This window comes from Mustela erminea, chromosome 13, assembly GCF_009829155.1.
Source record: "Mustela erminea isolate mMusErm1 chromosome 13, mMusErm1.Pri, whole genome shotgun sequence".
NCBI lineage: Eukaryota > Metazoa > Chordata > Mammalia > Carnivora > Mustelidae > Mustela > Mustela erminea.
The window spans coordinates 233,558-336,911 of NC_045626.1; the positions used below are offsets into that span (position 1 = coordinate 233,558).

The following is a 103,354-nucleotide window of genomic DNA, read 5'->3' on the forward strand; positions in this document are numbered from 1 at the left end:
TTTCCTTCCTTCCGTCTCGACACGGGGCCCAGCCGGATAATCCTGGACCATTGCCCCAGAGCAAGACCCTGAACTTAATCACACCTGCATTTTCAAAAATATTTTATTTTCATTTATCTTGGAAGATTTTATTTTTAAGTAACCGCTACACTCCACATGGGGCTCGAATGCACAGCCTCAGCGCGGGGGTCGCTCCTTCCACCGACCGAATCAGCCAGGGGCCCTGAGTTTTTTGTTTTTTTTTTTTTTTTTTTTTAAATAAGGTAACATTCCCAGGTCCTGGGGATGAGGAGGATACATTTGGGGGCTATTTTCCGTTCCAGCCCAGCCTGGCTGGCTCCTTCTGTTTGGGACTACAGGAAGCCACGGGACGGGGCAGCATCTTGGATGAGCTTTCCTCTCTTCTGCTTGACTGACGGATGGTTCTAGGCCAGCGAGTGCACCTCGGGTCCCAGACGGTTGGTGTTTAAAAGGACTTAACAGCGAACTCTCCAGTCATCAGCCGGCCTTACCAGAGACCTTTGTGGGGTGCAGTCCTGGACCAAGGACAACAGACTGTACCCACGTCGCTGGACTCTGTGGATACTGTCTGGTGTGGACGTTTCCCCTGACAGCCCTGATGGCTCTGAAACGGCCACGATGGCGACGACTGGCCCGAGTATGCCCAGATGAACAGGATCAGCAGCTGTGACTCCGGACGCTCCAGTGAGAGTCAGGAGGAAGCTTCATTCCAACCCCCAGGACAGAGTGAAGCCTCCAGGGCCCCTGGAGCTCCGGCAGAGGGGGCTGGGTGAGAACACCCACTTTTCCCTCCTTGACCAGCCACAGCAGCCTTGTCCGTGGTTGTGGTTGTGTGTTTTTCTCTCCCCTCTACACACTTCCGATGCTTGTTTCCTGGGGATACTCTTGAGTAGCCACGACTCAGAGATCCCTAACATCAGCCTCGGAGATGGGAGGGAACTGAGAACCAGCCTCTGTTTTTCCTGCTCAGCGCACCAGACTTGTCTAGGCCTTAGTCTCAGGGAGGCTGGAGCTATTCCATGATTTCTCTGAGACCTGCCTGGCAGGAAGGAGGGCGGGCCGCACCTTGGAGCGGGAAGCTGGCCAGCCAGGTGTGCGGCCCCACGGCCACGTTCCCTTTTGGGGTGTTTCAGGTCTGTGGAGATAGGACCGTGGGGGGAGCCGCGCTGTGGACAGAGTCCTGGGGCCCTGCGGCTGGTCTTCTCCACCCTGAGTCCCACCTGCAAGGGTGCTGGGCACGCGGGGCTGCCGACTTCTCACAAGTGTCCTCAGTGCCCCTCCATCCCACCGGCCGTGGGCTTCACTAACGCCCAGCCCACCAGCATCTTTGTCCGAGGCCCCTTCCCGAGGCCCCCGGCGCTCCCCTTGGTCAGGGAACTCTGGAATTCCTGTTTCTTTATGTCGGCGGGCACCCCGTGGGTTCCCCTCCGGAACTGTGTGCCTCAGATGAAGCCCGGAGCACTTAGCAAGTTACAGCAAGAGACGCTGCCGCAGGCAGCCCCGGCTCCCGCCCTAAGCGACATCCTGGGCCTGGTTCCCCAGAAGGGCCGCCCCCTCAGCCTCACCGGAGACCAGGTTAGCCTCTGACACCTGCTGCTCCGGGCTCGGCCTGCCCGTCGGGAAGGGGAGCCCCTCAACGCGTCAGAATACGCGGCCGTGGAAGGACCGCGGGGGTCTCCTGGGGGCGCTGAGGCACGACCTGCGGCCGCAGACGCCGCCCCCGTCCCCACGAGAGGGGGTCCCCAGGGGAGGAGGGCTCCGGGCCTCGCGCAGACCTCGGCCAGAGGCAGGCGCGGGTCCTCCGCTCTCGGGGGCGCGCCGCGTCCACAGGGCCCCTTGCCCCGTCGCAGGTGCGGACGCGCCCACGTGGGTCCCGGGCTCCGGAGGCGCGGCCTCGCCGGGAGGTGCTTCCTGACCCCAGCCCGGGCGTGCGCGCGGAGCAACGGCGCCCCCGCGCCCCCGACGTCCGACCCCTCCCCGGCTGTGCGGTGCGCTCTAGGACCCAGCGCCGCTTGGCCCCGCGCCCGGGCGGGCGGGGCTCCTGCATTGTGACGTCACGAGGAGGCGGGGCTGCGGCGCCGGGACGGACAGACGGACGGAGGACGCGGGACAGACCGGGCGGGGCCGGCGCGGGCGCGGCCGCCGCGGGTGAGGATCGGGCTCCGGGTCCGCAGGCCGCGCGTGGACGCGGACGCGGAGGCAGCGCGAGGGCCGCCCGCCCCGGGGTCGCAGCTCGGGGATCGGCGGGGGCGGCGGGTCGCGGGACGGAGCCCCCCGGACCGAGCGCGCGGCCCCCGCCCCCGCCCCCGCCCCCGTCCCCGTCCCCGTCCCCGTCCCCGTCCCCGTCCCCGTCCCCGTCCCGCTCCGGAGCCGCTGGCCTCCCTTCCTCCGAGCGCGCTCGCCCCGGCCTCGGCGTGCTCGCCCCGGCCTGAGCGCGCTCCGCCCCGCCCCGCCCCGCCCCGTCCCGCCCCGCCCCGGCCGAGCCGCCCCCCCCACCCCCGGCCCCGCGGGCCCCGCCGTGCGCCGGGCGCCTCTGTCCCCCCGCGGGGTCGGCTCGCGCGCGGAGGGCTCCGGGGCTCCGGTGTCGGCGGGGGGTGCCCCGGCCGTGAGCCCCCGCGGCGCCCTGGCTCGGAGTTCTCGGCTCTTCTCTCCCGCCAGGCTCCGATGGCGGAGGGTCGCCGGGCAGCAGCGGCGATGTGGGGGTGACCGCAGCGCGCGACCCGGGAGCCCGCGAGAGCAGCGGGCCCGGGCCAGGCGGACGTCCGTCGGCGGGCCGCAGGTGCTCGGGATGGAAGCGGAAGGCTTGGACTGGCTGTTGGTCCCCTTGCACCGGCTGGTTTCCTGGGGGGCGGCCGGGGCCATGGTCTTCGGAGGGGTCGTGCCGTATATCCCCCAGTACAGGGACATCCGGAGGACTCAGAACGCTGAGGGCTTCTCGACCTACGTGTGTCTGGTGCTCCTGGTGGCTAATATTTTACGGATCCTCTTCTGGTAAGTTGGGGGCTTTCTATGGGGGTGCTTCCAGGGAGATGGCTTTCTCTTTTCGGGGTTCCGGAGTGGGGTGGGGTGGGGGTGGCGGCAGGAACTGGCCGGTTGCATGCGATCGTTTCCCAGGAAACATGGGGGATCGGAGTGGAGACTCTCGGGCTTCGTCTTCGTTTCATGGCACTCATACCTGGGGAGAGACTTTCCCGCAGACGACTGGGTCCCTTCCCCAGGAAGAAGTTAAGACTAACCAGAAGTGACGAGCTGTGGGAAGGGCATACGGCTGACCACCGAGCCCCTCAGGAGGGGCCATCAGAGCCGGGCAGGAAAGAGCTCAGGGGCTGGGTGCGGGGAGGGCCGCCCCCCCAGCCTTGTCTGGTGTGCACAGCTTTGTTCCCTTCTGATAGGAAAGGCAACTTTCTGGCTGCTACTTGAGACTGTTTTCTTTGCCAGTCACAGGCCGCTTGCTCTTACTGTGGATTGCATTCTGGTGAGGAAGTCTGTAGTTCATTTTAATAGTTGCTAAAGCCAGGCATGTCTGGGAGGGGGCATTTTTAGAGGAAATGAAATGGTGTCTTATGACCGCCTTTTTTTTCTTAAGAGAGGAAGAGGGGGCAGTTGGAGAAGAGGCAGAGGGACAGGAGAATATCGAGCAGACTGCGTGACCGGCGCAGAGCCGGATACAGGGCTTGATCTCATGACCTGAGTGCAGTCAGGTGCTTAACAGACAGAGCCACCCAGGTGCCCCGTTCTAAGATGGAAGAGGTCTGGAACTTTCTTCTTGACTGTGCACATATAGTGAGACAGGTTGCTAAGCCTGCTCAGGAGGAGGTCGGCTGAGGGCAGAGGTGGGACAAGGGTTCCAGGCAACTGGTGTCCGGACCTCTGCTTCTGGTTCCTCCTGTTGGCTTCTTGGTAAGGGACTAACCACATTGTTTGTTAATTCTTTTTTTTTTTTTTTTAAGATTTTATTTATTTGACAGAACACAAGTAGGCAGAGAGGACAGCAGAGGAAGAAGGGGAAGCAGGCTCTCAGCTGAGCGGGGAGCCTGACGTGGGGCTCGATACCAGGACCCTGGGATCATGGCCTGAGCTGAAGGCAGCCGCTTAACTGACTGAGCCACCCAGGTGCCCCTTGCTAATTAATTTTTAAGTCAGCTTTACGGAGGTCAATAAAACTGCCCATCATAAGTTCACAGTTGGATGAGTTTTGACAACATCCCCTTCCCATCATCATCACAACCCGGAGAGGAGTTTTCTGAGCCCAGAGGTTTGCTCTCTCCTCTGTGTTCCGCCCAGGATGGGGCCATCCAGTGGTGCCAGGCCCCAGGCTACCTTTGATTTATTTTCACTGTGTGTTAGTTTTGCCCTTTTCTGGGGCTTTTAAAAGGTGAGCCAGTAAGTCAGCCCCTCCAGGGAGAATTTGTCACATCCCCCGGTGTGTCTCTGGGTTAGGAGCTACTTTGGAAGGAGAAGAGCTCATGGGTGCTTACTTGTTTCTCAAGTTGAAAACGCATGTTTTCAAGATTTCTCCTTTTCCTTCGGCTGGGGGCAGAGATCACTCGCTTCACAGTGACATGTGGCTTTTTCTAAGATGGCTTTAGGGGGCGCCTGGGTGGTTCAGTGGGTTAAAACCTCTGCCTTCAGCTCAGGTCATGATCTCAGGGTCCTGGGATCGAGTCCCACATCGGGCTCTCTGCTCAGCAGGGAGCCTGCTTCCTCTTCTCTCTCTGCTGCCTACTTGTGATCTCTGTCTGTCAAATAAATAAATAAAATCTTTAAAAAAGGGGGGGGGCTTTAATCAAGTCTGAGGTTGAACAGAAGCAGTTCCTGAAATATAATTGTATCTGACACCATTGTTAATCCCGAGTGCACTGGAGGGTCATTCAGGGGTCTCCCAGGCTGAGGTTGTGGAACAAGTTTTCTCTTGCACTGGGGGGAGGTGCCTGACATTGGCTTGCCTTATGGAGGAAAAAGATCAGTCAAGAGATCTCTTCCTAGTATGCTTCTCCTTCACAGTGGCAAAAAGAGGATAGAGTAGCTAATGTACATCCAAATAGCTGGTTTGGAGAAGTCAGTAATTACACTAATTTCTTGAATGCCAAGTCTCAGGGATTCTGGGTTTAACTGGCATTTGGGCTGGGAGTCCTGTCCCTACTCTAGGGCCTGAGACTTTGGGAAGCAGAATCTGGAGCTCTCCTAATGGGGCACTGGGCTTCTCAAGTGTGGGCTTCTAAACTGTGGGCTTCTCAAGTGTGGGCTTCTAAACTGTGGGCTTCTCAAGTGTGGGCTTCTAAACTGTGGGCTTCTAAACTGTGGGCTTCTAAACTGTGGGCTTCTGAACTGTGGGCTTCTAAACTTCATCCACTGGCAAGTCTATTTCTATCCGTCCTACTGGTCCTTTCCCAGAGTCAGCACCCTGTGCTGTCCCGGGTCACTGGAGCCGTTCTGTGGCGACATGTGAACACACAGGGCTGCCCTCAGCCCTCATTACAGGAGACTGCAGCAGTGTGCAGGGTGGCAGGAGGGCTGGCCAAGGGCACTGGTCCCTCCTCCAGAGTGTCTCTGGCTCAGGGGTGTGTTTTTCCTGCATTTCATGCAGAACAGTCCTTGCGTTCACAGTGAAGCTCGGCAGACGGGCTGAGCTCTGTCCAGGACTTGGAGTCATGTGGGCTTCTCTGCCCACCAAGTTCTGGGCCCCACTCCTCGGAGAGGGGTGCACACCCTCCCTTTTATGTCTTCTCTGGAGCCTCTGAAGCCCTCACTCCTGGGTCTACCATCCTTCATGGGTTAGCAGCAGCCCATGGGTTAGCAGGTGTTGGTTTTCTGCGTTCCAGACCCTGGTCCAGATGCCATGGGGTTTGCATGTTAGCAGAAGTGCTGTGTGGGGTGTACCTTGTACACAACATGGGTTGTGGCAGGCTCCAGGTGAGACGGAAGCTGTGTCTATGCTAGACCAGGGCTGGACTTAGAACTGAAGAGTGTGTTTCCCAAAGCCGGCTGAGACCACAGTCCTCGGAACTCTGGTCTGGGAAGACCCCTGCGGATTTGTGGTGTGAGGGTTGGGAGTGGCTCGCAGTTGTGCGGCAGAGGGGGACGGAGCTGGGTAAACCCTGGGTTTTCTTTTTCTTTTTTAAACTTCTTTTTTAAAAGATTTTATTTATTTATTTGACAGTGAGAGAGAGAGATCACAAGTAGGCAGAGAGGCAGGCGAGAGAGGAGGAAGCAGGCTCCCCGCCGAGCAGAGAGCTGGATGCGGGGCTCGATCCCAGGACCCTGAGATCATGACCTGAGCCGAAGGCAGAGGCTTTAACCCGCTGAACCACTCATGTGCCCCAGTGCTGGGTTTTCTAAAACTTGTGGCACAACTTCTTCTTAGGGCAGATGATGGGGGTCAGCCCCCCCCGCCCCCGCCATGAGTGAAGGCGTGCTGCTCAGATAAGCCAGTCTGAAGGGTTTGTCTTCCTTTCTTCTTCTTTTTATTTTTAAATTTTAAATTATTATTATTATTATTTTTAAGAATTTGAGAGAGAGCATGAGTGCAGAGGGGGAGAGAGAAGCAGACTCCCTCCAAGCTGAGTTCCCCCTCTGATGTAGGACTCAGTCCCAGGACCCCGAGATCATGACCTGAGCCAAAGGCAGATGCTTAATGGACTGAGCCACCCAGGTGCCCCCTCTAGCACTTTTATTTCTTACAATTCTTATCATCCTTTTGCAGAACTAGTATTCAGCAGATTATATTCTATGAAATGCTTATGGATAGTATTTTGACTCAGAAGAGTGGCGTCAGGAGACACCAGGCGAAGAGCTAAATGATGCCTCATGACTGATGTTTGCAGACTTGTGATTTTGTAGAGAAAGGCAGAACAAGGCGCAGGAGGCCAGGGTACAGGGCTGGTATCACAGGACCTTCCAGCCCGAGCCTTCTGCATTCACAGAGCTGGTTCTCAAGCTCCATTCCTATTGGGTGAAAACACTGTAACAGAGGCAGTGATGTGTTAGATGTTTAATAACATTGTTTCAGAGATGCAGTGACATTGTATCAGAAATAAGGAAACACTAGAGAGGGGGCAACACCCTGTCAGAGATGGAGTAAGACTCTATTGCATAGGGTAACATTTTATCAGAGACACAGGGAGTGTTGTGACCACATTAGATACAGTAACATTGTATCAGAGACGCAGCAGGTGTCATACCAGAGTCCTGCGTGCCTTGTATCAGAGATACGGCCCTGCTGGGCACACAGTAACATTCAGCTAAGGGTGTAGCAGTCAGTGTGACACAGGGTAGGAGACAGACAACTTCTTTCTACTGATTTCCTGTTACTTGGAAGACATGAGAAGGTGTAGAAACTTTTGCTCAGACTTGGTGAAACATCGCCTTGCCTGCAGTGAAGACTGGCTTATCTGAGTAGCACGCCCTTCACTCATCCGGGGGGCTGACCCATCATTTGCCCTAAGAAGAAGTTGTGCCAGCACACATTCTCAGGCAGGAGAGGACAAAGTGTTGACATCTCTGTCGGTTTAGTTAGTTCTTAGCTTTAAAGGAAGAAAAAGCTTAACCAATATGATAAGTAACAAATGGTATCTATTTGAATTGGCCTCTAAAAGTTACTAATGACATTGATCCTCATTTCAGATTTACTTTGTCTTTTGTATATAGCTTGTCGAAAGTTGTGCTTTTTGAAATCTGTATCTTGCTTAGCCTGTCTTTCCAAAATCAGTTAAATATTCATCTCTGCTCCCTCTCACTTCGCTTTAGATGATCTTGTTTTTATTGTAAATACTGAATTCATCTGGATTCAGGTTTCGGTGTAGGGTTTAAGGGGAAGTGCAAACCTTGATTTCTTTGCCCACAGTTTTTCTAGTCATTGTTTCTATTGAGAATTTAAAAAATAAAAGTGTTCTTTCTCACATAATGGCCAGAATTGCACATCTTCAGCCTCACAACTGGCAGTTTGCTTGGTGCGAGGGGCCCCAGAATACCCTGCTGTACTGGGGTTCTTCCCGCCTGCTCAGGAAGGAAGCATTTCCTGTCTCCTTAGGCAGACATTGAACTTTTGCTGTCCCCTTGTCTGACCTTCACCTAGAGAGGAGTTGACCTCTGGGATCAGCTGGGTAACCAGGGGGATCCAGTTCCTAGAAAGGACTAGAAATGTCCTTAATGGCCTTCGGGGTAATAGCTGCCCTTCACGGAAGAGACAAGGCCCTGAGGTGGTGGGTCCAGGTGCAAAGGCTGTGGAACCAGCCTGGGGTGGAGTCTGTGGGCTCCCCCGGTCTGTGTTGCTGGCTTCGAAAGCTCCAGGGCCCATCGGCCCTTTCTTGCTCTGACCATTTAGCATTTCAGCTCCTCTCCTGAAGGAGGGGTCCAGACGAAGCAGCAGGATCCCCAGTGAGCGCAGGTGACATTTCCTGGGGAGGCAGGCGAAATCTCATGGTGATGGAGTTGTCCTATCTGTGTCCTGGTTCCTCTGGGGCCCAAGGGGTTTGGGCCTGAGGCTTTGTGACCCCAGACTGCTCTGTCCTTTGCTCCGAGGACACGAGCCAGGCCTTAACCTTAGAAACCGTGCAGAATGCCGATGCTGGCACTGGTGTCATGGTTCCCGTTCCCAGGGACTATCTGGCTGTTCCTGGTGGCTGGACCTCCTGCGGGCTGGTGGCCTGGGTGCAGCCCGCTCCCGGTGGCCTGCTCTCCGCTGCTGGGCCAACTCACACTGGCAGGGCAGACCCTGGGCAGAGGCGTCCCCTCCGGAGAGGTGCGTGGGTTGGCTAGGACGCTGGCAGGGCGGTGCGTGCCCACGACTCGGTCTTGGAGAAGCTGACTTGCGCTGGAGCAGGGGCCAAAGTCAGTGTCTCTGTGCGAAGAAGCATCATGTTTTCTCGACCGTGTAGGGAGATTTTCTTGCTGTGTGGGCACACCTCTCAGACGTGTGCACCTCGGCCAGGAGAGCTAATCTTGGTCTTCACGACAAACCCAGAGCTGAGTTTTTGCCTTGATTTCTCATTGGTTTGGTGTTGGCAGGTGTGGGGGAGCCCAGGCCCATGCCCTGCCGGGAGCTCTGACCCAGCTCTGTGTCGTGGGGGCGCCCCTGCCAGGCGTCAGTGGTCAGCTCTCGGTGACCGTCCCTCTCTGCAGGAAGCACGGTGTTGGCTCAGGCCAGAGTGAGGGAGAGGGCGGTGGGGAGGGGCGGGCGGTTCTCTCTGCATCTTCTTTTCACGACCAGCTGGGAAGTCAGTCTGCCGTGCAGGGTCTCTTGACTCAAAGCGTTGGCAGCAGTTCAAGTTTGGGAGCTGCCCTCAGGTCATGATGCAGCCAGACCTAGTGGGATTCCTGCTCCCCGATAGCTGGGCTAGAATTGGGGTTGGGGCTTCAAGGGGTGCCCTGTCCAGGCCTGGCCTTAGAGATGGGCCTGGGTCAACACTGATCCTCGTGGCCACGGCAGAGACCCCTGAGCTGGCGCACGGAGGGCGGCGCTGCTGTTCTCTGCCCCTGGGGTTTGGGATCTGCTGAGGCGCCCGACGCGTGCTGGTCACTAGATCGAGGGTCTCACCTCCAGGACCTTATGGCTCACTTGGTGACACTTTACCACCAGGAGGACCTCGGCAGGAAGGGCACGAGAGCCGGGCAGGCTGGGGGGTTAGAGGAGAGTGGGCGGCGAGGCCTGGGCGGGGGGGTCAGGGCCTCAGGTCAGGAGTGGGAGGTTGTGCCCTCAGCTGCCTCCTCCTCTTCTCTGGTGGGAGGGACGGGGGGTTCCCTGGTCCGCCACTGCTCTGGCCTACTGACCCTGCTCAGCCCAGGCAGGAGGCAGGACTTCCTGTCATTCCTGGACTCTGGGTGCGGGTCCCAGGGAGGGGAGCGTGGCAGCCCTGCCTGTCGTTCTGAGAGGTGCCCCTGCAGAGGGGGCGTCGTGGTCCCTGGTCCTGCCGTCCCCGAGTGCTCCTAGCCCCTGCCCACCCTGCTGTGTCTCCCCGCGGAGCCTGGAGGCCCAGGCATTCGGGCCCGTGGCTGTGACGCATGTGCGAGTCCGTCTGGGGCTGCTCACGAGGTGGCCACGGGGGCCGTGGCAGGGGCCCGGGCAGGGAGAGGCGGTGAGGCCCCTGGTGCCCCGGGGGCCCTCCTGACGCCATGGTCTCTTTCCCTCCCCAGGTTTGGAAGGCACTTTGAGTCGCCGCTTCTCTGGCAGAGCGTAGTCATGATCTTGACCATGTTACTGATGTTGAAGCTCTGCACCGAAGTCCGCGTCACAAATGAGCTGAACGTAAAACGCCGTTTCTTTGCAGGTTGGTGATCTGATCTGCGGCTTTGGGAACAAAGCGCTCGGTCAACAAGCAGAACTCACCCCATGTGCGCGGGAGAGGCAGGGGCCGCTCTGTGTTGCCGGAGCCGTGCTCGGTTCACCCAGGGCACGGTGGCAAGTGCCTGGCGTCCGTGTGTCCCGTGTGCCGCATGTTCCCTTAACACGGGGTCGTTTCTTCCCTGGAAGGTGGGCAAGTTCCGAAGTAATCTTGACGTGTTCCTCTGCACCGTGGCTGTTTACCTGAGGGTTCTGATTGGGGTAGGACGTACGTTTCGGTATCTTCTCTGGCACTGTCGGTTCAGAGGGGGTTTTGCCCGACGATGGTTTTCTCACCGTGTGGGGCCGGCGCCTCCCACGTGCCTGTTCAGTGACCGTGTAGCTGCGGTTCGGTGCTTACACCGGGAGCTTCCTCTCGTGCCTGGTAACCATTCACCCGACATCCTGCTTCTGCGGGGCCGGTAGGGGGTCACCTGGAGTGGGCCCTCGGGGTCTGCGCATCGGGCAGGACGAATGACACGCTCAGCCCACACTGCTTCGTGACTTTGTGGCTCAGAAAATAGAAAATACTTCTTCTTTTTGCCTTTTCCTTTGAAAAAGCTCCTTCTGGGCTGATGTTCTGTGTATGAACATAGGGGAGTGTTGTCGATGCTTTACTTCGGGTTTTCTTCCAGTGGCGAGACAGAAGACAGCTCTCATTTGACTGTGTCTGAAGCGTGTGTTTCATCTCCGCTGTTGCTTCGCGGAGCTTTTTTGCGGGACTGTGTTTGGCTCCTGGGGACTTGAGGTCTTGCTCCTGTGTTTGTCCTGATGGTTATTTTCTCTCCATCGGAGCAAATTCTTTCCCCTGGTAGCTTCTGTTTTTAGAGATGAAGGTTTGCCAGTTTCAGTCTTTAAATAGGTCACCCTCCAGCGCTGACGGGCGGCCGGACCGGTTCGTGTCACTCAAGTGGCCCCCACGGTCTGCTGCTGCTGTGGCTTTGTTCTCTCTCCCTCATGGACTTCTCTGCAGTCTGTTCTCAGCTCTCACTGTTCACAGCTGAGGCTGTGCTCGTTGTACTGTGGGTCCTGCCTAAGAGCAGGGCTTCTCCAGCCCCCCGGCCCTTAGCGGGTGAGGGGCTGGCCCGAGTTCGCCCCCCCCCCCCCCGGCTCCTGATCTGCAAACCTCAGCATGGCCCAGAGTCTGCGCCCACCCTGTGGGAGAGGGTGGGAGTCGGTCAGTAGTGTTTCTGCTCCCTCAGGGAAGCACGAAAGGCAGAAGGCGCTTGGGGCCCACAGTTGCTCAGTGTTCCTATGCCTCACTCTGAAACGTGAGACCAGATTTCATGATCTTGTTGGAAATAGAGTGAGGCTGTGCTGAGTAAGGGGCCAGATGCAGCAGGGGCGTGGGCCTCCAGGCCATGGAGCAGTCCTGGAGTCACCCGTCTGTGCCCTGCTTGAAAGACAGGCTGTTGGCTGCCCGCACCTGCTGTCTTGCTTCCTGCGGTCACTGGCAGGTGGCCGGAGGCACAGGTGCGGCTGAGGGCAGGGGCAGACCTCGGGAGCGGGGAGTGGGGCCTCTTCCCAGAGCCCTTTGGTGCCACAGTTCTCTCTCGTTCTGTCTTGACTGCTGGTGTTTGTGTAAATTCTTCCACAAGGACTGTCTTTAATTCTGGTTGGTTAGAACGGACCGAGTTAAAGCAGTGAATCCCAATTTCCAGGGATAGAGCTGCAGTGTGAACTTTCACAAGAGGCCTCTCTGGGATGAGTCGGTGAGCGGCGCCCATGCACGTCCACTCCTGGGAGCCTGGGAGGGGCCGTGTCAGCTGGTGTGGGGGCTGCAGGGGTGATGAGCGCTGAGGCCTCCCCGGGGGTTGCCCTGGACTGCCTGGGCGGGCCTGATGTCGGCAGAGGCCCTTAGAGTAGAAGAGGAGAGAGGACATGGCCAGGAGGGCCTTGAGGAAGAAGTGGTTCTGGCCCTGGCCACGGGGGAGGGGCAGGAGCAGGAAGTACCTGGGAAGCTGGCAGGGCAGGGACATGGGGAGCTCAGCCTCAGGGACCCAGAGAACAGAAAAGGAGAACAGTAGACACAAACCCAAGCACGTCAGAATGACCACTTGGAATGAATTAAACAACCCAAATCAAAGGGTATAATTGCTAAATGAATTTTTTATAAGTTCTGCTATATGCTGTTTGCAGGAAACACGCTTTAGATTCAAAGATGCAAGTAAGTCAGAGAGAAAGGACGGAGGGACCCCTGGGGTCGTCTGCCTTCGGCTGAGGTCATGATCCCCCGGGGCCTGGGATCCAGCCCGCAGCAGGCTCCCTGCTCTGTGGGGGTCTGCTTCCCCCTCTGCCCCTCCCCCAACCTCACGCTGTGGTGGGCTTTGACCTTGCCCCTCGGAACAGCCCCCCCTCCCCGGGCCTGTCCCTGCCTGGCTGGCCTCATCACTGCGGTTCTGCTCCGGCAGAGGACGGACGCATCTCAGGAGCCCTGCGCTCCTCGAGGGCAGGTGGGGGCGCAGACAGCCTCAGATGCAGAGCCCGTCCCCAGACTCCACATGCGAGAACACGGCAGGATGTGTTTGAGGGTTAGTGAGGTCCGTCGCTAATTCTGGAATCCAATGAGATTGACGGATTTTTGTGTTTCCTATGCACTCCTGTCCTCTGCCGGAAGTGGGAAGGTTGGGGGACAGGAACACCGGCTAGTTCGGGCTGGAAGCGCCGAGTCCCTTGACGAAAGTGCCAGGGGCCTCCCCGTGGAAGGCAGGCAGCCCCCACTTCCTGCCGGTTTTCTGCTGGGGCGTTGGGGTTGCCTGAGGGGGCTGGCCTTGCACACCTCAAGTATTTAGGGAAGGAAATCTTTAATAGCCCTGTTTCAGCGTTCTCAAAGGATAGAAAGCCTAAACAAATAACAACTTAAATGTTTTATACCTTTTATAGAGGTTTTTAATTTTGAAGGTACTGGTTCATGTTGGAAGTTAAGATTAAAGAAAGAAATGGAATCAAAAGAAAAAAGCAGGTTACTTACACAATTAAATATATAATTTCCTGTCTGATTAGAAGGAGCTTACATGCTCGTAGTCGACATTTTGGGGGAGGAGAGAGGAGTATGAAGTGAAAGCCAGTAGCTTTCCATCCAGCCACCCGGAGGTGACATCTGTGAACTCTGGGGACACTTCTGCAGTTCGTCTCCTATCACAAAATTGGAAGTATTTCACAGAGGCTCAAATTTTTAAAAATGTCTCCTTCCACTGGGGGTTCCTTCTGTGCCCTTGTTCAGACTCTGGTTGGGCTGGGGTGTGGGTCCTGGAGGTGGCTTCGGCCTCCGAGGGTGGCCAGACACATGTGTTTCAGGAAGAAATCTTCTGGAGACGCTGCTGTTTACCCACCGCGGGAGTGACGTTCGATGTGTCTTCTGTGCTGTGTTTTTCCTTCTCACCCGTCATGTTTTATTTGGAGAACGTGAGACGTCTACAGACTCGGGGAGAGGTGTGGTCGTGCCCACCTCTGGCTGCTCCCGGAGGCCTGTTCTCGTCGCCCGCCTGCGGTTTCTGAAGGCCATTCCTGACGTACCCTGTTTGTGAATAGTTCACAATGTATCTCTGAAAGAGAAGGACTTCAAAAAAATACTGTCATGCCATTATCAGCCATAAAACATGAGTTCCTTAATTATCTAGGACGCAGTTGCCGTGCAAGTTTCTAGCTGCCTCGTCACTTCCTCATTTTGGGCCGATTTAGCTCCTCGAGCCGGGGTCAGGTTACAGGCTGCACACTGCGATCAGCTGATGGTCTCTCTTTCTTTCTTTTTTTTTGAGATTATTTTGGTTTGTTAGAATGTTTAAGCAGCAGAGGGGGAAATAGGCTCCCCGCGGAGCAGGGAGCCCAACGTGGGGTTTGATCCCACAACCCCAGGATCATGACCTGAGCCGAAGTCAGACGCTTACCCGGCGGAGCTGCCCAGGCGCCTGCTGCTTGTCTGTCTCATCTGCAGGCTCTCGCTCCCTTCTGTCCTTCCGTGTGGCCTGTGTGCCGTTACAGCAGGTGGCCGGGTCTGCGGGTTGCTGGGTGGTGCGACCCCAGGCTCCGCCGGGGGCTGACAGCCCAGGAGTGTGCAGGGAATGCAGAGTCGAGAGCGAAGCCACATCTGCGCGAGGACGAGGTTCCTGCTGCCGCAGGGGACCTGGAGGTGCACGGACCTGGTCCCAGCCTGGCTTCTGCTGGCCACACCCGTGGTGGTTGATCACATCTTCTTGTCTCTGGCGTGCCGTGTGGAAGGACACTGGAAAGAGATCTTTGGGTCTAGGGGTCGGTCAGATGTAGGTTTGGTTCTGTCTGTTTTTTGGCGACTGTTGTGTTCTTCTACAAGGACGCATGTATTGTTGGCTTATCTCTTGTTGGAGGTCAGTGGTGGCGGGGTCAGTGGTGGAGAGGAGTGGTCAGTGGTGGTGGGTGCCCGGTGCCTGACCCGTGGGCCGCGAGGCTGCAGAACGCTGATGTTCTGTCCGTCTCTGCTCACCTGTTAGCTGGAGGGCTTCTCTGAAGAAAAGCTGCCCCTGTAAATGCTGTTCAGTTATCCAGTGGTATAATTTATAAATGAAAGGCAGGTCATTACTTCTCTTCTTTCTCTTTATTTGCCGGTTTTCAGAATTGGTTCCCTGACATCTGGAAACAGTGATTACGTTGTTTTTCTGCTCTGAGTGTATGGGCTTCAAATCCCCTATTTGATGTGTTTCTCTGGATTGCCTTTTATTACATCTGGTGAAGGCCCCATTGACTCCCGTCTGCCATTGGGAGCCTCTGCAGCTGGCTCCTGACCTTCTGGCACGGATGAGTGTCCCTTGGACCCGGGGGTGTTTGGAGGCTGCACTCTGGTCCCGGGACAGCTATGGGACTGGGGGTGGTGTGGCTTTCTCAGTGGGTGGGAGGTTCTGTGGCAGATGGTGTGGTGAGACCTGTAGCCGACTCTGCCGACCTTCCGTCTTGTCTCGTGTCTTCCGCCGACTTCTTGAGGACCCAGGAGCGAGAGACTGGCCGGACTTGCTTCCCTGTGCTGGAGGTGCTCTCCGTAAGGAGCCTCCTGGAACATTGTTTTCTTGGGGGTCCCAGGATGATACGTTCTTACCGTCGATGACCTTTTTCCGAGTCGCTGGGAAGAGTGTCTCCTTAGGGATGGGCACACACTGCTGGCTTCTTGGTTCCCTTTTACTGAAGAAAGAACCTCATCTCTGGCTCAAGGTCAGGTGGTCGCCTTCATCTGACTTGGCCCCAGATCTCGGCACTCCAAGCTCCAGGATGGAATTGCCTGGGGAAGTGGGTGGGGGAGGGTCACATACCATCCTGAGAATGAAAGCTGAGGAGCCCCCCCCCCCAAGCCCCTGGAAGGTGTTTGTCTATGAGCTGTTCTGCATTTCTGAGGGTTAATCGTGTTCTCCTTGGACACGGGTCACACGTCCTGTGTCTCTCCTGCCTACAGCCCTAACTGATGTCTGTCGCATCTCCATTTTGCCTGGACCCCCCTGGTGCCCTGGTCTCTGGGTCGTCCTGTCCATGGAGCCCTCGCCCGCCTCGGCCCCCACGCTCTGCTCCTCCCAACTGGTCTCTCCACGCGCCTACCGCAGTGGCTCCCACACCACGACGGGGACCTGAAGCCGCTGGAAACCGCATGCGCCCTGGCTCCTGGCCGCTCCCAACCTTCCCGCCAGCCATCCCCTGGCTGTCCTCTGGCGCTCAGGACGGCCAGTTCTCCTGTCTGCGCTCCGGCTGGAGTCTCTGTGCTCGGGTCCTTCGCGCTCTGTGTCCGTCCGTCCGTCCGTCCTGTCCTCTCAGCTTCTACTGGGGACTCTGCTGGGACGTGGTCACGTGGCCTCCTCACGTGGCCTGCGCTTGCGACATGGCAGCCAGGCTTCAGGGGGTGGGTCTGGGAGAGAACCGGGTGGGAGCTGTGTCTCTCTTGTCATCTGGTCTTGGGGCCCATGCAGCATCGTCTCTGTGTCCCGGAGTGGTCTCGGTCCCCAGGAGCCCAGGGGTGCATCCAGCGGGGAGCGGTGAGGCCCTGACGTCACTGTGGGCGCGTCGCTGGGAGGCCTGGACCACGTGAGCAGCATGGACCGTGGGTCCCTACCTGGGCTCTCAGCTTCAGGACTGGCTCACCTCCAGTCTGTCCTCTGCAGGGATGTTTCTCTGCTTTGTAGCCAGGAAACCTTAGGTGGCTTGACTCTGTCCTTGGGGTGAGTCTCCCCGCCCTGACCCACGACTCCCTACCAGCTGCTGCTTTTCCTTCCCCCGTGGTGCTGCCCAGAGACCCGATGGGCCATGTTCTCTCACTCCTGGGCCTGCCCCTGGCCCCACCCTGCTCCCTGGTGTGCTTCCGAGCTCTGCTTGTCCGCTGGGCATGATGTGGCCCGAGTCGAGAGGGCAGATGGTGTGTGGGGGTCCGGCCTGCGCCCGCAGCCTACTCGAGCAATGTGTCCTGTGTCCCCTTCGCCCCCTTGCACTTTGGAACCTGATCCTTGAGGAGGTGTCAGTGAGTGGTGAAATCGGTCTCAGGAGAGAAATAGAATCACGAAGCTGTGTTCAAGGGCAGGAGCTGGGAGGGAGTGGGTGCGGAGGTGAGGCGTGTGGCGGTGCTGCTGGCAGGAGCCCTCATGTGCGCTGTGCGGCCGCTCCTTGTAAGCAGGGCCTGTGGGCATCTGCTGTCCCCACGCATTGCTTGGGGCAGGGGACAGGGAACTGGGCCCACTGACTCTTCCCTCCGTCTCTCAGACTCCGTCCTGGGCTCCGCTGTGCAGGGACTCTGGCTGTGTGTTCAAGGGCTGTGGGCTGTCGTCCAGCAGCACCGTGTTGGGGGGTCTGCGGTGGGGCTGGGCTGCCGGAGGAGCAGGTTCCCCCAGCACGGAGTCATCTCGTGCTACGTCAGGTGCAGCTGCCCCGACGCCTCCAGTCCCTCCCCGGCGGGCCGGACGCCGCATTGTCTCTGGGCCACACGTTTGTCAGGTTCGCAGGTTGAACTGGCTCCCCATTCCCAGGGGGCATTTCGTTAGCGTGCTCCGAAAACAGCTTTCTGCAGGGTGTGACCCTTTCTGAAGGCTGTGACCCTGGGACAAGAGCCGTCAAAGCTCGCATGGAGATGAGATTTAGGGGAAAATAGAAGTAGCATCTGCTTTCTCTTTCTCTCAGCCCAGCAGCCATGCAATGGCCTTTATGGCACCTCCGACCTTACAAATTAAGTGAAAATATGGTGACTTTGATTTTTTCGGCCAAGATTTCTTTCTCCTGCTCCAGGCACTTCTACAGGAAGAGGGTAGGTTGGGGGTAGAATAGTTCAGGAAGTAAATTTCCTAAAACACAGAAGCCAAGATCTGTCCTTCTGTTCCAGTGTCTTTTGTTTTTGTTTTTGTTTGTAAAGAAATGCCAAGAGGGCTGGGAGCCGGGGCTGCGACCAGTGTTCAAACCAGTCTGTTTCTGTCCTTCCTCCTCTCTGTTCTCTTTCTTTCAATGTCGCTGCAGATAATAAGGATGAAGAAATCAAGGTCCCCCCCAGGCGGTCATATCTGGGTACGTACCACACCGCACAAGGCGGCCCCCTGCACCCTCTGCTTCATTCATTCTGTGCAGCTCTGTCCCAGCTCAGCCCTCACTGTCCTGCTGCTCTGTGTGTGCTTCCTTTTACTAAGGCGGCCGTGTCTCCAGCGAACTAACCAACCCATAGCCTGCTATTTTTAAGCATGAACTAGTTCCTAGAAACCTGTCCATTGTGTGTGTGTGTGTGTGTGTGTGTGTGTGTGTGTTGGGGGGGCAGATGATCAGAGTACAAGTTTTGGAATGCTTTTGTTAAATTTGTTAAATTTGTTACAAAGTGTTTTGGAATGCTTTTGTTAAATTTGTTACAAAGTGTTCTATTCTTTTTGATGCTATGGTACATGGAATTGTTTTCTTAATTTCATTTTGGATTGTTCATTGCTATGTTGTAGAAATAAAATTGGTTTTCACATATTAATCTTGTATCCTGCAGCTTTGCTGGTCTCATTCTTTAGTTCTAATAGCTTTCTAGTACATTTTTTAGGGTTTTTCCCTTGTAAGATTATGTCATCAGCAAGTAGAGGTAGTTTTACTTTTTCCTTTCCAATCTGAATGCTTTCACTTTTTCTTGCCTAATTATTCTAGAATTAGGAATGGCTAGGAATGGTGGGCCTGGGTATGCTTGTCTTGTGCCTGGTCTCAGTGAGAAGGCATTCTGTCGCCATCGAGCCCGATGAAGTTGCACAGTTTACACAGATGCCTCATGTAGATGAAGCAAGAACCTTTCTGTTCTGAGTTTGTTGAGTGGTTGTTGGTTTTTTTTTTTTTTTTTTTAAATCATGAAACGATGTTGAAGTTTGTCTAATGCTTTTCTGTGTCTTTTGAGATGATCATGTGGTTTTGTCCTTTATTCTACATTGATTTTTGTATGTTGAACCAACGTAGCATTCTTGGGATAAACCCCATCTGATCGTGATGTGTAATCCTTTTTATAAATTGCTGGATTCTGTTTTCTAGTTTTTTTTTTTTTTTTAAGATTATTTATTTATTTATTTGACAGAGATCACAGGTAGGCAGAGAGGCAGGCAGTGGCAGGGGAAGCAGGCTCCCTGCCGAGCAGAGAGCCCGATGTGGGACTCAATCCCAGGACCCTGAGACCATGACCTGAGCTGAAGGCAGAGGCTCAACCCACTGAGCCACCCAGGCACCTCTTTCCTTTTCTATTTCAAGTTCGTGAAGGATTGGTATCAATTCCTTATTAATTAAAAAATGATTTATTGAGGTATAATTGACATATAACATCTGGTTTGAGTATGTAGTAAGTCTACTTAACATCAGTCATTGTTTCCTTAGATTCCACATATAAGTGATCATACAGTACTTGTGTTTTTCTGTCTGACTTATTTCACTTAGCATAATGCCCTCAGGGTCCATCCGTGTTGTTGCCAATGACAGGACTTTTTTCTTTTTTATGCTGAATAATAATTCCACTGTGTATATACACCACATGTTCTCTGTCCATTCATCAGTGGGCAGACTCTTGGGCTGCTTCCAGATCTTAGCTATGGTAAGTAATGCCCCTGTAAACATAGGGGTGCATATATCTTTTTGAATTAGTGGTTTTGTTTTCTTTGGATAAATACCCAGTAGTGGAATTGCTGGGTCATGTGGTAATTCTACTTTTAATTTTTAAAGGACCCTGCGTGCTGTTTTGCACCGCGGCTGCACCAGTTTGCATTCCCACCAGCGGCGCACGAGCGGTCCTTTTCCTCCACATCCTTGCCGACGCTTGCTCTCTGTTGTCCTTTTTTTTTTCTTTTTAAAGATTTATTCATTTATTTGACAGAGAGAGAGAGAACACAAGCAAGCAGAACAGCAGGCTTCCTTGCTGAGCAAGGAGCTCCATGCGGCGCTCGATCCCAGGGCCCTGGAATTATGACCTGAGCCGAAAGCAGACGCTTAACCAACTGAGCCACCCAGGCGCCCCAGCTCTGTTGTCTCTTTGATTAAAATAGTCACTTGTGAGCTTTGGTGGTTTTCTTTGCTGTTCAGAAGCTTTTTAGTTTGATGTGGTCCCACTTATTTATTTTTGCTTTTTTTCCTTTGCTTTTGGAGTTAGGTCCAAAAACTCATCACCAAGGCCAATGTCATGGAGTTTATTGGCTATGTTCCTTTATGGGAGGTTTTTTGTTTTTTAACTGAAATATATTTGACATACAGCATTGTGGAAATTTAAGGTGCACATCATTTCCCTTTGACGCATTTATATATTGTAATATGATTGCCACCATAGTGGTGATTATCATATTACATAGTTAAAGTCTTCATAGTGGTTAGAATAATTCCGCGTTATCTCAGCAGGTGTCATGGCCACAGTACTCGTCTGTGTTCACCTCCGGTGCTCTCCGTCTCTGGGGCTTGTGTACTTCTCATCACAAGCTCATTGATTCTTTCAGTGTTGGGTAGAATTATCCTGTGAGGTTTTCTGGCCCTGGGCCTTTGTGGTAAGTTTTAAAATGACCAGGTCAGTCTCTTCTTACAAGTCTCTTCAGACTTTCTGCTTCTTCCTGAGCTACTTTTCTTAGTGACTTTTACTTACTTAGTTACTTTTCTTAGTAACTTTTACTTAGTTACTTAATTACTTTTCTTAGTTGCTTGGAATGTGTCCACTGAGTCTAATCTGCTGATGTGTACTTTTGTCTTATTTTTGTTTCTGGGCAGGTGGTTTCTCTTTCGTCCTTGACTTGAATAGTGTGAGTTCCCTTCTCTCTCTCTCTCTCTTTTGGTTGTTCTAGCTAAAGGTTTGTCAATTTTATTGATTTCCCCCCCCAAAGAACCAAATTTTGGTTTTGTTGATTTTCTCTGTTGTGTTTCTATTCTCTCCTGTGCTTATTTTGATTCTAGTATTTCCTTCTCTCCTGCTTATGGCTTTGGGTTTAGTTTGCTTTTTCTAGTTTCCTAAGAGTGGAAGGTTAGATTATTGATTTGAGATCCTTTTTTCTTTTTTAGTATAGCATGTATAATCATAAACAACTTCTAATAAATGCTTTCAGTGAACCCTGAAAGTTTTGGCATGTGGTGTTTCCATTTTCATTGGTCTTAAGTACTTTTTAACTTCCTTTGAGATTACTTCTTTGACCCGTTTTTTTATTTATATATGTTGTGTCATTTGCACGTATTTTCCACAGATTTTCATCTGTAACTGATTTCTAACTGAATCCATGTAGTTAGAGAATATACCTTATATCATTCCAGTCATTTTAAGCTGAGGTTGGTTTCATGGGGTCACAGAAGGTCTGTCCTGGAATGTCCCCCGTGCACGACACCCTTTGCTGGGTGGAAGTGGAGAGAGACTGTCCGTTCCGTAGAGCTCACGTCTTTCCTTCGCCCTTTCTGGTTGTTACACCCATGACCGAGAGTGTATATTGAAATCTTCCACTATTTTTGAATTATTTGGTTTTCTTCTTCACTTCTGTCGGGTTTGCCTCTTCTGTTTTGGAGGACTGTTGTTAGGTGTGTCTGTGTTTGTTTATATGTTTATACTTTTACCTGACTGATGGATTGGCCCTTGATTATAAATTGTCCCCCTATTTCTAGTCATTTTTTTTTTGTTTTAACGTCTCTTTTTTTTCTGATCTTAGTATAGCTACTGCAGACCTCCTGTGGTTGCTGTTGTTTGATGAAATTTTTTCCCTTATTTCACTTAAAAAAAAAGATTTTATTTGTTTATTAGAGAGAGAGGGAGGGTACATCATACATGAGTGGGGCGAGGGCCAGAGGCAGTGGCAGAGGGAGAAGCAGGCTCCCCGCTGAGCAGGGAGCCTCACTCGGGGCTCCATCCCAGGACCCTGAGGTCATGACCTGAGCTAAAGACAGATGCTTAACCTGCTGAGCCACCCATTGGCACCCCTTGATTCTTCTACTTTAAACTTACTTGTTTCTTTGAATCTAAAGTGTGTTTCCTGTAGACAGCATATAGTGGAACTTAGAAAAAATTCATTCTGGCAATTATGCCCTTTGATTTGTGCTATTTAATCCATTCGTGCTGAGTGTTATTTTGATGTGTTTGGACTTGTATCTGACGTTCTCCGTTTCCCCGTGTGTCTTCTCCTTACTGCTTGCTTCTGGGTTAAGCAGATGTTTCCTGGTATATTAATTGTTTTGGTGATCTTTTATTTTTTAAAAAAGATTTTATGTATTTATTTGAGAGAGGGAGCAAGTGAGAGAGCACAAGCAGGGGCAGGCCCAGAGGGAGAAGCAGACTCCCCACCGAGCACGGGGGTCCTGGGACCGAGCCCCACATCCGGCTCCCTGCTCAGCGGGAAGCCTGCTTCTCCTGCTGCCACTTCCCCTGCATGTGCTCTCTCTCTCTCTGTCTGTCAAATAAATAAAATCTTTAAAGAAATATACAGTGTTAAGCTTCTGTAGTGAAATTTTTATTTCAGTTATGTACTTTCAATTTCTGAATTTCCATTTGGTTCTTTTTTATAATTTCTATTTTGTACTGCTTTTCTTTTCTTTCTTTCTTTCTTTTTTTTTTTTTTAAAGATTTTATTTATTTATTTGACAGAGAGAGAGAGGGTGATCGAGGGAACACAAGCGGGGTGGGGGCGGCAGGCTTCCCGCCGAGCGGGGGGTCCAATTCAAGGCGCTGGATCCCAGGACCCTGGGATCATGACCCGAGCTGAAGGCAGACGCTTAACCTACTGAGCCGCCCACGTGCCCTGCACTGATTTTCTGTATGATGAGACACTGTCATGCTCTCCTTTACTTTATGATTTTCTTAGGTTCTTTGAAATACTTAGAGTGACTGTTTTAAAGTCGTTTCTGCTCAGTCCAGTGGCTGTGCCCCTTCAAAAAGAGTTTTGTTTCCTCTTAAGTTTCTTCTGCATATGGGCCACTTTCCCATTTCTTTGCATTTCTCAAACATTTTGTTGAAAGCTGTGTATTGTAAAATACTGTAGCGACTCACTCCTGGATCCCCCCGCCCCCATGTTGGTGGGGAGGCTTGTTTGCTGATGTGTCGTGCCAGTGGGCTCGTCTGGTGCCATCTCTGAACCTGTCTTCCCCCAGGCAGGGCTGTGGGTCTAGCTGTCTTTGACCCTCCTGGGTTCCCCTGTTGAGCTTCTGGGTGGCCGGCCCCTGTCGGAATCACACGCCCCTGTGCGCCTCTGCCCGTGGCTAGCAGATCGGCAGCCTGGGCGGGTCAATGGCTCTATTGGGTGGGTAAGGCCCGGGGGGCACGAGTGGCTCATCAGGCGGGGGGATCTCAAGGGCAGTCTCCAAGGCTGCTGTGCCCCAGGAGGGCTGTTTTTGTCTGATGCACGCAGAGCAGGTCTGCTGGTTCAGGAGCTGCCGTGCTGAGCTGTCAGCTCCCGGTTGCTCCTCTACCAAGGTCCCCACTGCTTTCGTCAGGACTTAGGCTTGCTCCTGCTCCTGTTCCTCCCTTTAGGGAGAGCGACAGACCGGTCTGTTCCTGTGCGCCCCATCTGTGAGACAGACCTCGGAACCCCCGCTCTGCAGCTGGGGGCTGGGGCAGCACCAGCTTCTCTGGGGTGACGCCCCTGCTCTTCTGAGTGTGGGACCGAGGGGACAGTTCGGCCCTCCCAGCGTGGGACCTCAGTCCCGGAAGCAGGTTGGGAGGGGACGGTATTCCCTGCAGCCTCTGTCGCTGAGTGTGTGGGGAGCAGCGCCCCGGGGGCTCTGCGTGCTAGCCTGCAGCAGTCAGCTGAGGGCTGGGAAGTGCTGGCGGCTGGTGCCCCTGGAGAACCCGCGGCACTGCGGGGCTGGGGCATGGAGCGGCCGCCCCCCTGGAGCGGTGGGGGCCGCGGGCCGAGTCTCAGACGCTCTTCTATTAAACAGATGTTAGGACCCTTCACGGGGTGCACACACTGCGCTGTCTTGCCGGGGAGAGCGACCGCCGTCGCGTCGCAGAGGAGGTTTCAGGCTGGGAGAACAGGAGCTTTTCTGGTTTTGCTTAGAGCTGCCTGAAGGGGCACCTGCTCGTTCTCGGTTGGTTTTCTGTTCCGTGGGGGATAGGGCAGGATGTTCACCTGAACAGAAGGTCATGTCCTCCGGTAAGGTTTTAGATGCAGCCTTAAAACTCAAACCGAAGTGCTGTTTTGATTTGGGGAGAAGCTGCGTTTCCCAGTCTGTCTGCTGCTCTTCCTGCTGCGTCCAGCACGGGGACCTCGAGCACCGCCTGCGGCTCCGCGGGCCTGAGCCAGCAGCCTGCCGTGGAGGCCGGTGCGGGCCTCTCAGCCGGGGCCCTCCCGTCGCCCAGTGCAGGGAGCCCCACTGAGCACGAGTTGTCCGCACAGAGTCCTCGCAAGCCAACAGAGTAAGAGGGAAGGGTCTGCAATTCAGGGGTGCCGAAGGCCAGCCCATCTGCTGGGGGGTCAGCCTCGGGGGCATGGTGGGACCCCCCAGGACAGCGTTTTTGAACAAGGGCCGGTGTTCCTGCTCACTGGTTAGTCATACTCTGCTCCGGGGGAGGGGGGAGGCGCTCTGGGACCTTTGGGTCCCCGGATCACCCCCTCACAGTGGTGGCCTGCCGGTCGGCAGACCTGCCCAGCAAGGGTGGTGCATGAGTGGGCAGGGAAGGTGGGTCAGTGTGGTGAACCCCGTGGCCCACAGTTCTGTAGTCCTGCAGCTGGATTGCGCAGCCCTTTGCTAACCCGCTGCGTCCCTGTCGGGCAGAGTTAAAGCCGGGGTGGGCTTGGAGGGTTGGGCAGAGTGGCTGTACCCCACCTTGGAGAGCCAGCTGCCTCCTGACCAGCCCCTCCCCCCCATCAGGAGCCTTGCAGGCCGCCCACCCCAGGCTTCCTCTGGTGACCCCTCTGGTGACAGCACATGCTCCCCCATGGGGCCTGGCACCCCATCTTCCTTGTCAGAGTGTGAGCCCAGGGACATGGGGTCAGAGATTGGGACGGTGTCCCCAGACTGAGCGGACACTCAGCAGTCACACCGATAAGCAGTCGTGCCTGGGTGGGGGCGTGTGACCAGAGCCGCGTGTTAGTCTGATCCAGGGTGTCGAAGGAAGGAGTGAGGGTGGCTTTGTTTTCATGAAGACTTGATTTCTAAACATTTGCATTTTTTTGAAAGGCCACAAAGTTAGGGTAGGAGTGCACCGCTTTTTCTTACCTGTTTGCGAGGAAGTGTCTGACTTGCTGCCTGGTGACCCCGGACACTCCAGGGCTGGCTCTGGGAAGCAGGATTCCAGCGTCTGTGGGCCACCCTGAGGTTCCGCTCAGACCAGCCCACCAACCTCAGCGTGCGCTCGACGGTGCAGGGACGGGTCCCCAGAGCCCGTGTGCCCAGCCGTCCCATGCTCCTGGCCTGTGCTCGCAGGGGTCAGTTCCAGACCTTTGTCCTGGGGATCCTGGGGTTCCTGGAGGGTCATGGGGGGCTCTGGGTGGTGCTGGGGGTTCCTGGAGGCTCCTCGGGGGTACTGAGGCCCTGGGGCAGCTCGTCTCGTGCTCTCCCTCCTCCAGGGGCCGCGTGGCGCCGTTCCTGGCTGTTGCTCCGGCTCCCACGCCTCTCTCTGTGGTTTGTACCTATTTCTGGGGGACACCTGAATGCTCGTGAAGATCCCACTCCTCCTCAGACTTCCATGCGTCCCCATGTGTGATGGTAAGGGCAGGGATTCATGGCTTCCTGCCACACTCAGCGACTGACCCGTGTCTGCTTGGGTTGCCGGTGAGTCCCTGCGACCTGCCACGATTCTTGGGGCGCTTCCTTGCAGCCTGTCACCTCAGAAAGACCTGGGTGTGTCTGGGGCAGCCTCTGCCCCCGCAGCGTGGACCCTGCCCCTGGGGAAGGGAGTGCTTTTGCAGATGAGACCCCCTGGCTGGGCATGGGCTGGGACCTGAGTGGAGGGGGAGCCGGGCTGGTCCCCGAGTTCTGCTGAGTCTGGTTCCCAGATGGTGCGGGTCCGCTGCTGGGCTCGGGAAGGGGGGACTCGTTAGAAAGCAGCACAGGGGGACTCACCCTGGAGCTGCGTGGGTGAGTCTGCCCCCGCGTGGGAGGGGAAGACATGATGTGGTCCTCTGGCCACGAGGATTTCATGCAGGAGACTTTATCGTCGACGTAGCGGACACTGAGCGCTCTGTATGTGCCAGACGCTGTTTTAAGTCTTTTACGAGAAGTTGGTTAATTTTCACGTGGCCCGTGTGGAGTGTACGGAGATTTCTCCATTTTACAGATGCGGGGACAGGCCCAGGGAGGCCACGTCGTTGTGCAGGAAGCCACACAACAGCAAGAGGCAGGCTGGGCCCCTGACGGGTAGGCTGTCATCGCAGGCCCAGGCCGTGCCCCCCCCACCCCGTCTTTTCTCGTGGGGACCCTCGCCTCTGGGAGCATCTGAGCCTCCGGGGACTGGGGCTGACCATTCGATGCTAGGCTTGCTGCCCTGCCCGGCCCCCACTCCTGGGCAGAAGCTGTGCAGCGGGAGCCCCAGGCTATATGCGGCACAAGGCCCTGTGGGCCCCGGCGGTGGGGGCGCCCATTGGGACAAGCAGTTTCTGGCTGCCGGGTGACGGAGGCCGGGGGAGCTTGGCTTCTGGTGTGTAGGGGTGACAGGGCCTGGGGGGTGCTTGGCTTCTGGAGCAGGGGTGACAGGGGCCAGGGGAGTTCTTGGCTTCTGCTGCAGGGGTGACAGAAGCTAGGAGAGAGCTCGGCTTTTGGTATGCAGGGGTGACAGTGGCCAGGGGCGCTCAGCTTTGGTGACGTTGCTCTGGCTGCTGTGGCAGGCCCTCTCAGTACCTGCATTTCTCCTTGTCCTTGGGGAGTGGCCGGGCCTTACCAGGAGCCGCCTGCTGCATGCAGCTGGGGGTCCTGTCCCGTAGGACAGAGCCAGCAGACCCAGTCCTGTGGCAGCCCCCGCTTGTCCCACAGCTCGGCCCTGGCTGCGCCCACGTCACTGGGCACTGTGTGTGTCGTGGACCATGGGACGGCAGCCCTCAAGTTCACACCTTCCCCCCTCCCCAGCTTCTGGGGACCTGGGGGCAGAGCTGGCAGAGGCCTGTGTCCCGGGCCAGCAGCTTCTGACAGGCGGGAACAGCCATGGACCCCTGCACTCTCCGTGCTTCTCGGGGCACCTGGGGAGCCCGTGGCTATGTGGTGAGCCCGGACTCACCCCGCTTTCTCCAGCAACTTCCGGTTGTCGTTTTGGCCCTGGGGAGGGACACAGCCTGCCCTCTGCCCTGCTTGCTCAGCCTCTTTCCGGCAGGCGGGACTCTGCCCGAACTGGCGGGAGTGGGCCACACGGGGGTGCTCGCGGGCTTCGAGGTCCGGGAGTTGGGTGGAAATTGCAGGAGCAGAAACCTCTGGGGGTTACGGAACTGTTCCATCACTGAGGGGGTCCTCGGTGTAGCCCTGATAAGGTCAAGCCAGCCAGGAAGTGACCTATGAGGGCTAGGGTGTCCTCGTCCTCGGGGAGGGCCAGGGTCTCTGTGGCTCCTGCTCCTCAGGGGAGGCTGGGGATGGGGTCTTTTAGGGGCCGACTGCTGCTACTGTCCTAGGGGTCAGGCTGCAGAGCTGGGGGCCGGCCACCCCCCCACCCCCGCAGCGGCTGGGGCAGTGTTTGGACTGGACTCGGCCTCACCCCCTGCCTGGCCAGGTCCTCTGCAGTCTCACGAGGCCCGAAGGCTGTGCGGAGAGGTGCCCAGGCCCCCTTGCAGGCACGCTGGCCTTCACAGCTCTGCACAGAGCAATGAGGAGTGAAACCAAGTCAGTGGAACCCTGAGACCTCAGCAGCCTCCGGGCCCTCGACTCCCTCAGCCCTGTGGCCGCTGGCAGCTGCCCCCTGCCCGGTGGGGGCTGGGGGAGGGGGTCCTGCTGTCCCCCCCTGCCTTGTATCCAGCCGGTGGTGCTGCCTCAGTATCCCCTAGTGTATGGCTTGGGGCGTTGGGAGCCGACACGAAGAGCCCTCTGGAGAGGGGCCGGGCACCTGCGGCTGTGCCTCCTGGACTCAGAGACATGAAGGGCTCCAGCTGAGTGAGGTGGGGGCTGGGGGGGCTGCAGGTCCGGGAAGGCTGCACTTAGGGGCGGAGGGTGGGCTGAGGTCTGAGGCACAGCCGAGGCGCCATTGGCAGAGACGTGTCACTGGTCAGGACTGTCCTGTGGGGTCCCTGGGCCATGGGCCCCTGTGGCTCCTGGGACTTGTGTGTGTGGGACGGTCACTTCCTACCCCAGCAAAGGACACTGGCAGTCACGAGTGGCACCGCATCCCCCCCCCCCCGAATTTCTGGTTGGGGAGGAATTGGAAAGAAGGGTGCCAGGTGGGCACAGAGTTTGGTGACTGGTGTGGTGTCCTTGGGGTCAGGGGCCAGACCTGGCTTCTGCTCTGTGGACACACTTTCCACAGTGCCATGCCCATGAGCACAGAGCTGGGAAACCGGGCAGCTTGCCGCGTCCCCAGCTTTGCCGGCCGAGGCCCGTGTCGCTTAGGGTACCTCTTGCGCTTGGCCACGGGGCTACCCTCCCCACCCCAGAACCCCAGAGACTCAGGAACATCTCCCCCCAGAAAAGGTGGGGTCCGCAGTATGAGGGAAGAAAAGGAATGAACCGAGGGTGAAGAAAAGGTGTGAACCGAGGGCTGTGTCCCACAGGAATGGACGTCTGTCCTGTGGTCTGGGGAGTGTGTGCTCCTGAGAGCCGGGTGTGGCCAGAGAGCAGCAAACGGGAAAGCCTGGATCACGGAGGCGGGGGCTGCTGGGCTCCCCCAGTGGGTGGCCGTGTGGCCTGGGGTGAGCATCGAGGCGGGGCTGGGAGGGCGAGGAAGCTCGCGGGACATGTGGGGTATGTGAGGGGTGACAGGGTATGTGAGGGGTGACGGTCCGCCCAGACAGAGTGTCCGCGGGCTGTGCCGCGGGGGGAGGCCCGCCCCTCCAGCCGCCCGGGGTGGGGATCAGGCCTGGGACCCTGGGCAGCAGCAGGGGTCTCAGCCGGGAATGGGCTCTTTTCCGCTTTTGTGGAAATCCCTAGTACAGCTGCCGTCCTGTGTTGTCGCCCCTGGATGTAGCTCGGGAGCCTGTGGTCTGGCGGTGTGGACGGGGCCCAGGGTGGCTCCTGAGCACTGGGGGTCCTTCTCCCCACCGTGTGGCTTCATGGCTCCCCAGTCCCTGTGGGCCACCCCATGTTGCTGAGACACAGTCAGCACACAGCGAGCCTGTATTAAGGTGTGCGGTTTGGGTGAGTGCGGATGCGTGTCTGTGACACCCTCCCCAGTGCGGTCTGAGAGCCTGAGCGCGCCTGCCCCCCCGAGTTCCCTCGGTCACCCCAGCTGCCTCCGCGCCAGCAGGCACCACTGACCGCTTCCCCTGCACGTCCACTTGCATTGACTGGACTTCAGCGCAGACGGGGTCGTCCTGTTTGTCTCCTGTTCCGCTGGCTCCGTCCACACGGCAGGGCTGCCTGTAGTGTGTCCGAGCTGCGGCGGGAGCGGTCCGCCCGTGCTGGTGTCGGTGGTACCGGGTCTTGGAGCTGTGCTGTGGGGCTGGTCCAAATAAGGCTGCACAGAACGTCCGTGGACGGGTCCTTGTAAGACCATGTGCCTTCTCTCCCCGGGGTACACGTGGGCGTGCACTGGCCGGACCCGACAGTGAGTGGGTTCGGCTTCCTTGGTGCTGCCCAGCGCCCCCCGCGGCGAGTGGGCTCCTGGCTGGCACCTCGTCCCGCCTTGGAGGGACGCGCGGGCGTCTCGGTTCTCCTCTCAAGGGTGACGCTGGGCACCTTGGCCGGGCCAGCTGCTGTCTCTGCGTCCTCGCTGGTGAGGTGCCCGATCGGCCGGCCGGGACGCTGGTCTCACCGAGCTCTGAGGGTATTTTTTTCTTTAACATTTTTAATTTTATGAAATCCACTTTACCAGTTTGTTCCTTTACGGGTGACGCTTTTGATGTATCAGAAACCTTCGCATAACTGTTGTTCTGTCTTTACACTTACTTATTTATGTTAAAGATTTTATTTATTTATCTGAGCGTGAGAGAGAGTGCACCCAAGCGTGGGGGGAGGGGCCGGGGGCGACGCAGACCGCCCACCGAGCAGGGAGCCGGACGCGGGACTCGATCCCAGGACCCCGGGATCATACCGGAGCCGAAGGCAGAGGCCTCACCCATGGAGCCCCCCCAGGCGCCCCTGGGTTCTGTGTTCCGATCCGTGACCCGCTCTGAGTTCGTGTTTGTTGGTGTGAGGGTTCGCCACAGCCCGTATCCGCATGTGGTTGTCCAGACACGGTCTTCTCTCCGCTCGGCTGCCTTCGTGTGTTTATCGAAGATCAGCGTCTGATTCCTGCATCCCTGGTCAGGACCACACTGTCTTGGTAAGAAGTCTTGCAATCAGGTGTTGTTAGTCTTCCAACTTTGTTCTGGATTCTGTGCGTTTCGGTAGAAGTTTAGAATCAGTCTGTCAATTTCTACAAAAAACATGCTAGGATTTGGGGATTATTTTGAATCTCAGATTAATCTGGGGGAAACTGACATCTGGCGGTAATGCAGAAGGTGTTCACACAGCGGCCTTAGAAGGGCCCGTGTGCGCAGCTGGCCCAGGGCTGGCGTCCGGATTTCCAGGAGACTTTGCCTCCGTCCCAGCCCTGGGGGAGGGGCTCTTTGTGCCTGGACTTGGGTATGACGGGGGATGTGCTGGACACTTGCTTTCTTTCTGGAAGTGGGATTGTGAGACGTGCCAGGCAGGGTGTCTGCAGTAAAAACTCTGGGCCTTGAGTCTCCGGGAGCTTCCTCGGTGGAGCCTGACTCCCGTTGTCAGTAGTTTGTTGCTGGAGGAGTTACGCTCCTCCTGTGTCAGTCCTTCTAGAAAGATCACAGGACCCGGGGCTGGTCTGGGAACCCGCACAGAGCACCGAGGCTTCCGGCCCACGAGCGCCGAGTGTCTGAATTTCACTGTGTGCTGGTCTCACACATCTCTCTGATCCCTGAGTGACTCACACTCGGTGGTGTCCTAGACGGTTTTGCTCTTTAAATTCTACTTTCTCATTGTTCACTGCTCGTACGTAGAGACCCTGTTGGTTTTTGTGTGCCGAGCGTACCGTCTGCGACCTTGCTGAGCTCATGGGTTCTAGTGGGTTCCTTCCGTGTCTGTGAAATGCGGTCATGATCGCGTCACCAGCGAGGAGAGGTGAGGCTCCCTCTTCCTTCCCGGGCAGACGTGTCTCATGTCTCCTGCTTCGTCGCCATGACGAACTCTGGGGGGTGTCGAGCAGCGCTGGGGAGCCCTCCTGTCCCGTTCCTGGTCTCAGGCTTCCCGGTCTCAGGGTGTCCGCACAAGTGTGGGGTTAGCCGCAGGGTTTTTGTGTGTTTTGTCCTCAGGTCGCGGAAGGTCCCTTTACTCCTCCATCGTTCAGCAGGACTGTGTGTGGAGTCGGCCAGATGCTTTTCGTTCACCTGTTGAGATGAGCCTATGTTTTCCTGTTTTAGTTTAATAAGACGTAGTGCATCGCGTGATTGGTTCCTGGGCAGTCCCGCAGCCCTGCGTTCCGGGATGAACCTGCTCTGTCGCGAGGGGCTAACCCTTCTGTGTGCGGGTTTATTTGCCGCAGCCTCTTCCGAGTTCTTACGTCTGCGTTCACGAAAGCTGTTGGTCTGTGGTTCGCTTACGATGCCTTTATCCGGGGTTGGTGTCGGAGCGATGCCGGCGCCGTGGAGTGAGCTGGGAGTTGCTCTGTACTTCTCGGTTTACTCGAGCTTGTGAGGTCCCTCGGGGAAGCGTCTGTGCCCAGAGTTCTCTTTGTGGGAAGTTTTTTTTTTTTTAAGGTTTTATTTATTTATTTGACAGGCAGAGATCACAAGCAGGCAGAGAGGCAGACAGAGAGAGAGAGGGAAGCAGGCTCCCTGAGCAGAGAGCCCGATGTGGGGCTCGGTTCCAGGACCCTGAGATCATGACCTGAGCCGAAGGCAGAGGCTTAACCCACTGAGCCGCCCAGGCGCCCCGTTTGTGGGAAGTTTTTAATTCACATTCAGCTTCCTGGTGGGGATTGGTTACTTGTTTTATTCATTTCCTCTTGACTCCTTTACAGTTTCTCGTTTATCCTGCCTAGAGATGGTGGGTCTCGTTTTGGTTTCACTGGTTTTCTCTTTTTTCCTGTTTTCTGGGTATTGGTTTCTGTTATTCTTACTTCCTTTTATCTGTTCACTTTGGGTTTAAAGATTGAGTGACTTGTTTCTGGAGGGAGCGTGAGCGGGAGAGGCAGAGGGAGAGGGAGAGACTTCCAAGCAGGCTCCCCGCTGAGCACAGAGCCCGACGTGGGGCTCGATCCCACGACCCCAAGCTCACAGCCTGAGCGGAAACCAAGAACTGGACGCCCCGCCGGTGGAGCCGCCCGGCGCCCGTTGCCGGTGGGTGTGACCTGTTCCTCGCCAGCCCTCCTGCACCCTGGCTCTGGCACAGGCACCGCGGCCGAGCGGGCGGCCAGGGGCTCTACGCAGCGGCGCGGTGGACTTGTTGCCTCTAAGTTCGCTACACTCAAGGCCAAATACTTTCTAATTTTCTTTGCTGACTTGAATTTCTCTTTTGCCGTATCCATGCATGGGCAGTGGCTTGAGGCTTACCGTGGTCATCTTTCCCTCCGTCTGCCCTGGGGGGACGCCCGGGCGCTGCGCGTGCTGCCGAGAGCCCGGCCCGTGGCGGGGTCCGCTAGCCCCGTCTCCGCCGTCCGTCGCTGGGCGGCTGTCCTTTGTGTGTGCTGAACCCCTGCTCTTTTGTTCTTATTTTTGTTCGAGTCACTTACTAAAGAGAATGAGATTATGAGAAAAATATCGTATACATCTACCCACTTAGTTGCCGCGTCCTTGCCGGAGATGTCAGATCCGGATTTCCATCCGGTACCACTGCCCTTCTCCATAAGGTTTCTGGCGCCACGGCTCTCTGGTGATGGAGTTTTTAAGCTTTTAATGTAAAAAAAGTCTTTATCGCCCACCTTCATGTTGGAAGACATTTCCGTGAGGTCTGGCCGTCTAAGCAGATGCGTTTTTCTCTGTCAGTGCCCGTGAGCTCTCGCCGCCTGGGCTGCGCCGGACCAGCGACCCGAGGGCGCGTTCCCCGTTCCTCCGCGTGCGCGCGGTCCTGGCTGCCGCCGTGGTTCCCGTGTTATTGCTCGTGTTGAGATGTCGTTACGATGGCACAGTTTTCCTCAGGTTTCTTGTGCTGCTTCGGTTTATGACTCACAGTGTCCATAAAATTTTGGAAAATTTTGGCCCTACTTTTCTTCAACAATCTTGGCTCCTTTTTTCTGCCCTCTCCCACCCCAAAATTCAGGGACTCCACACCACACAGCTATGCTCCCTGAGGTTACCCACAGCTGACTAATGCTCTGCTAAAAAAATGCTCTTTTCTGTCATATTTTGCAGCTTCTCTTCCTTTGTCTTCCGGTTTCCCAATCTTTGCTTCTTTGTGTGATCTGATGTGAATCCCGTCCATATATTTTTCATTTCAGATCCCAGATGGCTTTTGGGAGGGGTTGGTCTTAAAAACTGTGGGTATTTGGTGTGTACGCATGTTATACAAATACAGAATTTTCTGTCTCTGACCTTGTGAGCATGCGGAACAGAGTTATAACGGCGGTTTTGATCGCCTTGTCAGCTAAATGCCAACGTGCACATCGGCTGTGCATGTCTTTGCAGTCGGCCGATCTGTCGCTGCATCGTGGGCCACGTTTCCTTTCCGCTGGCTGCTCCGCTGTGGCTGTCTGACCGCCCCTGTCGCTGGGGCGTCTTCAGTTTCCACAGGTGCGTGAGCTTTGTTCTGGGGGTGCACTGAAGGAGCTTGGAAACAGTTTGATCTTTTTAGGTCTTGCTTTTCTGATGAGTCGGCTGGGACCAGAGCCTTGCCCAGTCTGGACTGGTGACTCCCAAAGCCCGGAGAATCGGGAGGCTCCCCTTCTGGCGGGCAGGGGCACTCCTGGCCCTTTGTGGATGGACGCTGGGCACGGGGAGCGCTTACCCGCCCGGTGGTTCTTTCCCTGGGCTTGCGGTCGGCGCTCCGCCAAGGGCCTGGGCAGGACGCTCTGCAGACCTCCCGCGTTCTCCGTGCTGTCCTGCTTCCTGGAGTTTTGTCCTGCCGACTCCAGCTGCCTCGTTTCCTGGACGCCGCTCCGGGTTTCTGTGGGCTCGGCCTGGGTCCCCGGAAACTCGCTCTAGCCCGACCTGCGGCGGTCAGTTCTGGGTTCCCTTTGCCTGTTTCCCATCTGCCAGAGGTCACGGTCCTTTCCTGCCTCGTGACCTGCAGACGTACGTCACAATCCTTTCCTGCCTTGTGACCTGCAGACGTACCTGCTGCCCATTGCTCAGTCGTGTAGGGGAGGAAGGCTGGTCTCTGCGGCGGCGGGAAAGGGGGTGGAAGTTCAGTTTTCCCGTTCGGGGCCTCCGTACGCCCCTCGCCTCCCGTGGCTGCTGCGCGTGAAGGCGCCTCCCACCGGGTCTTCCTCCCCCACAGCCCAGACCTCACCAGCCTGGACGGACACCTCAGCCCTCTCCCGGCCGCAGCAGCGACGGCGACGGACCGCGCCTTCTGCTTCCTTCACTCTGGATTCGAATCGCTGCGCCTGGAGGCACGGGGACTCCGCGTCCCCTTCCTTTCTGTCCTGGGCTTGTTGCCCTGCACACAACGCCCGCCAGGTCCATCGTGTTTTCGCACGGTGCAGAATCTTCCGTTTCACGGCGGACTAATGCTCCGTCGACGTGTGGGCCACGGTTTGCGTCTCGTCCACCTGCTGACAGACAGCAAGTGGCTTCGGGGTCCCGCTCCCGGGAGCCCCGCCGCTGGGGCCCCGGGCGCAGCTGTCCCCGAGCCCCTGGCCCCGCTCTCCGGGCGCACACCCGGAAGGAGAGTCGCGGCTCCTGCGGTGATGCCTTGTTCGCCGTTGCCAAGACGCCCTCTGCGCTTTCCGGGAGGGCCTCCGTGCCGCATCAGCAGCCCGCGAGGGCCCCGTGTCGCCGCGCCCTCGCCGCCGCCGACTTCTGTTGTTGGAAGGGCCGTGAAGCGCGGCGCACTTGGTTTTGACTTGTGCTTCTCCAACGATGAGCGGCCCTGGGGACCTCTTCATGCGTCGCCGCAGGCCCTCGCGGAGACACGCCCTCCGCCCTCTTTGAAAATGGGTCGGCTGGTTCCCGAGCTGCGCGCTTCTGTATATCCCACACCCACGAGTTCCTCCCTGGACCTGGGATCCGCAGAGACCTCCTCCTGTTCCCTGGGTTGCCTTGCACTGTTGATTGTGTCTTTTGAAACACAGATTTTTTTAAAAGATTAGTTTTCTCAGCTCTATTGAGATATTATTGACATATAACGCTTTAAATTTAAGACATGCAGTGTGATGTTTTAATACACAGATGTTGTGAACTAAGTGCATGGTAAGGTTAAGTAATACTTCCACACCTTCACACAATTACTTTATTTTTATTATATTATTTTTAAGATGTTTTCTCTCAACACATTTGAAAAATTTTTTAATTTTAATTTTAATTTTTAAAAAATATTTTGTGTATTTATTTGACGCCGAGAGCCTACAAGCAGACGGAGGCAGAGGGAGAAGCCGGCCCCGTGCTGAGCAGGGAGCCCGACGCGGGGCTCGATCCCCGGACCCGGGGTCATGACCTGAGCTGAAGGCAGTTAGTTGCTTAACCTACTGAGCCTCCCCAGGCGCCTTTTTTTTTTTTTTTAAAAGTCTTTTTAAAAACTCTGTACCCAGCGCGGGGCTCGAACACGTGACCCCAAGATCAGGAGTCGCGCGCTCCACGAGCCGAGCCAGCCGCGCTCGGGCGTTACTTACTGTTACGTTCTGTACATCAGGCCCCAAACTGGAGCTTTGTACCCCGGGACTGACCTCTCCCCAGCCCAGTCCTGGCAGCCACCGTTCTGCTCTCCGTTTCTCTGAGTTGGGCATTTTGGATTCGCGTCTGAGGGAGGACATACAGGGCGTGTCCTTCTCTGATGGGTTTTACTCACAGGACGTCCTCAGTTTCCGTCTGTGTTGTCACTAGAGGCAAGACCCCTCCCCCCCGCCTTTTTAATGGCCGAACCGTTACCTCGTCCTCTCTCGACGGTCACTCGGGTTGTTGGCTGCTGTGCGTGAAGCCGCAGTGGACGTGGGGCCCGGATACCTCTTCCGGATGCTGCCCGCATTCCCTCAGGCTCTGTTCCAGAGGGGGCCGCCGGGGGGCTGCCAGAGCACGGGGTAGCCCCGCTTTTGACTTCCTGAGGAGCCTCTGTACTGTCCCCGCGGCGGCCACGCCAGCCCGTCTTCCCGCCGCGGCGCGGCCCCTCCTCCGCCTGCTCGCCCTCGTCTTCCCGCCGCGGCGCGGTCTCGTCGGGCCTCTGATTTGCACTTCCCTGGCGCCGAGGGCCTTGAGCATCTGTCCGAGCGTCCGTCGGCCATCGGAGTGTCTACTTGGGAAAAGACCTAGTCTGCTAATCTAGTCAGTCCCGTGACCGTTTTTTAACTGGATTGGCTTTTTAAACTTTCTCCCCTTTGTGCTGAATGGGTTTCATATATGATCCGGTATAACCCCAGTAAGACTGACAGTTCGCACATATTTTCTCCCACTCAGTAGGTCTCCTTTTCGTGTTGCTGGTTGGTTCGTTGGTTGTTTGTTTTGATGTGGTTCCACTCATTCTTGCTTTTATTCCTTGCACTTTTTTTTTTTAAGATTTTATTTATTCATTTGATAGAGACGCAGTGAGAGAGGGATCACAAGCAGAGGGAGTGGGAGGGGGGAGCAGGCTCCCCGCTGAGCAGAGAGCCCGATGCGGGGCTCGACCCCAGGACCCTGGGACCATGACCGGAGCCGAAGGCAGAGGCTTAACCCACTGAGCCACCCAGGCACCCCATTCCTTGCACTCTTGATGTCATATCCAAAAAATTGTTGCCAAGACCAATAATGTCAAAGAGCTTTTTTCCTAGAAACACCGAAGTCTCAAATTTTGATATCACCCTATTTATTTTTGCTTTTGCTGTCACATCGGAGAGACCATTGAAGACCCGACACCCTGAAGCTTTCTGTGTTTTCTTCTCAGAGTTGGGTTTCTCATGTTTAGGGCTTTGATCCATCTTGAGTTAATTTTTGTATATGCGAAGGTAAGGGTCTAGTTTCAGTCTTTTCCCAGAAGCTTTTGGTAGGATTTTCTGTTAGTTCTTTGTTAACTGACGTGCTCCTGGGGAACCTGACAGAGAAGGCTTCGGACAGACTGAGCTCAGGCCTCGTTGGCTCCGCTCCGGCCCCGAACCGTCTCCCGCCGGCCTTAGCTCATCCGGTCCTGGCCCCGTCCTCGGCTCTGAACGTGCTCCCCGCACTGCCCGGCACAAGGGCAGGAGCCCCCCAGGTCTGAGGTGTCCTTGCTGCACCGTCTTGGGATTCCGTGTTTTCTGTAGGGGATGCCTCAGTGTCGGCTCCCAGCCCCGGGTCCCAGGCCACCCCTACCGGGCAGCCGGGCTTTGCTCAGGAGGCAGAGCCGCTCCCACTGCGCCCTGCTCTGGGACGTGTCGTCACACCTGCACACTGTGTCCCCCTCCTCTGGCCTCCTGCCCACACACCGCCTGCTTTCTAGCTCAGACCTGGGGTGGTGTTCTCGTACAGAGTGAGGGGGTGGAGCTGGGAGGGAGGGCCCGGGGCGGGGAGGACAGGCTCCTGTACACGGGCTGGACGTTCCCTTCAGGGTACTTCCTGGCCCCTGGGTGGCCAGCCCCCTAGCCCGCACCCTTGCCCACGCCCAGACCCTGCCAGTGACGGCCAGGCCAGTCCTGGGGCGCATCGTGCCCCCCCATGTTCTCTCTGTATGTGTCTCCATTTTCCTGACCTTCCCTGAAGCCACCTCTGTCCCCAGGGCCTCCCGTGTTTATCTGCCAAAGCCCAGGAACTTCTTGTGGTTTGCTGATGGTGAGCGCCTGTGAGTTCAGTTTCTGCAGGACGCATCCGTGGAGCAGACGACGTTCCCTCAGTGATGTGTGCAGTGATGGCACGCACGTAGCTTGGCTGGGCGCTTACGGGCTGGGCACTCTGTCGGGTTCCGAAGATTAACCGCTGAAACAGCCCTAGGAGGGAGATGAAGTTATTCCTCTTTTACGTCTGAAGAAATGAGGCGCGTGGTTAGCAGTGCAGCCGTGGAGGGAAGGGGCGAGGGTTTCACCCAGGAAGGGCGCCCGGAGGCTCCAGTAGGGTCCCTGCCTGCGTCCTCAGCGGACGGAAGGGGTCTAGCGTCTTTACGTTGGATTCGTGTGTGTATCACGGCTCCCTCACCAGTGCTTCCTCACCACGGCCTTGGTCGAGAGCTTATGGAGCCCCACAGCCCGTATCTGTCTTCTGTACACGGACCTCGACCTCACTCAGTCCACATCCTGTCCTCATGCTGACCATGACCCGTATGCCTAGTTTACATTTCTTTCTCCCTCTTGCCCTAGACTTTGACCCTCACCACTTCTGGCACTGGAGCAGCTTTGGGGACTACGTGCAGTGTGTCCTGGCCTTCACGGGAGTGGCGGGCTACGTCACATACCTGTCCATGGACTCGGCCCTGTTTGTGGAGACCCTGGGCTTCCTGGCTGTGCTGACTGAGGCCATGCTGGGGGTCCCACAGCTCTACCGCAACTACCGCCACCAGTCCACCGAGGGAATGAGGTAAGTGGACCGGAGTCGCTCTCACCACATCTGTTGGTACCAGTGTGCCCGCGTGTTTGGTAAAAACCAAATGTGTACAGACTTGGCTGCTGTGTTTTAAGTGAGACGCCAGGTAGAGAGCAGACATCTGGACGCGTGAGCAGATGTGTTTGTGCGGAACACGCAAGGGGACGCCGCGACCCCCTTGTGAAACAGATGTGTGGTACGGGGTCTCCCGGGTTGAACCTGGAGCGTTGTTGCGGGGGGGCTGAGAAGGGAGGAGGCTCTGCCCGTGGAGCACAGGTGAGCGGAGGTGGCTCTGGTGCCCGGCGGTGGGGGCTGTGTCCCGAGATACACTCTAGGTGGCAGCCGTGTGTCTCCGCAGGGCCCTCCGTGTGTTTAGATGCCCTCCCGGTCACGGGAGGCCCGTGTGGAACGGGTCTCGAAGGCGCTGGGTGGAGCCCTCCCCCGGCCTGTGGAAGTCGCCTGTGGCGCTGGAACAAGATGTCGACGGGAATTCCCGGGGCCCCCGTGGATGGGCTTGCTCTGAAGCTTCGCCGTTCCTGCCGGTGCTTTTCTCGTACTTACTTGCTTCCTGTGATGGGGAGCCTCCTCCCCAGGCGTGAGGACCCCTGCCCAAGGCTCTGTTCGAGGCCCCGCAGTAGCACCTGAAGCTCCCATGCTTTTTCCCTGAGGTCCATGCAGCCCAGCCCCTCAACCCCTCCCAGGGTGGTCCTGTGTGTGTGAAGGCAGCATCCGTGACCCCACTCCCCTGGGGCCTCCTGTCTGTGCTCTCCCTCGGTCTGCCGGCCGTCCGTCCCGTGATGGCTTACAGCCCCTTCCTTACCCAGTTCTCCCTGGTGGGTCTGTTCGCGCGACGCATGACAGAAGTCTAGTGAGCAGCTTCAAGTCGGAATGTGCAGTGGGAGGCCTGTGCCGGGACTGGGACAGGGTATCCCCTCCCTGGGGACCCTTGCTACCTGCAGACTCACTGAGGCCAACCGCCTGGTTTGTGGCCACGGCACACGCTCATAGTGAGGTCACACTGTTCCCGTACCTGCCGCTCCGTAGCCCGCCTGTGTGTGCGGCGGCTCCCGGGCTGCCACCGTTCACTGGCTAGGTCCTGTGGCCGCTCTTAGTATGCTCAGCACACACGGGACACCCTGGCAGTTGAATCTGACATTGTCTCAATTTTCCAAGTCCGAGCTGCTGTGATGGGGAAGGACTGTCCGTGGGTCAGAGGTGGGTCGGAGTAGAGGCTGCTGATGCCTCTGGCTAGAGACGATGGCCCATGGATGGGAAGCTGAGTCCACAGACATCTCTGGAAGGCAGAGATTCAAGGCTTTTCTTTTAAGATTTATTTTAGAGAGTGGGGGTGCAGAGGGACAGGAGAATCCCAAGCAGACCCCCACTGAGCACAGAGCCCGGCGTGGGGCTCCATCCCCAACCCTTTGAGCGTGACCTGAACCAAAATCAACAGTTGGACCTCAACGGACCGAGCCACACGGGTGCCCCAGGATTCAAGCCTTGTAATGTAGGAAATGACGCAACAGCTCAGTCCCCTGAGACCAAGCAGACTGCAGGGCAGTCAGGAAATGACAAAAACGATCCCGTTCGTGGTACTATGGAGACTAACCGAGGAAGTAGCAGACTCGTGCAGTGGAAACTAGAGCACTGTTGAAGGAACTTGAAGACATGAGTGGAAGGGAAGACATTCCGCATCCACGCCTGGAAGATTCAGGATTGTTAAAATATCAACACGACCCAAGGCAGCCGCAGGTTTAGTGGAACCCTTTCAAAATCCCAGTGATTTTTTTTTTTTTTTCAGAAATAGAAAAACCTGTCCTGAAATTCACATGGAATATTGAGGGACCTGAAATAGTCAAAACAGTCTCAAAAAGAACAAAACTAGAGGACATACCTTCAGATTTCAAAAATGACTGTGCAGGTGCCATCGAGGCTGCCCTGCCGGCGTATAGACAGACCTGTGGGATAGAGCTGGAGCCCAGAAACGACCCCTCCCTGTGTGTTCAGGGGCTTGCAGCAGGGGTGCCAAGACCGTTCAGTGGAGAAGGAGCATTGTTCCCAGCCCGTGGTGCTGCGGAAACGGGACGTCCACGTGCAAGAGAACGAGGTTAGACCCTTACCTGCCACCATGCATAGAAATACTCAAAATGGAACAAAGACCTAAAGCAACACCTGAAACAATGACATTCTTAGAAGGAAACACGGGAGAAAAGCATCAATCAACACCTGAAACAATGACATTCTTAGAAGGAAACACGGGAGAAAAGCATCAATCAACACCTGAAACAATGACATTCTTAGAAGGAAACACGGGAGAAAAGCATCAATCAACACCTGAAACAATGACATTCTTAGAAGGAAACACGGGAGAAAAGCATCATTGGATGCTTTCGTTGGATTTGGTAGTGATTTCTTGGATGGGACACCAAAGGCACAGGAAGAACCAAAAAGGCAAATTGGACTTATAAACCACGAGTCTCATGCGTCAGGAGGTTGTCCAGGAACAAAATCGCAACCGGCAGAATGGGAGGAAATATGCGCAGGGCCTCTGTCCAGTGAGGGTTGACATTAAGTCTACAGAAAGAGCTTCTAAAACTCAATGACAAAAAATCCAAACAACCCAATTAAGAAACAAAGACCAGAAGAATGTTTCCGAGGCCGATGTACAAGTGGGCAAGAAGCGCGAGAAAAGGTGCTCAGCGTCGCTGACCCTCAGGGACCTGCAGATCGAACCACACTGAGGCCCCCTCACACCAGGAGCGTGGCTGCTCCCAGAAGAAGAAAAGCAGCAGGCGGTGGTGGCGGCGGGGACAGGAGCCTTGTGCCTTGGTGCCGGGCAGGCGCCCTGGTGCCGCCACTGTGCAGAGCAGCATGGGGTCCTTAAGAAATAAAAAGAAAATCACCAGATGATCTGGTAGTTCTGCTTCTGGGAATCGACCCAGGAGAGCGGACAGCAGGGTCCTGCGCTGCTTGCAGACTCATTCACAGCCGCACCGTTCACGGCAGCCGTAACGCGGAAGCAGCCCCGGTGTCCACGGGTGGACGAAAGGATCAGCAAAAGTGGATAAATAAATCGCAATATGATGATCTATAAGAAACGTCTGTTTGGTCATTCAGACGAGCTCTTCAGAGAGCTTCAGGCCGGTGGAGACGCACAGATTTGGGGAGAGCAGTGCGCCTGGAGAGGGCACGGGACCTCCGGGCCCTTACCCAGCTTTGTCGCGACCCCATCACCCGTTTCAGGTGTGCAGGTGGGAAGAGTTCGGCGTGCCCACGGAACTGTGTGGCCGCCTTCTCCGTGTCGCGGTAGAGCACTTTCCTCCCCCAACGGAGAAACTTCCTACCTGCTGGCCATCACCCTCCATATGCTCCCAACCTGCCCCACCTCTGGCCCTCGGCTGCCCTGGACCGGCTGTCTCTAGGGTGCTGGACGTAAACGGAGCCATGGGGAAGCGGACCGTGCTCCCAGGCTCCGCCGTGCACGACGTATCCGCGCTCGGCTCCGGAGGCCGGGCCACAGTCTGGTCGTGTGGACGTACCTGCGCCTGTTCTTCCGCTGGCGGACATCTGGGTGTCCGGCATCTTCTGGCTGTTACAGGTAATGCTGCCGTGAAGGTCACGTACAAGTTTCCGCTGCACACTTGCTTTCCTTTCTCTGGGAGCAGACCAGGTGGCACTGTTGGGTCGGACGGCGGCTCTGGGTTGAACGATTTGAGGTGCGGCCATGCTGGGTCCACAGTGGCACCTGAGGGTTCCGACCCGGCATCTCACCGACGCCTGTTACCGTGTGGCCTGTCGATTCTAGCCGTCCTCGTGGGTGTCACGTGGGCCCTCCGGTTTGCATTTCCCTATGATAATGAGGTTGAGCATCTTTTCACGTGCTTTTTGGCCATCTGTGTGCCTTTGGGGAAACTTCTGTTCCAGTCCTCTGCCCGCTTTAAACTCGGCGGTCTGTCTTCATTACTGAGTTGCAGGGTTCCGTATGGCACTGCGCACTACAGCCTTGTCAGGCCTATGATCCGAGATTTTTTTCTCCCATCCGGTGGGTTGTCTTTTCACTTTCCTGGTATTTTCCTTTTCAGCACAAAAGACTTTAAATTTGCTGAAGTTAATGAACTTGTGGGGGGTGGGGGTGGGGGTTGTTGCTCCTGCCTTCGTCATCAGACCCAAGAAACCCCCGTCTGACCCAAGGTCTCAAAAGCCTGTTCCTCTGGGACGTGTTTTGGGTGGATTTTGACTTACAGGAGAGCCTTTGATTCATGGAAGGGAGAAGGTCCAGGTCTAGGCTGAGGGTGCAGAGGGGGGGGGCCGCAGGAGTCGGCGTGCCTCGTTGGGCTCTGGGGGAGGCTGGGCGGGCACAGGAGCGGGGCCATCGCTTCTTGGGCACCAGCTGGGAAGACGCGTTCTGGACTGCAGGACAGAGCAAGGAGGTGGTGAGAGGAATCTTAGGAAGAGTTTGGGAGGAAAAATGCAGACGTCAGGAATAAGGTAATAGGAGCCTGGATTAAAATGGTGGAAGAGGGTCAGGCGGGGGGTACAGCCCCATCTCCAGCCCGGGCAGGAAGCCACAGCTGGGGCCTGGGAGGGGCGGTCGGGGCTTCCTGTGGTGTTGGAGCTCTGGACTGGTTAAGGTTCCTCCATCCCAGGGGCACCTGGGTGGCTCAGTGGGTTAAGCCTCTGCCTTCGGCTCAGGTCATGATCTCAGGGTCCTGGGATCAAGCCCCGCATCGGGCTCTCTGCTCAGCGAGGAACCTGCTTCCTCCTCTCTCTCTGCCTGCCTCTGCCTACTTGTGATCTCTCTCTGTCAAATAAATTAAAAAATCTTAAAAAAAAAAAAAAAAAAAAGATTTCTCCATCCTGGTCCCCCTTGGGGTGGGGACTCCAGGACATCCCTGGCACGTTGTGGACTGATAGCCCAGCTTCTGGGGCTCGTTCCTCCCTCCCATAGTTGTTGTGGGTGATGGGAATTCACAGCTCGTGGGGACAGGGCGCCTCAGGGTCTTGGGGTAACAGCATGAGCTCGTACATCCCGAGCCCTGCACAGGAACGCTCCTTCCTGACAGCTGACCACCCAGGGTGCTGATCGCTTCCTGCGCTCGGCTAGTATTTGATCTGGGGGCCATGCCCCCAACCCTGAGCCCCCCACCGAGGTGGCTGGTGTGGGGCCGCCCGCGGGGCTGTCACATCTGTGACCCTGAGCAGAGGCCACCTGTGCATTCAGGGCCTGGGGGAGGGGCTGTGACCGGGCACTGGGTGGAGGTCCTGGGACTGTCTCCAGGCCTTCATGTGGAGTGCCGCCTTGCCTGGAGGGGCCAGCTTCCTGCGAGGCGGCCATTCCAGGGGGGCCGGGAGCACCCTAACCCCAGGAGCGGCCTGGCCCCGAGGAGCTGGAGACACAGGCAGGACCTTTCCAGGCTGGCTCACTCCAGGCCTGGCTGCTCCCGCCCAGGTCCGCTGCGAAGACTCCAGCCCGGCCCCCTGACGGACCCCGCTGCCAGGCCTAGAACCAGCGCTGGGGCTTGTTAGATTTTATTTGTGTTTTGAGGGAGGTGCCTCCATCTCCTGATAAAATGTGGGTGCCTCCGGCAGACCGAGTCTTGCACTGTTAACTCTGTAGGACGGAACTAGACTCCTCTGCTGGGCCCTGTTGCTTCTCTCCTTGTCCTCACGGCCTTTTGCAGAAACCTTGGCTGCTCTCGGAGCTTCTTGAAATGCTTGCTGTGTGGGTGTGGACTTTCCTTGGAAGAGCGCAGGGGTGAGCATGGGAGCTGCGAGCAGCCCCTCCCGGGCAGGCGGGCCCCTCCACAGGGCATTCAGGCGGGCCATCTCAGCCCAGTGGGCCAGGTGCCTGCAGCCCGTAGGGGGGCCCTGGCCAGGTGCCCTGGTTGAGCTGCTTCCCTCCTCCGCTGGTCGCTCTGCTGTGTCCTTCTCTGCGGCCCCCACCAGCGCCGAGCGTGTCGGTAGCCCCGTTCCTGCCCGTGCTCCCCGCTGTCCAGCCCCCGGGGGGCCCTTTGCCTCGCGCCGAGTTCCCCCGCTGCTGCCCCAGACCAGGCGGTCCGGGCCGAGCTGGAGGCACAGCCTTGGCAAGTGCAGGGTTTTTGGTCACCGCAGGCAGCGGATCCTGGGGGGGACATCACAGCAACAATCGCTGTCCCTCTGCCCCGTCCGGGGCAGACCAGGCCAGCTATCCCCAGGGGCCAGTCTGGGGTGGCCAGTGGTGGAACGCATATGTTGTTCAGGGCCGCAGGGGGCAAGCCCAACTCTCCCTCGAGGGGCGCAGAGAGCCTGGACAGGAGGTGCCCAGCAGCTGGGGGGACTCGGCCGGGCAGCAAGAGGAAACCCTGGGAACAACGGATATGGGTGGTGCTGGTCTCCCTTTGGACCCGCCAGCCTGGAGCTCAGCACCATGCCCGGGGCCAAGCAGGACGGGCTCCCAGTGCAGCCCCCGCTGCTCCGTGTGTGGGGACACGTGAGCTCCGGCCGCGGCTGTCAGTGTTCTGGCCTTGCCCTTCCTCTGCAGACCCTAGGCAGGCCCCAGGCCCGGAGTCGCCGCCTTCAGAGCTGGTGGCAGCCACAGGAGCTGAACGCATGGCAGCCCACATGCCGCTGGACGGTGACCGTGCCTGTTGCAGCAGAACCCGACGTTCCCACGGGGTTTGAAGGGACGCGGAGTCTCGTCATGTGGCACTGACCGTGCCCAGGACACACAGCGGAGGGACATCAGCACCGGCTCCGCAGCTCAGAGGAGGAGCCGGCCAGCCGACGACGCACCACCAGCGAGGGCACCCGGGCCTGGGAATGGTCCCAGTTTCCAGGGACCACGCTCGAAGTGAATGGAAATCGGCACAACTCAGCGAAGACGTGGAAGCTATAAAATTAAAAGAACCAAACAGAACATTTTAAATTAAAAAACACAGTAAGCCAGATAAAAATATACTTCGTGAGTTCAGTAGTGGAATGCAGATGGCCGGGGAATGAGCCCGTGAACTTGAAGACGGATCAATAAAAATAACGTTCTCCACAGCAGAGAAAAACCAGGGGAACAATAGCTTCAGGGAAAGTACGAGAAAATCTAACATTGATGTCGTCGGAGTCTGGAGGAGAGCAGGGGTGCGGAGCAGACGAAATACTGACAGAATGTCTGAAAACTTCCCAGCTTTGATGTCAGATAAACTTACAGATTCGAGAAGTTCCTCAGTTCCCAAACACGGACCCCGTCACGGTCTGCTAAAAGCCGAAGTCGGATGTTGAAAGCAACTAGGAAAAGAGGGTCTGTCGTACACGGTGTGGATTTTTAAAACGCAGAGTTACCAGCTCCCTCACAACAGAGTCTTAGAATGCCGGGTGAGCCAGAATCACAGGCCAAAGGGGACACATCTGGGGGCCTTTCCGGTCGTGGAGCGCCCGTCCACGGAGAGGCTGCGCGGGGCCCGCCAGGCTGCGGGCCGTCTTCCCCGTGACCATCCCGCGAAGCCTCAGGCAGCCTGTGTGCGGCAGGTCGGGAGGCCACTCCGTCCCCGTCTGCGCTCTGTACGGCCGCGGCAGAGTGCGGGACGCAGAGCTACGTCCTCAGGCGGGGCGTTCCAGACACGGGAGTCCTCACCCTGGTTTTCGGAGTGAGAACGAGCCTGGGGCTCAGAGGACTGTGTCCGTCTGCAAGCTCAGTGCCTGGATGTGTGGCCCTTGGTCTGGAGCTGGCGGCTCTGGCACAGACGGCTCCCCGTCTGCGTGGGGACCCCCACGCCCTTCCTTCGTCTTCACCCCCCTTCCTGGCAGCAGCTCCTCTCGGACTCTGCTCTGGCTCACTTAGCTGGGAGGGTTCGGGCCACGGGTGGAAACGGGTCTGATTTAAATTTACTGGTAAGTTACCGGAAAACACAATAGTGCTTGTGCCGGTGCCTTGGGAAGCCTGGGTGCTCGAAGCTGTCAGGGGAGACGTGGCTGGGGGACGTGGCTGGGGGACGTCGCAGTGACAGGTGCTGCCTTGCCACCCACTGAGGGCTGAGGGTCCCTGCCTGCCTGTGGACTGATCTGAAGCGCTGGAAGGGAGGTTGGCGTCGGCGACCAGAGACAGCATCTCCCTCCAGTCACCGTTTGAGGGAGGGGGTCTGGCCAGGCAGGGGTTCCCGTGACCAGGGGTTCGCTCTGCTGCTGCTTGTGGCCTCCAGTTTCGTCCTCAGCACGCCTGGGTGCAGATGGGGCTGCCCGGCCAGGAAAGGAAGCTCCTGGCTACAGGGCCCCCCGCCAGGCAAGTCTCCCGAGGCCAGCCTGGCTCAGCCCGCCCGTCCCCGTGGCCAAGTGCTGTTCTCCTGCCGTCCCCACCTGCCTGGTGGTCCTTGGGATGCCGTGTGGGAAGGGGTGGTCTCCCCCCTCCCGTCTGAGGCCACAGCATGCCTCCTGAGGGTCATAGCATGCACGCCGGCCGTCAGGAGGGACGGAACGCTCAGGAGGCCACGTGAGCCGTGCCACGGTGTCCACGGTGTCTGCTTCCCTGCCTGGCAGCCGCAGGGCCTGCCTGTCCCTACGGCTGTGCATGCCGTGGCCTCGCGGTGAGGACAGGAGAAGCGGGGCGGGGGACAGGTGGGGGCCTGGATGGCTGCTGACCCCCGGCTTGTGTCTCTGCAGCATCAAGATGGTGCTCATGTGGGCCAGCGGCGACACCTTCAAGACGGCCTACTTCCTGCTCAACGGCGCCCCCCTGCAGTTCTCCGTGTGCGGCCTGCTGCAGGTGCTGGTGGACCTGGCCATCCTGGGACAGGCCTACGCCTTCGCCCGCCACCCCCAGAAGCCAGCCCCCCACGTGGCACACCCCGCCAGCGCCAAGGCCCTCTGAGGTGGCGGGGGGACACGGACGCGTGGCCTCCGCCGTGGGCCCTGGCCCAGGCGCCTGTCGTCCCTGCGTGGCCAAGGGGATGTCCGGGCCATCGGGATCTCGATCAGCTCTGTGGGTCTCGGGTGGGCTGCCAGGGGCCTGGGGGCCACATTCGTGCTCCGCCCCGAGGACGCGTGTGAGTGGGCACGAGGCCCCGGGGCTGGGCTGAGGCTGTTTTCCAGGTGACGGAGAAGCAAGTGATCTCTTCCTTCCTCTCAGAAAACGCCTGTCTGGGACCTGGAATGTGCTCACAGACCCAGGAAACGGCAGACTTTGGGCTGCTGCGGGACAGGGCGCCAGGAAGCCCCTCCGGGTCTCAGGCCTGCCGGGAGTCCCCGGGGCCTGCAGCCGGGCTGTCGGCAACCCTCGGCCTGGGCGGGTTGGGGAGCAGGGGTGAGCAGCGGCACCAGGAGAGCCCGCGCACCCGGCGCACAGGGCCTGGTCTCAGAATGGCCCAAACGTGGACATCCTGGAGAGAGCACGTGCGCGAGGGAGACTCAGAGCAGGGCCCGGGCACAGAGAGTAGGCCTGGGGTTTGTACACAGCTGGTGCTTGTGGGAAGGAAGCCGTGGGGACGCACGTTACAAGTGCTTTTGGTGACCTGCCGGAGTCGGCCCTGTGAGGGTCATCTTCAGTGCGGCCGCGTCACGGGACTCAGGACTTGGCCCTCAGCTTGGCTGTGGGGCCCAGAGTATTCCGTGTGTCCACACACCTCATTTCTGCATTGGCCGCCTCCTGGGAGATGCCTGTGTAGACGCCGCTGGCAGCGAGGAGGCAAGCCTGTGTCCGTGCCGGCTGCATGCTGCCAGAGTGAGCTCAGGGGTGTTGGCACCAGAGCCTAGAGTTCCCCATGAGTCCTGGGGGTATGTGGGGGGCACAAGTGGCCCGTGTGTGCCCCCAGGAAAGCTGGGGGCCCAGGACCAGGTCTGTAGGGACACACCCTCCGCCGAGGACAGGCGTACTTACTGGTGTTCCCTCTGGGTTCTGGGAATCGCACGTGCCTGCAGCCTGCCGCCCTGGACGTCCGTGTTCCAGGACGGGGATGGCCTGCGAGTCAGGCGAGGGCACGTGTGATGCAGGTGTCCCCACGCTCCTCGGGCGTGGGGTGACGTGCCAGGGCGGGGCGTCCCTGGCCACATGCTGTTCCCCCCTCAGTTGTACAGGAGCATCTCTGCTGTGCCCAGCAGCCCTGGGTGAGCTCCCAGGTTCCGGCGCCTGAGTGTCCCAGCAGCCGTGAGGCTTCCCCTCTGCAGGGCGGAGGGCGGCCCTAGGGCGGGTGTGCGGGGGCAGCGCCGCTGTCCTGCTGTTCCAGCTGCTGCCTCCTCCTGAGCTTTGCTCACAAACGCCTGAATGTTTGAGTGAGGGTCCTGCTTAGTCACTTGGGCTGTAAGATGCTTTGAAAATGTTTATTTTTAAACACAGGGAGTGTCAGTAGCCGTAATTGCCTCCAGATTGAAGTGTCTCCCTCTGACTGCGGCCGTGCGGCATGTGCCCAGCAAGGGGAGCACTCGGGGTCTCTGCGCTCTGACTTTAACCCAATAAACCGCTTGCGGATCCGTGTGGCCTCGTGAATGGAGTCCAAGCGGGCGCCCAGGACACAGTGAATCATGGGTCCCCATCCTTCCTTCGCCACACGGGTCTTCAGAGAAGGGGGGGTGCCCTCTTCTTGGGGTCCAGCTCTGCCCCTGTGAGGGGCAGGGACCAGACTGCTGTCTTGGTTCCCCCACACGGACATACCAGCCCCCCAGACAGACCAGCCCCCACCCTCTGGACAGACCAGCAGCCCCCCTTCACCCCCCAGACAGATCAGTCCCCAGGGCAGACTAGCTCCCCGGACAGACCAGACCACCCCTTCCCCCCAGACAGACCAGTTCGCTAGGAAAGACCAGCCCCCTGGACAGACCAGTCCCCCCAGACCAGGTTAGCCCCTCAGCACAGACCAGTGCCCCAGGACATACTGGCCCCCAGGGCCAGACCAGCTCCCCAAACAGACCAGTCTCCTGGGCCAGATCAGCCCCTCAGCCACAGACCAGTCCCCCAGGACAGACCAGCGACCCCACCCCCTCAGACTAGCCCCCAGGGCAGACCAGCTCCCGGGACAGACCAGACCAACCCCTCCCCCAGGAAAGACCAGCTCCCTAGACATACCAGTGTCCTGGGACAGACCAGACCAGCCCCTCAGCACAGACCAGTGCCCCAGGACAGACTGGCCCCCCAAGGCAGACCAGCTCCCCCGACAGAGCAGCAGGACCAGGCCAGGGGAGGCCCTGACCACCGAATGCCTTGAAAGGGTGAGAAGTCTTTTGTTTAAAGAAAGGCCAAGGGAAGTGTTTGAAGAAAAGTGGACAGTTTTGTCAAGCCTGTAGGAATGGAGCTGTGTGTACTGAGTTCTTCTTTTATTTTCACGGAGACAATTTACATTTGGGGGCAAGGTCTCAGAAATATCAAAGAGATATGGTGAAAATACATGAAAATGATATTCTAAATTTTTGGATGACCCCCCCCAAACCCCTCCCGCACTAGCCCCAGGGTCCAAGAGTGAGTCTGGCCTGGAGCAGCTCCGTGTGGGTGACACCCACGTGGTCTCTCTCCGGCAGCCGGCATCCCCAGCCTGGACCCTTGTCTTGCTCTGAGGGTAGATTTTTACTTTCTTTTTGATAATCAGTTCGTTAAAATTAACTGCTAATTCTGCATGCAGTAAAAATCCCGATGGTGAAATGAAGAGCAGTCAAGCACGCAGAGGCGTTTTTCGCCATAAGCCCATCTCCGTTCTTGAAAAGTCACCTGTGGCTTCTTTCTTTGGTTCCACTCACAGCCGCTGGGTGTGTGGGAAGGAGCTGGGGCCCCGTCATCACATCGGCCAGCGGGGCACAGGCTCCCGAGCCCCACGAGAAGTGGGGCTCTAATCAGAGTAGATGAAGGTCCCTTTCCACAGGCTTAGACCTCCGATAAAGCTGTATGGCTTTTCCCCTCAGCAGGATAGTGGCGCAACTGCCCTGGCTGCTGGTGTGACATGGTGTGGCTCCCTGCGCTGACCCTCCGAGAACTTGGAGCCGACAGAAGGCTGTCAGTGAAGCCGGCCCGTCTCCAGCTGGGCAAGAAGAAGCCGTGTGTGTGTGTGTGTGTGTGTGTGTGCGTGTGTCGCAGTGGGATGCCCACGGTGGATGACCCTGCAGAAGCAGGAGCCCCCCCGCAGACTGCCCACCGCAGATCGCTCCTCCAGGAGCTGCCAGCCAAGGGGCCGGGAAGCAGAGGATACGGCCTGTGGACACGGGCGGCCGCCTGGCATTCGCTACGGTCTCGGAATTTCTGGGCTGGGGAATCCGAACTCCGGAGGGAAGGAGGAAAGAGGGAAGCAATGACCAGAAGCGGAGGATCAGTCCCCCTCCCTCCGAGTTAGGGCTGCGCTGCCCAGAGGGACATGCAGTGGGTACCTGGAGGGATCCAGGACCCCCACCCCGAGGTCGCCCGTGGGATGGGGTTGGGGGGTGACGCGCTTCTATTCCTGAGGAAGCTCAGGAGGAGCGGCCTCTTGGGGGCCACAGTCGCGGCCACCCCCCAGGTGCGGGGACCCCGGCGTGGGCGGCTGTGGCGGGCCCCTGCAGGCCGTCCTCGGTGGCCGGGGCCGAGCGCGCGCTGTCCTCGCGCAGGGCCGGCTCGGGGCTGGCGGCGCGCCGCCGCTGCTGCTCCTTGAGCTCGGAGTAGGAGCGCGAGAAGGTGTGGAAAATGGACGTGACGGGGAAGGCCAGGAGCAGGATGCCGCTGAGGATGCTGCCGAGCGCCACCACCTGCCCGGGCAGGCTGCGCGGCACCATGTCGCCGTAGCCCACGGTGGTCATGGAGATGACGGCCCACCAGTAGCAGGCGGGCACGCTGGAGAAGTCGCGGCGCGCGCCCAGCTCGCGCTCGGCCAGGTGCACCAGCGGGGCGAAGAGCGCGGTGGCCACGCAGAGGAAGAGCAGCAGGAGCCCGAACTCGCGCGCGCAGCGGCGCACGGTCAGGCCGAGCGAGCGCAGCCCCAGCGAGTGGCGCGCCAGGCGCATCACGTAGAGGACGCGCAGCGCCCGCAGCAGCCGCAGCGCCAGCCCCGCGCGCTCCAGCAGCGCCGCGCCCCCCGCGCCCGCGCCCGCGCCCCCCGCCGCCAGCCCCGCGAGCAGCGACACGTAGAAGGGCAGGATGGCCAGGAGGTCGATGACGTTGAGCGGCGTCCGCAGGAAGGCGCACTTGCTCTCGGCGCGCAGCGAGCGCAGCAGGAACTCGAAGGAGAACCAGGCCACGCACACCGTCTCCAGCACGAAGAGGCTGCGGCACTTGGGGGAGCACTCGCCCTGCGGAGGAGAGGGGCGGGGTGCGGTCACGCCCGCGCTGCCCTTCCCCCACGCGCCCGGACCCTCCTCCCCCATGCGCGGGGGCCCGGTTTCCCTCCGAGGCTGTCACCTGGGAGCCAGGAGCTCAGCCGACCCGCTCCCCGCCTCCCCAGCACTACTGGTGAAAGTCATTAAAAACAGCCATTAAAGCCTCTGGAAACAGGCCTAAGGGCAAACGGCAAACGGAACATCTATTCGAGCAAAGCTACAGAAATTCATTTAAAAAGGCGAGAGAAATACCACCGCCCCAGCTCAGCGAGGAGACCTGCTCCGGAACACAGGCCGCGTCCCCCAGCTCCCCAGGGCAGTGCAGCTTCGAAGGGGGCGCCTTCTCCCTCCCAGTCCCCACTTCTGCCCTGGATGGAGGCTCCGCCCTACGCTGCTCTGAGAACACTGGGGTCCCCGCCTTGCCTGGGGTCCTGGCTTGTGCTGGTGGTGTTACACCAGGAGAGGCAACCCAGAGGACCTGAGCTGCTCTGACCTCCTCCCCCCAGTCAGCTCAGTGAATGGGGGTCACCAGAGAAACCAGGCACTGTCCCCACCCCCAGTTCCACAACTCCTGGGGCAGAGGTTTCCCCCGGGGGAGGGGGAAGCAGGCTCCTAGAACAGCTCATTTCTTGCCAAAGAAACTGAGTTCATTCGTAACTAAGTAGGGAGTCGTTCGACCCCAGGGTGTTCTCATCATTGGACGCTGTCGTGAAGGAAACCGGGCAGAGAGTCATGGAGTTTGTTCCAGGATGACCGTGGGTGTCCCCAAGCTGTGGGTCCCTGAGGGGCAGCATCGGTAATCCCAGTGTGCGGACGTGTGTGTGCATGTGTGTACGCGTGCATGTGTGTATCTGCACGTGTGTGCGCATGTGTATATGTGCACATGTGTAGCCACATACGTGTGCGCACGCGCATATCCGTGTGCATGTGTGTGCATGTGTGCGAGTACGTGTGTACGTGCGCATGTATGTATCCACATGTGCACCGTGTAAGCATGTGCACACACATGTATCTGCGTGCATCCATGTGCACATGTGTGTGCACATGGATGTGTCTGTGTGCGTGTGTGCGCATGTATGTGTCTGTGTGTGCGCGCGCATGTATGTGTCTGTGTACGTGTGTGCGCATGGATGTGTCTGTGTGCGTGTGTGCGCATGGATGTGTCTGTGTGTGTGCGCGCATGTATGTGTCTGTACGTGTGTGCGCATGTATGTGTCTGTGTACGTGTGTGCGCATGGATGTGTCTGTGTGCGTGTGCGCATGTATGTGTCTGTGTGCGTGCGTGCGCATGTATGTGTCTGTGTGCGTGTGTGCGCATGTATGTGTCTGTGTGTGTATGTGCGCATGTATGTGTCTGTGTGCGTGTGTGCGCATGGATGTGTCTGTGTACGTGTGTGCGCATGTATGTGTCTGTATGTGTGTGCGCATGTATGTCTCTGTGTGCGTGTGCGCGCATGGATGTGTCTGTGTGCGTGTGTGCGCATGGATGTGTCTGTGTGCGTGCGTGCGCATGTATGTGTCTGTGTGCACATGTATGTGTCTGTGTGCGTGTGTGCGCATGTATGTGTCTGTGTGCGTGTGTGCGCATGGATGTGTCTGTGTGCGTGTGTGCGCATGGATGTGTCTGTGTACGTGTGTGCGCATGTATGTGTCTGTGTGTGTGTGCGCATGTATGTGTCTGTGTGCGTGTGCGCGCATGTATGTGTCTGTGTACGTGTGCGCGCATGTATGTGTCTGTGTGCGTGTGCGCGCATGTATGTGTCTGTGTGCGTGTGCGCGCATGGATGTGTCTGTGTGCGTGCGTGCGCATGGATGTGTCTGTGTGTGCGCATGTATGTCTGTGTGTGTGCGCATGTATGTGTCTGTGTGCGTGTGCGCATGTATGTGTCTCTGTGCGTGTGTGCGCATGTATATGCGTGTGTGCGCATGTATGTGTCTGTGTGCGCATGTATGTGTCTGTGTGCGTGTGTGCGCATGTATGTGTCTGTGTGCGTGTGTGCGCATGGATGTGTCTGTGTACGTGTGTGCGCATGTATGTGTCTGTGTGCTTGTGTGCGCATGTATGTGTCTGTGTGTGTGTGCGTGCACACGGAGGGCAAGGACACCTGCGCTAGAACAGGTAACAGGAGCGAAGCCCGGAGGAAAGGTCCATGTGACCCAGCGTTGCTGCCCTGCGTCTTTCCAGTAAGAAACCCTGGAGTGGGCGTGGAAACCGTAAATCATGATCCCTGCCTCAGAAAAGAATCAGGAAAGGGAAGCGACATTTGGGAGGACCAGATGCCGGAGTTTGGAGAAGCACCGTTGTGGAAATGTGCTCACAGACCAGAGGAAGATCGAAGGCGTGGAACTCGGGACGGCAGCCCGTTGCACAGATGGGGCGTGCAGGCTTTTCCGTGTGCCTAGCTGCCAGCGGGTCCTGGTCGGGCCTGCCTTTGACCCCGAGCTCCCACCCGGCCGGAACCTCCCGGGGGCTCAGCAAACTCCCCAGACTCAGCGGACGCTGGTGTGCACTCGCAGACCCCCTCTCGCTGGAGGGGAGGTAACCTGGGGGCCTTGCACTGCCCCCCACCGGGCTCACGTCCCCCTCGGCCTGTGGGGACAGACCCTCACGCCCGCCCAGCTCCCAAGCCTGCTTCAGGGAGGGGCCGGCAGGGCTGCATCTCCGCCCCCCATGGACAGCACAGGGCTTCTCCCCAAGTGTGTCCTCCATGTCCAGACCCTGATTTATCTCGGTCTTCAGGAACCCGGGCCTCTGGGGCTCCCATAGACCTGTCTCCGCCATGCGCCGCCATCCGGTGGCTCGCCTCCCCACGAATGAGCCGTTGGGGCTCAGGACCTCGGCTGCCGTGGTCATCGCCTGTTTTGTGCCTGGAGATAGTAGGCCGGCGCCGCGGCTTATCCCGCAGGCTCACATGCAGACACGGCCCGGGTGCAGGTCTCTGGACACAATGTGGCAGGTCTGTCCCCAGACAAAGGCAGTGGTGCCTCCGCCCAGAGGAGGGGTTTTCAGACCCTCTGCTGGGGTGTGCGGACAACATGGTGTAGGGTCTTCAGTGGTCTCTCGTCCCACAAGGCCCGATCCCCCCAGGGTCAGGGGTGGTGTGGCCAGTCCAGAGGCTTCCCAGCAGTCACCCAGCTGCAGGTCACAGCAGTGCGACTGTTTTAGAAAGTCCGGTGGTCTCACTGCTGCCCTCGATTCCCAGACAAGCAGGGGCTTTAGCCCAATTGGAGGCGCCCAGTCTGCGGCATGGCCTGGGGTCCCGAGCATGTCCAGTCTGTGCCTTTGTCCCTCTGTCCCAGAGCTGGCTCTGGGCCCCAAAGGGTTAGGAGCTGCTGTGCACAGAGCACTCGGGGGCTCCTGCCCCACCTGTGCCCTCGGGGGTACCTGGGCCTGTCCACCTGTTCCCACCTGCCAGCCTCACCCCTCCAAATCCAGGTTCCCTGGGGATGCTGATGACACGGGGCCACTTGGCTCTTCGTGCGGCCGGCCGCTGGCTGCTCCCCTCCCTGTGGAGGCCATAGTGAGGGCTGGCGGGCTGCGCACACCATGGGGCATCTGGCGGTCACAGATCCTAGCAGGAGGGCTCCTGAGGGGTGAGGCCTGGTGACAGGACCGTGCACGGCCAGGGAGAGCAGCAACTGGGGCAGCAGAAACGCAGCAAGGACGTCTGCCACTCCCCCTTCTGGAAGGTTCCTTGGGACCAGCGCCAGGATTGTGCGGGGAGATGCATGGGAGCCTCCACCAGGCGGTCTGTGGCATTTGCTCCAGTGGCGCCGGGAACACGGTGACCCACGATGCGGCTCCGGCCGGAGTCAGCGGTCAGGGGCTCCCGGGGACGGCACCTGCCGGCACAGGCTCCTGCGAGCAGCCTAACCGTGCACATGCACATGCGGCCTTAGAAGGGCGGGTTTCCGGGGCAGGCGCTCAGCCCTGAGGGCGGCCCCACGGCTCCATGCTGGAGAAGACAGAAAAGGGCCCTCGGGTCCCTGAGGGCATTCACAGCCCGGGGGGTTGTGGGGGGGCCCCACGGCTCCATGCTGGAGGAGACAGAAAAGGGCCCTCGGGTCCCTGAGGGCATTCACAGCCCGGGGGGTTGTGGGGGGGCCCCACGGCTCCATGCTGGAGGAGACAGAAAAGGGCCCTCGGGTCCCTGAGGGCATTCACAGCCCGGGGGGTTGTGGGGGGGCTCGCGCTGTGGGCAGAACGATACTTAAACTTTAAAAAGAAATCTTTTAGCCACTTTAAAAATCGGAAATCACATACAGAAATCACTGCAGCCCTGTGACTTTCAAGTTAAATTCTACTGGAAAAACCCCGAAAAGAAAGTACTAAAAGGCTCCCAAGTTTCTTTCCTTCTGCCTCCACCCCATCTGCCTCGTTCCTGGAAAGAGTCAACGGTGTAGCCAGCGCAGAAAACAGTGAGGAGGTTTCGCAAACAAGGAAACACAGAATTACGATATGATCCTCCAAGCCCACGCCTGGATGTTTACCCAAAATAATGAAGGACAAGGACTCAAACAGGGGTTTTGATACGGGGTCACGCCAGCATCCCGCGCCATGGGCCGGAGGGTTAGCAACTGGAGTGTCCACAGACAGAATGAGAAGATGTGGCGTGCGTGACAGGGAAATACTACTCAGCCTTCAACAGGGAGAAATTTTTCACCTGCTGGGACACGGGCGAACCTGAAGGACGTATGTTCGGTGACGGAAGTCAGCCACAAGCCTAAGTCCGGTGGGATTCCGCTTGTGTGAGGTCCTGAAGGAGTCGCAGTCATAAAGACAGAAGGTAGATGGTGGGTGCCAGGCGCTGGGGGAGGAGGGGTCCCGTTTAATGGGGGCGGACTTCCAGTTTGGGAAGATGAAAAGGTTCTGGCCGTGGCGGTGGCGGTAATGACACAACGTGTCATCTGCACTTCGTCCAGATGCTGGTCGGCTCTGGGCAGGTTTCCCCTGAGACGGCGATGAGCGACACCTGCTCTTTACTCAGCACCTGGTCTGTGCGGGGGGCCAGATGCCCCACAGGTGTCTGTCCCCAGGCAAGGGGCACACACGGCACAGTCCAGCATGTGCTCACCGACACTGGGATTCTTCCTCTGTAATCCCACAACTGACGGGACGAGGCGGTGCCTGGCCAGCATGAAGTGATGTTTCAGGGAGCGGGGGGCAGGCGCAGAGGGGCTCGAACTGGGGGAGGCACGGAGGCCGGCGGGCACCCGAGGACTGCGCAGGGGCCGGCTTGACTCCCGAAAGGACATCAGGAAGGAGGCAACCCCAACTCCTCCGGTGTCCCGACTCTACTACGCAAATGGGTGCCCTCTGCGTACTGCCCGGGGTTACTACGGTTCAGAAAATCCAAACACGGCAAGTGGCTTTTTGAAGCAGAATCCGAAACCGGAGCTAAGACCCCTGGAGGCGACGGCTCAGGAATCAGACACCCAACGGCAAAGGGAACCGACCTCCTAAAATTCACGTTGAAATGGCCTCTGCCATCAGGGTCGCCAGGCTCCCGGTCAGCCGGCTGCTGTTTCGGGGGACGACACTGGCCTTCATCTCATCACTGTGACTCTGGATAAGGGGTGACCCCACCACCTGTGCTCCAGGCTGACCTCCTGACCTCTGAGGGGCTCCGAGGCTTTGATCTCGAGCTCTCTGCCCACGGAAGGTGCTCCGAAGCCTCGGCCCAGCCCCTGGAATGGGAAAGCTGGGGACTGTGGAGGGTTTATACCCTCCCGAGAAGGAAACGCTGGAACGCGCGACTCCACCCTCCAAACGCCGCAGGACCCTCATCTCCCCGTGCTGCCGCCCCAGACAGCACACTCCAGGCCTTTCCGGAAAGGGTTTTCCACCACGTATTCAGTGCATAAATGCTGACACACGTTGGGCAACATCCAAACCGGGAACATTTCTGGCCACATGTGCGGGCGTTCTCACAGACCAAACGGGGACAGAGTGTACCACTGCGCCCAGCCCCTCAACACAGCCAACCCTGGGTATGTCTGAGCAGACCCAGGCCTGGCTCCAGTGTCCCTCCTGAATGTGATGTCGTGTCCCCTTGGTTCAAGACCCAGGACTAGAGGCTAGAGCACACGACTCCCTAGGCCTTTATGATCCCGCATGTTTGGCTGCAAGTCGTCGGGGGCGGCTGGCCTGCCGGCTGGAGAGGCTCCGGGAAGGGCTGCTCACCGAGGAGACGCAGCCTCAGGCTCTCCGGCTGTCTGATCCCCGCCCAGTCACCCGGCTGACGCCAGCGCCTCCTCCAGAAGGCTCACTCTGGGGGCTCCGGACCAGAGCAGGAGTGGGCGGGATCCTGGGTGTCAGCGCTGGACGCGGGAGGGGTTCCGGAACCAGCACTCAGCTGGCTCTCCCTTGGCCTAGCCGCCTCCAGGTCCCAGCTGTCCCCACCCTCTGCCCTGCCACAACCAACCTGCACCAGCAGCCCCTCCGCAGGCCCAGAGGCCCCCCACGCCCCGCACCCTGGGGCCATCGCAGTCTGCGCCCCGCTCCCCCATCCCCACTGCACCCCCCCATCCCCCACCGCCGCCCCGCCCCGGCCGCCCCGCTCACCCGCTCCTCCTCCGCGCGGATGTCCGGCATGGTGCTCAGGCAGAGGCCGACCGCCGTGGCAGCCACGAAGGCGACGGACACGCAGGCGACGAGCTTGCTGGCGGGTCCGGAGCGCGGGTCGTCCAGCAGGTCCCGCAGGCGCCGTCCGGGCCCCGCGTTCCCCGGGCTCCCCGGCGGCCCCGCGCGCGCCTCGGCCGCCTCCTCCTCGCGGCGGCGCAGACGGCGCAGGCAGCAGCGCTCCAGCCGGGCCTCGTCCGTGCCCCAGTAGGCCAGCTCGTCGCGGAAGGCCAGCGCGCAGGGGCCGCGCAGCAGCCGCAGCTTGCCGGCCCGCAGCAGCGCCACGATGGCGCGGAAGGCGCACGGGCTGCGGTCGAAGAAGAACTCGTCGCGGCTGGCGTCGTAGTCGTCGCACACGCGCAGGACCTCGTCGCGGCCGCGGCAGGCCCGCAGGCGCTCCAGGCGCGCGAGGGGACAGCGCGCCAGCGCCGCCCAGGCCAGGCGCACCCTGCAGCCGCCCACGTTGATGATGACCACGCGCCGGCCGCTCGCGGGCTCGGGGAGCCGCGCCATGGCCCCCGGCGCCCGGCGGGACTCGGGTCGCAGCGCCTGCGAAGGAACGGAGGGGTCAGGGCGCGCGGGGTATCGGGCCTGGGAAGAAGCCGGGTTGTCCCACCTGCACGGGACCGCGGAACGGACCCCTTCAGCCCCCGCAGGCCCGCTTAGGTGGTGCCTTCCTGTCAATTCACCTCCCCGGGAGGAGGGCAGTGGCCAAGGGTGGGCCACCGACCCGATGCCCCGCAGGCTCACGGCACCTCGAATAAAGGTCAAGGGGGAAAGACAGAGGGGACGTTTTCATCAAGCTGCGGGTGGTGGGCTCTTGGGCTCTGGAAGGGCAGCTGGTGCCTGGAAGCGAGAGGCAGTGATCAAGGTTGAATCCCGTGTGCACTCGGCCGTCAGCCGCACGGGGCGAACACGTGTGCCACACACCTGACACGGAGGACGTGGCTCCTTGGCGTTCCAGTTTGGGGGACAGAGAGCCCAGCACCCCCAGCTGCAAGGTGGGGTCTATAGGAGAAATAAGAGGGTGCTCTGGGCACCCAGAAAGGTCTGGAGAACCAGGAGAGCCTCTCAGAAGCAAGGAGTTGGGGAAAAGTGGAAGTTGTTGTGTTGAAGGAGCCAGGTTTCACTTACCGGAAAGCAGTCATCATTTGGGTCCCAGGAACTTGCTGCCAAGACTTCCTGTTGCTCCCCCAAATCAAAGACTCAGAGGAGTGCAGAGCTCTGAGAGTTCCCTGCCCCACCCCCACCCCACCTCCCCCCAGGCTCCCAGACAGAACCTCCTTCCTGAGGTCACAAGGCATCTGCTCTCAAAATGGCAGGAAACAGCAGCGATTTGTCAGGGAAGACTTGCGGGGGCAGCCTGTGGCCCTCACGGGGACACCGTCCCGAGTGCCCAGAGCCCTGTGAGGCTGACGGGCGTGGACCAGCGGCTGCAGCTCCCGGGAAGGTGCTGAAGGTCCTGCGCCCCAGAGGGAAGCACCGCACACCCTCCCCCGGGATTGCGGAACCTGAAGCAGTTTCTGCTGGGAATACCGGCATCGGGTCTCAAACGAGGGACAGAGAACTAACCCAGCTTACGCGACACGCACGTGTGGAAGCCTGTCTGGGCTGCCCGGGGCTTCGGTCCCTCCCCCTCCCCCCCACACCCCTTCTGAGTCGCACACTAAGTCCGGGGAACAGGATGAGGGAGTCGTTTTGTAGCTCAATCAGCTGCGCGCTCCCAAGGGCCCGTCAGTGCGCGGGGGTTGAAAGATCTGGGTAATCTGCCGGACCCCGGGACTTCTGGAAACCGTGTTTCCAGAACATACATGTAGAACACACATGTTCCACAGAACATGCCAGAACGTACCTGTAGAAATAGAAGTACTAGTCACCGCTCACTTTACAAGTGTTCTCAGTCGACTTCTTGCTCACTCGGGAGGCCACACTGTCACTTCCAAGCACCTTGAACACATCCCCACTCCCAACACAAACACAACGGTCCGTAAGCGCAGCTGGTTTTAAGAGGACAGACGGCTCAATAGAAAAATGAGCAAAAGCCACAAAGTTTACAGGAAAGGAAAAAATAGCCTTTCCACATATGAAGAGCTATGCAGCCTCATTCATGACCAAAGAGCGCTCTCTGGTCCCCACGAGGCAGCGCATGGGAACGGGTGAGGAAGTCTGATCTCTCTGTTGTCAAGCTGTGGAGTCTGTCAGACTCATTCCCTCCTCACGGACCGTCAGTGGGTCCAGCTGTTCTGGCAGGAGCCGAGGGTGTGAACCCCGGGGACCTTAGCTAGGCCACGCGCTCAGGAAAAGGGTAACCTAGAAAAAGCTCCATCTGCTGGTGTGGGAAGACCATGAGATTTCTGGGCCGGGCTCTGGGTGTAGAATGAGAGCATGGACCTCAGCGCCTGCCATCACAGTCGTTTGGGGCTGGGATTTCGGTCTGTGAAACTCCAAGTGCAGATACGATCGCGCACGGAAGGTGGTTTCGGGTTGGCACTGTCCCCACGGCCCGTGTTAGAGCCGCACACCCTCCGTCCACAGCTGCGGTTCTCAACCTGACACACGCGGCGTTTGGCGGGGCCGCGGCCACTGTTTGCGCTGGTGACTGACAGCCGTGGGCGGAGAGCATGGGGGCTGCTGACCCTGGGATGAACAGGACGTCCCCAGAACCCAGGCTGGGAAGCAGCCCAGATGTCCACAGTGCCATGGCTCTCGCGGGACCAGCTCTCGCGTCCAGCCTTGTGGGATTCCCACAGTTGAAGCCTCACTGACGATGAAGTGACAAAGCAAAATTATGAAACACACAGGGCTACAACCCTCAGAGCAAGAAGCGACAGGCACCCGAGCGTAAGGGAGGGCCCTAGGGTCTTTAGATAATAGAGCTTCCAAACACACACGAAGATGTGGAAGAAGGCGTTAGGGACGTCCCGGAGAAAAGAGACCAGGCGGAGCGAAACAAGAAACAGCGGCCCTGGGCCCACCTCCCCCTGGACCTATCTCTCCTGGTCCCCAAGTCTCCCGGGCCCACGTCCCCGGGGACCCATGTTCCCCTGGGCCCTGGGTCTCCCTGTTTCGTGTTCGCCTGGACCCCACCTCCCATGGGTCTGTGCCCACGCTGGGTGGACTCCTAGCTGTCCGTGCCTGGGTCTCTGTGCCTGTGTCCCCCTGGCCGCCGGGGCCCGCCCTGCCCGCCCAGCACAGACCAAAGATGCTTGAGGCTCAGCGTCTGCAGGGGCACCTCTCACTAGGGCAGAGAGGCGGGGGTCAGAGGCCCCCAGAGCTCCCCAGTCCTGCGAGGGGCCTCCCTGGCTGACCCACTCTGCCTTCCTCTCCTGGTCACTTGGGACTGGTGCTCCTGGGGTGGCTTCCTGGGGAAGCCTGGGGAGGCTTCTGCGTCCCTTCCTCCGGTCTGCCTGAGGAACTGAGCTCAGACATCTGGGGAGTGTGAGGCTGTGTGTGTGGAGCCTGAAGTTCCCAGAACTTTAAAGAGCCAGAAAGATGCAAGGAACAGTGTCTAGAAGAGAAGGTCATCAGCGGCTTCATGTGTGCGCGCGCCCGTGTCACCAACGATGACTCAAAGCCTCTGATGCATCAGGCTCTTACATTCTGGAATGGAACCTCCTGCTTCTTGTAGGGAGAAAAGGGACTTAGAGCCACTATCTTGGGCTGCTTGACTGAGTTTTTCTTTCTTTCTTTTTTTAAAAAGATTTTATTTGCTAGAGAGAGACAGAGTGAGTGATGCAAGCAGAAGGTGCGAGGGAGAAGCAGGCTCCATGCCAGGACCCGAGCTCAAAGGCAGACACTGCACCGACCGCGCTCCCCAGACGTCTCTCGACACGGTCTTGCAGAGAAATTACTGCTCTTTTATGACATGGTCTCTGAACCTCACAGTGCCCACTTCTGCCCTGGCGATCACCTGCCTCCCCCACGTAATCTGTCCAAACTGGGACGCTTAGAAGGCACAGGGTGCTGTGAATGACGGCGGGGCCAGAGTCAACTGCGAGGGATGTCACCCTGCCCCAGAAGGGCAGAAGTGGGGTCCCGCAGGGGGCCTGAGTGGGGGCCGGCACCCACTGGCCTTCACGCCCCCACGGTCCGTCTCCCAGTGGCTGGTGTGACGGCTCTCAGAGTCCCTAAGCACCTCTCCTGGCCATGCCTACAGAAACCAGGACCAGAAGAGCAGGGTGGGGGGGGGGAGGGGGAGGAAGCCTGGCCGGGGGGCACTAGGAGCCGGGGCGGGGTGTCTGCGGACAGGGACCGCCGCTCCGGTGACCGTCGAGGGCCTGCTGGGTCTAGGATTGCCATGAATCCTTTGTCACGGGTGGGCACGGACCCTCGGGGGCAGGTTCGGGGGCTCACTTTGCAGACTGCAAACCGCGTATCCCGGGGCGGGGTGCGGCTGCACTGCGGGGTCAAGGAGCCGGGGAGCTTGCCGGTCCCCCACACCCCTTCCCTTCTGATTCCTGCTGGTTCACCCAGGACGCAACAGGCCCTGCTAACCTGTCTGCCTCCCTCCGTTTGTCTGGGATGGTGTTTGGCGGGGCTGGGAGCTCCTTGGGTGACGTGGGAGCCCACAGCGCCGGCAGGCAGAGCCCCATCGCTCCAAAGCACATTGGGATGCAAGAGAGAGCCCCGTTCTCTGTGTCCCGGCACTTCTGCCACGGCCGGCCGTCCCCTCGTGCAGCTGCGAGCCCTCCCCTCCGGCAGGGGTGTGCCTGCCGCTCGCGGCTCCTTGGCAGGCAGACACCTCTGGGTTCCTCCCGGACCTAGAGAGCCCAACCGTCCCCGAGGCTCCTCCTGGTGTTCCTCGAGGTGACGGGAACCTGACTCCTTCTCACTTGAGAAGACAGTGCTTCTGAGACCGGAGAGCGCTCCCCTGGCATTCCGTGTGTGCTGTCAGACGGGGACGACAACCCCTACCTCCTCGCTTTGCAGTCCACGTGTATTTCCGAACGCGCATAACAGGGCTCCGAGCTAGCGCATCTGGGGCCACGGGGCAGTGGGGGCTGGGCTCTGGGTGAGGCCCAGATGGCGGGCGCTGCTGGGGAGCTCGGTGGCCGTCCTCGGGAGGCGCTTGGCCAGGGGCGCTCCGCCACACCCTAACCCTAACCCTGATGCTGGTCTGTGATGTCACACGAGGAAGCAGCACCCGCGACCTTCCGCCCGCGTCCGCACACACACTCCCAACGCTGACTTCGGAACCGAACGCCATTTGTTCACTGTGCGCAGCTCACAGATTCCCGAGGGATGAGGTCTGAGTCGCCCTCTTAGGGCGTTTTGTATGACCAGACACACAAGGTTGGGAGTTGGATGAAGAGGACCCATCTGTCCGGAGGCTTCCCTGGAGCGGTGTCCGCCTGTGGGAAGGAACGCCGCATCTGGGTGCAGAAGGGAGTGAGTGCACACTTGTCTCCGACCTCCTTGCCGTCAGCACAGAGCCAGCAGCAGCTCCACGCCGGCCGGTGGCCCCGATCTTGCGAACTTCTGAACCCCTCCAGGCTGACGCCCGTGTCTGATGTTCTGGGGAATTCCCGACTCGTGTGGGTGGGCGCAGTGTCCACCGCTGAACGCCTCTGGTCTGAGCCTCATCCTCTCCCGGCCGGTCTCCCTACGTGCCCTGCACCGAGCACGGCAGCCAGGGAGGCTCGCGAGGCCTGGCAGTCAGCCTCCGACCACACGTCCCTGCTGTCCGCTCCCCGGACGGAGGTCTGGCCTGTGCGGTGCCCCCCACCCCCGACGTCCTCCAGCCCCTCGCCTCCCTTGAGATCCGCCTCCGTCCCTCAACTCGCCACACCGCACACCCCGGCCTTCCCTGGCTCCGGCCTGCTGAGGGCTTCCCTCCGCTCCCAGGCGAGCAGGCAGTGTGCTCGCTTGCTTTAGCCACTGGCCGTTTTCTTTCTGCTGCTGCTGGGACAGGGGCTCCGCGAGGGAACGGCTGCCATCTTGTGCCCACAGACGTATCAAACACCCAACACGGTCCCCGGAGTGTGGCGGGTGGTCAGGCAGTCCTCGCCGAAGGGACAAGCTAGGGACGCATGGGCCTCAGACGTGCCCCCGATGTTGCCGGCCCATGTGCCCCACGCGTGGTGTGGCCCCCGATGGGTGGCAAGGCCGGCACGAGTGTAGCTGGGGTGCGGTCTGGTCCGTGGCCCAGCACATAGGAGGTTTCTGGTGGACCTGGTCTGGGGGCCCAAGAACACAGCCCATGTGATTTCCCCTGAAAAAATGGCCGGAGCCTGCGACCTGAAGCAGAGGCCCAGGAAGACCGAGTCAGGCTCGGCAGGCCAGGACGGCGCCCGTGGCTCTGCTCCCGATCGCTCTGCCGTCCTCACGCCAAGCGTCCCCACTGCCAAGACGGCAGTCTGGCTCCGACGTGCCGTGGCCCACCCTGGCTGCGGACCCCTTGTGGGTGGGGGAGGACCAGGGTGGCCGTGACCCCGTCGGGACACAGCCGCCAGCCCCGGTGATCTGCCTGCCCCTCCAGAGCCGGCGGTCTGGGCAGTCGGTGACTGGGACATGTCCTCCTCATTAACTAACGTCTGCCTCTCGGGGGGTGACTCAGCACGTCCAGGCTGGGCTCACCCTCCTGGGGGTGACTCAATGTCACAGAAGTAGAGCAGAGACAACGCTGGATACAAGCTGTTCCTCAGGGAGCGAAGTGCTCAGACCATCCCGCTGAGTGCCAGGACCCCCGTGGCCCGGGCCGCAGCCTCCGGGAGGGCACTTCCTCTGTGAGTCTCGTCACTGAGGGACACTCTGCTTGGTGGCAGCCACGCCCCCGTGTGGGACAGCGTGTTGGTGGCAGGGCTGAGCTCCCGCGCCAAGAGCCGTGCAAGCCCACAGAAGCCATAGATCCCACGCCATGAACGGCAGCAGCAGCCTCGTAAGCACGGGGTCACCCGTGTGAATGTGCAGGACGGTCTGGCCGTCCTCAGCCCGTGCCGACGCACGACGTGTGTTCTCGGTGCCCTGCCCTGTTTCTGGGCCTTCTGGCTAGGATCGGGGTGGCACCTGCTGTCAGCAGGGTGGACATCCTGGGGAGACGGTACCCCGATGGAGTGCTGAAGCCGGAGGCGGACGGGACCACATGCGTCCAGCGAGGCACAGCAGCGGAGGCCCAGCTACGCAGTTTCTGAAGGCAGGTCTTCCGCCGGCTCCCACCCTGTCGGACCCTTGCATGGGGCCTAGTGCCAGGCCATGAGGAAGCCAGGACAACACACGGAGCCACACGTGGCTTCCCGAGCGCCGGACATCGGACGGGCCAGAAGCCCCAGCTCTCACAGCCACCGCAGCTGAGGGATGGAGCACAGACAGGCTGTCCACGCCGGGCCAGACTGACGTCCGTGCCATGTGCAGCAGTCATGTGCCCCACAGAACCTGCGATCCCCACTCCGGGGACGGGAGGGCCGGGGGCTCTTGGAGCTGCCACGAGCGCCGCACATTCACCGTCCTGCCCGGCTGTGCCTGGGTCCCCATCTCTGGCTGGGCCGCGGCGCGGGGAGCGGCAGCTGGGGAAGGACACCTGTCTGCGAGCCCGGAGGGGGCTCCGCTAACAGGTGGGCACCAGGAGGCCAGGGCGGTGTCTGTCTTGCGTCACCGCCTGCCCCCCATGCCTAGAACACCACCGGCACTTGGCAGGTGCTCACGAGCAGTGTCTGAGTTCTGGGGGAAGGAGCGGAGGCCGGAGCGGGGCACGTGCGTCTGAGCAGGCCCGCGGGGCTTCGTGCCTGTGGCCGCGCGAACACAGCAAGGACCCCCGGTCATCGAGGGCTCGGGGCACTCCGGGGCACTCACAGTTCTGAGCTGAGGTCACTCGGAGCGTCTGCGGGTGCTTGCGGGGCCGCTGTGTACACGGCAGCCACCGTCCCGCGTCCTGCCAGACCCCATGGCCTAGGGACGCGGCACCATCTGCGGCGTCGCACCGACAGCTGGAGGCGGGGGCTGGCCGTCACGCTCGGTCCGGGACGCCCACCGTCGGCGGTGCCAGGCTGAGACCTGGCTCCAAGCGGGCTCCTTTGGGCCACGGCACGAGGGAAGACGCGAGAAAGCCAGACACCCACGCGGAGCTGCCGGGGCGTCCGCACCGCGGGGAGGACACGGGGCGTCCTGGCGAGGAGGACGCTCTGAGCTGTGTGGGCTCCGCGTCACAGCCTCAGGGCCACACCGCAGATGCTGGAGGCCATTAATGCGGCGACCGCAGGCTCTGCTGCTCCCGCCTCCGTCTGGCTCCGGAGTCTTGGCAGAGCCGGCTCCCTCCCTGCTCCTCCCCGCCGGCCGCCGTGGCCAGTGGCCAGCAGTGTCTGTCCATGGAGCGTCTGTCCGGCTCTCGCCTGCCAGGTCTTCTCCAGGCACAGGCTCCGCTCTGTGGTGGAGACGCTTAGTCTCCAAGCGGGCCCGTGCCCACGGGACAGACCCGTGGACCCGGCCCTGGGACAACAGGGGAACGTGGCCCCAACAGAACGCGTGCGGCCCACCCACAGGCCGGCGGCGCCTGCTGCGGGTTCCTGTCTCCGAACAAGCAGGACAAGAGGGGCGGAGAAGACCAGCCGCAGTTAGAAACAAGCCGAAAGTCAGTAATTTCAGGTAAAACATGGCTCTTCAGAGATTTTCAGTCTTAAAAATGAGTGCTCACTAGGGTCATTCCTGTAATTCTGGTTCTGCTGAAAGACTTTACTTGAGAGAGTCAGAGGGAGCACACGCGGGGGCAGCGGCAGAGGAGAAGCGGGCATCCTGCTGAGCAAGGAGCCCTTCGTGGGGCCGATCCCGGGACCCCCGGACCACGACTGGAGTCAAAGGCAGACGCTTCACCATCGGAGCCCCCCAGGCGCCCCTGATTTTTTAAACTCACATGCGTTCAATTATTTTCTTTTGAAATGGGTTTATTCTGTGCCAAAGCAACACAAGCTCCAAGAGGAACCGAAAACGTGCTGATTATACCCATTTTCAGCCATGTTGTTGATAGAAAAACTGATGATTATTTCTGAGTTATGACTTACGGGAACCACGTATAATCTCCGAACCTGTTAGACCTGGAATTTGGTACCTAAAGCAAGGCGCGTGCAGCAGAGTGTGCTTACGTGTGCACGAGACCACGGTGCGTGCAGCGAGGGTCACCGCGCACAGACTCTCCCTGCACAGACCCCGGGGGCCTGTCCCCAGTCTGCCCCGCGCACGCCTGCAGCCCAGTCTCGCCGCCGCCACGCCCGTGGCCCCCGACGCCCACCCCCTTCTGCCGCCTCCGTAACCCCAGCGAACACCAACCCCACCCCGTCCTCTGGTCAAACTCAGGAGTGGTGGGGGTGCCTGATCGGCTCAGTTCGGGGCGCCTGTGACTCTCCGTCTCGGGGGGGTGAGTTGAGCCCCCCCTTGCTTACATCAAGAAGTTAATAAACTTAAAAAACCCAGAACCCCAGGAGTGGCCTCTGGACGGACAGGCTGCGGCCCTCCCGGACAGGCTTGTCAGCTCTTCGATCGGCACTGGGCACCGGGCGCTCACCTGGGCTGTTCCTCATCCTGGGGACGGCTCGCGGCGTGGGGGACCACACTCTGTGCGACTGCGCCCAGGCTGCGGGGCCTCTGGTTATCTCCAGGGTTTGGACACGCCTGCTACGGACGTTCCCGTAAAGCGTATCTTCCCCTCTGGGTTAAGTGCCAGGGGAGCCAACGTTTCCACTTGGACTTGGGTGGAAGCTCACGGTCTTCGCGTCTGACGGTTCCAGCCCCGTTTGTTAAGAAGACCATCTCTTCTTCATTGACGCGTTCTGAGTCCCCTCCAGACCCAGTCGGAGGGGCACCTGGGAGGCTCAGTTGCTGAAGCGGCTCTTGGTTTCGGCTCAGGTGGCGAGACCGAGCCCGTGGAGGCTGCCCTGGATCTCTCTCTGCCCCTCCTGCTTCCCGCTCTCGCTCGCTCTAAAACCAGTCAATCTTAGAAAGAAAAAAATAAAGACAACCCCTTCCCCCAAACCCAGCTGGCCCATCTGTGTGCCTCCTCATGGGTCTTCTGTTCCGTCCCATGGAGTGTGCCGGCGTCTGCCGCCGGCACGTGTGGCTCGTCTCCGGACCCGCGCTCGAGCCTCTACCCTTCATTCTTTCCAAGACGGCCTTTACTGACCCGAGTCTTCACCCCTCCACGTGCGTTCCAGAACACGTTTCTCTTTATTTACAAAAATCACCTCACTGAGTACTTTGGAGGACCTGTATGGACCTCAAGCCTGCTTTCAACCCGGTCAGACTCGACCCTGTCGGAGCTCCTGTGCACACACGGAGCGTGGCCCTGTCTCCAAGCCTTGAGTCTCAGCCTCTCGAGTGTCCCTCTCTGCCCTGGCCTTCGTGTCTGCCCCTTGTCTGCTTTATCAAATACAAAATACAGCCGCTTCAGCTTCCCTTCGGCGGGTGTGTGTGTGACACGTCCACCCCTTCCGTGGCTGCCTGCTCCTGTCGGCTGTTCTTGCAGACAAATGCACCTGGGTCCTGTTTTCCACCCGGTCTGCCAATCTCTGCCTTTTAACTGGTATTTGTTTTATTTGTACCATTTATGCTTTAAAAAAAAAAAAATCTCTTGTCTTTTTTTTTTTTTTAAATTAAGAAACTCTAATTTAATTTACCCAGGACAGCTGGGTGGCTCAGTGGGTTGAGCGGCTGCCTTTGGCTCAGGTCATGATCCCAGCGTCCTGGGATCGAGTCCCACATCCGGCTCTCTGCTCAGCGGGAGCCTGCTTCTCCATCTGTCTCTGCTGCCGCTCTGTCTGCCTGTGCTTGTGCGCTCTCTCTCTCTAACAAATAAATAAATAAAATCTTTAAAAAAAAAAAAAAAAGAAGCTCTCCACCCAACATGGGGCTTGAACTCACGACCCTGAGACCGAGAGTCATCAGCTCCACTGACTGAGTCAGCCAGGGCCCTTGCACCATGTAGCCTTCATGAAATAAGGGTTCGCTTGTGCATTTAAGGTGGGCAGAGGGAGGGCAGGAGGGAGAGAAGCAGAGCCCCACCCAGCGTGCAGCCCGGTGTGGGGCTGAGGTCATGGCCGGAGCCCGAAGCAGACGGGGAGGCTTCACGGGCGGAGCCCCCAGGTGCCCCTGTGCATGGGCCTCGCACGTGCGCTGGAACTCTCCATAGACCCGTCACGGTGTTTCCGGGTGTTTCGGCGGCTGGTTCGGACCCTGCGCTATGTGCACACGACTTGTCCGCTCCACAGCTGGCGCGGAGCACGGTCCCTGACCGTCCCCTACATGCCCGCGCCACACCCGGCGGACAGCTGTCCGCGGTTGGTCCTCGAGGGGCTTTAGAAGCACATGGGCAGCTGTCCGGTTTTCTCTCCGGCCATCGGACATCGCTTCGGAAGCCCCAGGCAAGCAGCAAAGCCGCCGCGTTTGCCCGCACTCACTCCCCACCTTCTCCCCCGGGGCCCCTCAGCCTCTGCCTCTCCCAAGAACTTGCAGCCAGCGTGTGCTGGAGGGGACGGGTCTGCTGGCAACAATTCTCTTAGTCCGGGTATCCTGAGAATGTCTTGATTTCACCTCATTCCTGAAGGTGTTTTTGCTGAATGTGAGATTCTGAGCTGATACGAATTGTCCTAAACTGAGCCCTTAAATCTGGTCTCACTTCCTCTGGCCTCATGGCTTCTGATGAGAATTTCCTGCCGTTTGAACTGTTTCCCTCCAGGTAAGGCACGTTTTATCTCTACCTGCTTTCCAGATTTTTAGTTTCCTGGTTTTTAGACATTTGACTATGGTCTATCTTGGTGTGGACTTGCTGGTTTGTACCGTTTAGTACTTATTCAGCTTCTTGAATCTGTAGACTTGTGTCTTTTGCTAATTTTTAAGTCGTTATTTCCCCAAGAACTTTCCGCCCCGCTGTCCTTCCTCTCCCGGACTCGGACGACACGGACGCTGGCTCTTGTTAGGGCCGCTCCGTCTCTGAGCCGCCATCCGTGTTACCCTGTCTCTGTCCTCCCCGCCCTTCAGGCGGCCCGGCTCGCCGTCCAGACGCCTTCTCACTGGTGCTTGAATGTATCCACTGCGTCTTTTTGTCATTTATTGTATTTTTCAGTTCTAAAGTTTCCCGTTTCTTCTTCAAACCTGCTCTTCCTTCACTGAGACGCTCTGTCTTTGCTAAAGCTCAGTTTTCTTGTCAAGCATGTTTGTCGTTGCTCGTTGACGTGTTTTTATGATGGCAGCTTAATTAATTCTAACGTGTCTGTCGTCTTGATGTCGGTGTCTCATGCTTGTCCTCTGCTGGGTTTGAACCGTCTTGGCTCTTGGTATGAGGACTGATTTTCCAAAGAAACCTGGAGATTTGGGGCGTGATGTTATGGGACTCTGGATCTTACTTAAAACTTCTGTTGTAGCCTCTCAGAACAGAATGAACACATCTGGCGTACCTCCTAAGATCATACAACTAAATACCCTCTCTTTCTAGGGAAAATGCTCTTAGCCATCAGGGATGGGCCCTTCCCACGTGAGCTGCATCTCGCAGGAAGTGCCGGTCCCCGAGGGGAGGTCGGAAGCGTCCGGGGTGAGATCAGCGCCTTGTGACCAGCGCTTCTGTGAGCGGCGCCGCAGTCCCGGGCGAAGTGGTGCACAGGGACGGGTCCTACGGCCGACGCTGGGAGTGGACGCGTGACACGAGTGAACAGAGGCTGATGAGTCTGTAGAGACGCAGAAATAAGAGAGAGACACAGAGAAGAGGGAAAGCCCTTTGCCATCCCCAGGGGACGGGCATCTGCCGGGCACCGGCCACCCAGTCGTCATGAGGGGGGATGTGGCTTTATGACGGGTGCCTTTTGGGTTCACCCTGAGTCCAGTCACACAACGTGGCATGGCCCCACTGACATCGTGGCCTCGAGCATGACACGGTGTGCAGCGGCTGACACTGCCACAGCCATCGGGCTCTGCCCTGAGTGACGCAGAGACCCATGTCCCGGTGTCCAGAGAACCCGGGGGTGACGTGCTCGCCCAGAAGCATGAGCAGAGGCCATTCTGAGGAGAACTCCTTGGCTTCTTCGTGGAGTCAGGGACGTGGGAATCAAAACGTGGAGGAATGTCCTAGAATCAGGGTTCAAAGAGCTTGAGACAACCGACCGATGAAGTTGTAGACACGATTAATTTTATCCGAAACAGCGACAGAAGGCGGTTTGTGACCGCTGGGGAGATCTGCAATTGGACACGATACAGCCATGATTGTTAATTTTCTTCAGTGTCACATGCATGTGGTCCCAGAGGGAAGGGCCTTGTTTTGGGGACGCATAGTAACTGTTTAGGGATAAGATGCCTCGATTCCCGGGTCTGCTTCCAAGGTGGGTCGTTAGTTCACGTGAACGTGAACACGCAGACGGCCGGGTCTTCACCGAGCGACTCCTTCAACTTCTGGTGTGTTTGAGACTTTTCCCTTAAAAAAAGCTGGAAAATAACAGCGACAAACCCCGAAACAAAACTCTATGCCAGCACACGGACTCTCCTGCCGCGACGCCGTGGTGGTGCCCACGCCCTGACCACCTGCACGGCCCCTGGGCTGTCCTCCCCGGCCGCTCTGTGTGATGGCACCGGCCGCCGCCGAGGCCTTGGCTAGGGCCTGGGCACCCTGGACGCTCTGACGTATGCGGGGCTGCTGGGTCGTGTGTCCGTCACAGGGACCACACGGGGCCTGACCACACCGGACAGAGGAGTCTTTGTAAAACACGTCGACACTGATGTGCCCGTTACTCACTCACGGATGCGGCCTGCTTGGCCCCCATCCGTCCGCGGGTGTCCTCATGGACGTGCGCTTCTAAAACGACTGCAGCAGATTTGGGTTTTATTCTGTGAGTTCAGGGCTCCCACTTTCTCAGTCCCCAAACACCACTAAGATGCGGGTGTTGGAAGGCAAACAGAGCCGCAGGGGCCGCACCCAGCAGCGCTAACAGCTGCATCAAAGTGCAGTGAGAGACCTAGGTCGGACGCCAAGAAACCCTGAGCCAGTCGTGGAGGCTGAGAAACACGGAGACGCCACGGCAAGGAAAACTCACACGCTATCCCTCTCCGCCGGTTTTTACAGGAGCTGAAGCTTCCACCTTCCCAGCCGGAGGGTGAATCCTGGCTCGCAGCCGACGCTGATGAAAGGCCTGGCCAGATCCGACACCGCAGCTCACGGCCGACCTGCCCCTGCCAGAGCAGGCACTCAGGGGCCGGGAAGAGGGGGGACATCTGAGTGTGCAAAGCTACTGGGACCACTGTGTGCTGCGCCCAACAGGACTCTGGGCGCCTCGGTGGGAAAGCCTGAGGACTGAGTCGGGGGAGGGGAGGGTGTCCTGGTGCCCCTGGTGTGCGTCTGGGGCCCACCACCCACAACCCTCAGGGTCTCAGGGTCCAGGTAGCAAACTGAGGGTTGAATGAGATAATCTCTAGCTCTCTTCCAGATTTAAGGTCTGTAAGCGCCAGGTGAGAGCGGCCAGGGAGGGAGGGGCGGGAATCCGGAGCAGGGACGGGCTGCGCAGTAGCGGCCGAGGCTGGACAGGGAGGCCCAGGCTGGTGTGGGAGAGCCCGCGGAGCTGCGGACGGACAGCCTGGGGGCAGGTGAACGACCCCCGGGGGGCGGGTGTGGGACCGGGGTCCCTGCAGCTGGAGCTGGGAGGGAGCCGGTGACACCGTCCCCCTGCATCGGTGAGCACCTAGACCCCTGCACAGCCTTCCGTCCGGAATCTTGGGGCGAAGCTCAAAGAATCAGCAGCTCACAGGTCTGCTCCGTGAGGGTCCCATGAAGGGCGAGGCAGGCTCCGGGGGACTCACAGGACAAAGGACAGGCCTGGGGGACAGCGGACACAGGCTCTCTGGGGTCCCCCAGGTCATCAGTTTGCCGCTATCCCACTCCTCAGTTAGAACTCGGGGGGCCCCCTTGGCCGTCCCTGCTGGCCTCCCAGAGCAGCCGCAGGAGCTCCTGGGCGACGGGCACCCGAAGCCGCCGGGCTCAGGGGCTCGTCCCTGGGTTCTGTCCCCAGAGTTCACCCTCCTTCATCGAAGCTCTGAGGACGTCCGTGTGTTTACGGCGTCACCTGCTGAGACTCTAAGTGAGACGTTTCAGGGAAAAGATCCTCCCGTTTCCTCCCAGTGGGGTGTGGGGGGCAGGCACGCGTCTTACCTCAGGTCGGTGTCCCCGCGTGGTGGCTCATCCCAGGGGCCCCTTCGCAAATGGTGCCGTCCGTCGGACCTCGGCCAGTGGGCTCAAGTCCCTGAAAGGACACGTCAAATCTCCCTTTTAGTTTTTTATTTAAGAGATGGATTTTATTTGAGAGACAGAGAGAGAAAAGAGAGCACGTGTGAGCCAGAGCCAGGAGGGCCGAGGCCGGGAGAAGCCCCAGCAGACTCCCCACGGAGCACAGAGCCCGCCTGATCCCAGGACCCCGAGATCACGACCTGAGCTGAAACCAGAAGCTGGACGCTTCATCAGCTGAGCCTCCTGGGGGCCCCTCCAATCCCCTTTAAGGCGTGGCTTCTTGACCTTGGTAGGGCCATGAACTTGTCAGAGAATCCAACCAACCCAGTCCATCTGCTTGTGTAGAATTTCTGTCGCCGCACACATCATCTCGGCTCGGGCTGGGGTCTCCCTGGGCCCCATGAAGTCCACCGCTGGTCACAAGGACCACAGCTCCCCAGTTCGAGAGCCTCTATTTCTCGGGGAATGTTTTGCATTTATCTCATTTACCAACTTAATCATATCGCGACGGCAAACCACGCGGTCACTCTCGTCTACCAAAGGCAGAGTCCCCAGCGTAGCATTTGGACGAAGGAAAACACAAGAATTTTCCAGAACTTGCTCCTGTCTCCTGTCTTCTCCTGGCCTCCCATTTGCAGACCGGACAGCTGCTCAGGAGCCCACGCTACAAAGTGTGAGAAGTGCGACCTGCAGGCCCTAGCACGAGGCCCTCGTCCCCCGCCCCTGACCACAACCGTCCGGTGTCAGGGAAGGAGGGTTCTCTCCGGAGGCCGATCCCCCGCGCTGGCGTCCTCTGGAAGACCTCCCGAATCACTCTGTCATTCTGCGTCTCTCACCTCCTCCTGGACACGTCACATTCCGCGTGCCGGACCTGCCTCCTTCTCTTGCCCCAAGGGCCAGCTGCCCTCTGCTGTGAGAGGAGCCCACAGTCACTGTGACACGGGCTGCGCGCTCACCCTGCTTCAGCCGACCCCAGGTGCCCCGTCTGGACCAGCCACAGACCTGGACGTCATTTGTCGTCTCTCGGGATGTCAGTCCCCTTAGGGGCGGCCCGGCCCCTCGCCCACGGTGCCGTCAGAGTCGGCAAAGCTCAGCACACACATCCTCGTACGCACGGAGGGACCACCCCCCACCCCGGCCCGTGCGCCCTCTGCTTAAGACCATTCATTCCAGGACACTTGTAACTGCTGAATCTGCCTCAAGGCACAGGTCAGAGGGTCATAATTAGTGTGCTTTATGCAAATGGACCGTCAAGCCCACCTTCCCTCTGAAGTAGCGGTTTACATCGGTACTTTTGCTCACGGAGCCCGGAGAGGAGAGACCTCCTCCGCCACCACCGTCCACGTTCGCGTGGAGCAGCGGGCCGCGGGGTGGGTAATGGAGTTGCCCGTCCACTTCCTGCTGGTTTCTGGGCCACGGTTTGGAGGAAATGCAATCCCGGAGGGCATGGTTAACATTCCTGGGAGCTTGTCTTTCCGCCAGCATTTCCCAAATCCGTCCCGAGCGTCCCCGTCGGTGCCGGTCTCTTGGAGGCGGGTCTGGACCACCGGTGTCACAGGACCCCAGGGCACAGGACGGGCACGCCCTCAGGGGGCTTGTTCCTGCCCCAGTGATTTCTAACCTGGCTATGGTGATACACACGACCCACTTTTAAAAAAGCTCTTTGATCCTAAGTCATCCTTAAGGTGGGGAAGTCTGAGAGCTGTGTTCCAGAGCTGCGGAGCCCCTCGCCGGGCCCAGGACGCGGACTCCGGAGCAGCCGTCTTCCCGGCGCAGCTCCTGAAACAGCAGGGGGGCTGACAGGGACTTGGTGTGAAGTTCTCGTGGGTTCCAGGAGTTCCCCCGTCCCGACCCTCTGGCCCTCAGTATCCCCAGCTCCCGACAAACAGGTGGGCTGTGATCCGACTAGCTACTAGGCTTCTCCACCCTCGTCCTCTACTGAGTGAGGGGCCCCAGGCCGGTCCTCAGGGGGCCTGAGACCTCCGTTGTGTCCCCATAAAGACCAGCAGACACCAATGCTGGGCTCCTGTCCCCACGCCGGGGAGAGCAGACACAGAACAGGAAGCGAGCACGTGTCCCAGATAATCGAATTTTACTTCTCAATCGGGACAACTCGTATTTGGTCATTTCTTTTTCAAATCAATTTTTAGAACAAGTGATTAATCATTCCCATACCTCTGAACCAGCATGGAACGCACATTAATTTAACTTTCCGTGAGAGCGGCACACACACCGTGAAGTTGCCACCCAGTGGCTGTGCAGTAGGGGGAGGGGCCCTAATGCTGGCCTGGTTTCGCCGTGACCCTCGCTTCGTCATAGAGGGCAGCGCGCCCCCAGGTGTCCAGAGCTGCCCACTGGCTGCGGGAATAAGGCTTCGAGTCAAGTCTGAGGCAGCTGCTTCTGCGCGGCCTCGGGATCCAGACACTCCCTCCGCCGGCTGGAGGACAGGCTGTGGGACGTGTGGGGACACTGCTGCAGCCCTCGGCGGCCTGAGGGGCACAGCCCGCCATCCCGAGCCCGCAGACCTCCAGCCTCCTCTCCAGGGGGCTCCCCCTTCCTTGTCTTCAACTCTGGGCAGTGACCTCTGTGACGAAGGACTAGGAAGAACAGCAGGTGACAGAATTGCCCAGACCTACGACCGACCGTCTGTGCCCAGTTTCTCTCTCTGGGGACGACGCACACAGAAACCTCTGGGACCGAAGTCGTCAGCAGGCGGACAGCACACAGGTGCGGCGGCGGAATTTGAGGTGATCTGCACTTTGTTATGCTCTCTGATCCTGCTTCGTCATACGCCCCCAACAGAGGATCTAAGAACTCGAGTAGCCGGGAAAAGGACTAAGTCCAGTCTGATTTTAGGGGGGAAGTCTCATCTTCGAGTGTTTTCATATGAGGAGACGGAAGCCTCCTGAAACGTACCGCGATACAATGGCCCTTCGTGGGGGGCTGTCCTGGCACCGACCCCGGAGATGTGCTCTGTGCGCCGTGTCGGCCGCACCAGAAGCCACCGGTCTCCACGGTCACGGAGCCCCTGCGAATCCCAGGCAAGGCCACTGCTTTCCACGGCGGGCAGCTCTCGGACCAGCGGCGCGGGGAGACGTCTTTGTAGACCACCCAACGGCTTAGTCTTTGAAAACGGAGGGTGAGCAACACTGTAACAGGCTGCTTTGAAAATAACAATGTTTGAAATTCTAGGGGTGATCTCTCCCGGTCACTCAAACGTTCTTCCCCTTTGTAACTACATGATTATATTCAAGAAATTTACTTCTGAAATGGAATATAAAAAATCACGGGACACTTTGAAGTCTTCCACGCAAATATCTGGAAACCTAGAGGAAATGGCCGACTTCCTCCGGAAATACCAACGATCAGAACTCATCCCACGAGAGTCAGAGACAGAGAAGGTGGTAAAGGAGCTACCCCACAGAAAGTACCAGACCCGGATGAGTTTCTGGGAAACCTACCCGACTTCTTGGAAGGCCAGACAGGCCCCACGTGCTGCGAGGTACTGCAGAGCACTGAAAAGGAAGGAAGGCTCCTGAGTCCCTCTCACGAAGCAGGTAAACCCTGATACTTAAACCAAACGCGGTTAATACAAAGGAAGAAAACTCAAGTCCAGTATCACTCATGACTACCGGCGTAAAAAATCTGAACAAATATTACTAAACAGGAAGAACCCGATGTTCTTTAAAAAAATACTAGAAAAATTGAAACTTATTCCAGGAATGCAAGACAGGTTCAATAGTAGGAAGTCTACTAACGTCATGTGCCATAAAAATAAACCCAAGGAGTAAACAATCTTCTGACCATCCCACAGATGCCAAGAAGCATCTGACAGACTGTCCAGAAACTGGGGACATTTCACTGGCACAATAGACCACTACGTTAAGCCCAAAAGCCACTCTCTTGGCTAATGAAGAGCTGCGACAGGCCTTCCCACCCAGATAAGGAGCAAGGGGGGACAGGCACTGTCTCCGATGTTATTCAACGTTACCCCCAGGGTATTAACTGACAGAATTGGGCAAGAAAACCCATTAGAGGCATGGAGTGGGCACAGGCAGTAAAACCGTCTCTACCTGGAGGTGACATGACAGTGTAACTAGAAAATCACAGGAACCAGTAGTAAAACATGTACTTACTGACTAATAGAACTGAGTGAAGTAGCAGGCCACAACAGCTTCCTTTACACAAACAAGAAATCAAGAATATGGTAATTGCAAGAGAAGACTAAATCCGTGGGAGCCTGTGTCACAAGGAAAGTGGGCACTTTCTACAAGGAAGGATTTTAGAATACCCCGGAATCAGAAAAGCAGAACCGAACCGGGGAAAGCCACCCCGTGGTCTTGGATAGCGCGATGCGGCATTTTACACGAGAGGTTCCTCCACTCGGGTTAACGTACATGTTTCATTCAATCCCAGCAAAATCAGAGCAAGCTGTTTCATGGGGTTAACATGTAGTACTCGGATCAGATGTGCGAGCGCGTCAGAAGCATTGTTCCAGTGGAGGGACAAAGGACCAAAACCCATAGAGAAGTGGGAAAACCATGAAAAGGCGATTTGCAAAATAGATAAAATAGATAAAAACGGCCCTCGGATGTGTGGAGAGACCATTCCAGCACACTCATGGCCAGAGAAGAACAGACGAAGACACCCGGACATCACTTCCCGTCCACGTGGCTTGAGAAGTTTAAAAATCTCTACGTGCGAGAGTGGGCAGCCAAGAGGACCGCGTGAAGCCGGTGGGGGGGGGGGGCGCTGCTGACCTGGGAGCCAGGGGTCACACGTGCCCTCCGCACCCTGAGTACCCGTCACCCCTGTGCTTGCGGCAGAACGTGGCCACGGCGGGTCCCCAGGGAGGGTCCAGGACGGCGGGTCCAGCACGGCGGGTCCATAGCCCCACAGAGCGGGGCACCATCACCAGGCGCGGGGCAGGGGTGCGTTCCTGGCAGTCGCACAGCTGAGTGCGAGCTGTACAGGACCGGCCGGGGAGCCACTTGTAGGGGACACGAGTCCACACCGCGTGCGTCTGGTGGTCCAGCAGCACCCTGGAGGGATGAGCGCGAAACTAAAGGGCAGGAGGGACACGAGGGGAGGGTGGGGGGACCCAGTGGAGTCCCTGGGGGCTGGGGGAGGGGCCGGACTCCGTGGGAAGTGTGAGGGGCCCACCTGGGCTGAGGCCCCCATAGGTTAGGGTCAAGGTGAGGGTGAGGGGCAGGGCGGTTAGGGCTGGGCCCCAAGGGCTGCCCCAGGCCAGCAAACCCTTGCAGGCCCAGAGCCACCGCTACCCACCCTTGGACATCTGGAGGGGCAGGGAAAGCCGCAGGCCGGGACAGGCTGTGGCACTGAGTGTGCTGTGGGGTCGTGAGGAGGCACCCGGAATGCAGACACACGAGGGAAGAGGGCCAGGGCTGGGCCAGGGCGGGGCCAGGGCGGAGCCAGGGCGGGGCCAGGGCTCTAAAGCTGGTTCACATTCCCACTGGGCCACCGTCACATAAGATAGGACATGAGGGGAGCTGGGTGAGGGAACTCAGCTAATTTTACAGCTTTTCTGTAAGTCTAAAATAATTCGAATAAAAAGTTCTTTATTTTTAGTCTAACTCTTTCTGCTTCATCCCTGGGGCACTGGAATGAACTGTACCTTGAGTCTGAATTTGACAAGTTTTACTGAAAGCATCACAATCTTCCCCAAATATTACCGCTGGGTTTTCTTACAGGCAAAACCTACCAGAATGTTCCACACACTTCTAGGATGGCCTATCAAAATCCCAACAGTGTTTTTTTCCAGAAATAGGAAAAAACCTATCCTAAAATTCATATGGAGCGTCTGGGACTCTGATTTGCAACAACAATCTTGAAAAGAGCCACGAGGTTGGGGTCTCCCAGTTCCCAATCTCTAAACACACTACAATGCTGCAGGAATATGACTGTGATCCCCGCACACCCATGGTGGAATGTAATGTAATAGGACGTCCAGAAATAAACCCGTACACCTAAGGTCAGTTGATTAGTTGATTGATTCTAAAGGATTTTTAATTATTTGAGAGAATGAGTATGAGAACAGAGTTGGGGGAGGAGGGGCAGGGGGAGAAGCAGACTCCCCGCTGAGCAGGGAGCCTGATGTGGAACTTGACCCCAGGACCCTGGGATCATGTCCCAAGCTGAAGGCAGACGCTTCACCGACTGAGCCACCCAGGCTCCCCTTTGGTCAGTTGATTTTAGACACGAGTGCCAAGACTGCTCAACGTGAAGGAAGCAGTGTGCCAGCACATGGCATTGGGAAAACAGTCCACCCACATGCAAGGATGAATTCAAACCCTACCTCACACCATATACAACCCAAAGTGGATCAATAATCTAAGTTCAAGAACTAAAACAAAAATTTTAGAAAAACAATGTCGAGTCTTCAGAACTTTGGACTTGGCAATGGCTTCTTAAATACAACTCAGACACTCAGCCGGCAGACGGAAAAATGACCACGACCTCTGTGCATTGAAGGCACCGTCGGCCACATGGAAAAACAGCCCATGGAATAGGAGGACATATTTCCACGTCGGATACCCAGTAAGGACTTACTATTAAGAGTGTGTAGGAGCTCCTACAACTCAAAAACAAGAAAACAACCAGTGGGAAAAAATGGGCGAAGGACTTGAACAGGCATTGCTCCAGAGAAGATAGTCACGCAGCCGATAGACACCAGAAAAGTCGCCCAACAGTGCCAGCGACTGGGGAGATGCACATCTCAGTTGCACGAGATCCCACTTCCCACCGACGGGGGTGACTGGGACAGACAGTCACCAGCGTTGGCGAGGACGCGGTCACTCGAGCACTTGGTGCGCTGGTTGTGGCCACAGCGGAAAACAGCCTGGCGGGTCCTCAAAAATGAAACACAACTACATGACGAAGTGATTCCACTGCTAAGTAAATACCCCATGCCTGAGAGCTGGGCCCCAGCAGGTCTCTGCACCCAAGGCAGCCGACGGTGGGAGAGGCCGCCGGCAGACAGATGGATAAGGAAAGTGCTTACGCTTTTTCCTTGAGGTTAGGAGAGGAAATGAAAAAAATGTTTATGGAGTATTTTAGATTAAACCACATATTTTTACCAAAAAGAGAAGGAAAGAGAAGAAAATGCAGTACATACATGCAATGGGATATTTTTCGCCACAAAAAGCAGTGCTGATCCGCGCAAGAACACGGATGGACCTTGGGCACGTCATGCTCAGCGAAGGACACCAGACACAAAAAGGACGAGTCCTGTGTGGAACAGGCGAAGTTTTGGAGACAGAAGTAGCTGGGAGTTACCGCGGGCTGCGGGAAGGGAGGATTCTGCTTAGTGGGCACAGGGTTCTGTTCGGGGTGACGGGAACATGCTGGAGAGGACGGTGGCCGATGCACAGCCCAGTGAGGTTGCTTGGGGCCGCCCACAGTCACGTCGGAAGCGGCTGGAATGGCAGATTCTGTGTTTCAGATGATGGACGGCTCTGGCTCTGGCTGGCCAGCTGAGCGCATCTGTGAAGCGGGCCTCACACACCGCTCACTGGTCACCGGTCACCGACGTGACTCAGGACTCGTGAGGCTCAAGCCAGCCCGGCCTGACGCAGCCCAATCAGAGCAGACAGCAAGCCCGGGACGGCACTGGACGTGGACAGGCACAGTCATGGCCTTCTCTCACCTCCCAGCCCCGAGACCTGAGGCCCAGCTGCTCCTGCCCGACCGCCGGAAGGTGGCCAGGTTGGTGCAGCCACATGCCGGGGTGTGGGGCAGCTGTTCCGTGACAGCAGGAGGGAAGACAGGCTGCCCCGCTCTGCCCTTGACCTGCCGTGTCCTGGACTGCGCCCGGCTGTCCGCCTCCCCAGCATCCTGCTGCGGGTCGCTTCCATGGCCTGCGTCCTGTGGGCGTGTGGTCTTGGCCCCCACCTGCCCGTGTGGCCACTGCCCCTCCCCGGCCTCGGAGGACCCAGCGTGTGTCACCCCTCCCCCACCACTGCCACGCCCCCTCGTCCAGCCGGCCGGTGCCCCGCTCCAGTCCCGATTTCGTTTCCTTCACAGACACCTCCATTTCCACCGGACACGTGGATGTTTGCGAAGCACCCGGCCCGGCCGGTGCCAGGCTCTGAGAGACCGGACTGTGCGTCCTCCGGGATCCCAGCTGCGCAGCTCGACCTCAGGGCCACGGCCTCCTTGCCGCCGACCAGGCTGGGGGCCGTTTCTGGTGGCCCGGTGGCCAGAGGCGCACCTGCGGCTACTGTGGGACGGCCCACCCCGCCAGCCAGGCCCAGCGCCCTGAGCTCAGAGCCTGCAGGGAGGTGCCTCCGACTTCTTCTGGGCGTTTCTCCGCCTCGGACAAAAAGGCGCCTGGAGGTAGATGCTGCTCCTCACGCGCGCGAATCGACGGTGGCGTCCGCGTGTCCTCGGTGTAATCCCACCAAACTGTCCCTGCGAGCACCCCGCATCCCTCGGCCCCGCGAGGACCCCGCACGGGACAGCTTCCTTGTCACGGGCGTGTCGGCTGCTGTGACTTTCAGGCTTCAGAAAACAAACACTTTTACAGAAATGCTGTTTCCTGTCAGCAGCGGGAGGTCCCCTCTTCCCTTTGATCCACGGCTGCTGCGGATGAAAACGCATCAGAGACCATGGGCTGCGCCTGCGAGGGCACCGGGCCCCTGCGGCTCGGAGTCACCGGTGCGCCCCGACCTTCTTCACTAGGGCAGCACCCGTGTGCCAGAGGCCACGATGCTCACGGAGGCAGTGAGCACGTCCCCTCTTCACAGTGGCAGGCGAGACCTTCCTGGGGAGTTTCTGTACAAGTTACCTTTTCCTCTCTGAGAACTCTGGCCCATGGGGGCCCAGGGACACCGGTGGTGACGAGTCCAGCAGAAGGGGTCCCAACTGCCGTCCTCACCTCCCAGGACAGGGTCCGCGGAGTGCCGCTGGACTAGAGCTGGAGGGGGCTTCGCCCATGGTTGCAAAGCCCAGACGGCCTCCTGGCAGAAGCAAGTGGAGGGAAGCCGGGCAGCAGGGACCCCAGGAAGCAGTCGTTGGGGAGGGGCCCCAGACCCTGCAAGGCCCAGGCCATTGTAAATGGAAAACAATTTCACTTATGATACCACGGAAAAGAATAAAATGCTTAAAAATATGGCTCCCCGAGGAGGTAAGTTTCCTTACCTGCAAAGGCTGCTGGAAGGAATGAAAGAAGACGCAGATACAGGGGGGTAGACACCACGATCTGGCCTGGAAAGGTGTCTACACCACACAGAGTGACGCAGATACGGGGGCGTAGACACCACGATCTGGCCTGGAAAGGTGTCTACACCACCCGGAGTGACGCAGATACGGGGGGTGGATAGACACCACGATCTGGCCTGGAAAGGTGTCTACACCACCCGGAGTGACGCAGATATGGGGGCGTAGACACCACGATCTGGCCTGGAAAGGTGTCTACACCACCTGGAGTGACGCAGATACTGGGGGGTACACCACGATCTGGCCTGGAAAGGTGTCTACACCGCCCGGAGTGACCCACAGACTCTGGGCAACCCTCTGAGAGCCCCAACAACACGAGTCTGCAGAAGCAGAAAATTCCATCCTCCGTCCCTATGAGGTCTCTGAACAGCCAGACCAGTCTGGAAAAGAACAAAGTTGGAGGTCTCACACTTCCCGGTTTCAAGACTACGACAAAACCAGAGTGTGGTCCTGGCCTCCAGGCAGAACCAAAGGAACAGAGCAGAGAGCCCAGAGACCAAGTGCACGGTCTGTGCTTACATGATTCTCGACGAGGAGGCCAAGCCCATTCAGTGGGAGACAGTCTTCTGGACACGGCGCTGGGAAACGGGATGGAAGAAAGGGTGAGACCCTCCTCTTCTCCCAGAAACATTAACTCAAAATGGACCAAAGACCAGGATAAAAGAGCCAAAGCCACAAAACCCCCAGGAGAAAACACGGGCAGAGCCTTCATGACATCGATTTGGTAATGGGTTCTTGGATATGACACCAAAAGCACAAGCAACAGAAGAAAAAATCAGTTAATTGGGCCTCATCAGCATTAAATAATTCTGTGCACCAAAACCAGTAACAATAAAGTGAAAAAACACCACAGATCAGATTATAGGGAGAAAATATTTTCAAGCCATATCGTATCTCCGATAGAGGGTTAAGATCAGTGAGCGCCACGTATCCAGAGAACTCAGCTAAACAAAACAACTTTAAAATGGGCAAAGCAGGGGCACCTGGGGGGTTCAGGGGGTTAAGCCTCTGCCTTTGGTTCGGGTCATGATCTCAGGGTCCTGGGATTGAGCCTCGCATCGGGCTCTCTGTTTCCCCCTCACTCTCTGCCTGCTTCTCTGCCTACTTGTCATCTCTGTCTGTCAAATACATAAATAAAATCTTTAAAAAATAAAAATAAAACCAACCCATAGGGAAGTGGACACTCAGGCAGTACAAAGAACAGGAGGAGAAGACGACCTTTCAGCCCATCACCACGGGCAGCCGTGGGAACCTGGCTCTTCTCTCCCAGTGTCCTGTCTTGCGGCTGGCTGCCTCCGGGCATCGGCTGGCGTCCTGGGCTCCGAAGGGGGCAGGCCGTGGCGCACGGGGAGGTGGGACATCCCCGTCAAGTTCTGAAAGCCTAGGGGGCCAGAGTTGCAGCGTCCTCAGATTCCACGCCCAGGCTTTCCTCACCTTCCCCAGGGGATGTCGGTGGTAAAAGAAGAAGCTTGAGCGAGACTTTCAAGAAGTTTGGGGCTGTGCTGTCTGGCTGGACAGGAATGGACAGGGACTCTGATGATGCCCACGGTTTTGTTAAGTTGTGGCTCTTTTAGTGACCCTGGGAGTCCCGTACGGATCCTGGCGTTGGACCTTCTTGGCCTCCACCCCCACATCAGTCTGCAGTCGGCGAGCTTGTGATAGACGTTGTGCACAGCCTCTCGTCCCAGGATGGCCCGTTACACCAGCATCCCCCAACTCCAGGCGTTATTGTAACATTAGCCTACAATCAGACACTGTGAATGCTCCTGCAAATTCAAGTCACTTGCTCTGAAAGCTTTCCTCATCCTCCACAAAGCGTCTTTAGATCAGCATCTACGACAGCAAGGAAAGGGGATGGTCCATGTCTGCCTCGACCTTCCCCTTCAACAGCAAGGACAGTGGACGATACGTGTCCAGTATCAAATTCCCTTCAAATCCACGTCACAGTGACTTTCAAGGTGACACATTTGTCCAGAACTTTTTGCTAAACCTTTATATGAAATAGTTGCACATACATTCTAAAGATTAAATTTATTTTGAACTATCTGTGGGTTCATATACTATAAGGACATTCCGTGTGTTCTTCTCCTGGCTGGCCCTGTGCTGCAACCACCAGGACGCTGGCAGCCCAGATGCAGGACATCCGTTGCCGCCAGGGTCCCTCCTGCCACCAGGTGCTTCCCTCTCCCTGCCTCCTTAACCCCCGACTACTGCTAATCTGTTCCCAATCTCTGTATTTTCATCAATTCAGAATATTACATAGAATGGTTACCTGGAGATTAGATTAGAATGATTACCTAGAGGTTGGCTTATTTGACACAGAACAAGTCCCTGAAGATTCCTCCAAACTGCCAGTGTCTTAATACATTCTCTCACTTCAGCTTTTCCCTTCATGCTGTTAAATGGTCCTTTGAAGAGCAGGTTTTAATTCTGATGAGCTCAAATTTATCAAGCCAGATATTACGGATCATACTTTTGGTGTTAAGTCTAAGAACTATTTGCTTAACCCCAAATCCAAATGGGTTTCTCTTATTTTTTTCTTAAAGTTTTACAGCCGTACATTTTACACCTGAAATGTGATCCATTTTTAACTCAATTTTGATACAAGGTGTGAGGTTAAGGTAAGGTTCTTTTTTTCCCACTTATGGATGACCAGTTGCTCAAACGTCATTTGTTGCAGAGGTTCTGCTTCCTCCGCTGAGCTGGTTTTGAAAATTTGTTAAAAACTAGTTGGATATACCGGTGTGGATCTGTGTTCTGTTCCATTGTTCTGGGCATCTGTCCTCCTGCCAGCACCATGGGGTCCCGGCTCCTGGATCTCTATAATGAGCCCTAATACCGGGTTATGAGACCTCACCATTTATTCTTGTTTTTCAAGATCGTCTTAGCTATGTTAGAGGTCATGCCTTTCCATATGAGTTTCAGAATAAGCTGTCTGTATCTACAAAAATTCTTGCTGGGATTTTGATAGACATTTTATTAAATCCACAGATCAATTTGAGGAGAAAAAAACAGCTAAGCTACATGGAGTCTTCTAATCCATGAACATAGGATGTCTTTCCATTTGTTTAGGAGGTTTGGGGCACATTCCTTGGAATCCCCGCGTAGCTGTTCATGCTATCTGTATAGAGGGCAGCTGTACTTCTTCCTTCCTGACCTGTACCTCTTTTATGTCCTTCCCTGGTTTTATCTAACTTCCAGGACTAAGTTGAGTAGCAGCAATGACGGAGGACAGCTTTGTCTCGTTCCTGATCTTAGGGGGAAAACATGCAGCCTTTCACTGACACGGGTTAGTAGTTTGAGGTTTTTTGTAGATGCTCTTTGTCTAGTTGAATATCTATTTCTAGTTTTCTGAGAGTTTTTCATTACGGGTGGGTGTTGGATCTTATCAAATGCTTTTTTTTTTTTTTTTTGCATCAATTGATATGACGCTATGCCTGTTCTGTGGATATGGGTTATACTGATTGATTTTTTAATGTTGAGTCAGACTTGCATGCCTGGAGTAAATCTCACTTGGTCTGCAACTCTATACATCACTGGATTCAATTTGCTAATATTTTATTTAGGATTTTGTGTCTAAGTTCACAAAAAATATTGATATTTTTTCCTTTTGTTCCTTTTTGTGCTTTCCATTATGGTCCCCAGGTAAAGCTAACCTCATAAAGTGAGTTAGGAGTTCCCTCCTTTCCGCTGAATGATTGATAGGATTAACTCTTCTTTGAATGCTTGGTAGAATTTTCTAGTGAAATTGCCTCAGCCTGGAGATTTCCTTTCTTAGGAGTTTTAAAAGAATTAACACATTTTCTAAGTTCTATTGATTTGAGACTGGTGGGGGCTTGTTTCAGTCCAGGACCAGGATAGCCATGTGAGGCCGACTGAGCAGGCATCATAGGACCAGGCTGGCCTGAATGCAGGTGCCTGCCTGGAGCACAGACACTGGCCATGGGCTCAGGGCCCTGCCAGCCCTGCAGCCTGGGTCCCCGCAGTGGCAGAGGAGCAGTCTGAAACCCAGAATAATGAAGGAGACAGGGAGGAAGGCTTTGCTGAAATCTCATGACCTGTGTGGGCCTTTAGCGTCCTTGGGTGAAGCTCTTATGTCTTCTAGAAGAGGTGAACAGCCTCTCTTTGTGGGTAGGCTGCCCTGGAGTGCTGTCTGAAGAGGATGACTCAGTGGGCATGGGTACCTCCCTGCCGGGGCTGAGGGTTAGGACAGAGCGTCATAGATTGGCAGAACAGCATCTGCATGCAGCTGGAGACTGATGACCCCCGGCTTTTCCGTGCATCTAAGGACCGATCTGGGGCACTGCAACCAGGATCAGCTTTTCTAGGTGTGACGTGAGGAGGACCAGCCACGTGAGGGGTGCGGCCCCGACACCCCACGTGTTGCCACGGCGCAGAAGACGGCGAACGGCCGGAGGGCGGGGCTGTCTGGGCCTGGGGCAAGCTGGGGAAGGGGCCTGAGTCAGGAACTGTGTCCCAGTCATTTGCTTAGGAGGATGTGTCCTCGAGCTCCTCAGTCAAGATGTGAACACAACTGCTTCAAGTTAAGCGTGTGATGTGTGCAGAGGCTATAAGGCTCAGAAGCCCCGTAATGGGTTCCTGGAGAGGGAGACCCGTGCTTATGCAGGTGACCAGGCCTGTGGGCAAATGGAGATGCTGGGGAAGTTCTGGAAGTGTCCCACGGGGTGTGAGGAAAGAGCTGGGGCCCTTTCGAAGCCCCCACGCATACAGTCCTTACAATACGCGCCTCTCGGAGGCCCTTCTTGAGGAAGAATACGGACCGGGAGCCCGTGCCTCCGTGTCTGCAGGCCTAGAGCCGCCGCACAGAGGAAGGCCGGGCGAGGCATCGGCTCCAGCTGCCTTCCTTACCTTCCCCGGCTTTAAAACGCAAGCTGGGACAGTCTCTCCAAAGGCCTTTCCAGGTGGCTCCAGGCCTGGGGCTAATTCTGACATTACACTAAAAACAGCTGAGGGAGGTCAGCCCTGGGGTCTTCCTACACGAAGGATCAGGCCATGGGAGGGACAAGAGGTAAGAAAATGGCGCAAGACCCCCAATTATTACTAATTTCTAACTTGGGCCCCAAAGCAGCAGCACGTGGGGACCTGTCAGTCTGCTGGTGACCACAGAGGAGCGCGGTTCTCATCTGCGCTTGCCTCAGGAGGCTCCCAGGCCCTTGTTTCTGGCCACAGCCTGCATGGGGGTCACCGCACAGTCCCAGGGGAGGTGCCGGCCCCAGAAAGCAGAGCCAGAGGTCACTCCATGGCTGGCCGGAAACGCCATAAGGACCCATCAGAACCCACATCCTGGAGCCTCTCCCCAGCAGCCCCATGTTCCGAGAGCTAACAGACGGCCCGGATTCTGAAGGGGCTCTTCTCCAGGCCTGACTGGGGGCACAGGGCACATTTGAAGGACCCCACGACAGTTCCCCTTGCCCAGGGCTGTGGGCAACGAGAGAGGGACTGGCGGAACCCACAGCAGGAGACTCCCCTGAGGTCCTGCAAAGTGCGACGGGCCCAGGCCACGGATGAGGTGGGCCAGGCCGCCGGCCATACCGGCTTGGGGCGCAGCCACCACGGGCAGCGTCTGGGAGAGGCCACGAGGCCCTCTGAGCACCGACGGACGGCTTCCTCAGGCCGCCCTTCATCTCAGGAGACGGCTGAGCCCGCAGAGGCAGGGGTGTCCTGGGACACAGGCTCCGCCACTCAGCGGGGACGAGGCCTGAGGTCGCCCTGGGAGGTGTTCTCAGGGCCTTACATCCCTGCATCACACAGACATCTGGAAGAGGGGTGTGAGCGAGACACCAACACGCAGAACGCCCGGCTCAGACCTGGAGGTCAGACCATCCTTGAGGGATCATCCCGGCGTCTCCTCAGCCCAAGTCAGCTCTGGACCAGCGCTGGCTTGACAGGGTATGCCCGGTGATGCTTTTAAGTTCTCCCCTGGCCGCCAGGCTTGTGTATACATAGGTATGCACGCACGCACTCAAGTAGCCACACAGGCGTGCACATGTGCACCCACGCACACATGTATGTGCACACGCGTATGTATGCACATATGCATGTCCACACACGTGCACATGTACATGTAGGTGCATTCCTGCATGCATTGTGTGTGCAGGCGTATACGTGCACAATGTATCCATGCACACGCGCATGCGTGTGTTCGTATACATACAAGTATCCACACACGTGTGCAGATTTGCACTCGGGCCTACATGTACATGTGTCCACAAACACGCCCTTGTGTGTCCGTGCATGTGCATACATGTATCCACACACGTGTACACGTGCACACGCACGCATGCACGTGTGTACATGTATGACGTGTATCCCTGTCTCTGTCAACAGCTCCTCCTGCCCCGTGACCACCCCGGTCTCCAGAGACAGTGTCTCGTCTTGCGCAGACCCGGCTCGCTGCCGACGCCCCTGTGTGCACACGCGGCCGAAGGCCCGGCCAGCGGCATGTATTCTCACTCACAGCTTCTTCCTGCAAGAATATTTTATGCTGACCACGAACTGCCTTTACAACAAAAGGTCGTTTACTTTGGAAATCTGGAAAGAGAGGACAGTGGGACCAGCCACTGTGACGACGCGGACGCTGTAAAGGCGACCAGCCCCACAACTTCCCGAAGACGCGACTTGATTCTCTAACATTTATTTATTTATTTGAGAGTGTGGGGTAGCGGTGGAGGGTGAGAGTCAGAGACGTTCAAGCAGACTCCGCCTTGAGCACGGAGCCCAGCGCAGGGCTTGATCCCACAACGCTGAGACCACGACCTGAGCTGAGACCAGGAGTGGGGTGCCAACCAACCGCGCCCCCGGGTTCTCCTGTGAAACTACTTGACATTACATAGCAAGAGCTTCAAGCGTTCATACCTTTTGACCAAAGGCCAAGTTTTCAAGCATTTACCTACAAAGATAGTGGTATTTACACTTAGAAACAATCCACGTGGCCAACCACCGAAGGACACGTGGACAGACTGACGATTCCATGAAAAATCTTCCCAGTAGAACGTAAGAAAGTATGAGGACATACAGCGATTGCCACTGTGTGCGTGAGTGTGGGCGTCTGTGCTGACACATGGGACACGTGTGCGACATGTCTGTGCAGACACTCAGCGACAGAGGACATGTCCTGGTAAACCTGGAGCCATCACCTCCGGAGTGTGGAAATCACACAGGATTCTAAAAATCCGTGCCTCTCTTCAAGCTCATCCCCGCGTCTGCCATGGTAGCAGTGGACTTGCTTAATAACGAGGGAAAAGCAATCACAGGAATTTTCAAATTGCACGTGTTGCTTCTGGAAACACGAGAAACTACCTTTCTCCACGTCCCTAGGGCTCAGCGCTGGCTGCTTCCCGTGTCACATTCCCTTTGCTGCAAAGTAATGTCCTCACTGTTCCCAAAAAAGGGCGTCAGCCCAGACATGACCCACGGGCCAGCCCCGCTGGAAGGGTGGCCCCGTCCTTACACTCCCGCCAGGGAGTGGCTCTCCCACCGGCTGGGGCGTCTGACCGCAGCTTGGCCCCAAGGCAGTGCCAGGCACGGAGCATGGGAGTCGTGGCCCGTCTCGGCCTCCAGCCTGGCCGGAGGCCCCACAGAAGCCCCACACTCCGCACGCCCTCCAGTGTTGTGGGCTCCTGGGAAAACGATACGTCACAACCGCCAGAGAAGCACGGACTCGCTGATCCTGAGTGCTGCCCACCAGCTCCGACACCTGCGCCTTCTCCAGACCCCGGCATTCTTCTGCTTGTAATCTGTCGCGGAATGAAGAAGCCCGTATATGTATTTACTATCCGTCCTCACCTAAAAGATGCCTTTTTCTTCTGGCAGAAATAATCAGGGAGTTTGTTCATGGTCAGAAACTGTCCATTCCTTGAAGGAAATGTAAACCAGTCCAATGAATGTGAGCCATGCTAAATGCCCCAGAGAAGTGGCACAGTAGACAGGGGTGCTGAGCCCGGTCAAATCGCAGATGCCAAGAGGACTGTTTCCTGTGACTAGCTAATCCACAGAACGACCATTAGTTTTTAATGCGTTTTGGTTCACCAATGCGTTTCACTCCCCTGCATTAACTGTTACCACGTTAAATAAAACATGCGGATATAAAACCTGTCAGGCACTTTTCCTGTCAATCTACACACAAAGATGTCTCCTCCACACCCCAAAAACACGAAAGAAAGGAAATAGGAAAGGAACCCTTTCCCTGGCTTTTACCAGACAAGGGTTTGAGTGTCTGCTCTGGGCGACCGTCAGAAACCGGCCACACACGCGCACCTGCCGGGCCAGGCGGATGGCTGGGCTCCTCTGAGCACCCTGGCCCCAGCCTGCCCAATGGGCCTCCTAACTAAGAGCGTCTGGAAATGTCCGCACCTAACTAAACTGGCTCAGAGACAGACCTGGGTGCCTCAGGATGTGTGCGATCTGGACAGGGCTGTCTGATACTGTGAACCCACAGCGAGAAATACCTTTTATATTGTGGCCCAGAACACAGAAAGCCACACCTGTGAGAGAAGAAATTCTGATACTTTCTCTTCTCTGTCTTGCTACAATGATGCCAGTTCCAACCCAAACCAGCATTTCCAACCTTCAAAACGATGAGACTTAGCATCCCTGGGCCCCGCCCGACCCACCAAACCGAACCCACGGAGGTGTGGCCCGGATTAGGTGTCAACCCACCGCCTTGATTTCACAGCAGCTGAGGGCCAAGGGCACGTGTGGGGACAGCCAGCCAGGGCCACACCAGCTGGGGGCAGACCCTCTGTTCACGCCCCCCACCCCGAGTCGCGCAAGGGCCAGGCAGGCGCGTGCCCTGCCCACCACACAGCCTCTCCCGCCAGTGCTACTCGTGGGCACGAACAAATCTGCCTCCTCGGGACAGAACTGAGTGAAGACCGCCGTGCTGTCTAGATCCGCCCGATGGCGTCTGAGGTTCTGCAGGCCCCGGAAGGCCCTCGCCCTCGATTTCCTGTGCCCAACACCACTCAGTCTAAAACTTCACCCTCATTGTTCAAACATCTGAAAAGGCTAAAAATACCCAGGAATTTCATTAAATTCCGGGAACGGTCATCCTGGGCTCTGGCCACGTCTGCCTTCCTCACGGTGCGGCTTGTCCGAGGGAGGCCCAGCCGAGGGCTGGCACAGAGCAGGTGTGGCCTGGAGCGCAGGTGCACCCGGTGGCCAGTGTGAAAGAGACCCCGGAAAGGTGGGGGCATGTCCAGCTGCCCTTCCTGGGCGGGAGGAGGGGAAGGACCTGGAGCCCGGCCCTCAGAAGTGCTGCCGGGCGCTGGGGCGCGTGCTCCTGTGAACTCCCTCGCAGGGTCTGCTCCCTTAACTGAAAAGAGCACGTACAGATCGTCTGTACTGTTCAAACATTACACTTCAATTAATCTTTTCCTACAATCAAATCAAAATATTGGGTATTTCCATTTTGAGTGAATATATTCCTTTTCCACAACACAAGTTTCTCCTCTGAAAATCCCAAAGCTAAGACACGCTCAGTCCCGCTTCTCACACGCCGCGGGAGGACGCCGTCCGCGGTGAGCAGGCCGACGTCTCCCGGCCCACGAGGCCTAGGGCACCCGCACCAGCCCTCTCGGGAACACGCACCCTTACTTCTCAGGGGGCGTTGTGACGGGCAATCTTGGGTAAGCAGTCTGGAAGTCTGACTTCCTCAGCCACAGGAGGCTGAAGCAGGCTGGTCACTGGGTCCCTTCGAGCAGTTCGGTGACTCTGAGCCTTTGCAGCCTTCCTCTCGGGACCAGCTTCCACCTCGGTTCGCTCACTTCTCAAGGTGTTTTCTGGCTTAAGTGCCCTTCCAGACAAACCGGCTTGGTACACGGAGCCCAGGGAAGGCGGCAGGTGCACACAGATCAGACACCAAGCGAGGGCTGGCCTAGAGCCCAGGGAAAGAAAGTGCTGGATGCCTATTTCTTTCACGCCTCTCAAGCTTTGAGGTGCAGGTCAATGGCTTGCCAGGACGTGGGGTGGGGCCTGGGAGCCGGGAGCCGCCCTCCGTGAGGACAGAGAGCCCGGAGTGGCCCTCGCCCCACTGGGCTGCTGTGCCTTCCCTGCCTGCCCGGGGCTCCCTGATGTTGCCCTTGCTCAGCCCCACCGGGAGCCAGCCGCCAGGCCGTGGGGCTCCAGCCTGCAAACCACCGACGGCCCGTGAGACTGCCTGTGAGTGCCCAGGCGCTCAGGGATTCAGACACACGTGGCCATGCTTCTCGGACCCCCTGCGCCCATCTCTTCTGGAAAAGCCCAGCTTCTCCGTCTTGCAGCGACGCTCTCGCGGCTGGCTATCCTGCGGGGGCCTCCGGACCTGCCGGCACGCATGCACGCGCGCGCGCACACACACACACCCTGGTCGCGCCCCATCTGCTCCCCTTCCCTCCCACCCCTGCATATCCGTGCTTGCGGCAGAAGCGGAGGACGCCCTCCCACTCTAAACCGTCCTCAGCCGGTCCTGCCCCCCCAGCGCCTGAGTGAGCGGCGCGGCTTCCGGAAGAGCCGCGGAACGTGGGGCAGGAGGAGGAAGAAGAGGAAGAAGCTGCCGAATCCCCCCAAGGCCCTCAGACCCCACCTGCTTCTGCGGGGCAAACCCGGGCGTTTTCCCGTTGGCTCCCAGCCGCTGTGCTCGACGCAGACTGCGGGTCGAGGCGCGCACCTGCAACCATGCAGCGCCCACCGCACACCGGGTACAAACTCCTCATTAGAGCTCCAACGACCCACAGCCAGCTCATGTCCTCAGAGCATCTGCCACGCACGGGACTCGGTGCCAAGCACAGAACAGAAAATCCACACAGCCTCCTGCTTCGGAGCTGACGAGGCGCGTCCCCTTAATTTTCTTCTCATGCAAAAACCCGCAATTTTTTATCTTGAATTATGAAAATCTCAAGGTAGAAAAAAAACTTTTGCCAAGTGGAATATATACATTGTGAAAGAAAGGAACCAGAACACTAGATGGCACCGGCCTTGGAAAGAATCTCAAAATTGTTTTCCTAACCTGTCTCCAACTGAAATACAAGTATGTCTTTTCTTAGCCATAGCGTATACTTCTTTGTGTGTTTGGGACTGGTACCCACCAGGGAACCACAGTCGAAGGGATTTCGTCCCCCAAATGGGCCCTAATGCACCCCTCCCCCAATTCCCAGTTGAAAAGAACCCAGAGCCGGTCCATCCTTTGACTAACTGGGAATTATCGATGAAGGAAGCCTCCGGAGGGCAGCCGAGCGCGCGGCCCTCCACCCCGGCTGGACAGCCTCTCTTCTGCTTCAGCCAGTGCGGCCTTCATCGGATCCCTCCTGGGTTTCAGGGATCTCATGACCTCCTCCACTGCGCGTTTGCGCCTTGTGCACAGGGCGACCTTGGAGGGCTCACCCAACGAACCTTTCCAGCGGCTGTCCCGCGTCAGGGCTGGGACCCAACTGCTCTCCTGCGTGTGCCGGTCCCCGGAAGCCAGCCATCCGGCTCGCACCCGCAGAGTCAGAACCCATCCCACACCTGCATTGGCCTTGAGCACACACTGGAGGAAACCATCGGTTTTTGCAGCCCAAGGAAGAGGGAGGAGAAACGGAGGCCCGGGGCAGGTAAGAAGTGCCTTCTGGAATTCGAAAGACCCAGCAGAATTCCCAGGACCCCAGCTCGGGGCTGGGGTTTCAGTCCAGGAGACAAAGGGAGTAACCGTCCCTGACCGTGGCCCCACTCCCACGGCCAGAAACCAGAAACCAAACCCTCTGGAACAAGGCAGTCTGGGAGGGGGGCTCCACCGTCACCCCCAAACCGCCAGAGCACAACCACGCGCAGGCGCAGGCAACTCCTCGGAACTCCCCTCCCCCGCCCCTGCCGGTCAGAGGGACCCCCCGCGGCTCCCCCCCCGCCCCCCCCGCCCCCGCGGCTCCCCCCGCCCCCCCCCCCGCGGCTCCCACCCGCCCCCACCCCCCCTCCCCGGGCCCTCCATCCCCGCCCCCTCCTGGGATCTGCTCTCCCCGCGCGGGGGTGGGAGGCCCCTCCGGCGGCTCGGACCGCTCCTGAGTTTGCAGAATTCGCGGCTCACGGCGCCGGGACCCCCTCACCGGTCAGGTCTGCGCCCGGGGAGCCGGGGAAGGCCGGCTGGGAGGAAGGTGTATGCCTGCCAGGTGCGTGTGCAGGGGGGGGTGTGAGGGGTGGCGAGAAGCGGCGAGGAAAGGGCCCCCACGAGCCCGCACTCGCCCACGTCCCGCCCCCTCCTCGCGCGAGCCGGGTGCGCCCACCTACCAAGCGGGGGCGAGCGCAGGGGCAGCCCGGGTCACCCCCCGCGGGGCGGTCGCGGCTTCGGCCCTCCCGCCCTTCCCCCCACCCGGGCTCCCGCAGACCCGACGCGGACAGACGGGTCGGAGGCAGGAAGCAGGCTCTGGCCGCGGCCGCCCGGACCTCCGTGGAAGCGCACCCAGCGGCCAGGGCCCGTGCGCACCTCCCCCAGGGCGCCCGCCGGCCTGCGGGGGTCTAGGATCTCGGCGGGGGGCTGCGGGCGGCGTCCCGCACAGCCCCGCCCGGCGTCGGGTGGCCCCGGGCGTCCGGAGGGCGCTTCAACTGCCCCCCGCCCCCGTCTCCACGGCGAAACCGAGGAGCAACTGCGCGCGGGAGCAGCGCCGCGTCGGGACGGGCGCCCGCACCCCCCCTTGCCGTGCTCCGGCCCCGGCCCCTTCGGTGTCGACACCCCTGCCCCTCGCCTCGCTCTGGCCCGGAGAGACTCCAGTGTAGACCTGTGCCCCGCGCCGCGCCCCACTGTCCCTGCTCCTGCCGGGAACCCTCCCTTGGAGACCCTCCCTCCCCGCTCCCGGTCGCCACGGCCCCGGGTGTAGACCTCCTGCCTCTTCCGCAGGCCCCGCTTCTGCCCCGCGCGCAACTTTACCTCGGGGCCCGGACTCGGGGCCGCCGCTCGGCTCGCCTGACCGCGGCTTCTCCGGAGCCCGCAGCCCGCGAAGTCCGGCACCGCCCCGTGCGCCGCCCCCGGCCCCGCTCGGCCCCCGCAATCCGCCCGGCGGCGGTGGCGGGGCGCCCTCTCGCGCCCGGCCGTAGTCCCGGGGGCAGACACCTGGGCGCACGGCCTGCGGGCCGGGCAGGGAGCGCCGGGCTGGGTCCGCTTGGAGCGGACGCTCTGGGGCACCCCCCACGCGCTCACACACCGGGCACTGGCTGCGGCAGCAGAGACCCGCCCCGCCATCCCTCCTAACCCACCCGAAGCAACCCCGGGGGAAAGCGGCAGAACCAGGGTCTGCCCCGTTGGGCGCTGTCCTGCGAGCCCTGGGGAAGGCTCTGGAGTCTGGAGACGCTTGGCCAGGCCGGGGAGCCGCTGCCCGGGCCTCACATACCGGTGACCTCTGTGTCATGGCTCTTGGACGACCTGCGCCGCTCTGGTAAAGAGACTGTTTCATTGCTGGCATTGGCAGGAAGTGTCCCGGCTTGAGCCTGAACGCGGATACCTGGGAAGGAAGGTTTCTTCTCCGTAGAAACACTCACTGGATTGGAGAAGCCTGGCCCCGCAGGTGAAAGGCCATCTCTCCCCGGGAAGGATGTCCCTGGGACTGTTCCGAGGGCACGCGCAGTCCCCCTTAGGTCTAGCAGAACCCCCTTCTGGGGCAGGTGCTGCTGGGCAGAATGGATACGGCTGCTGCCCAGACCAGGAGGCCAGGAGCTGTAACCCAGAAGCCTCCCACCAGGAGAAAACGTGTAACGTCAGTGAGCAAACGAGAAAGCCCTGGGAAAGTTCCCAGCGTGGGGCAGCTGGGAGCCCCCGCCGCGGGTCATTCACAGGTGCTGTCGCGGTGGGTCCGTGGTTCTCAGACTCAGCATGACCCCTCGCCGGTTCTCCCAGGAGGACATTTCCACACTTGCTCTCCAGACCCTGCGCCTTTGACGGGGCCTCTGGGCCGCCTGGCCGAGCCCCTCACCCCTTCTGCAGGACAGCAGAAATCTCTAGAGGTAGTTGTTTTGTTATTTTTCCTGATCCATAATTTTCAATCATTTGGTTCTTTAAAATTAGATGTCTCAGGGCGCCTGGGGGTCTCCGTCATCAAGTCTCTGCCTTCGGTCAGGTCATGATCTCGGGGTCCTGGGATCGAGCCCCACATGGGGCTCCCTGCTCTGCGGGGAGCCTGCTTCCTCCTCTCCCACTCCCCTACTTGTGTTCCCCCTCTCGCTGTGTCTCTGTCAGATAAACAGAATCTTTAAAACGAAACGCGCTGTCTCAGAAAGCCGAATCGTATCGGACTGGCTTGTCCCTCACCTTCAGCGGGAGGGACGTCGTTTGTCCCAGGCGTGGCACCGTCCTGGCCTACAGAGCGGGGCTCGGCCTGGGGTTTGCTGCCAGCCAGTGCGCCGTCCACCTGGCCTGACCGTTGGCGCAGCGCCAGCTGCCCCCCATCGAGACCAGTCCAGGTGCTTGGGAGGGGTCCACGGAGTCTCTGTCGAAAGCCTTTGGGAAATGTGGTAGAAGGAACCAGGCATCTCAGCTGTGCCAGGCGGGCTCTGTGCAAACTTTGGGGGAACTGAGCTCGCAGAGTGATTTTCCGTCTCATGCCCCTGTGTCACGTGTGTTCCCGGCGTCAGAACCTCCCAGTGTTTTTCTGTTTCTGTTTGTTGTTGAAATCACTGCAAGGCCGCAGCGTGAGGGGCTCCTGCTGGTGTTTTGGCCTCCGGCGGCCACGTGGCCTCGAGTCCCAGCACGGCTGCCATTGTGCTCATGGTGGTCCACAGGGGCGGGCTCCCAGGGGCGGGCGGAAGCAGATGGACCCTACCATCCCGCAGCCTCTCTGCGGCTTCTTTCTTTTTAAAATTCATTTGAGAGAGAGAGAGAGAGAGAGAGCGAGTGCGTAAGCAGGGGGCAGGGAGCAGTTCCTGGAGCCTAAAGGAAATCCAAAAGAAGACACAGCAGCTGTATTATCACTTCTGGGAAATTGTCGTTCAGGATGGAATTACTCTGATCACCAAAGATGAAGCCCCTGGAAGTTCCTTCACAGCTGAGGAAGCCAAAAAGTTCCTGGAGCCTAAAGGAAATCCAAAAGAAGACACAGCAGCCGTATTTGCAGAAGGTGGTGACATGGATGATTTACTGGACTTGATCTAGGTCGTGGCTGCGTGGGGAATCTACGAGAGTTGCCATCGCTATTACGCTGGGAGCTCTGTCCAGAGGAGGCCCTTCAAGGGGAACGGGAAGCTCTGGAGATGGTCCCCATAGGTCATGTGGAAGTGACTCTCCTAATTCTCTGGAATGAATATTTACATATGTAAGGGATAATTTCAGTCCCATATACGTTTATAAAGAATCCTTGTTATTTTCTAAAAAAAAAAAAAAAAAAATAGGCCACCAAGGCCAGGACATCTCTGCGGAGATGGGAGCCCGATGCGGGACTCGATCCCAGGACCTGAGATCATGACCTGAGCCGAAGGCAGACGCCCAAGCATCTGAGCCACCGAGGCTCAGCCCCCGTCTGCTGCTTTTCCTAAATAACGTTCAGTTCACGTCCTGGCTAACACATTCGTATTTGTGTGTAGCTTCTGTCTTGGAAAAGGAGCAAATATTTACAAAAAATATGTATCTATATTACATGCTCATTGTAGAAAATCAGAAAACTTTCTGGGAAAAATGCAAAGGGGAAAATAAATCCTGTGATTTTCCCAACTGTGCCATCCAGAACCTATCACTGCTCTCGTTCGAGAACCTGACGTTTGTACCAAGCATTTTGCTCTCTTTTGATGTAAAAATACATTTTTGTTAGTTTATATTCAAAAACAGCACCGTAACGTATGCCGGATTGTCACTCCTTAACAAGAAATGAAACAATATTTTCCAGGCACCAAGGCCAATTAAAAAAAATTTTTTTTTTAATTTTCAAGAGATTTTAGTTATTTATTTGACAGAGAGAGAACAAGCAGGGGGAGCAGCAGAGGGAGAAGCAGGCTCCCCACTGAGCAGGGAGCCCGATGCGGGACTCGATTCCGGGACCCTGGGATCATGACCTGAGCCAAGGGCAGACGCTTCATTGACTGAGCCCCCCAGGCGTCCCTCTGTTATTTTAAATAGTGGCATAGAGTCCCCTCTGGAGGCTAGTACTGAACCTTAACCAAAACTCTCTTATTCGACATTTATAGCTTCTTCCGTGTTCGCTCATGTGAGACCATCTCGGCCATGAGCGTCTCTGCAGGCGCATCTCGACCACGGCGGTGCTGCTGAGTCCGGACCGCTGAGCTCTCAGGCGGGTCCTGGTGGTGGACGGAACTGATCACTCATTTCCTTGAAGGAGCAGAAGGTCTGTGCACGTACTTGCTGATCTCCGTCTTGGCAGAAGGGAAGCCCCCTGAGCCGGGCACCGTTTGTTCTCGCCTTCTGGGTCCTTGGCTCGGGGCCGGGCCCTGGGCGTGTTCGCACAGGCGGTGTGGTGGTGCGCGGCGAGGAAGCGGGCGGTCACTCCTGCAGACGGCCGTCTGGTGCCATCCTCACTGGCACCGTTGAGGAGTCAATTTACAGAGATTTTAATTTCATGAGTTTTCATTTCTTAGCTGCTTTTCGAACCAAGAGAGGATACAGTCCTTCCTTTTGTTTTTTATTTTTTGTTTTTTTGGTTCTGGCCACAGCTTCATTGGGGTAGGATTCCAACTCCGGATGACTCACCCATTTAAAGTGTGTGATTCCGTGGTTTCTAGGGTGCTCCCAGGGGCGTGCTGCCACCGCCGCGGTCGGTTCAGGCTATTCTCCTCTTGGCCACCCCGGCCGGGCAGCAGGGAGCGCCGGCCCCTGTGTTCCCCGCCTGGCCCGTGGGTCCCTGGGGGCTGGAACTCGGTCGTGCCCCCACAGCCCTGGCCTGCCCCCGCTCCCCCCTCTTGTGTCCCCGGCTGACCCCGGCTGACTCTTCGCTCCTTGTTCTCTGCTTTCGTGACAGAGGACGCGGCCTCGGACGCCTGCCCCGCTCCGGGACGTGGGTCCCCCCCCACCCCCGGCTTCACTCAGCTGCGACCGGAAACACTTCTCTGTCTGCATTTCTGTCCTCAGGCTTTTCTTTCTCCTGAGTGCAGCGTTTCTGGGTCCAGCCGTCTTGCGGTCGCTGAAACCCTAGAGGGCGAGCGCGGCTCTGGCTGCGTCAGCTTCTCTCTCGCCGGCTCGTCCCTCCCGCGTTTGAAGGATCAAGCGTCCTGCCTGCCTTTGAGCTTTCTCAGATTTTCTCCTTTGTTCATTACTTTTCATCCCAAAGTCCCGGCTCCCCATTTCTGTTACCTTAATCTGAGCTCCAGATGGGAATCCGTCTCCTGAGCTGTGGACGCACTTACCTCGCGGTGTTCCTGACGGAGCAGCGACCGCGCCGTCCCCTCCTCCCTGTGGTTCGGGGAGAGAACAGCAGGAAACGTGCGATTGCAGTTTTGTCCATTTGGCCAGATATGCGGGCGCCGGCGAAGGCACCCACGGGGGCTCTTGGCCAGGCTTAGCCGTCAGCTCCCGCTCCACTCTGGACAAGCGGGGAATTGCACGCACTGCCCTGTGTCCGCCGGCGGTTGGGACCAGGCCCTTCCCTTGGCCGGCTGTGCGGTGGCGGCTCCCTGGCTGGATGCTCTCAGGGTCCGTGCACTTGTGGGTGACTCACACGCCGCTCCCCAGAGTTGCTCCGACGGTGACGCAGTGTTCCCAGCCCGGAGAGCACAGCGCGGTTCCTTCAGGGCCGTCTCCCAGCATTGACTTTCCACACACCGGCTCAGCGTTGGAGTTCGCTGGCCCTGCCTTGCGGAAGTAGCTCACAGTCGATGTGATCACACTTGAAACTGCTTGGATCGCTCCGTCCTGAGTACTATGCTGGACAGGGTTTTGCGTGACTGGGACTTGCTTTTTTCCCAGAATTCTATGGCATTACTGACGTTCTGCAGAGAAATTACTTGTCTGTGAAGAGAGTAGAGCCCTCCGCCCTTCGGTCGCCTCCGTCTAGCTCAGCAAGGACTTGTTCAGGCATCAGAGAAACGGCTCCATGGCCCAGGGACATCAGACCCTGCGCTGCCCTCTGGGAGGTCAGGAACTGTGCTGATGCACGCCCTGAGCAACCCCACAGGGTGGACGGGCTGAACCCGTGGCGGGCCCATGGGGGAAAGGGCTCTGTGGAGACGGGGTGGGGGCGGCTGCTGCCTCACGGTTGCGTGTGCCCACCCCCAACTTCAACCGCTGCAGAGAGCGCAGGTCCTGGAGGCCGGAGCCGGTACCGCGACCAAGGGAGACAGAGAGAAAGCGCCGGTCATCTCCCCCGGCACAACCACCTGATAGAACCGACAGCTGTCCTGGGACTCGCAGGAAGCATGCGGCGGCGCTTCCCAGCCTGTGCGCCGCGTAGCTGCCGTCCTCAGGAACCCCCGAGCCCCCGCAGTCGCACCATGACAGGAACTTCCCTGGAGAGGACAGCCGCGCGGTGGCGGCCCAGAGAGTGGGCACGGCTATGGCACATGCAGACAACACTGCCGGCCCCATGGCCACGGCTCCCCACGTCCCGTGGCAGGAAGGGGCAGACGGAGCTGTCCACAAGGTGCCTCGGGCAGAGGGGCGCCTGCTGTCCGCATCCTGCTGGGGTCACCAGCTTCCGAGAGAAAACCCCGGAGTCCAGCTTCTTCGGCGTCCCGATGCTTTGTGTGTGCAGGGGTCGCCGTCAGTCACCTCCCTAGGCTGGCGACCCGAGAGCGGCCCTCACAGACCCCCTCCCGGCTCAGGTCAAAGGTCCGTCCTGGCCAGAGTCCACGCACCCTCCGTGGTCCGGCTGTGCTGCTCTTCTGGAAAAGTGGGCCCCTCCCTTCCAGATAAAGAGAAGACCGTGGCTGCTGCCGACGTGTGGAGCCCTTAGACTTCTAAGGTGGAGTCGCCTTTCCGCTCGAAGATTCCCTGAGCTCATGTTCAGCCTCACGCCCTGGCTCGCACATTCCTCGCACAAACTTCTCCCGGCTGCGTCCAGGGGCCGGCCGAGGCTGGGTCTGCCGGCCCCGTGACCACACCAGCCACGTGGCTGCAGGACGCCCACGAAAGCCCTGCACGGCTGCAGGCTTCACCCTCCACACGCTGGCTCCTGGGGTTTGCTAACAAGGAGCATGGTGTCCCCACGGCACTGACGACCCTGCTGCCGCGGCCGCCGCTGGCCTCTGCCGTGGGGAGTGTGCGCTGCCGTCAGGCTCACGGGGCACGGGCGGGGGCAGGCCCTGTCCCGGCATATGGACACACGGAAGGAGGTAGCTTGTGTCGTGCCTCCTACGAGCCCAGAAGGCATCTGGCCTGGCCCATCTGGAATATCGGGCACACGATGAGGCCCCTGGACAAGGCAGCATCGGGACCTCCCTGCACGTCCATGGGTGGCGGCCGGCGGGGTGACAGGAGGGCTCTGGGAGGGTCACCCCCCGGGCTCTGTGGAGGGAGTGCTGTGAGTCAGGCTGGGGCTGGATGTATCCTGCCCTGGGTTCGCAGCCGGAGATCTCCGCTCACGCGGTCCGGGTGCCTGACAGCCCTCCTGGGGAGTCTGGTCTGATTTGCCGCCCGTGGGGGTGCAAGGCCTGGGTGTGCCTCTGCGGCGTCCACGGTCTGTGCCGTGCGTCACTGTCCTGTTGCTGGAATTCCGAGAGCTGTGGTCCGCTTCTGTGTCTGGTCCCGCAGCCCGTGCTCTGATCCGGTCCGGGGGAGAGCAGACGTGCAGACAGAGCCGCCTGTGCCTGGACGCCGCCGAGAGCCACAGAACACGTGTGTCCCCATGCTCACCCCAGGGCACAGCGGCCCTGCCTTGCGTGCTGGGACTCCGGGCCCTTCATGCCTGCCACCTGACGTGTTTTAACCTGGTGTGGTTCACGTGTGTCTGTGGCGTGTGTGCACATGGCTGAGGCGTGTGTGTGCGTGTGTGCGTACGTGCGTCTGTGCAGGCCTGTGCGTCTGGTCCCGCATCCCACCTGTGCTGGAGGGCAGGTGCCCATGTCGCTCACAGAGCCTGGAACAGCATCTTGCCTGTGGCGGGCCCTGCCTTATATCCGTTACGTTTGTTCGAAGAGCAAAGGCGATGCTTCCTGTGGGAACGCGTAGGGCTCCTCTGGCTCAGGGTCAGAGGTCTGAGGAACTGTCTGGAAGGCTTGCCCCCGGTAGAGCTCAGAAGGAGCAAAGGACAGACGGACGGATGGCAGAGGCTCCTACTTCTGGGGCCTTTGAAGACCGTGGGTGGCCTCCTGGCTGAGGCGTGGGACCACACTGAGCCGGAGGGAACCGTCCTGTGGGCTTCGCTCACGGGCGAGAACAGCCGCTGTGCTTGGGGCTCAGAGCCACTGTCCTCACCACCGTCGTCCAAGTTTTCTGAAGGGAAGAGTCATTTTACAGTTTCGTAGCAACTGGTCACGTTTCCTGCATTCGAAACAACCGATGAGAAAACATTTGAAACCAGGTGCAGGGAAGGGAGGTCCCTGCCGGCCAGAGGGGTCAACTGAAACACTTTCTTCCATTTCGGAACGGCCCCGTGGCGGTCACCTTGCACCCGGGGAAGGGAGGAGCGTCAGGCGTCGCCTTCCCCACGTCACACCCTGAGGGGCCTCTGAGGGCCTGGCCGGCGGCGTCTGGTCTCCGGCGGCAGCGACGGGGCCGGCGGCGTGAGGACGGCTGCGGGGCCCCGGGACGGAGAACCAGAGTCCGCGCG

At 58.3% G+C, this 103,354-nt stretch overlaps 2 protein-coding genes across 9 annotated transcripts; one reads left to right on the plus strand and one right to left on the minus strand.

Moving 5' to 3' along the window:
* Positions 1-1,127: 1,127 nt before the first annotated feature.
* Positions 1,128-48,852, plus strand: SLC66A2 (solute carrier family 66 member 2). 3 transcript variants are annotated; one of them, XM_032310856.1, is made up of 6 exons: positions 1,128-1,596; positions 1,872-2,169; positions 2,680-3,012; positions 17,789-17,836; positions 38,202-38,418; positions 47,050-48,852. In XM_032310856.1, exons 1-6 carry the CDS (start codon positions 1,420-1,422, stop codon positions 47,255-47,257), a joined length of 1,281 nt encoding a protein of 426 aa, XP_032166747.1. In that variant the 5' UTR covers positions 1,128-1,419; the 3' UTR covers positions 47,258-48,852. The 3 variants fall into 3 exon arrangements, with proteins under 3 accessions (XP_032166747.1, XP_032166748.1, XP_032166749.1); XM_032310857.1 differs by lacking the exons at positions 1,128-1,596; positions 1,872-2,169 and adding an exon at positions 10,153-10,286 and having other exon boundaries at positions 2,513-3,012; XM_032310858.1 differs by lacking the exons at positions 1,128-1,596; positions 1,872-2,169; positions 17,789-17,836 and adding an exon at positions 10,153-10,286 and having other exon boundaries at positions 2,515-3,012.
* KCNG2 (potassium voltage-gated channel modifier subfamily G member 2) lies at positions 48,729-95,641 on the minus strand. Of its 6 annotated transcripts, none has more exons than XM_032310852.1 (6): positions 95,584-95,641; positions 76,916-76,969; positions 76,371-76,578; positions 73,380-73,470; positions 58,217-60,125; positions 48,729-51,624 (listed from the first exon to the last, which is right to left on the minus strand). In XM_032310852.1, the coding sequence occupies exons 5-6, from the start codon at positions 58,784-58,786 to the stop codon at positions 50,812-50,814; spliced, it is 1,383 nt and encodes a 460-aa protein (XP_032166743.1). In that variant the 5' UTR covers positions 58,787-60,125; positions 73,380-73,470; positions 76,371-76,578; positions 76,916-76,969; positions 95,584-95,641; the 3' UTR covers positions 48,729-50,811. The 6 variants fall into 6 exon arrangements, with proteins under 6 accessions (XP_032166743.1, XP_032166742.1, XP_032166745.1 ...); XM_032310851.1 differs by lacking the exon at positions 95,584-95,641 and having other exon boundaries at positions 58,217-59,119; positions 59,204-60,125; positions 76,916-77,088; XM_032310854.1 differs by lacking the exon at positions 95,584-95,641 and having other exon boundaries at positions 58,217-58,822; positions 76,916-77,088.
* Positions 95,642-103,354: the final 7,713 nt, after the last annotated feature.

Excerpts from the sequence above, each read along its gene's own strand:
- SLC66A2 (XM_032310856.1), top strand. The coding sequence starts at position 1,420 with ATGTCGGCGGGCACCCCGTGGGTTCCCCTCCGGAACTGTGTGCCTCAG. Across the intron at positions 3,013-17,788 it reads ATTTTACGGATCCTCTTCTG|ATAATAAGGATGAAGAAATC; the intron begins GTAAGTTGGGGG and ends ATGTCGCTGCAG. Across the intron at positions 17,837-38,201 it reads CCCCAGGCGGTCATATCTGG|ACTTTGACCCTCACCACTTC; the intron begins GTACGTACCACA and ends CTCTTGCCCTAG.
- KCNG2 (XM_032310850.1), bottom strand. The coding sequence starts at position 58,786 with ATGGCGCGGCTCCCCGAGCCCGCGAGCGGCCGGCGCGTGGTCATCATC. Across the intron at positions 51,625-58,216 it reads TCCGCGCGGAGGAGGAGCGG|GGCGAGTGCTCCCCCAAGTG; the intron begins GTGAGCGGGGCG and ends TCTCCTCCGCAG.